General features: G+C 36.5%; 5 protein-coding genes, 1 long non-coding RNA gene and 1 pseudogene across 10 annotated transcripts; 5 read left to right on the top strand and 2 right to left on the bottom strand.

Moving 5' to 3' along the window:
- Nucleotides 1–1,680: 1,680 nt before the first annotated feature.
- Nucleotides 1,681–16,483, top strand: ddx17 (DEAD-box helicase 17). Of its 2 annotated transcripts, XR_012407365.1 has the most exons (14): nt 1,764–2,100; nt 2,287–2,443; nt 4,006–4,102; nt 4,559–4,692; nt 4,788–4,853; nt 5,004–5,145; nt 6,338–6,498; nt 8,296–8,468; nt 8,825–8,935; nt 9,023–9,084; nt 9,176–9,235; nt 12,524–13,065; nt 14,856–15,086; nt 15,256–16,483. XR_012407365.1 is itself a non-coding variant. In NM_001326391.1 (13 exon segments), coding segments are annotated over 13 exon segments (2,004 nt in total). In that variant the 5' UTR covers nt 1,681–2,044; the 3' UTR covers nt 15,810–16,483.
- Nucleotides 16,484–16,543: 60 nt separating this feature from the next.
- On the bottom strand, nt 16,544–41,206 carry gga1 (golgi-associated, gamma adaptin ear containing, ARF binding protein 1). Its single transcript, NM_001004000.2, is given in 17 exon segments — nt 16,544–17,839; nt 20,054–20,164; nt 20,249–20,418; nt 22,427–22,620; nt 23,750–23,931; nt 26,438–26,508; nt 29,394–29,522; nt 29,661–29,771; nt 29,877–29,958; nt 30,048–30,185; nt 30,744–30,824; nt 32,326–32,426; nt 32,582–32,705; nt 34,146–34,244; nt 34,728–34,803; nt 38,514–38,598; nt 41,148–41,206. Coding segments are annotated over 17 exon segments (1,908 nt in total). The 5' UTR covers nt 41,191–41,206; the 3' UTR covers nt 16,544–17,728.
- A 16,015-nt stretch (nt 41,207–57,221) lies between these two features.
- Nucleotides 57,222–58,951, top strand: LOC141386251 (uncharacterized). 2 transcript variants are annotated; one of them, XM_073954045.1, is made up of 4 exons: nt 57,222–57,463; nt 57,679–57,810; nt 57,929–58,144; nt 58,263–58,951. In XM_073954045.1, the coding sequence occupies exons 1-4, from the start codon at nt 57,406–57,408 to the stop codon at nt 58,922–58,924; spliced, it is 1,068 nt and encodes a 355-aa protein (XP_073810146.1). In that variant the 5' UTR covers nt 57,222–57,405; the 3' UTR covers nt 58,925–58,951. The 2 variants fall into 2 exon arrangements, with proteins under 2 accessions (XP_073810146.1, XP_073810147.1); XM_073954046.1 differs by lacking the exon at nt 57,929–58,144.
- A 4,745-nt stretch (nt 58,952–63,696) lies between these two features.
- LOC103908713 (uncharacterized) lies at nt 63,697–65,453 on the top strand. Of its 2 annotated transcripts, XM_021471754.2 has the most exons (4): nt 63,697–63,938; nt 64,157–64,288; nt 64,431–64,646; nt 64,765–65,453. In XM_021471754.2, exons 1-4 carry the CDS (start codon nt 63,881–63,883, stop codon nt 65,424–65,426), a joined length of 1,068 nt encoding a protein of 355 aa, XP_021327429.1. In that variant the 5' UTR covers nt 63,697–63,880; the 3' UTR covers nt 65,427–65,453. The 2 variants fall into 2 exon arrangements, with proteins under 2 accessions (XP_021327429.1, XP_073810148.1); XM_073954047.1 differs by lacking the exon at nt 64,431–64,646.
- A 4,754-nt stretch (nt 65,454–70,207) lies between these two features.
- On the top strand, nt 70,208–71,907 carry LOC798495 (uncharacterized). Of its 2 annotated transcripts, XM_068221960.2 has the most exons (4): nt 70,208–70,449; nt 70,668–70,799; nt 70,942–71,157; nt 71,276–71,907. In XM_068221960.2, exons 1-4 carry the CDS (start codon nt 70,392–70,394, stop codon nt 71,878–71,880), a joined length of 1,011 nt encoding a protein of 336 aa, XP_068078061.2. In that variant the 5' UTR covers nt 70,208–70,391; the 3' UTR covers nt 71,881–71,907. The 2 variants fall into 2 exon arrangements, with proteins under 2 accessions (XP_068078061.2, XP_073810149.1); XM_073954048.1 differs by lacking the exon at nt 70,942–71,157.
- A 727-nt stretch (nt 71,908–72,634) lies between these two features.
- On the bottom strand, nt 72,635–91,419 carry LOC137490199 (beta-1,3-galactosyltransferase 9-like; annotated as a pseudogene).
- LOC137490607 (uncharacterized) lies at nt 85,673–88,796 on the top strand. The gene is made up of 2 exons (XR_012407921.1): nt 85,673–85,804; nt 87,690–88,796. It is a non-coding gene; the product is annotated as an uncharacterized lncRNA (long non-coding RNA).
- Nucleotides 91,420–108,933: the final 17,514 nt, after the last annotated feature.

Below are 108,933 nucleotides of genomic sequence, written 5' to 3' on the forward strand. Positions count from 1 at the left end.
GCATCGTGTTAAATGCCACAGCCTACCTGAGTATTGTTGCAGACATGTCCATCCCTTAATGACCACAGTGTACCCATCTTCTGATGGCTACTTTCAGCAGGATAATGCGCCATGTCATAAAGCGTGAATTATCTCAGACTTGTTTTTTGAAAATGACTATGAGTTCACTGTACTCAAATGGCCTCTCAGACCCTTTATCACACCACAACTTCATAAGAATTCGGACCCCAGCTTCCCCAGCAGAAGTGGATTTCACTTTTAACAAAATGAGATTGAAGACAACATTTTAAATCAAACCTAAAATCAAACAAGTTACTCAAAAAAAATCTCTTTTTATAAACAAATGAAGATTTGCATGTACTCTTTCATTTAAAATAGTAGCAACCACTGCTTTTCAATTGTGATCCAAAAAAAAAGATTCAGCATGTACTGTGTGTAGCAAGAGCAGTTTTTAAGACACTGATTTTATTTTTTAAGCAAACACAGTCTGGCTTTAGTGAGTGACATGTAAATTCATTTTTATAAGCAAAAATGGCTTAAACCTCCTTTATATTTGTCTCCATTTCTTGCTGAATTTGTCCCATGTATTCTCTTTTAGACAAACAAATAAGTGATATTTTTGCTGCATTGTGACAACTTTTTTTAAAGATAAACTACAATAATTTTTTGCTTTTCTTTGGTTGTATCCATTGATTTCATGCAAACCCACATTTTCTCAATATAAGTAAACTTGCAAGAGAAATAACTATTTTACATCTCCTTGTTCATGTATAAGTTTGAGTAAGAATTTCATTGTACCCGTCCCTACTGTGCATATGAAAATAAACAACTTTGAGTCTTTTCATTTTGGCGATGAAAATTCTAAATCTGCCAGCAGGTAGCGCAATGATAGCGTTTCCAAGGCTGCAACCTCCGAAAGTGTTTTCGACGCTGCTTTTCATTCATAAGCAAGTGGTGCTCATCATGCCTGAATCCATTCAAAGTGTTTTGAGGGATGACGGGTGTAGGGTTCGAAAAACTTATATTTGAATGCACTTTTGAATCTTCTTAACAAGACCACGGAGGTGTGCTTTCGTCGCAGTGCTTGTACATTAGTTTGTACCTTTACACCCACTAAACACCCTTTGGATCGTCTCTTGTCAACACGTCTTTTGCAAGATATGTGTCGGATGGAGTAAGATGTATCATCAAACAATTATTTGATGTCCTAATAAATGTAATGTATTTTCCCCTTTTGTAAAAAATATGTGTATGGTTTTTATACAGTATATTTGTCTGTTTCATATACATTACAATGGCTTTGTTATTGCATCAAAAAGGTTACTTGATGTAACGTTGATTGGGCGAATATAAGCTCTTCTTCTATGCATTAAATGGTGGGTTGCGAACCAAGTTTAAATGCCACATCGCCGCCTACTGTAATGGAGTTTGAAGACAACTGATCCTGTTTTTTTTACATACTGGCTATATTCTGTCTATCAAACTTCTATTTCAAAAGTCTGTCTATTTATTTCTGATCAATTCCACGAGTGCACTGGTTTGTTTGCCTGCATCTGTGCATGGTTCATCGTTTAAAATACTATTTAATGTAAATTGTGTTACTCAGGGAGGCGACTTCCGGTTTTACGGCCCTACGCGAATTCTTTACCAGACTACGCCTTTTTAGTTGCGTTATTCATACACTCTCGATAGAGGCTTACGTGCTAAAAGTAACGAAATTAAACGGGGCGGACACATACTTGCCTAGAGATAGACGACATTTTAAGTACATGGCCGCACTGAGATGTTGTTGTTGTTTTGGCACAACGCTGATGTATTTTTGCGCGTTTGATTGTAGAAGCTTAGTTTTCATGCGGCCGTAAACAGTTTAATGGACAATCCGCATACTATATTTGTGTAATTAAACATATCACGACCGATTATTAGAAAAAAAACATTTTTTACAAACTAGATAACGATAACTTACTTTTTTTTTGTGCAGTAACTTACTCGGAAAAAAAGCTTTTTTATTCAGCTTTAACATTACCTGACGACAAGGTAAAAAATGAGAGGAAGTTCCTCATATGGAGACAGAGACAGAGATCGAGGACGGGATAGAGGGTGGGCCTTTGTTTATTGGAACTTGTTTGTCCATGTGTGTTTACAATGTATTAATGCCATTTTTATGGATATGTGATGTACAATGTCCAAGTTAACAAATTTAGCTACTGGTTTTACACTATTCTGAAACGGTGCTCATAACTGGAAGGAAAATGACTCGAGGTAAAAGACGTGAATCTTCCACAGGCCTCGCTTTGGTTCTAGTCGAGCTGTCCCACCCCCACCGAAGAAGTTTGGGAATCCGGGAGATCGGCTGAGGAAAAAGAAATGGGACCTGGACCAACTACCCAAGTTTGAGAAGAACTTCTACAATGAAAACCCAGAAGTACATCACATGAGTCAGGTAAGTTTCATCAATTTACTAAAGTTTCGTTTCTGTAATTTTGAAACGGACTGTTTTTACTTGATTAACGTTACATTTCTGGTGGAAAAACGTCCTAAATTGTTTTAATCGGTTTTATTAAACTTCATTATAAAATGATCAAATATGGTTAATGGAAGCTGGCGTGTATGGAATTCCCATTTCTGTTCTCTGAGAAAAACGATGACTTAAAAAGTTGAAGTTGTGATTTATCAAAAGCTTGAAATAATGACTTTGCTCTTATGAACTGTGAATACATGAACATTAAGGTGTATTTTAACTGGGGTTATTAACCGCATGGCATGGAAAAAACTTAGAGCTAAATCTGCTGTAAAATAAATATAATATTAAGTATTGCTAATCTAGATATTGCGTATAGATTCCTCTTTGCAGAATATCATGAAAGGATAGCTGGAATTACTGTAGTCAACTGTACCACTGCAGCACATGCATTAGATTCATGCACATCCCGTCTGTAATGCAATGATCATAAATTTGGCATGAATGAGTAGGGCAAGAGGGAACATGCGGACGTTTTTTGCTATTTCTGTGGAGAATTTTGTTAAAAATCTGCGGATTTTTGTGGAATTATTTTAGGAGTATCATAACTAAAACCTTAATATATGAAATAAAAAAATAATGTCTTTTTTTATTTAATGTTTACAATGCAAATCCAATTAGATTCACTTTATTTGGTAAATAAAGCAAGTGTATCATATAATATATCTACTTAAAGACAGAAAATTTTACTGTACAAACTGCATTGCACATAAATCAGATGATCATTTTCATAATAGTCAATAATATTATTGCAATTAATTTAAAAAACGAATAAATATAGATTTACACACATTTAATCAAGTAAATAAACAGAATTAATGATGGGCTAAAAATCTGCAGAATGCTGTGCGCGCAGATTCCGTGTGGGCCTAAATGAGTAAGAACTACTGGAGTAAGCATGCAGTGCCTAGGCATGATTATAAATTTAGAATATTACATTTATTTTGCTGCAGGTTTAGCTGTTAGGTATTTTAGTTCATAGATTTGTTCAGAGTTTTGCCTGGGTCTCTTTCCAATTAGTTCCTTCCTAACATTTTTGTTTTGTCTTTATCCATTAGCGAAAAAGATCACTTTTTCATTATAGATTCTGTCACTCAGAACTGTTTTTATTTAGTTATCATCTCGTTTCCACCAGAAAATAAATGCTGTAGAGTACGACAATTGACCAATAATGCTTAGATCCTCTTTCTTATTGAAACCTTATGGTTTAAACCCAGGCTTATTTTAACAACTGGAATGGCGTTAAGAATGAAACAAAAAAAACAAATACATGCAAAGAGCATTTAAAAACATTTTAGCTGTCATGATCATGTAACGAATAAAAAAATTAAACCATGGTTGAGTCTGAAATAAGTTTTCTTTACGCATTTATTTATTATACATTTAAAGTGTTAAATGATTGCCCTTTAATTGGTTTAGGGAACTTCTGTGTTCTGCTATTGCTTTTATTTTTGCATTTATATTTGTCTTTGTATGTTTTATAGTATGATGTAGAGGAATATCGCAGAAAGCGAGAGATCACCGTCAGAGGCTCTGGCTGTCCAAAACCTGTCACCAACTTTCATCAAGCTCAGTTTCCTCGTGAGTTTAATTCAGATTTAAATAACCAGTTTTCACATTTTATCCTGTTTGCTGAAATAATAAAAGAAACACTGGTATTATCAAGACTTTCAGAAAACGGAAAAAAAAGTAGTGAAACTGAAAAAAGCAGCCAAAAGAGAAAACAACAGCAAATTTAATGTCCGGCCTATACACTCTGTATTACAAACGGTTATTTGTTTTGTTGTAATTTGATGTAAAGATGATATAATACATTTAAATGTTAATACATCTTTTTAAAATCAAAATATTAAAAACTTTCAAGTCTTGTGAAAAGGGTCCATAAGAATACATGTTTTTGATTATTCACAAAAGTGACAAATGTTTGTCAGCTGACAAACCTAATTTTCGTTTCTATTCAATGAGTGTATTTATTTTCTTTATTTAATGGTCAAAGCACAAAACAATACAAGTGATACAAATGTATTTTTTTTTCAGAGTATGTAATGGATGTGCTTCTGCAGCAGAACTTTAAAGAGCCCACTGCTATCCAGGCTCAAGGTTTTCCTCTAGCTCTCAGTGGCAGGGACATGGTGGGCATTGCTCAAACTGGCTCTGGAAAAACACTGGCTGTAAGAGTCCCATACCTAAAACCAACAGACTGCTAAAAAGTGTCAAATAACATTCTAAATACACTCAAGCTTGCTCATTTCAATGTCCTTCACAGTATCTGTTGCCTGCCATAGTCCACATTAACCATCAGCCATATCTGGAAAGAGGGGATGGGCCCATCGTAAGTTGCCATTCAACATTTACCATAAAAATAAAAATTAGATTCTGATTTTGAATTCTAATGATATTCTGTTGTAATTTATTGTACTCTCGAACCACACATAAGTGCTTTGTTAATGTGTTCGTCAATAACACTGTCTTTTTTGTTTAGTGTCTTGTGTTGGCACCTACACGTGAATTAGCTCAGCAGGTGCAGCAAGTGGCTTTCGACTATGGCAAATCATCCCGGATCAAGAGTACCTGTGTGTATGGAGGAGCCCCTAAAGGGCCACAGATCAGAGATTTAGAAAGAGGTATGGGAACAGAAAACATCTAATTGTTCAACATTTCTATATATTCCAACTTTTAGAGATCTACCTTTTATTTGAGGGCTTGAGGAGTGAGTGAACTTCACAGTAAATAAAATAAGTAAATTAATGACAGCATGATGTTGGTTCCTTTTTTAATATTTTGTGTGTGTATACTTTAAGTTGTGATTATTAGTGTGCTGCATTATATTTTCTCATCCACTCTTAATAATTTTTAATTGGTCTATCTCTAACCCCTCCTTTAGTGTAAACAGTAGCACTTGTGTTGCACTGATGTATACAAAAATCACTAAATTCTTGGTTAAGCACTACTAGTGTTTCACCACTACACACAACAAACTCTTTTACAAGCATCTTTCACATGCAAAATTGTATTGTGTGGATGCTAATCTGCAAAATAAGTTTACGTCCTTTTTTTGTAGCTTGTGTAATAATAATGGGAGAGAGGAAAACTATTATAACTATATCAACACCTTAGAATTAGAAGGTTCTATCTGACATTTTTGTCAAAATTGAGTTATTAACATATTTTTAATAAATAACAACTTTTTTACATTATGGCATTTTCTTTTATAAGTTGTTTACATTTTAAGAATTAAAAAAACAAAAAACAAATGTTGCACACATACTGTTTGCTATGAAATCCAAAAACATTAAAGCTCAAAATCGTTCAGAATGCTTATAGAACCTTATAATTCCAAGTTGACAATATATCAATGTTGTTTTGAAAAAATATATATACATAGTTATTCTGAGAATGGTATTAATTATTATTTTTAAACTTGCCCGATTGGATGTGTATATGCTTGAATGTTTATAAATGTAGTTTTCAGTTACAAACATGGTTACAATGTAGAGTCCTGTTCCATTCAATCAATTATGCTGAACATTTTTGGTCATGATCATTTTTGTAATGCTTGGTCTACTCCCATAATTTACAGAATCATGTCTCATGACTTATTCACCGGTATGCACTTTGAAATGATTATTGCATTGGTAGAGGGATGTTTTAACCATTTCAAACATTTTTTTAACCACTTCAACCATTTTTGGTAATGGTGATACTATAAGTTGCTGGGATTTTAATAGTAGCTGTGAATGTTTTTTTGTTTATTTCATTCAGCAGTAGTGCTTCACATGTTTTGTTTTTTAATAAGCATTGTTTGATTATCAAAAGGTGTTGAGATATGCATTGCCACTCCTGGCCGTCTGATTGACTTCCTGGAGGTAGGAAAAACCAACCTGCGTCGTTGCACCTATCTGGTGCTGGATGAAGCTGATCGTATGTTGGACATGGGATTTGAACCCCAAATACGCAAAATTGTAGACCAAATTAGAGTAAGTATTTTTCTCATATGAAACCACTAGTGTTGATTGTTTATGGGTGTTAATGCTGCAGTCCTTAGCCAATCTTTTTACTCAAGCACAACAATCGTGTTTTATAACTGGAGTGGTACTGGTGGATTTTGTGGGCCACTGTTTGTTTCATAGGCCTCACATGTTACATAGTGACGATCATTATGGCTGCCACAGCGAAAGAAGTTTGAACATCCAGTTATCAAGCTTTATAGCCCACCGGTTCTTTCGGAAGGATAATTGCTTTGAGTTTTGTCTCTGTTTTTCCAGTTATTGTTACCACACCATGTTTTAAAAACATAATTCGAGTTTAAGCAACAAAAGTAATGGGACTGGTCACATCAGATTTTGTTGCTGATTTGAAGTATTTTTGCCTTTTGGTTTAAAAGAACACTGCAAAAGCTGCTTAACTTTATTTGGATTTTTTTTGTCTTGTTTCTAGTCCAAATATCTTAAAATTCGTATACCAAGAAGCATTTTCTAGGCTAGCAAAACATATTGCCTTGCTTTCAAAAATAATTTGCTAATATTAAGTGAGTAAATGATCTTTTTCTTAAATAGACAATAAAATAGTTATTTTTCCTTTTATAATTTGCAGATTATTTAGCTTGTTTTAAGGAAATACTTCATTTAGGCATATTTATTCTTAAAACAAGACACTGTGTTTTGCTTGTCTTGAAAATTCTTCTTGATTCAAGATTTAAAAAAATATATAATTTCTTAATTTTTTTGAGATTTTTTTTTTTTTAAATTTAGACTAGAAACAAGACAAATGAAATAAAAGAAGAATTTTTTTTTCAGTGAACACATCACATTTTATCACAATTAGTGTGCATATTGAAATCTTAATGTAATGCTAATGTTTCTCACTAATTTCAGACGAAAGTTTGACAAGAAAAATGAGCATGGTTTGATGTGATGAAAAGTTAATTGCGATCCTAATCTCCACTGGTATATAGCACGGTTTTATTGCATTTCTTTTTTTTTTTCTTTAAGTTGGTTATATCAAAGATTCCGACATGTTACTTGTTCAGATAGCATTCCCTCCTGAAGTTATTTGAGTCAAATTGACAGACAAAAGTACTTTTTCCACAGTGGTGCTCTAATTGTCAGAGCAAAACATCAGATTCATCCGTAGCGATCTGTTCCAATGCTCCACCTGTGTACAGAATATACTTAATGCAAATTAGTGCAAACAAAGCGGCAAAATTTATGGACTGCAGCTTTAAAATAACATTGGAAATTTAATAAGTGCTCAGCATATATAAGTACACCTCTCACAAATCTATCTTTTTAAATTCATATTTTTAATAGGAAGCAATACAATATTGTATTTGTGCATATACATTAGATTAGTCAGTACTGAAACCAAATCTGGAGCTTATCTAACTAAATATCTTAAAATAACGGTCCAAAAACTAGTACACCCAAATGTATATGTTAAATTAAAAATATAAAATACAAATTAAAAAAAAAAAGAGGAAAAATCAAGAGAAGAAAAAAATTTGTTGTAATTTTGTAGTCTATTTATTTATTTATTTGCTATATTTTGCTTGAATTTAATTGTATTATGTTTCAATTTCTAGATATGTTTGGTGACTAAAATATTAACAAAATATTAATTTAATAAATATGTGTGTAATCTGTTTAGTTTAAATGCACCAAAATACATTGCCTATATTAACTGAGAAATGGATACTAATATTCATTTTCAGAATAGAATGTACTCAATCATGCTGAGCACTGTATATAATTCATGAAGCAAAATGTTTCCCTCAGCCTGACCGACAGACTCTAATGTGGAGTGCTACCTGGCCTAAAGAAGTGCGTCAGCTGGCTGAAGATTTCCTCCAAGACTATGTCCAAATCAATATAGGAGCTCTAGAGCTGAGTGCGAACCACAACATCCTGCAGATAGTAGATGTCTGCATGGAAAATGAAAAAGACAACAAGTGAGTTGATTTTTACCTGTTATCTCTATAACAAAGTGAGGTTATTCAGACAAATCAATTAACTTTTTGTACAAATGAAATGAAAAGGCTTCAAATATTTGGTAACACTTTATTTTGATGGTACATTTGAGTAGACTGTTTGCTTAATATCTATTGATTTGCTCCTTCAACAGACATTTAACTGACTATGAGAGTCTTTGCAAGTACATGTTACCTTACACTAACCCTAATCCCAACCTAACATTCTACAGATAATCTAATAAGAATTAGTTGGCATGTGGATGCAGTGAAACTTAAATTCAACAAATGAACCATCAAAATAAAGTGTGACCAAATGTTCTTTTTTGCTCTGAAAGGCTGATTCAACTGATGGAGGAAATCATGGCTGAAAAGGAGAACAAAACCATCATCTTTGTCGAGACAAAGAAACGTTGTGATGAACTGACTCGCAGGATGCGGAGAGATGGGTGAGACAGACCTTTATAATCGTTCTTTTTTATTTTATTGATAAAACAATATAAGATGCGTATTTAATTTGTGGTGTCTTTATCCAGGTGGCCTGCAATGTGCATTCATGGTGACAAGAGCCAGCCAGAGAGGGACTGGGTACTAACAGGTAAACATTTTTTAAGCTTCATGTCCTCCATATTAAAGGAGACTGTAATAATGTTGGATTTCTGTCATTGCGGTATGTTTTGTGTGTGCAGAGTTTCGCAGTGGAAAAGCTCCAATTTTGATTGCCACTGATGTCGCTTCACGGGGTCTGGGTATGTACTGATTTTTGATACTTATTAATAACATAACTAGGGCACAAAATAATAGATATAATATTTAGACGAGTACAACAGTGACAACATGCAGTCACATATTTGTTTGATGTTTTCATTAGAATGCACTAGTAAAGCGGATGGCACTCTTATACACACAGACTTGCAGGGATGCAAACTGCGGATTTCAGATTTCATGATTTGTGGCAATTTTTTACATGATTTTTTCAAAAATGTTAGTTAAGCACCTTTATTTGGTGATTAGAGCTTTAAAATGAAATCATAAGAATTGATTCAAATTTGAGCATGAAGCTTATTAATATATTTTTACATCAATGTCACTTTTGCACTCCTTATGCATTTACGCATGTAAACCACTTATCCAACACCATTTTTTAAATATCAAGTAAATATTATGTTTATTTTTGTCACAGGCAAATAAAGGATCAAGACACAATAAGTTCCTATCATGGTATCACTAACAAATGACCATGGTCTGTGTCAAGTTAAATGTATTTGTATCTTTCTAAATACACAAAACTTCAGACAGTCTTGAATTCATTAGGACATGTAGATTAAATTGATCATTTGTAAAATAGTCTTTAAATGATCATGCCTCGCTTTTGGGAAGCATGGGGAGTTTACAATCTGCCTCTTAAGAAGTGAAGAGATGTTCACACTAGGGATGCACTGATCTCGATACTTGGATTGGATACCGCATATTTTTGCTGCAAACTTTATAAGCCAGCAAAAGCAATGAAGGTCGCATATTATATGGCACTAGAAAGTTGTCATGTAGGCCTACTATATCTCAAATCTTCTGATGCCATGCTATAGTTTAATGTGAAGCACAGTGGAATATTCAAGTGGTCAAAGGTGCAGTAGGTGATTGTCTTCAGAAGCATTTGTTGTTGTGCTGGTTGAAAGTCTCTTCACAGTCCAATAGTAATGATTACAGTAAATGATCTAAATGTGTTTATATGTATTTTTATATTCTGGGTAAAGCATAAAATTAAAAAAATTCATCCAATTAAATAGAGTCGGACCGACATCTCTCACAATTCCGATAAGCAGGTCAGACTGTCTGTCAACATATGTAAATTCAGACTTCTGCGCATCTGTTCATGCAGATCCGTCAGTAGCGCATGCCTGTCTGCATCACAAACGCATGCACGCGAGCAAGCTGTGGGCCGCTTGCCTATGCCGAGTCGGAGCCAGAGGCGCCGAAGGACAGACGAGCTCGGGCTGATTACTGTAAAGCCAGACGCGGATATAATTCGAAAGATAGGGTTATTATGTGCTCTTTACAATCAATGTAGGCCTACCTGAAACTTTAAATTAGAAAAGACTCAATAATACATTGGACAGATCCTCAACACATTTATTTCTTTCCTTAGTGCTTCTAAGTTTTGAAAGTGTCTGCAGACACCGGAGGGCTGCACGCTGTATCTCAGTGATGCATCGATCGCTTCGTGTGATGTGCACTGCTCTGTAAAATTATTCTCACAATAAGTTTTTGTTCTTTCATCCTTCTGACTGAGTTTATTCTTCCGAGGGGAATACTTTCAGTGCTGCAAATAGTTTGTAAAGCCTGGCTCATTGTGGTCAAAGTAGTTGATTTAAATTAATAAAAGTGTAACTGACGGATTATCATTAACAGAAAAGGGAATGTTTATTAAGTACAACTGGCCTCAGACTGTTTAGTTTAGTCTGCCTCAAACCTGCTGTAAAATCAGGCTTTGCTTAAAAGGCTGGTTATTTTATCAACGATTAGGGTCAATACTCGTAGCCTATTACAGAAAAATCTTAATATTTAAAAAGGAACCATAAGCTGGACCATACCCGATCAAAGTCATGACTAATGCTTAAATAATGTAGCCTAGTTTACAGCTAGCATCATGTTTTTAGATTTTGTGTCTATCATGTACATTAGGCCTATGGTTCTGTTATTTTTACTAAAGAAGATATATATTACGTTTATCAGCCGAACTATAGAAACTATTATGCTTTTTATAAAATGTTTTTATAAAAATAAAAATAAAAACTGCACAATATCGGGATCGGATCTGTATCGGTCGATACGGCAAATTTTGGTATTGGGATCGGATCGGTTCCAAAAAAATTGTATCGGTGCATCCCTAGTTTACACTGACAACTGAGTTTGCAGTAACATGAGCTTTTCTCATAAAAATGAGCTGTGATCTTCACTAAAAATGATAATGAGTCAAATAGATATTCTACTATTTAGCTGAATTTTACTGTCAGTCACTTGCACATGGTGTTTTCAAGTCAGACTGCTTGTGTACACTAGTGGGCTGTGCTGAGGAAGCATACATCATTTATTCTGTTTAATGACCTTTTCATGTAACAAATTGTATATTTAGATATTTGGAAAAATTCATGGTCATTTAATGAAAAAAGCCAAGCTAACGTTCTTGCCTTTTCAGTCTAGTGAACACTAAAGCTGAAAATACTCAGCTGAGAGCACTTCTCCAACTATCAGAGCATATGCCGTGCATGCAGTGCTTTGTGTAAAATAGATGCTCAGTGCCTCCCCATGCTGCTGCTGTTTAAAAAAATGTGGTGCTTCCATTGAAAACAACTGAAAGAATACACTCAGTTGAAGAACCACTTCAGCAAACTTGCATCTTTAATCTTTATTTTTTGACATTTTAATGGTTTCTCTCTATTGGATGTTTTTACACATCAGCAACTGTACTTTCTTCTCTCCACCATCACCTTTTGTCTCTTAGTTTTTCCTCCCAACTGTATATAACATTCATTGATGAGTTGTCAAGCTCACAATTACAAAAAGGACTCTGGGGTGATGCCGAGCTACTGGTGGGCTGCTTTGTCAGTTACCACTTCCACAAGGTGTTTGTTCCAAAAATGTAAAAGTTGTGCTGTCTGTTTCTTGTTACTAATGTAAAAATCCTCGCACATTTGGGGCTCACCGGCTCGCTGTTGACCCTAGCACAGATCTAGGGGAGCTGCTATCCTTTCCTCCTATTACCTGGGTCCTAACGCTAGTCTCCTTCCCTAGTAAACTGTGTGCTATTGTCCCAACCTCACAAGAAGTGAATCAATAGTCATGATCAGAATAGAAGTTGGACAGAACTACAATATTTGTAAATCATTTTATATTGTGCAAAACGATTTTCTGGAATCATTCATATCTGTAATATCAAAGACCTCACGAAGACACTTGGAATTGCTATTTTGTTTTCTCTGGGTATGTTTGGGTTATGCTAGGGCTCTTACACTATTACTGTTCTTTTTCCCCTTCAGGATTTTTGACTTCCTAACTGTGCCTGCCCAGGCATGCTGTGCCATTTTGACACAGCGGCCTCCCTCTACCATGTAACCAGACAGTAGCACAGGGCTTGATATGGATAGACTCCTTCAGCTGCACCCTAATTTATCTCGACTATAAAGCGGGCCAGTGGAATCAGCTGGCTTTTTACCTCAAATAATGAATTGACCATTAAAAAAAAATGTCAAGCCTGTGGCCCCTCAGGGCTCTGTTAGATTCCAGGAAGGTCTGCCCTTAAGATAGATCTGGGGTTGATTGGCTCACGGAGGGATAGAGAGAGAGGGAGAGAGACAGTTAAGAGTGCTGGATACAGTCCGGTCCAGTTTGTGGAGGTCCTGCAACCCAGCGAGAGAGAGAGAACTGGGGCAGAGCCGGTTCTGCTCCCGCCTGGCGTTGCTGGGGCAGGGCCGAGGGTGAAGGGGGGGCAGCTCAGCGCGTCAGCCCACATTAACCTCTTCCTCTTGGGCCGCTCCACGGGACCCTGGACTGATCCCAGCCAAGAGTAACCTAACCTAGGGTAAGTACCTGATCATGCCCAAGTCACTGCCCTGTTGATGAGAACTGTTTCCATAGTGTGGCAAATGTCCTTCAAGTATGTTTGAGCATGTGTGGTAAGTGGCATTGTATATTAGGCCATAATGGTATATCACTCTATTTTTAGCACATCATTTTTGTATTTTTTAGAAAATTCCCATTATCATTTTCCTGAAGGAGACGTTTATTTTCCTTTAGGGTCAATAGCAGTGTTGTTAGAGCCCCTTTTTAAGTGTAATGAGAAACAGACTTTTAGGAAGTGTCAAGGAATAAGGTTAATGTTGTCCTGACATTTCTCCTCTTTAACACCACCTCAAGTGTCTTAATATAAACTGAAGCATAGATTTCATTTCCATTGATAGCTCATGTTGTACTTAAGATTAGATGTAATGTCTATCATTGGAAAAAGGTAAGTGCTTAGTCTAATGAAGCTCCGCTTTTTCCTTTCTAACATGTTTATTTGTCTGCTTAGGACAGTGTCTCGCTAGCTGAATGAAAACGTATTTTGGCCTTTTTTTTTTTGCTCCATTATAGTACTTTTTACCTTTGCAAGAGATTAGCTAAATAGATTATTTTTGTTTCAGTAAAATTCAGGCAATGATTTCCTAGCAACCCAAGAATGAATCTATCTAGATCTGTTTAATTTGAGTGGTGACAGATTGAACATCGTTTTAGTTTTCTTTTGCTCATATTTGAGTCCCAGACAAAGAAAAATTGGATCAGATCCAAGCAGGATCGTTCCTTTTTAGGTTCGAAAGCTTATCGTGTCAAACAAGACAAAATCACATAGTAGCTTTAGCCTAGCAAAGAGTTAATGCTTCATCACCGAGATACTCTATTGGAAATTGAAAGCAAAATGAACCCTGCCTCTGGGTTGACTTTATCATAATGATTACAATTATAGTGATGCACTGAAAACAACAAAATAATTCAGCCAAAATTGGTCTGATAGTCTGAAGTGATTGAACATCAGAACAACTGCTTGGGTTAAATCATGAATTTAACAATTATTTATAAGAACCGACCAAAATCTTTAGACGATATGAGTTTATACATAAAACATTCATAGCTCAACTACCGTTTAATAAATGCAGTGACCTTTTGTTATTTATAACATGAAACAAAGTCTAAGTTTTAAAATGGTCAATATTGGAGAAATTCTAATGTTTTGACATTTTATTGTTTGTCACGTCAACTGAGGCAGCTACTTCAGTTTGTGAATGTAGAATGCATGTGAACTGATCAGTATTTTTTTGTTTTGTCTGGTGCTGAACCGATTATTACACAAACCTCTTCAGACCCCTTTAAAGCTTATTGTGGTCATTAGATGACTTTCTTTTGATGGCGTCTTTAGTGGATTTTAATATCGGCTTTCTTAAAATAATATCAGGCTAGGCTTTATTTCTGATAGCCGACCCTTAATCCACAGCCAAGTCTGTGCTATTCGTGAAGAGGAAGATCTAAAACAAATAATGCAGGTTGTTTTGTTGCAGTTTTTAGGCCAGTGTTTCCCAACCCTGCTTTTGAAGGTGCAACAGCATTACACTTTTTCAAATTCATTCTAATCAAACACACCTGATCTAAAGACACCAAAATCTGGAATTCTATTGATCTGATATGCAAAACATCTCTAATCAGCACTGTTGGTTTGTCTCCAGGAACAGGGTTGGGAAACACAGATTCAGGCAATGGTCCATTGCCTCTGTCTACTTCAGTTTCTAATTGAGTTTTTCTTTTCTTCCTTGTAAAATTCTTTACTTTGGCCCCGTGAAGATGTGGAGGATGTCAAATTTGTCATCAATTATGACTATCCAAACTCTTCTGAGGATTATGTTCACCGAATTGGGCGCACAGCCCGTAGCACCAACAAAGGTACAGCCTACACCTTCTTCACGCCTGGAAACCTTCGCCAGGCTCGCGATCTGGTTCGGGTTCTTGAGGAGGCTAGACAGGCTATCAATCCCAAACTACTGCAGCTTGTGGACACGGGCCGTGGAGGAGGAGGTAAGAGCTTCAAGATGGGCAACTGTTAAGCATTTCAATTTCAGTTTGTATGTTCATAAGAAACTGACATAAAAATAGATTTTAGGCTTCATTTGGATGCAAGTTTCTGTGGTCTTTGGTAATTTATCATTACTGGCCTAATCCCTCTGTGACTGGCTCTATTTTGTAGGTGGAAGGATGCGTTACCGTGGCAACAATTCAAGCTCAAATAATCCCAACCTGATGTACCAGGATGAATGTGATCGGCGCATGCGCTCCGGAACTGGGGTGAACAAAGGCGGCCGCAGCAGCAACAACAACAACTTCAGCCGTGATGGAAGATCAGGTGGGAGCAATCGTGACGAGCGCATGTCCTCCTCCTACAGGGACCGCAGCAGAGACGGCCGAAACAACTACAACTCAGGTCCCTCTTATAATAACGGAGGAGGAGAGCAATTCCAGAGCTACGGGGGTGGGGGTGGAGGAGGAGAGCAGTATGGCTCAAGAGGGGCACCCTCACATCCAGGTGGGGGTGCAGGAGGGCAAGATCAGCCCGGACCTCCACAAGGTTTGTTTGGAGCACCACCTCCAAATCCACCTCAGCCTGGGCCAGGTTCAGGTCCAGGTCCACAACCACTTATGTCCCAGCAGTTCCCTCCTCCACCGCAACCTATGATGGGCTTTATGGGTCCTGGCCCATACCCGTTTGGCTCACCACCACCCCTTCCTCCTCCCAGAAAGTAGCATCTATAAGCATCAGATTTGTTTTCCTGTTGTAATAGTTCCAGTAATATGTGATATTTGTTCTACATGCTGTGCTTTACATTGTGTTGTTGTAGAAAAGGATGGCTTTGCATTTAATCAGTCCAGAGTGCCCGGGGCTTGCATTTAATGTCATTATACTTTTTTTTTTTTTTTTTATATCTGAAGCCAAACTTAAGAAGCAGCTGTAGTTTATTGAAGATCTGTTATTGGTAGTTATTTCACCTTTTCATGTCTATATTCTTAATCTTTTATACATTTACTTAAAATTCAATAACATTTATTGGTGTTTTTAAAAGTTGTGTCAATCTGCCAACATATGCTTTATTAATGTCCTTTATTGATTAGTTTTGCTAACCTGTAACCATTTTGATCTCACTCACACAAGAAAACCACCTACTGTCCATCAACTTTTTCAGTTTCAGAAATGCTGTGGTTTTACTTTTATTAAGGTAGCTCTGTAGTGTAATTAGTTATTGTATAATTGGGCTTTACAAACAGCTCTCCACAGGGATCATGGACCGATTAAGTGGCATTTGATTGATCACACCACCAGTTCTTTGACTGGCTGGCACCTGGGAAGGAAAAAAAAACACCCTTTTGTAGTTTTTTCTTTTTTTCACAGATTTTAATAAAGTGTTCACTCTGTTTAAGAATGACCCTGTTTGACTCTTGCTTAAAGATTTTTCATTTAAATAAAATGAAAACAGCATAAATTTGAAACCCCAGAGAAAAAGAATAAGTTTATTTCCCTTAAATACATATTTGCACTACATTCACTGCTCCATGTTTAGTCTCTGTATTAGTTTTTGGCAAATGTACATAATAGCAATACCAGCATTATTTACATTTTGTCAGGGTGGATGGACATCAATCATCTGGCTTTAACTGGGTGAAGTGAGCATCTACAGCAAATTCATTTAGGACCACAGTGATTTAAGTTCCTGTCTATCGTAAATTCCAATTTCTCTTTTTACATGACCCAAGTACCATTATATAAACCATCTTCTAGCATCATTAAAGTGCAGAATTCATTCGACAAACATGTATATTCTAAGAATGGCAAGGGTGTAATAGCAATAATTACACTGTACTGCATTGAGAGAAAGAAAGATCATAATTAATGTGAAACTGGAAATCTGAAATTAGGAAACAAAATAAAGACATTCTCAAACAAAAAAGGGAAAATACCATACTGTTAATTTAAATCAAGCATCACACATAAATGTCTATATTAGCATGAAAAGGAATCATCTGATTAGGCACGTACGGTAATTATAAACAAGACATCAGCATGTAATTCAAGAGCAGTACAGTGCACAGAACAAGGGCAATTTAGGACCAATGGCAACCATGAGATGCACAAACGTCTTGACAAGAGGGGCTGTTTGATTTGTAATGTCACTCATTTCAATTTGTAGTATTTCCTGCTAAGTAGTAGTTTTGGATCCTGTTGCGCTTCCAGGGAGAACACGTGCAGCCTAACAATATAATCGAACCAAAAAACAAGAATGTGTGCTAGAGATCAAAACGTATAAATCAGCACATATGAGCCAATCGGTGCAGAAAATAAAGCTGCTCTACGTCATTACAGCCGAGCGAGACTCAGAGTCTGGATGCACACATGGAAACATCACACAAACACACAACTCTCATCTCTAGCTTTCAAACATTTAAAGCTCCATACATAAAGGGTCTGACATGACAGAAAGCAAAACGAGAAGTGAAAAAGACAGAACTGGAATTAAAAATCAAATGAGCCGATTTCAAGGCGTCCTTCAGCACTCGTTATGTAGAGGAAAGAGAGGTGGAGCTGGAAAGGCAGAGCCAGTGACATACAGTAATAGTCTGAATACAAACTGCCATCATCATCATCATCAGGAAATCATTAGTCTGTTGCTTTAAATGTTTCCCCATGACTCTGGCGGAGGGAACTGCTCAACATCTCCACTTTCGTCATGTGATTCTTCTCCTATATCAAAAGTCAGTTTGTATCTCAACCGGACCTTCTCCTTTAAAGAAGAAGAAGAAAAAAAAAGCATGAAGAAATGCAATGTCATCACAAAAGATCTGCAACAACAACAAAAAAGTCACGTCTGAAATAAACCACAAACCATACCAGATTGCGAGCTGTACTGACAAATTTATATCCACACACAGACACTACTTTTTTTTTCTTTGGGTACTTCTTACAATGGCAAAGCTGACTTTTCATTAGAAAATGATTCCAAGTCAGTCTAATATGCTGATTTATTAATGCATGCTTATTTTTCAATGTATTTGCTGCTTAATATTTTTTGTGAAAATCCTAATTTTCAAGATTCATTGCCGAATTTCCTTTACAGCTTACCTGCTGCAATTTTTGAACGTCAGTGTATCTTATATCTTATATAACAGCCATATATATTTATATACATTTAATGCCATATTTACATACAGTGCATCCAGAAATTATTCATAGTGCTCCACTTTTTCCATTTTTTGTTACAGCCTTATTCCAAAATGAATTAAATCATTTATTCCCTCAAAATTCTACACACAATACCCCATAATGACAAGGTGTATTTTTTTTTTAAATTGTTGAAAATTTATTTAAAATTAAAAACCTGAAACATCACATGCACATAAGTATTCACAGCCTTAGCTGAAAAGGTCTAAATTGAGCTCAGGTACATTCTGTTTCCACTGATCATTCTCGAGATGTTTCAGCACCTTAATTGGAGTTCACCTGTGGTAAATTCAGGCACAAGGCTGGGAAAGGTTACAGAAAAAAATCTGCTGCCCTAAAAGTTCCATTGAGCACAGTGGCCTCCATCATCCATAAGTGGAAGATGTTTGGAACCACCAGGACTCTTCCCAGAGCTGGTCCTTAGTCAGGCAGTCAAAAACCTGATGGTCACTCTGTCTGAACTCCAGTGTTCTTCAGTGGAGAGAGGAGAAACTTACTGAAGGACAACCATCTGTGCAGTAATTCACCAATCAGGCCTATATGGTAGATTGGCCCGACATAAGCCATTCCCTGTCTGGAATTTGCCAAAAGGTATCTGAAGGACTCTCAGAGCACAAAAAACTAAATTCTCTGGTCTGATGAGACTAAAACTGAACTCTTTGGAGTGAATGCCAGGCGTTATGTTAAGAGAAAACCAGGCACCGCTCATCACCAGGCTAATACCTTCCCGACAAGTCAGGACAGAGGGAAAGATGAATGCAGCAATGTACAGAAATATCCTGAACAAAAACCTGCTTTAGAGTGCATTTGACCTCAGACTGGGGTGATGGTTCATCCTCCAGCAGGACAATGCTGAAAAGCACACCGGCAAAATATCAATGGAGTGGCTTCACAACAACTCTGTGAATGTCCTCAAGTTGGGCCAGAGCCCATGCCTATACTATTAAACATCTCCGGAGAGATCTGAAAATGACTGTACACTGAGGAATGGGGAAAAAATTTCCAAAGACAGGTGTGGCATCATTTTCAAAAAGACTCGAGGCTGTAATTGCTGCCAAAGGTGCATAAACAAAGTACTGAGCAAAAGCTGTAAATGCTTATGTACATGTGACTTTTCAGCTTTTTTATTTTTAATAAATTTGAGACTTTTTCACATTGTCATTATGGGGTATTGTGTGTACAATTTTGAGGAAATAAGTAAATTTAATACATTTTAGAATAAGGCTGTAACACCAAAAAAAGCGGAGCACTATGAAAACTTTCCATGTGTGTGTGTGTGTGTGTATATATATATATATATATATCTGATACAAATTTAGACTTGACTAATATTAGCTTGAACAGTAATAGCAAAGAAATGTAATGTTTCAGAGCACACTTCAGTATAGGGTACAAATATAAGTGCAAAAAAAAAAAAAATTTTTAATAAATAAATAATAATAATAATATTAATAATAATCTGTCCTGAAATTATTACCCACGTTACAAAGACTGTAACATAAGCTTCCATCAAAGGTAATATCTCAGGGTTCAGACATAAAACTGTGTAAGTATAAATTTTAAAGTGTTTAAAAATCGAAGGTTTACAAGAGAACTCTTTGCTTAATTTTATGAAACAAAAGTATCCATCTAGGGCTCCTCCACGAGACTCAACACTTGTTAAACCTGACTTGCACTGCCCGCACTACCAAGCTGACCAATCACAAAGTTCGCACTATGCATTGTCACATTGGTAGTTACACGTTTTGTATTGTGTTATATCATTCTATTTCTTTACCTTGTGAGGGTTAGCTAAAAGCAGGACCTGTGTAATGGCAGCAGGGGGCAATACAGGGTTGAAGGCAGGTAAATCTGATCCCGATGGTGGCTGCAACTTCACTCTCATATTCTGCACATCCAAATAATGCAGCCTTAGTAAAGAATTCAACAGAAATTGACTGAAGATGGATGTATAAGCAGTAGTTTAAATTACCTTGGGAACAGCAGCCTGGAATCGTACATTTGTGATGGGCAAAGGGGCAGAGGACAACATGGAGATAATCACCACTAAAACATCTGGCCGAGCTGGCGGAGGGTCTTTTGCAAAATGGAACAAAACTCGTAGGCTGTGTTTATCAAAAATTGTCACAGGTAACATGCTACCTGTAAGGTCATAACAAAAATAAGATCAGTTTAAATTCATTTGATTCCCTGTTAGGGCTGGGTGATTTGGCCTAAAATCAAAATCCAGATTAATTAAACATTTTAACTTTCATTACGATTAATCAACAATTATTTTATTGTTTTTATTTTAAAAATTGCTTCATTAGTTTACTGCCAAGTTTTATATGTCATCTAAAGGAATCTCTGGCACAGCGTCCAATCATGTAGTGCAAAGTAAGGCTCAAGAATCGTTCTACTTGACCAGAGATCAGATGTGGCTGCAAAGTAGTGGCAGAAGTAGAAATCAGTCATGGCCTTTAACAGAGCAGGGTCATGTGAGACGTAGGAAAAGTAATTGAAAAAATCGTCCTCGAAAAATTTGCTCCATTATATATTCTGAATGTCGATTTCGATTATTTTTCGATTAATCGCCCAGCCCTATTCTTGGTACAGCATTAAAACACAGGAATAGAACAGGTCCTAACCTAATATTTTTTCACATCTAAATAAATGAATAAAACTGCAATAAATAAAACACAAGCGTCATAAAAGTTGATTCAGATAAGCCCGAAAAGATCCATATCCCTAGTCAATTCTGACTAGGGTGGGCCGATAGAAGATGCCATCGTCCATTGTCGATGACCGACAAACTTTACAATGCTGAGTCGGCATCGTGATCCATCGCCCCACCCCACATTTATATTGATATATAACTTATTATTTGCATGTCATCTTAATAGCAATAACGGTCTTTTTATGAGCTGTGTTAAATGTTACATATAGCTGCCGATTGCACAGCTGACAGCATCGTGAGGATTAAATGAAGGATTACAGTACCTCTCGCGCTTAAAATATGTAGATTCAGTAGCAAACGCCGTTACCTGCAAATCCCATCCCACAGCCTTTAAAGTGAATGGCTTTAGTTATTTTCATAGCGGACTTGAAGCCACTGGAAGTCTTTTATCCACTCTTGGAAAAGTGTAAATAGTGGATTAACATTCAGCGCATGATCACTAATAAGATGTGCCTTTACTAGTAACTTTAGGTGTTTTCTATAACAAATCTGTCAGTGTTATTTTCATTCTTTCATCTTCAGCGCTTCACATTTTTGCGGTTGTAGCTCCTGCCGTCTAATGGTAGAAGGCATTGACTGAGTAATTGGCAGCTGATATTAATCAATCATTCACGTTCAGTTCTAGAGCAGTGGGCCAATAAAAAGGCGGGGCAAGCATTGCGGGCTTTTTTTGCTTAAACAAGTTCACATAACAACTGTTTTAATCTGTTCCTGAGCGCTGCGTTTGGCGTTTTTAGGTGCAAAGATGCATTCTGCATAAATGTCTAAAAAAAATCTGCGAACGCGGTGAGGATTTTGCAGTGAAAACTGTGAAAATATATGCACTCGCCCAAATGCTTTTAAATATATTTTAAGGTTGCATAGATAAAATTTTGGGTTATTACAGTTATTACAAAGCGACTTCTGGCTTTGCTCCTTCTTATCTGCTCTCACTTCTGCAGATTTATGTGCCCTCCAGAAACTTGCATTCTTTGATTCTCCTTGCATTCTCCTCATTTGTAAGTCGCTTTGGATAAAAGCGTCTGCTAAATGACTAAATGTAAATGTGAATAGTATCTCTCTTTAAATTAAAGAGTTCTTCATGTCGTCATCTACAAAAACAAACACACAAAGTAATTACATTATATTTAAAGGATAAAAAAACTGCTGTTGCTACACAATCCATATCCTGCTCAGTGGTATGTATACATGTCAATTCATCTCCCTCATGTATGTTGTTGAAATTCATTTTAAACATATAGTTGTGAAATATATAAGTAAGTGAAATATAGATTTTTTTCATGTAAAGACCAGTTAATGCATGAAAAACAGCAATGGCCATAATGCATATAATATTTCTGATTCTGTGTCTAAGTTTGAAAGGACATGAGGACAATCCCTATTTTTTGGTGATTTTTGACTATTCTTAAAAATATTGTATGTCTTAAGTCTTACTAGGCTTGATAGACTCCAAGGGCACAGTCACTTTCACCAATGATACATCATCCTGAGGTGTGAGCTGAGAATTGAGGAGAGATCCTGGCTCTGAAGAAAAGCTCAACACAGGACTTGGGCTTGTAGCGGCGTTATTTCCAGACTTGATCTGAAGGTCTCGTAGTGTAGGTTTGGACTGAGACTGAAGCTTGTCCCTGTTGAAAAGTATCAATGTATATTTTTTTGCACAGACGAAACCGTTTGAAGCATGAGCATTGGCATGCTTTCACACTGAGAGTTTAGTTTGAAACAGGGTGGTTCAGAGAATATGATCGCACCTTGGTATAACATCAGAGTCAGGAACTGTGACTTGAACATTCAAGCAACGCAGGTATACACGTTCAAGAAATAAAGTAATCTGCATGTGCGTTTAAGCTGATGACAATTTCATTAGTTACTAATTATCAGTAGGAGTGCCCTGGAAATCAATCAATTTGGAACCCTTTATGTGACAAAGTAATGCAAACGTTGTTCCCTTCACTTCAAAAAGGCACCCATTTAACTTGAGAACACTCAAAATATACACTGTTTATCATTTCTTTTTCATCCGATTTAAGGTTAACAAAATGCTTCAGAGTGCAACAAAATCAAGTGTCTGTGAAACAAGAACATCACTACTGAGGGAACATGAATCTGAATGGCCCCAGTGTGAAAACCCCCTTAAGCAGACCATTAAAAAAAAAGTTGTATATTTTTTTAAAAACAATAGGGTATATGCCGAAGCATGCTGATAGGACTTTTAATTTGCCAGTAACCTGGGTTAAGCGCTTCCGGTGAACTGTGTGCCAATGCAAAAATCAGCACGTTTAAGGTCAGTTTTCTTTAAAAGTCAGCAATCTCCACTGACTGAGTGATATCCAATATAAAATGGGTCTCATATTGTACAAAAAGCACTGCATTACAATACATTTTCCCCGCCATGTCTTAATAATATGAGCATTTATTTTACCCCAGTATACTCAATGGGGCTTCTGTGCTAGCCTGCTGATTCTGACAAGCGAGTGCGAGTATAAGGCCTTTTGTCTCATTTTACACTTGAACAACTAAATGAATGCCAAAGTTTATTTATCTGAATGTATTTTAATTACATTAAAACATCGATGCTGTAAAAGCAACCATAAAAAAATGAAAAAAAATTCACAATAACAGATCATCTGAAGTGTATCAGCATGGGAACACTAGATCGGCATATACCCTATTTTTAAATGTACAAATTAAAACATTTTACAATTACACAGACTATTGGTGAGTTTTGTTAAAATAAAATCCAAAATATGCATTTACCATTTGACCTGAAGACCTTCTGGAGGTAGAGACTGCTGCAACAGAGTCTTACCCAACAGGTCTAGCTCATCTAGGGATTTAGTGGATGTCACAGGCACAGGAACAGGTGTCTTAGTAGCACTTATCACTGGCAACAGCACTGCAGGTTCCGGCATTACAGGTGTATCCTCAGTTTCTGATGACTAACAAAAGCAATTGTGTTAAGCTTGGTTTGACAGCAAAGACTCCTCGATGGCCAATATCAACAACTCACAACGACAACGACTGCTGACATCATTGCCATATCGCCATAAAAGTTTATCCTACCAATTTACACATTAAAGTGATTTTTAAACAATTCAAGATTGATTTTGTACATGTTTGTCTTTTTGAGCAGAAAGAAAAATACAAATTTCTTCAGTGCTTCCACACTTTGCACATGATTTAGGCGTCCAAATAGACATCAGGCTACTGGATAACAGAGATGTGAAGGTGATGTAATTTTCCCACTGATTAACTGACTTGTGACAAGCCCGGTTGTTACAATCTTGCCTCCGTTTCTTTTTGTATTAAATAATTTTTTTAAAAAAGTGAACAGGTGAATTAAAAACAAAAGGAAGGCAATAACTGTACAGTGTGTGAGCACGATGAACAAAACATTGCTTAGGCTGGACCTCTATTTTTGTATGATGCAGTAACAGCTTTTCAACTGCATGTTTTTGTGAACTTCAGCACATAAAAAAATGATTAAAAAAATCTGTTTATAATTTACTTTACAGACATAAAAAAATATATTTAAAAAAAATGGAGCCTCTGCACTTTCATCTTTTAAAACTACAATAAGCAAAGCACTGGTTCATCACAGTGCATTAACATACACAATCTTTAGGCTGGTGTGCTGTGATCAGCTTTATGTGGACTTGTGAACCACTTAAATATTTCAATGTTTCTTAGCAGTAGAAATAATCATAGTTGGGTAAATTAAGAGCACAGTGAACTTTTGCATCAAACGCATAGGTATGTTTCAGCATAGCCTTTGTACGGCTTCATAGCTCTCATCATGGCTGATGTTGATGCTAATTCGCACCTCTCACAAAATGTAACTACACATGGTGAACCAGTTATTCAAAAGTAATGGACAACTTTTTAATTATTGTGTATTTCCTAATTATAACAAGATCCACATGATAATAAATCCACGTAAATTGCAATAGTATTTGATGCAATTCCTTGTGGACTTGTTCAGCTCTTAACAGGTAATATGTCCTCTGAATCCAATATTTGACTTACTAATCAGTTAAATATCAATGGGGTAAAAATTATAGACAATAAATTTAATTACTTTGACATTCAAAAGTTATGCAGAACCACATTTCAAACCTTTTTGGAATTCTTATTTGAGCAGAATGAGTGGAAAAAAATCTGAACTTGCCTAGTAAATACTGTCTCACCAAAAACGTTAAAGAAGTGACATAAACTAATTCATTTAATTTATCCAGTGAAACAAGTTGTTAAAAAGTTTTTATAGACATGGTGTGTGCATTTTCTGAACTAGGGGAGGAGTCGATAAAACACCTGTTTATTGAATGCATGTATGTTTGATGATGAACATCTCATATTTTAACTTACAAAATAAAAAATTTTGTTTTCTTTTAAAGATATTGTTGACATGCAATAATAATAATAATAATAAAACTTTGGAGCAAAATTAGTTTATTAATTTAATGATTTAACTATTGTTCTTATGTAATTTTTAAAAATGTGCTTGCTGTTTGTGTTGTTCTGCAATAACACTTTCGAAACACTCTTCATGCATGTTTTTAATGTTATATACTGTACGTGTAGCTCAAGCTCAGGGTAAACACAAAACAAATATTTCCATTTGTAGCTCCTCCGTGGGATATGACACTTGTAAAAACTCGCTCTATCAGGCTCACTGCTCTCCCGGCCCCGCCCACACTCATCACTGCTACCAAGCCGGCCAATTATTGCTTGTGTTTTGCATTTTTGCAATGTATAGTTACATAAAACAATAAAAAAGAATTTTTTTTTCTTTTTTTTGCGTAAGGAAACCTACTTATCCACCCTGCTTGGTTTCATAGATCCACGTTAATATGTAAATAAATTGCTTCACATACAAAAACAATTTTTGTATGATTGTAAATATTTGCAAAACACTGCAATATGCACATTTATGATATTTAGATAATTGTCAAATAATAAACAGCCACATTATGTAGAAAATAGTTTTTTCTGTGGGTACTCGATCATGTGGCACATGCTGTTACAACAGTATGTGTAGGAACATCTTTTTTCTATGTCTCTGTTTCATTTACAAACTTTGTAGCATAAAACATTGTCTTTATCAAATGAAATGTAACAATACTTTTGAACGTCATGGTTATGGTACTCATCCTTACTATTAATATACCACTGAATACACGTTTCATACTAATATACCACTTACTGTTTGATTAAACTATTGTTGCTGGTTAAACAAAACCTATATATCACAAACTGTTCTATTGCATGTTCAGGCATGGTTAAGTTGATTGGGGCTTTCAGAAATTAACTGGCCGAAGACCTTAAGGCAACAAAAAGTAGCAAAACATTTGGATAAATTAGTCAAGTAGCTGGTTGCTGGATTTCTACAACTTGCTAATTGTCACACAATCAGAACAAATAGATGAAACTTATTTATCTGCCCACCTGAAAAGTATTCCACCCCATAGCATCTCCAGATTGGGAAGAAGTCAGATTAGAATTAACTTCAGTCAATCCTGAAAAAGAAAGGGAAGCAAGCGAAATATATGACTATAACTAAAACTGTTTTTCATTTTAATACAGTCTAAACTCATAAAAAGTCCTGTTACAATCAACAAAGTGGACTAATTTTGAATCAAATAGTTCACTCAAACACTCGCCAATAATCTTATATAAACACAAGCATATTGACAACAAAAAAAGAACAACAATAGAATTTTTATAATAGGTTATTATAGTTGGAGTTGGTTAATTTCAATATTAATCCCACCTAATGAGGTGGTCAATGTTTGGAGCATAGCAACTCCATTCTAGTTTTAACTTTTGGGACCACCAATCATAGATCATCCTCCACTTTCAAATCATGACCTGTATTTATTAAGGTTAATTAAAATATAAAATAATTAAGGTTAATAAAATTTTTTTAAGTTGTTTTAGCACAAGTTGTTTTAGTACAAAATGGCACCAGTACATACATAGTGGTTTGGTCATTTAACTGTTTACCTAGTGCAACCTCCAGGGCAGATGTCACATGATTTGCCCCAGTTCCAGTGAATAGAGACCTTATCTAGTAATAGTGTTTTAGAGAAGTGTCCTTCCGGCAAATACCTGGTAAAATGTTCCAGATGTGTTTGAGGCAATAAATATCAATAACATATCAATGGTGCCATTCTCATTTTGCTCATTGCAGCTTGTGAGTTTCTTTCACTGACACTGAATGTACAGTAGAACCCAACATCCTCTTCATAACTGCTAAGGGAACACTGTAAAAAGTTGCTGAGCAGTGGAACAGAATGCTGAACTTGTCATTGTTGCTTATTTGATGTTTGATGCATTAAAGCAGCATGTTTTCTTTGAACAGGTGAAATTACAGGTTCACAGCCCCAAAACAGAAAAGTCAGAAGTTGGGACAATATGGAAAACGCTCTAAAAAAGAAAGCGATTTCTAAATTTACTTTGACTTGTATTTCACAGCAGACAATAAAACACCACATTATTTAATGCATTCTTCATTCTTTTTTTTAAATGACATGCATTCCAATTTTGGTTTTTGTAACATTTAAAAAAAAATTTGAACAGTATAACATTTACCAGTTTATAATGTTGCCATTCCAACACAGACGTTTAGGAACTGAAGACAACAAAGCGATGGAGCGTTTCATGTGTAATTTTGTCCCATTTTTACTGCTAACAAGACTCAATGGGCAACAGTATGGGGTCTTCAATGTTGCATTTTGCGCTTCAAAACAGGCCACACATTCTCTGTTGGAGACAGTTCAGGACTGCAGGCAGGCCAAACAAGTACCTGTATGCTTTTCCTCCACAGCCAGGACTTTGTAATGTGTGCAGTATGTGGTTTTGCATTGTCTTGCTGAAATGTGCATGGGCATCCCTCGAAAAGAAGGCAGCATACTGTGCTCCAAAATCTCTATGTACATCTCAGCATTAATAGTGCCATCGCAGAAGTTACCTTTGTCAAGGGGCCCATACCATGACAGACCCTGGCTTTTAGACTTGCTGCTGGTAACAGTCTGGATGATCCTTTTCTTCTTTTGTCCCAAGGCACACAACATCCATTTCTCCCCCAAAAAATGCCTGAAATACAGATTCATCTGACCACAGTACACGTTTCCACTGTTTACTAGTCCGTCCTAGAGGTCTCTGAGCACAGAGAAGTCAACCGTGCCTCTGGACACTGTTAAAATAGGGTTTACTTTTGGCACAGTACAGTTTTCACTAGCATTTGTGGATGTAACTACATATTACATGGTACTACTAAGTTTGCCAAAGTAGTCCTGAGCCCTTGTGGTAATGTTGCTTATAGATGAATGAGAACTGTTGATGCAGTGCCACCCGAGGGATCTGAGATCACAGTTGTTCAGCTTAGGCCTGCACCCTTGTCCTTCACGCACTGAAACTCCTCCAGATTCCTTGAATCCTTTAACGATGTTATGCACTGTTAAAAGTGAAATATCCAAATGTCTTCCTATCTTTTTTGAGGAACATTATTTTTAAACATTTTAATAATTTTCTCTTGTAGTTGTTGACAAACTGGCAATCCTCTGCCCATCTTTGCTTCTAAAGGACTAGACCTTCTTAGATGCTGTTATTGTATTAAATCATAATTACAATCACCTGTTGACATCACCTGTTTCAAATCACATAATTGAGCAATTTACCTGATTATTAGCCCTAAATTGCTCCTGTCCCAACTGCTTTTTGAATGTGTTGCGGTCTGAATGACAGGAGAGGATGCATTTTTACAAATGAAATTAAGTTTAACAAACATAACATAAAAATATTTTGTGTTCATATTGTCTTCAGTGAAATGGAAGTGAAAGTACATTTGAAAATCACTACTTTTTTTTTTATTTGCGTTTTCCACACAGTCTCAACCTTTTCTGATTTAGGGTTGTACTTGCCGGCTTGCATTTAAGGACAACATTGTATACAAAAAGTAAAATTTAAAATTGAGGATGCAGTGCCGAGTGTGATATCAAACTGAACTGATTCAATGACATGAGAATCAAAATTGAACTAAAAAGTCACAACACTGTAGGTTTACATCTCTGTTAATTAAATGTGGATAAAAGGGTTAATCCTCCATGAAAAGCATATAAAATCAATGGAACGATTGTGTATAAAACAAGCAAATTAGATAGCTAATGAGAACACATGTTAGCTATCTTTTCTCAAATATTTTTTAGCATATTGCCAAGGTGGTTGATGCCCATAAAGAACAGTGTCTGTGTCTTCAAGTTTAGACAGAGAAATAAAAGCTCTTACAACTGTTACTGAGATCCTACGGTTCTTACAAATGCTTAGGGTAGCACAATTACTTAGCACTATGATCTATAGCACATTTATTTAGAACTGTACATTGTAAAGAGTTATCACCTACCTAAAGACATAAGCTCATCATCTAGAAGACTGATGCCTAGCTCCTGTGTCTGAGAGGAAAATTCAGAGAAAGACTGAGCAGAAGGGGAAGTGTCTAGTCCTGTCAGATCCAAAAGTGCATTACTGCTACCTGTAAGCACAAAGTTTGAAAAAGTGTAAGAAATAACCATTAGTGTGACCTCTGTTGTGTTTCTAAAAACCATTGACAGCACAACAAGACACTCTACACTATAGGTAAACATCTCCAGACATCACTGAGTTCATGTACCTGGGTGTGTGGCTGAGCTGCTCGCTTCTCCATTAACCTCCTCCCCTCTCACCAGCTGCCTGTACAGATTGATCACCTGCGTTAGGCTGTCATTCGCCTGTAAGATCTCAGCTGCAGACAAAAACATACACAAGAGACTCAGAAACTGACCTAATTCATGAACTCCTGGAAACTATGTGAAATTAAAGTTTTTGCCCCTCAACCTGTATGCCTCACCAAGAGCTTCATCATTGTCCTCAGTATCACTGGCCAATCTGAACAGAGTGGGTCTCATCTTTTCACAGCGCTGGTACAGATCCTACAATGACAGAATAAAAACCAAACACAAATCATAAAAACTTATGTGCGTAAATTGTCAAGAGAAAACTGCTGACGTGTTTTACAGACCTTAATGAGCTCCTCATTGCTTTGTGAGGAGCTGTCTTTGCTGTAATCTCCCAGTAACTGTGTGAGAAGCCCAACACTCTCCTTCACTTCCTGAATAGCATTCACTCTCTTTGACACCTTCTCCATACGTTTCTGATCCTGGAAACACACTAAGAATTAGACACAGCAAATCCACACAGTTAACACACAGGTCCAAAAGAAGGTACAATGTTTTCGGTGCTTGAAAGTTTTGCCAATATGGAATCTAGTCTTGAAATGTAGTTTATTGTATGCCTGGAAAGTCATGTAATCTGACAAATATTAGTTGAATAGAGTGAGACTGGCAATCAAATTGTGATACATGTGATTGTCTTTGCAAATTAAACCACAGAAAAGAGTATTATTGGAATATTTATTCTGTATGGAATTAAACAAAAAAGCATATATGACACCAGTCATACAATGATTTCATCATTTACCTTGTAAGACATCAACATGAGATTCACTGAGTCAAGTCACAAACATTTTACCATTAGGATGTCTACAGAGTTTAACAAGGTCATTTATTTACATTTTCTTTCTTTGCTTTCCAACATGCCATTAATTGACATTATTGCATATAAATATTACCAACACTTAATTTTTGGTGGCCTTGAACTCCACCGCTGTTGTTAATGTTGTTTTAAAACTCAGGCTAACATACGCTCCTCTACTAACCTCCTGAACCATTTCTTTGATGAGTTTGTTTGCTGCCCGCAGGTCCTCAGGATGAGAGCTATTCAGAAGACGGGACAACATCTATTGATTGAGGTAAAATGCAAAAAAAAAAAAAAAAAAAAAAAAAGAGAAAAACAGATTAAGAGAAATATTTACTTTTTTGGATATATTTGCTTCTTTGGATTTAAGTTTACAAACACCTTACATCAGTTTTCTGTATTCCACATAAACTCTGATAACCACTCAAAATATTATTTTTCAATTCAAATGACAAATTACGTGAATTTTTTTTAAAGGCAGGGGTGTGTGACATTGGCAAAAAATATAAAAATGTTTAATAATAATGACAATAAATATTTAGCTGCATGAGTTTGTGTTGGTACTTTAGGCCTGTCATGGAAAAACGCAAATTAGTTTACATGGACCAATATTAGGATTTCAATATGATTAAAGCCACATTCACACTACGAGCGACTCACAGCAGCAAAGTGTTAAGCGACCGTTCATTTAGACAGAAAGCGAGTGACTTCCAGCAGCCTCTATCGGCGAGAATAACAATGACATTTGGCAACCATGTAGGTGTGTCTAGCGATGCGACAAAGTTGAGAATCCTTCAACTTTATGAATATGAAGTGTGACTTTCTTGAGCCAATAGAGCACCAGTAAAGCTCACGTGATCCTCTCTCAGCTTGCTTAGAGGCCGGATGTATTCTCTGTGCTGTAGACCTACACAGACTTGTTTGCAGCAGATCGCTATCCAGAGCGACAGACAGCTACAAAGTCGCTTCTAGTGTGAATGAGGCATAAGACAATACTCAGATTAAGAGTCTACCATTTAAACAGAGATTTTTAATGACATTAATCCAAATAAAGTCATAACCATATTAAACTAAATTTTTCGCTTTTCATGACAGGATATTCCATACAGACTCAATTGTTTGACACTGTTCTCTGCACCCATCAAGTTAGTAAAAGACTACAGACACCCGCATCTCTAAGTGCGCGCACACACAGTGAACTCCTGGAAACTCATCACACCGGCCATCATCACCCACGAACACACTTTTATGCTGCCTGGGAATTGCTGAATTTCGTTCAATTCAGCATGCAGTATCCAATTCCAATTAAACAACACTCTTCCACCAGTCCTTACTTCATTCTCGCATTCAGTACCTCAGAGTTCGTCTCAGAGGCATGAATGAAAGTGAAACTGCTGAACTGCATTTTAAGTTTACATGAAACAACAAAGGAAAGATCGGATAGAGTGGTGACGTAATGACATTAATCAATCAATGTACTATAACATGTAAAACAGGAACATGAAAGTAACATTCTAAAAGCAACTCATATAAACACCTTAATCATATTATTGCCTTATTTAGATTAAGGTAAATAATTTGATATCGTTCAATCATTTAAACACAGTCACTGACTGAATCAGTCAAACAAACAACTTGCCTATTGTATGACTGTAAATTTTAAAATCATTACAACGATTACGTTATTATTGCAGGCAATAAATATCGGACACCCCTAATGAAAGAAAGTGAAAATGAACCACAAACTTCAGCACTAAAACTACCTTTGATTTCTCTTCATCCTCAAAGATTGCATTCTTGGGCCTGGGCGGAGGAGGAGGGCAGGGCTTATCATCGGGGAGATCAGGGTCTTGCTTAATAATACCTTTAAAACAAAGTGATCAGTAATTATAATGTAATCTATGTACTAACTAAACAGTTCATAGCACAACCACAGACAAACATGAACACATTAGCTGTGTGATGGAAATATAAAAAAATAGACAAGACAAAGTTAAATCAGGACCTTCCTCAGATTACCTTGTTTCTTAAGCATCTGATAGGCATCAGAAATCTTTGTCTCTTCTGGTAAACTCACAGTCCAGCTGTACATCATTTCTAAAACTTTTTTCTTCACCGGTTCTGGAGCTCGAGAACCAAGATACTGTAATAGAAATAGTACAGGGAGTATTATTGACAAATTTCTTTAGGAACTAATGCATATTAAAGGTGCCATAGAAAAAAAATAGCATTCCTGGTTAGTGACAACTTTACATTAGAAAAAAAGTCTACATTCAAAACATTTCCAAGACATTCTGTATATTCAAACCCAACATCACCATTCACCGTCTTTTCTAATTCTAGTGACATCACTTTCTTTTCTTTTTCACAATACTGACAACTATCAGTTTAATTTTAAAAGTACTTAAAGGACCACTCCACCTTTTTCTTTTGAAAAAGGCCCATTTTACAAGTCAAGTTTGCAACAGTTGACTTGAACTTTTTTTTTAATCCAATTGTTCTTGTTCTGCCTGGTCACTTTCAGCTTAGCTTAGTATTACTTATCTTTAAGCATAAATAATAGCTATATTTATATTGTGCCAAACATGTGTGTTGAATCATAACTAGGTTGTATATCCACATTTGAACCCTACTATCTTTATTCCTACCTCCCCATGAGATGCTAATATGCTACTGGTAAACCTGTCCAAAGCTGACCTAAGGCTTTGAACAGAAATGTTGGGAGTAGACATATGACAACACTGAAGAAATTCTGTAGTTTTTAAATCATACATGATGTTTGCATCTTAACAGTAAGTTTTTATTGTTTTAGAAAAATATCCATTAACTATTTTGTTTGATAATTACATTAAATTAATTTATTCATTCATTTTCTTGTCAGCTTAGTCCCTTTATTAATCCAGGGTCGCCACAGCGGAATGAACCGCCAACTTATCCAGCACATCTTTTACGCAGCGGATGCCATTTCAGCCGCAACCCATCTCTGGGAAACATCCACACACATATTCACACACTACGGACAACTTAGCCTACCCAATTCACCTGTACCACATGTCTTTGGACTGTGGGGGAAAACGCAGCACCCAAAGAAAACCCACGCGAACGCAGGGAGAACATGCAAACTTCACACAGAAACGCCAACTAAGCCGAGGATCAAACCAGCGACCTTCTTGCTGTGAGGCGACAGCACTACCTACTGTGCCACTGCGTCACACATAAATTAATTTTGGATATTAATTTATCTAATAAATAATTAGATATTAAAATCAGCTAAAAATTCTTTAGTGAATTTTTATATAGCAAAAAAATGTTAATGCATATTCTTCCATTATAGTGCAACCCTAATAAAAAGAACAACATTTTGTTATGGGACATACTTGTAAATATGTAAATAAGTACAAAAAATCCTCTAAAGTATAACCTTTTTTTTTTTTTTGGAAAATTATAAAAAATAAAATGATTTTTTTTGTATTGAAGTAATAGTTACAGTCCTCCACTGCCTTGGTTTATATTCAAATAAAGCATCAGTGTTTATATTTTATTTTATTATTACATTATTTTATTTTATTTATTATATACATACCTTAGGTGATACCACTTTGATGAGCTCATTAAGGAAACGGAACTTTCCCACCTCATTATGGAACCTTTTCCCACAGTTCTTCACACAAGTTTCTAGAACCTTAATACACATAGTAACAGCGCATTGAATCATTTGTAAATAACAATAATGAAACAATAATGTATATTCCAATAGAGCTGTCAAATAGAAAATCCAATAACAGCGGAATTCTGACTTTTGTAAATGAACCAATGGTGTGATGTCTCGACCATGGTTGCAAGTAGTCCTCTATTAATTGATTCAACAAGATATTAGGGAGAGTAACGAGGAGCCTCAAATCTATACCAAAGTGTTTTTATGTGTGAATCACATAATCAGGAAACAACATAAGAGTTTATAATATCATCATCTTGTGGATCGATATAACTAATTTAAATACACAGCATTGTGCAGTTATTTTGATATTGACATTGATATTATATTTTGATAATCTTCAGTTACACACAATGCAAGTTATTAACTACTGAAATGTAATTGATTGGTTGGCTGTTTATAGACAACATTAGACCAATGGTCCAGGTTCAGAACAAATGACACACTTACCATGAGAGCTTGAATGGCCTCCCACTCTTGAGGAGATTGAATCTTGTGAGCGAGTAGCCTGGTGGCCAGCTGTGGACTAAAAACATAATACATTTTTTAAAAAAAGAATACATTTACCATTAAAGGCCTATATTATTTTACATAATGTATTTTTTAGGAAATTAAAGATTTGATATCTTCTTTCTCTTTTGTCGTTTCATTTCTTAATAAGCCATTATATTTTTTATTATTTCTATACATTTAATAATGTGCTTCATTAATGTATATACAGCCATCGTGCTTTACCATTTGTATTAATCAAAGTTACATTTTATGCCTAGGTATATGGCTAGGAACTAGTATACTCTCATTCTGGCAAAATAATCAAGGAACTTTTCTGCCATACCATTGCAGCAGCAGATACAATTATATTATGCAGTGCTTGAAATTCGTCACATACACCTATTTAATCAAACTGCTTTACCAGGACCATCTGGTTGGTCACGTTGGAAGTTGGAAACCATGTTTTAAAATGAGTATTTTCATAAAAAGAAGACTTTTCCTTTAAGCAACTGTACCAACTTTAAGCAACTCATGTTAGGCCAAAAGTGTCTGACCTCTAGGATTGGGTATCATTTAAATTTTTGCGATTTAGGTTCAGATTCCATTTATCAATTACGGTTCTAATATTTTAGGGAGAGAGAAAAAAAGAAGCAAATATAGCAAATATTTGACTTGACTTTTTATTCTTGCCATATTTAGGCTTTAATCAGTAGGATGTAACTGTTAAAAGGTTCGTGCAAAAATTTTATTTTTGATAAGAAAGCACAAACCTGAAGCAATTAGAAATATATTTATATCTGTCTGAATGTATTTAATCGTGATCACTATTTTTTTTAAATAATCAATTGCCAGTTTATCCCGAATTATACGGCTTTAATTCTCTAAGCTAACAGTCTTTTCATCTACGTTGTTATTCCCAATGTAAGACTTTTGTTTTATTTTAAAGCTCCTACTAACCCATCTACTAGACATTTGCAGATCCTCAATAATTCAATTTATTGTGATAATGAATATGAACAATAATGATATTGTGGGCACATACAAATACTGTGAATTATTTATTATTTAAACTTTTACAGTGCTTTTTAAGAGGAATGACAACTTACCAGGGGTAAATATCAGTTCTTTCTTTCAAAAAGATATTTTAAAGAAACCTGAAATCCTGTAACCACTGCCTTCCATTGTAGAATGTGTGTTTAAAAGAAGAAAGTAAGTCAAATAGGTTTGGATCAAGTAAAGGATGAGTAAATTATTACAAAATTATGACAGAATTTACTGCGAAAAAATATATGCGCCCTAAAATGCTCAGCTGCAAGAGCTTCCCCAACTCTCAAAGCTTTTAAAACACAGAGTGCTCAGTGTAGATGCACACTCACACTAATTGTGTATTTTATTCCTGCAACTAAGCCACCAACACAACTGGTCGAGAAACAACTAGTAGAAAACTATTAGGGCATTAGGGGGCAGCCATAAAACCCTCTACTATCGGTTCAAGCCTACATCACAAGAGCAGAGGCAGGAGAGGGCGTGGCCAGCACTGCAGAAGAGGAGGAGGGGAGCAAACAACTGTTGTCAGTTGGCTCACAAAATGAGACACAAACCGTGAGGAGATGCATGATTTTTTATAGTTTTCAAAGTTAAAATGCAAAGAAATGAACAGTAATGCCCTGCAACATTACTCGTAATTTCATATACACACAACCACAATTTATATCATTATAAAAATAATTGTGTTTATACAAACACTGTAAATGAGGACTCCCTCAATTCCCGAATCTGAAGTGCAGCAGGTCTCTTGCCCTGTCAATTTCAACCATTAGCCATGCTGGTAATCTGGAGGATTTAGGCGAACACAGCAGCTTGGCACTGGCAGGTCTGTCTTGCCTTCAGAAAGCACGCGCAGTCATGAATAATAAAGAAGCAGGCTCTTCTCATAGGATAAGAAAACTCCACTATAAATAATATTGAGAAACTGACGAATTTTCACCGATTTTGATCCTGCCTCAAAAATCATTTTAAATTTAGATGAAATTAGCTGACAAAAGCTCTAAATTATCTAGTTTTCCTCACAATTAAAGCTAACATTGTCTTAACTGATGCTCAACACATACAAATCTGTTAAAATCTCAAAAAATACTCAAGGTTTTCTTAAACCTTTAATAGTGGGACTAGCTGTTAAAATGCGCTGGCCAGATGGATTTAAACTTTGTTGTTGATCATTTTAAATTTTGTTTTGCAGGAAAAAAATTATAAAGCAGATATCACTCTGCAGCCCAAGACCAGTTACTCACTGAAGCTAAGCAGGGCTGAGCCTGGTCAGTACCTGGCTGGGAGACCACATGGGAAAACTAGGTTGTTGTTGGAAGTGGTGATAGGGAGGCTAGGACGGGGCGCTCAACCAGTGATTTGTGTGAGTCCTAATGCCCCAGTAAAAGTGAAGGGGACCCTATACTTTCAGTGTGCGACGTCTTTCAAATGAGACAATAAACCGAGGTTCTGATTCTCATGGGTCATTAAAAATCCCATGGTACTTCTCGTAAAGAGTAGGGGTGTAACCCCAGAGTCCTGGCCAAAGTCCCTCAATCGGCACTTAGGATCATGGCCTCCCAATCATCCCCATCCACTCAATTGGCTCTATCACTGTCTCTCTACTCCACCAATATCTGGTGTGTGGTGAACGCACTGGCACCATTGTCCTGTGGCTGCCGTCGCATCATCCAAGTGGATGCCACACACTGGTGGTGGTGTGGAGAGACCCCCCCCTCATGATTGTGAAGCGCTTTGGGTGTATGGCCATACACGATAAAATGTGCTATATAAAAACATTACAATTACATTACAGAATATTCTCCTACCAATCCCAACACAGGGCTCGAAATTAACTTTTTTACTTGGTAGCACTGGTGCTCCCAAAAATAATAAGTTAGGAGCATCCCAAAAAATTTAGGAGCACCCATTTTCTTTTTAGTTATGCGCCGATCTTGATTCTTAATGGCCGATTTTGATTAGCACACGTACATCTCGGAGATGTCTATTTGACGTCTGCATTCACATCTGCAAGACATCTACAAGACGTTTCCTATCAGATGTGAAATAGCCTTCTATTAGACATCTTTAAGATGTTTGCGATTCAGAATGTGTGTAAAACTGACATCATACAGACGTCTTCAGCACTGTATACAGCAGGTGCTTTCCAGATCAAGAGATCTTTAACAGACATCTTGCAGACGTATACAGACACAAAATATCTAATACAATGGTATTTCAACCTTTATAACATTAAAAGGGATAAATCAAGTATATAATTTCTTATATTAGTTTTACTTAATTGTTTAGATTTTTAAAAGGCACATTAACTTCTTTCACATTTACACATGGATCGATAATTGCAATAATTTGACCATAAACAGCTGAAAAAATTTATTGGAAATAAAAATTCATTCTGTCACAAGGGGGCGCTTTAGGAGCGCTGAAATATTACGGTTTCCCTAGTAATGACTGTACACAAATCAGCATTATATGCGACCAAAATGGTCGCAATTTCGAGCCCTGCAACATATTCACTTTTTTTTCATTTGTTGAAATAAATATGCATTTGTAACAATCTATGAACAATCTACAAATACAAATTGTGGAAATAGATCTCAGCAAAACTCTTTGCCTTATAGTTAGAGATGCTAGTTTTGTGAATTTTCTATTTCATGCCCAGTTAAATTGTTAAAAAAGACTGGAATACAGACTTACCCTTCAGGTTCATTGCTGAGTTGGTCACAGAAGAGCTGAATACTTTCCCAGTCAGTTTCTCGATTTAAAGGGTTGGTTGCTTTGTCTAGAGGTAACAGAGAACGGTAAAACAAAAGCATCAGAAAAATCGGACCTAAAACCTTGGGGTGCAACGATATTTAAACAAAAGGAAAAAAAACACAATGCCCGGGCGCGGTTTGGTTGGCTGCAGATCAGGAGCAGTGGAGACTGAAGAACACTTCCTGCTCCACTGTGATAAATATACAGAATTACGAGACTCACTGTATAAACAAATAGTCCTGAATACTCCTCAGTACCTGACTAAATATTGTAGTGATATTACTGTAAACTTGACCAACTCTTTCATGTGTACAATCACACCAGTGTTATGACATTAGAGCGCACGTCATTAGCTGCTCAAACTCAAATCTGCTGGCTCGTGCTGAAGATAGAAAGAGGAGCGGAGTGCCTGTCTTAAATCACAATTAATGAGAGTTTTCAATCAAATAAAGTTTATTTTAGGTTTCAGACATTCAAATACACAAAACTACAAGCAAAACATAACATTGTAAAATACATGCGAATCTCTTCTTTCACGGACAATCTCTGCCTCACATTCAGTCTGTCTCGTGCATCTGTTGCACTCTTTCTGCACCCTAGTCCTCCAAGGCATGAGAGAATTTGACAATAAATGCTTCTAAAGGCTGGTTTATACTTGACGTGTTGGCTAGTTCACTTGGGTGCATGTGGCGAATGTGACACCACTGTGTTGGCAGATATTTGCTTTGAGTGCGTGAGACATAATTTTAAGTTTGCAGCGTACACATTATTTTTTTAACTCTGCGCACAGCGCCATATCGAAAGATGCACAACTTGAAGCTAGGGGCTGAACGACTTCAGACTTTTGGAAGTTGGCTCTGATGTTATTAATGTTGAGTCGACAAGAGGCTGATGACATCATCAATAAAACAAGACGCAAATATTTTGCAACATGCCACAACTTGTCACATTTAAATGCATCCAAATACAATCACAAAAGCTAAAGTATGAAAAACTAATCTGAGTTTCTTGCAAATCCTACATATATAGTTTGGTTTATAATCTGTGCTCAACAATAATATATGAATAAAAGAATTAAATTAGATATTCTACATTGTGCATGTCAATTAAACTTTCAAAACAGCATGGCTGTCTTTGTTCATGTTCACAAATTCAAAACACAAAAAGTTACTTCACATTCTGTCACAAAATTTTAATATCCAGCAAACGAATAAATGAACAATATTAAGAAAGTGTAGTCAAAACACTGAGTTTATCCAAACACACAACCTGTTTTTATGCATCATATGGTGATGCAGACGTCTCCAAAACCCAACAGATGGACAAATCTAAACTAGTATATATAAATATAAATCTGAGGGTGACGCGGTGGCGCAGTAGGTAGTGCTATCGCCTCACAGCAAGAAGGTCGCTGATTCGAGCCTCAGCTGTTTCTGTATGGAGTTTGCATGTTCTCCCCATGTTCACGTGGATTTCCTCCGGGTGCTCTGGTTAAACCCAGTCCAAAGACATGCGGTGCAGGTGAATTGGGTAAGCTGAATTGTCCATAGTGTTTGAGTGTAAATGAGTGTGTGTGGGTGTGTCCCAGAGATGGGTTGCAGCTGAAAGGGCATCCGCTGCGTAAAACAAATGCTGGATCAGTTGGCAGTTCATTCCACTGTGGCGACCCCAGATTAAAAAGAGACTAAGCCGGAAAAAAATATATACATTTGTCAATAATCTACCCAGGTAGATCACATAGCCCGCTTTTTGGAATACCCCTGAATCTGCTCCAAGTTTACAAATTAGGGAAAGCATGAATTGCAGTGCATTAGAGTTAGCTCATCAAACAATTGGATTCTCACTAGAATGTGTATTGTGTGGCCTTTGTATTCTAGAACAGTGGATTATCTGAATGTGATTAGCTAAACTGTACAATTAATTATGATCTAATGCTTGCTGAATTCAGCAACTTTTTAGTGGATAAAATAATAAGTGTAACGTTAAATCTATTATGTAAATATGCTTGATGTTGTGTCCAATACCGTTATTAAGAGAGCTGGAGTATTTTAAACACGTTTTATTAGTATGCAGAGTGAAAAACAACATACCGACAATTATATTAGTGTTTTGGAAGCTAATTAATGAAATAAAAATCATAGCATGATAGGTAGCAGTGTGAAAATATAACGCGAATAACGACTTTACTTGCAGAGAAATATTGTCTTTAAATATCTTTACATTTAACGTTTTATTAATCGTCTATATCTGCTTTCTTATAGACAACTCCCTTTTGACTTACAAAGTAATTGTTAGCTCTTTCAACAACTCTCCTTTGCCTATTTCGAACACACGTGCACACATACACAACAATATGTTAGACTAAAAACAACCGTTTCAGAAAGTCAACTAACGTCAACGCTATATCGGCGTTAGCATGCTAATAACTCCCTATCAACAACACCACGACACTCCGCATCCGCATTCAGCAAAGTGCTTCAACCGAGACATCATCTTAGGTTAAAGGATCTCACTGATATTCCCACTGTCACACTAGAAAGTACTAAAAATCTACTTTAGATGTGTTTGACTTACTGATGCGGGACTCTAAGCTCTGCTCGTCAGGCGGAGCCGCCATCTTCACCCGAGATCACAAGACCACGATCTCGCGATGAAACACGTGATGACTGACTACATACTTCATTTTTCATTTTTATGCAGTGACATTGAACCAGGAGACCTGTTTATATGTATGAATTATATATTAAATTAAAGTTATATAAAACTTAGCCATGTTGTGTGACTAGTACTAAAGTCTAAATGTGTCTGAGAGTCTGTTAACATTTCTTGCAATAAGAGTTAACTTACATGTCAATTTTGGACAGAAACACTTTTCATTTATGAAAGCAGACAGAAAATCTTGTTTTTGTTGTTGTTGTTGTTTTTACATTCAAATATTGTTTAAAACAAACCTGTTGCACAGTACATGCCATTTCCATCACAAAGCGTAATGTCTCTTTAAAATGTGAACAATATTGTTCAGGTGATTTATATGGAAATGTATAGTGACATCTGACTACAAGCTGAACATGGATGAAAACTCAAGGTTATATTGCTTGATTAGTTTATATATCTATTTATTTTACATAATTTTCGAACAAGCACTACCTTCAAGTTTAAAGTATTTTGCATACATGAAATGTTGAAAGCAATCATTGAAGTTTGAAAGTAATCTTCTATTTTCTCACAATAAACTGTAGAAATGTAACAATCACCACGCTGCCATCTGTGGAAATAACATTTATTGTTACACAAGCCTCTGTGTAATATTATTTAATATATTACAATGCTATTGTAACCCCGCCGGTCCTACACCACCCAACCCGCCCGAGTTGGGATCGAACCGGCGACCTTCCGCATGGGAGTCGATTGCTCTAACAAGAAGGCTAAAGACCATGGACTCTATTGTCTGTCGCTAGAGCACCTTTAGAAATCAGAGGAGTGAGGTTTACCTGCACAGCACCTACTAGCTGGCCTCCATTACATTCACCCCCCTAAAATTCACTCCCATCCGGGTCATGGCACCAATGTGACCCCGCCGGTCCTACACCACCCAACCCACCCCGAGCTGGGATCGAACTGGCAACCTTCCGCTTGGGAGTGGGTTGCTCTAATAAGGAGGCTAAAGACCATGGCTTCTTGCATCTGTCGCTAGAGTACCTTTAGAGGTCAGAGGAGTGAGGTTTATCTGCACAGCACCTACTAGCTGGCCTCCATTACACTCTTCATTCATTCATTTTCTTTTTGGCTTAGTCCCTTTATTAATCTGGGGTCACCACATCTCTGGGAAACATCCACACACACTCATTTACACACATACACTAAAGACAATTTAGCCTACCCGATTTAACTGTATCACATGTCTTTGGACTGTGGGGGAAACCAAAGCACCCGGAGGAAACCTACACGAACGCAGGGAGAACATGCACACTCCACACAGAAACGGTAACTGAACCAGCCAAGGTTCGAACCAGCGACCTTTTTGCTGGAAGGTGTCAGCACTACCTACTGCGCCACCGATTCGTCCAATGCTATTCATATTTTTATTAGAATATGTTTTCATATTTATATTGCAATTCCATATATTGTAATTCCAAAAAAGGTTGGGACATCTTATGAAATGAAATCAAGAGTTTGTAATTTGTTAATTCTTTAACTGCTGAAAAAAACAGCATATGCTGGTAAGGTATTTTTGATGATCGTCTGCTGGTCCATCTGGTCTCGACGCTGGTCTTGCTGGTTTTTAATGCGGGTTATGCGGGTTATGCTGGATTGCGAAAGAAAGCCACGCGAGAGTCAATGGCGGTCCTAGTATCTGTGGGCCCGGGCAGGGACCACTTGTACTTTTAGGGGGCACACTTTAACATACATCACAAACTACTTAAACAATAATTCAAAGTCTTTTTCATGAATCACTCTGCAGTCTTCATAAACAAGCTAAATAAATTCCTTAAACTAAAAATAATTGTCCATGTTTATTTGACAAGGAACTTTGTATTGTAGTAGGATAACACATTCACAATGAAATATATGAAGGCACATTTTTGCGCCTGTAAACTTTAACAGATACAGTTGAAGCCATTTTTTGCCCTCCTGTTAGTTTAATATAATGTTTTCCAAGTGCTCTTTAACAAACAAATACATTTTCATAGTATTTCCTATAAAACTAAAATAATTCTTTTAGAGTCATAAGTCTTATTTCTTATAGTTTGTCTTGAATAAAAGCAGTTTTAGATTTTTAAAAAACAATTTGAGGTTAGTGTTATTGTCCTCCTAAAGAAATATTTCTATTTTTTGATTGTCTACACAACAAACCAGTTATACAATAACTTGACTAATTATTCTAACTTTCCTAGATAACATATCCTAATTAAGTCTTTAAATTACACTTTAATCTGAATAAATAATCTTGCAAAATAACTAGCAAAATATTTTGCACTCACGGTCACAATGGGTAAGAAAAAAAAGTAGTTATTAGAAATTTGTTTATTAAACTATCAAGGCACCGGCCCCCTCTGGCCACTGGAGAGAATTGTCAAACAAATCAAAAGACACATTTATCAATAAAAAATAAATGTAGGCCTTTTATAAACTAACATGGATACCACAAGAGCAGTAGCCGGTGCAACTCATTCCCCTTTTGCCTGGAGAAAAGCAGGTTACAAAACCTCCTGGTCTGTGTCGACTTGAAATGAGCCATCCTCCAGTGTGTCAACTTGAGCCGCGAGCAAAATAACCGGAGGACAAAATTGAATTTCAGAGACAATGGCATAGTGTAGATAGAAGTTTCAGTCAATAATACTAGGCTGCAATTTACCCAGTTAACTCAAGGTTAAATACATATTTGAATTCATCACCTATGGAGAGAGTGCTGGGTTTGGAATGTCTAAAATTGCACATTAAGATTGTACTGAAGGACAGACCACTTAAGAAGAATTCTCTCGAATGTCAATTCTATTTATGATCCCCTGGCAATACTGAGCCTTGTGGTTTAAACAGCAACATACATATTAAGAGTTTTGTGTTGGAGGGAAAATGACTGGGATGACACTGTCCCTAAGTCAGTAAAATGTCTGCAGCACCTGCATCTGAATACATTTAAGTTGGACAAACGTGTGAAAACTATCAGGTGTCAGAATTCAGAACAGACACAAGTGCAGGTCTCAAAATGTTTATTAGATCACAAAAAAGCAACAAATTCTCCAAAAGACTTTGAGCACAGGGATGAATAAAATAAAATAAATCTTAAGAAAAACTGCTCCAAAGAGGACAAAAAAGAGCTCAACAAAACTGTAACGATACATGCTTATTTAAAAACACATTAAATAATGTGCTGTTGTATTGTCTGCAATGAAATACAAGTCAAAGTGAATTTAGAGATCAGTCTCTATGTTTTTCCATATTGTCCCAACTGTTTCCGATTTGTGGTTGTATTATAATTTACTTGCACTTCAGAAGACAAAATGCAATGAACATGGTGAAATTTAGCGGTGTGAAATGTTCTTTTGGAGCAAAGATGCTCCAGATAGTTCTGGATCTATTGGAATCATAATACTTAACCATCGGGGTGACTGGTTAGCCCGCTGGTTTGCCCATTAATGCTATTTTTATCATCACATGATCTTATAACGTTTATAACAAAATCACATTTTTTAATGCACATACTGGAATTTCTTCTTTAAAAGCATTTTCATAGAAGATTATGCATATTTTATCTTACCAGATAAAACGTTTATCCTACCCATAAGATTTTATATACATTTTCAAAAATTGTGCATCATAGCGTTTGCATCCAGGCTTTTTTTATGCGATATTCCAAAATGCGTCTAAAAATAGGTGGATGGAAACATAGCTACTAAAAGGCCACTCTAAAATGTGTAAAGTTGAGACCAGCTGCTTGAACAGCTGCTGTAACAACTGATTTGTATAAACCAAAAATTCTGTACAAGCAGTCAGACACTTGTCTTAAACTTGTTTTAAAATAGTCTTAATGAAGCTCATCTATATGATCATCATCCTCGTTGGGGTCTAGACCTGACTACAATTCATTGTCTTTAGCCTTAATTGGCCCAGGAAAAACAAAAACACATTTAGGACCTTGACCACGTTCCAGACATTTACAAAGGGATTACACAAAGAAATACTTCTTATATTTGCATCTATGTTGTGTTTTAGTGGATTTTTTTTCTTTTTTTCCCCCCATTTTCTACACAAATAAACAACTTTGGCATTATTTGGCATATGAACAAAAAAATTTAATCTCTGAAACTCTGACCTAAATTTATTAATAAAGCTTTCTGGACATTGGTTCATGTTTTACACATAGAATTCTGCCATCTGGAGAGAATAAACATTTAGCATTACTGCTAAAAAAAGAAAGAAAATGCAATTTCCTTGTACACTTACTGCCCACTTTATTAGGCACACCTGTCCAACTGCTCGTTAACGCAATGGTTTGAGCTGATAGAAAGGCAACAATAACTCAAATAAACACTCATTACAACTGATGTATGCAAAAGAGCATCTCTGAATGCGCAACATGTCGAACCTTAAGGTGGATGGGCTACAGCAGCAGAAGACCACACCGGGTGCCACTCCAGGCTACAGTTCGCACAGGCTCACCAAAAATGGACAATTGAAAATTGGAAAAACAGATTGCCTGGTCTGATGAGTCTTGATTTCTGCTGCGACATTTGGATGTTAGGGTCAGAATATACCTTGTATTAACAGTTCAGGCAGGTGGTGGTGGTTTAATGGTGTGGGGGATATTTTCTTGGCACACTTTGGGCCCATTAGTACCAATTAAGCATTGTGTCAACGCCACAACCTACCTGAGCATTGTTGCTATCCCTTTATGAACACAGTGTATCCATCATCTGCTTGCTACATCTAGCAGGATAACACGCCACGTTATAAAGCGCAAATCATTTCAGACTGGTTTCATGAACATGACAATGAGTTCACTGTACTCAAATGGCCTCCACAGTCAACCTTTGGGATGTGGTGGAACGGGAGATTTGCATCATGGATGTGCAGCTGTCAAATCTGCAGCAACTGCATAATGCTATCATGCCAATAGACCAAAATCTCTGTGGAAAATTTCAAGTACCTTGTTGAATCTATGCCATGAAGGATTAAGGCAGTTCTGAAGTCAAAAGAGAGTCCAACCCGGTACTAGTAAGGTGCACCTAAAAAAGTGGTCGGCGAGTGTATATAACAGGGGTCTGTAAGAGGGAAGACAATTTTAACATAAAAATGACTGGGGTATCAAATAAAGAAGAGCCAGAGTCAGAGATTCAATCAATTAAAGAGAGATTATTGAAGATAGTAAGAGTTGACCTGATTGGTTAAAACATATATAAAATTAATTGTTTTTGTTAAGAGGATTGATGAAATGTTATGTGGTGTTCTTGTATTTTAAAATTGTTGTTGGGCTGTTACCTTGGAATAATTAAATAAATAAAATAAATTCACATCTAGTTGCATGTACAGCTATTCAAGTAGTATCAAATGTACAGTTCCACATGAGAGGTCTCCATGACCTTTTTGATGGGCCTGAATATCCAGAGAAATCAAATAACTTGGCATACAGAAAAAGCAGTTACACACATTGTTGTGATCGCAAGCTGTGTTTTCTTCGCTGGAGATTACTTCCAGTATTCTTACTGAACTACAACTCCCAGAACTCTTTGCACTCATCAACTCCTGTCACAGCTGACAATAATCTGGTTACACAAACACAAACACACACACACACACACACACGCACACACGCACACACACACACACACACACACACACACACACACACACACACACACACACACACACACACGCACAAAAACACACAGCTGAAACTCACAATTACTGATTACATGGACTATATATACCTGTACCACACACTTTCACAGACACTTTGCTGAGTCTTGTTTATTTGCAAACAATACAATGCATTTTTTCCTTGTCCTCCAGTGTTTTGACCTTTTTCCTTGTTTATTGTTTTTGACTTTTTGTTACCTACCCTGACCATTAACCTGTTTTTGACCTCTCTTTTGGATCACTTTTATGCTCCTGTTTGTTCCTGTTTTTGACTATTGACTGCACAACTGTCCTTTAACAAACTGCATGTCCGTTGTCAGCGTTAATTGTTATACACATATCATTTAGGTTTTACTTTAAGTGGGGGTGACACTCAGTTCATCATATAATCTAGGTAAGGGATGTCCAAGCCCAGTCCTGGAGGGCCGGTGTCCTGCATGGTTTAGCTCCAACTTCCTTCAACACACCTGCCAGGACGTTTCTAGTATACCTAGAAAGAGCTTGATTAGTTTTTTCAGGTGTATTTAATTGGGGTTGGAACTAAACTATGTAGGACACCGCCCCTCCAGGACTGAATTTGGACACCCCTGATCTAGGCCCTTAAACACAAATTCAACTTTATTAATAATCTTATGATCTAAAAAGAATATTTGCCAGTCTTATAGTGGTCATCATTGCTTCAGGTTCAACAAGAGTCATTAAATGTCAAGTTATTTTTCTTGATGCTTTAGAAAACATATGCTAGGATTCTCTTTTCCCCTGTCATGTGTTCTATGTGCTTTTGATTGTATCATGTGATTCCATTGTTCTGTTTATCTGCCATTTGTTAGTGTTTATTAGTTCCACCTGTGTTCTCATTCCTGTTTGTGATTGAGTTATACATTTCTTGTGATCTTAAACTCCTGAGTTTTGATTAGTCTTTGTCTATCGTCAACCTTCTAGTCAGTTATCTGTTCCTGTTTCTATTAAAGTGTTGTTAAATAATAAAAAAGTCATTTTTTGATAATCCCTGTTTTCTGTGTGTTTTTAACACTTTGAGACAAAGGTTTTCTGTGTTTTTCTGGGAGAACATGCAAACTCCACACAGAGAAGCCAATGACCCTGCCGAGGCATAAACCAGCGACCTACTTGCTGTGTGGCGACAGCACTACCTACTGCGCCACCGCATCACCCTCAGATTTATATCTGTTTTAATAAAAAAATAAAATAATAAATAAATAAATATATATATATATTAGGGGTGTAATGGTTCACAAAAATCACGGTTCGGTACGTTTTTGATACAGCAAAAAAAGAGAAATTATTAACTTTTTTATTGTATTAAAACTAACATCATTAAAGGATGATCTTGTTTATTTCTTTTAATTTAAACAGTGATAAAGCTTTACTTCCAGGGTTTCTGCTTAAAAGCAAATAAAACAATTCCTTCTTTATCCTCAAAACCAAAAACATTCCTATAAAAAAATAAATATAATATTGTAGCAGTTAAACAAATAAAAAAAAAGAACAATTTAGTGTGTATATGGAACTCAATTTTAATCAATTTTTAAGTTTTTTTTTTTATTTTCAGAAAGATGAGTGTCCAGCTTTTCTTTGGACAGCACAGATCAGCTTGATTTGACTGTCACCTGCAGTTTAGTGGATCTGAAAGCAGGAATTATCTGACTGAAATGGGCTTATGAAGGAATAATGTAACGGGGCTCTATTACATTTAACATTGTCTTAAAACCCGACATTTTTACCGATTAAGATCTCTCAGATGTTTTTTTTTCCACCACTCTCTTAGTAGCGGTGATGGTGCGTGACGTATCTGAAGAGCGGTGGAGGCGTGTGCGTGCCATGTACCTGAGCGGCGGGGGTGAGTTGTTCCTAACGTACCTGAAGAGCTGGGAGGGATGCTGTGGAGAGGGGTGTGCGGCGTATTTAAGAACTGAGGGGGGAGATGCGCGATTTTCAGAAGATTATCATTCGTTTGCGGGCATCCAGGAGTCTCTCGAAGCTTCCAGGAGACTTTGGATGTCTGGGATTACATTAACGCTACTAGCCATTTTGCAGGCTAGTGTAGCGCGTGCCTGGAGTAGTGTTTGGAGGTTGGCTCTTTTGTGTCGGGGGTCCAGGGTTGTAGGGGCAACGGGTGCGGTGCCACCACGAGCAGCCAGGCTGACACAAAAGCTAGCAAGATTGCTAATGAGTGCATAATCCTTTATAAAGTGATTTTCTGAGTTGCGATGGTCTACTGTTTAACATGACAGCGGGGAAGGAAGCATGTTGTCTGCCACGTCATTTGGGATGCCATGTTGAGCGTTGTTGCAGTGAAAACGTTATATTTTGTATTTATTCCCTTTTATCTTTTTAGATGTTAGTCTGAATTGAATTGTTCGGTTTGTAATGCGTACCGAACCGAAAGTCTCGTACCGAACGGTTCAATACGAATACGCTTATTGTTACACCCCTAATATATATATATATATATATATATATATATATATATATATATATATATATATATATATATATATATAATATATATATATATATATATGTGTGTTTGTGTGTGTGTGTGTGTGTGTGTGTACATTATAGTTGTTGTATTCCAAGGCACTTGGGCACATTTGCAGAACAAACATTAAATAAATGTAAAACCACATAGCATCAGAATTAACTTTAACATGAGTGTGCTCTGTGGTGCATTTCAGGGAGCTATGATCGTTTCAGTAAGATAACTCAAAAGTGCATCCAAAAGATAAGATTTTTTTAAATTACTTTAATATCCTTCATCTATTCGAAGCTTAGAATCATCAAGAGGCGACACTCTGTTGCTATTTGGGCAGCCACTGCTGCAGTGTCACGCAGCGACGATTAAGGAATGAACAACAGCACAGACAACTAATGTTCGACAGAATGAATTCAAATATTGAGTTAAATATTATATAATTATACACCCCCATTGATTAGCAACATTTTAAACAATATCTCAATGAAAAGAAAATAATTTCCAAAATGCCGATAAGACTAAGTTTAATATATCTGTTTAACTTATGAAAGTAAGGTTAAAAAAATAACTTGAATTTAAAAAAAAATCAGTTTTACTTAAATTAGGGTGTTGCAAAAATAGGAATTAAACATATTTGCCATTCTTTAAAAATGACTAGCTTTTAGAGTTGCTCATAGATGCTCAAGTTAATGTCTCTTCAGAATTCCCCATATGTGTTTAATTGGAATCAGATCATGGTACATATTTAAAATATTATTACTATAGATGTGTGTGTGTGTGTGTGTGTGTGCGCGCGCGCGTGCGTGCGTGTGTGTGTGTGTGTGTATAATGAATTAATGTGTCAGAATTCAATCATATTGGGCAAAGTTGCTTTTGACATAAAAAATTATTATTATCAGAAAAAAACTATAATTATATATTTAATACTTCAACAAAAAGTGTACTGTCAGACTGTTATCAACATCCCATTTCTTTGCTGGAACCAATGACTGTAAAAAATGACTGTAAAAACACACACACACAAAAACTTTGAGTCCCTGCCGAACAATGAGAAACTGCCCATCCTCCTGGGGGAGTGTGTGTGCTGCTGTGTGTTAGCAGCTCAGTTTGTGCACTCCTGCCACCGTCTGAGGAACCCACAATGATCCGCTCCACTGTCTCCAACACACAACACAGGAACTCTTTACTCGTGGACTTACTGTTTATATTATTGTCACCACTTTTATCCTGTTTCACAAATTACCATTAATCTATTTTTATTTTTATTAATATTTTTTAGTTTTACTGATATATTGTTGTTTTTATTAATCTATTTTTATTTTTTTACATTTCTTTTCTTTATTTCTATATTATATTTTATGTTCATATTTGTTTGCACTACTGCCCTTTTTGCACTGTCGTGTCTGTACGCAGCGACGCTGCACTGCTTTGGCAATACGAATGTACAGTTATTTGTCATGCCAATAAAGCACCTAAAATGTGAAAATGTGAAAATGTGAGAGAGAAATCAGTCCTCAGATTCGATGTGTGGCCGCACGTCTCAGTTACTTTATTGCAATTTTTAATATTGGCTCATCTAAATAAACTTTTCATATATTAAAAGCCGAAATATTGCCAGACAGAAAAAGCAACTTTCGGTTTTTGAAGAGAGCGGCCTCAGTTATAAAAGATGCGCGCACACACAGGATTCGATCTTTTTAGCCTAGACATTATGAATTTTTTTAAAACACATAATCAAGTGGAAATAAGAACAGCTGAACTTCGGAAAAAGTCCTCACGTTACCACGATGTTTCTCTGCATTTGGATTGTCAATGGCGCGGCATTAAAAAAAAAGTTATTTATTATTAAACATTGTGAGATGATGGTCGCGTGATTTTTTTTAAAATGAGAGTATGCGTTGCGTATTTATGACCATTGATCTATCCGCGACCCACCCATAGTTAAACATGAAGGTGCGTGTATATAAATTAGTTATGTTTCCAGATACTGCCACCTTTGTCAGGCAAAGTTTGCAGATTGCCTCATTAACGTCGTCAGGTTCTCTTATGCATTTGGTTTGAACCCAAAATTTTGCCAAACATGCTTTTGCAATGCGTTTTGACAATAAATCGTCCGCCATCCTCTTTCTGTAAATTCGACTCCTCTTTTCTCCTCACGTGGTAAATGAAATAGCTGCTTTTCCACTATCGTGCCAAACCGTTCTAAGAACACTTCGGTACGGTTACGGTTGTTTCTCCACTGAGCCTGGAACGGCGCGGCACGATTACAAACCGTTCTCAGCCCGGAATTCTCGGCACGGTTAGACAACCGTAAACTGTGCTGACAGATTCTGTGTGTTGACGTCGCGACTCGGTTGCTAAGCTACCACAGCTGGCTCAGCAGAAGCGCGCTAGTCATCAGACATCCTCAATAAACTACAGTAGATTTAATATAAAATAATGATCCAGGTCTAAACGATACAGTTTGAAAAGGGTGGATTTCCTAAATTAATGATGTTAGTGGTTCGTATGGGATTACGCATAGAGCAGTCTCTGGCAGAGAAGTGAATAACTCATCACATTCTTACGAAGATATTTTATTCATTAAAGTTATTATTTTATTGACTTGAATACAGACCTACTTCGCCTGCTGAATGTGAGTTTATTGTGCTGTATTTCACAGCACAAAACTCGCTCTGATCCGGGAGAGACATGCCAGCGACTTGCGCTGCTGACTCTTTTTTCCTGCTGCGCATCGAAAAAAGCGAATAAAGTCACGCTTAGCATCGTCGATGTCCAAATTCCACAACAACATCACGATATATATATATATATATATATATATATATATATATATATATATATATATATCCATGGAACACGAACTTGCAGACTCTTTTAACAACGAGGAAATAATTGCACTTTTTAATTCAAAGCCAGGACAGCTTGTTAATACCGGCGAGACCACCTGAAGGACGGTGTGTTGTAATGTCGGCCGTCCAAAAGACTTTGCTTGAAAGCTTTATGGAGCGGCACTGTAACGGTCCAAGGTACTGTTGTATGATTTATATTATAGCATATGCACTAATAAACAAGTCAAAAGAATGAATGAATTAAATAAATATGGATTCTTAAATGTCAGTATTGCTTTTACTCAAAAAATATCAATACGTTTTGACAAATGTTTTATAAAAAATAAAATGAGCAATTTTCATCATTTCAGCTCTAGATAATTATATGATTCAGTTATACATAAGTTATATGACATTTATGAGGCATGTAACATGTTTCTGTGTTTTAGTTTTTTTGTGGTGATCTTTAATATAGCTACGCAAATATTTTCTAAAACGTCTAGCAATAATTCGCCTACAGCTTGTTAGTTAATTATGAACACAAAAATAATTATTATAATAAAAATAAAATGATCAAAATAAAAAGATAATAGAGCAGCATTTTGCTAAATATAATAGTGCTTTAAATGCTTTAAATCCTGCAATATATGTGTTGTTTCATATTCGTTTTTTTCACTTGCTGCATTCGTTATTTAATGTTTGAATACTAAAACAAATAACAGCCATCGCTTAATTGGTTTCATTTTACCATCAAAATGTAGTATATTTTATATCATTATCAACTTTTGATATAAAAACGCAGTGTAATTTAATTAATTGTTAAAAATGAAATAATTTATGTGCTGCGTTTTTATTAGTGAAAGTGCCCGCTCACCTTTGACAAGGCCTGTCCAAAATTATATTTCTGCCACTATAATACAAATGCACTATTATTGTTGTCTTATCATTGTTTATTTTTCTGTTATGTTCAGAGATTTTAAATATTATTTATTTCCCCTCCAATTATTTTTAATCATCACGTTACATTTTGGTAATTTTCCCTCCAAATAAAATTTAGCCAGAGCTGCGCAACATATAAATAAGGGCGCACATTTAGCACCCCTATTTCATAGAGCGGCATAACAGTGTTTAGTCACATGGTTGCTTTTGCTTTTATGAAAAGAAAAAAAAAAATAGTTTCGGCTCTTATTTAACTTTAGTTGAACAAAGGGAGCCGTTTACATTTCGTTACCAAGGCAACTACTGATGCGTTTTGTGTAATGTTTTAAAGAGCTTTGTCGCAGCAGGACAGTGGAAAATGAAACCGTATCCGTGCTGTCTGACCCGGTTTGGCACGGAATGGAACAGTTCTGTTTAAAGAACGATTCAGCACGATAGTGGAAAAGCGGCTAAATATGACGCACTGTAGCTATGTTCAGATTTTAATTATAGAGCATGCTCTCGTTTTAAGTCAATTATTTATAATTATATTTTCCATTTATTTTAAATAAATTTTTAATAAAAAAAAATAAAAAACGAATAGGCCTACCTAAAAAAAATGTGGGGACGGTGTCACGGTAGAAAAGTGATGTCACCGGTGTTGCGTCTTAACACCGGTATCACCGTCAACACCGTCTATCGTGGCAAGCCTAGCTGCGGGGAAAAAAAATCAGGTTCACGGATATTGATCTGTCCTTTCTCTAGATTCACAGAATTCACTCACTGCTGAAAGCGCCGGATTGGTTTTTATTAAGTGCCATTTTGTGTGCTCGTGAATCATCTTTTGAGTGTAGACGCCATGTAAATAAAAGATTAATTGTGTAATTTAGAGAGCTTTATAAATTATAACGTATCTTTGTGAGATCTCTATGAACTAAGATTAGTGACGCTTTTTAGTGATAATAAGAGGAGCGTGCTTTGCAATTTCCAGGCTATAATCCATTCAGAATTTGTATGAAACTTTCGTTTTCGGCACATATACGCTGATATGTTTTGGGAATGACATCTGCATATTTACGCTGGGTTTATTCTCGAAATAACGGTGAAGACGGGACAAAAATATATTTCCCCCTTCTCCTTAAACAACTTAGTGTTTCAGCTATGAAAAAGTTCAGTTTTGTATGTAGCCTAATGGGAAAGTGTTTATATTTAGTTTCGTTTTTTATTCAGCTTATTTAGAAAAACGTTTGGAGCATTTTTTATTCGTTAAAAATAAGTTTTTTTAACGAACAGCGCCCAGCGGAAGACCATCATTGTCTGTTTGATCAGTTTGCCTTCTCAGATCATCACGACTTGCCTAAAATAAAAGATATAAAACAGTTCAAGTATTAAACAATGGTAGCTTAAACGTTAAAGAATGTGTGCTTTTAGGCGCATAGTTTGCTTATAAAAAGCTTGCAGGCATCGAGGCGCCAGAGCAATCATTTGCATTTTTTTAGTGGGAGCAATTTAAAGTTATCCGTCATTTTTGCTCACAAAGTACGAGTAATACATCAAAAAACCTTACAGCGTTTTTATAAAATAAAGAAAACCAAAATTATGCGCTTTCTGTCGTCTGGTTTTTGAACAGGAGCGCTTAACAAAATGAAGCAAAATGTATATGCCTCACAGACATAATAAATATATTTATAGAAAGCTTTAAATTATTACTTAACGAAATAAAACAAGTCGAAAACAAAAAAAACTCCTTCATGTAATCCGTAAAGATGAATTTCTAAAGGCGAGTCCAAGAGGAGATTGCCAGTCAGGATCTTTGCGACACTGACTCAGCTAGAATAAGTTTATTAATAAATAATTAAGATATGTCCTTACTCTTTCCTCGACACATTCATTGTTATTTGTTTTTGCCTTTTGCCGGTGCTTGGGGCGAGTTTTAGCTTATTGTGTGCGCTTGAACGCGGATTCACAGTAGCAGTTTTAACATGGAGTGACACGACATTTGACGTACAGATGACACTGGCACATGCCACTGAGTGTTGTGACACTTCCGGTGGCACGTCCGGTTTTCCACTGTCATGTGTCACTCGCTAGTGGCATGTGTAGTGACCTGTGTCACTCAGAGTGTCGCGCTGCATGTCACTGCAGTGACATCGACACCCGGCGAAGCTTATGACATTAATTAACACGAGCAAAACCATATTTAATCATTACGCGACTTTTAACCTAATTTAACGCGTCGCAAGTTAGTTTATTTGCTGAGCTACTCCACGATGTTTTAATTTAAACGCATTTATTTTATGTATTCGTAGTCATACTTCCGTACGTAATATAGTCATTTGACAGTACATGTCAGTCAAATTTATTGTGGCATGCTTATGTATGGGAGGGGTTACACTTATCTGTTGTACTGTATATTATTGCATCCTGGCAGTTCCTTTGTTCCCTACAATATGGACTTCTCTATGTTTTTAATTCATTCATTTATTTTATTATTTAACTTATTTTCATTTTAAGGTATTTTAAATAATATCCTTTAAAATGTTATAATAAAATGCATGTTGAAAACTCATAACATATATGCATGTAAGATAACAGGTGTCATTTGCCTAATGATTTTTAAATATTAAAGCAAAGAGACTTATAACATTAATGTGCTTATAACGTGCTTATACTGACACTTACTGGCACATGGCACAAGATCACTGACACTGGCATGTGTCACTGACATTACTGGCATGTGTCTAAAAAGAGCCACTTGACAATAATGATGATCAGGGTTACACATAGGCTGTTAATATATTTGGGCCCAGGGGCCCACAAGTTATGTGTTAAAAGTGCGTTGCATACATAGTACCCCCACCCCTACTCACCTCAGGGGCAAGAAAAAAAAGTTCAGGCTCAGGATTTTTTTCCACTATTAGCCCTGAAATAGTCCACAGTGCATATTCGTACCCTAATGTTACTAAAAAGTACATTTGAGGTACCACTGTGGACCCTTCAGGTACAAATATGCACCTTTTGAAAAGATACTGCCCCAATGACAGCTCCTGCACCTTTATTTCTGAGAGTGAAGACGGTGTTTACAGCAATATTTTTCAAGATTTTACGCTCATACTTTAATTGATTTTTAAATATCGCTCATATTGAATATTAAATATTGTGGGCTAAAAGATGGAACCATTTTGAAAGATGTAAAAAAGCTACGTAGCCAGTTTAGAGGAAAACGCGACACAGCGGGGTTAGTTGTAACAGGGTGTTACAAATAAGCCACACACTGTTGGACACCAATTAAACCAACACAATCATTGCTAAATTCTGAGTGTATTGTTGGGAACTTTTCAAATGAAAAAAGTTTTTTTTAATATAATTTTTTTATTTAATATAATTTTTTTTATTGCTAATAATGCAAATAAATGCATTGCAAAATGATGGATAATAATGCAAATAAACCAAAATGTGTTTATTCAATAGATAAATAAATAAATAAACTTACTGTGCTATGCAGAATAAAAAAATACATTTATAAAAATAAAAAGCAGTGCTCATTTGTAGGAGAGGCTTGTGTGTTGTTGGTAAAAAAAACAAATGGTTGGTCTAACCCCAGTAGGGATTATTATTAGGGGTTATATTCTATTCGTTCATTATTTGGCCAACACCAAAAAGTATTACTCTGTGCCCCGCTCTCCCCTATGTCTTGCTGGATGCATCACATTGAAGCTGAATACTTCAAATAAATTTATATTATTTCAATCAATATATGTCAGTTTTGTGGTTTGAGTTTAGCAGAACCCTCTCCATTACATTTGTTGTGCTTCTTTGTCTACAGTTGCATCAATTTCTAACTAATTATGTATTTATGACGGCTTTTAATCAATTAATTTAGCAGAGTTTTATGTATTCTATGTGCTTTGCACATGTCCTCAGTCATTTGTTTTTAAAAGAAAACATTGGTTAGTGCAGGGTCTGGTTACCATAGTGAAGCGTGTTCTGAGAATAGAACGCATTCCAAAAGTGAACTGTAAGCCCTGCAGCACAGGAGAAACTCTTGTTGGTTTGTGGTAGTGGCGTTGAGCGGGTGTGTCTTTCGTTGCGAGTCTCCTGTAGTGATTCTCAGCGATTAAACATCGGCCCGTTTGAGTGATTCACGGTGCAAGACCGAAATCATCATCCAGATCAGCTACCAAACAAACCCCGAGTTCTTGACAGAAAGTCTGAAAACCAAACTGACGTCATGATTGAGCATCTTCCACTGGGCGTTGACCCCGAGACATCGGCTGCCAAAATGGAGAGTAAGAGCAACATCACATATTATTATAGTTGATTACAATAAATAACACTAAAATACAAAATAAAAGTAAAATTTCATGGTTAAAGTGTGTTTAAATCATGGTAAATGAGTGGTTTAGTTATTTATATTTGGGTGTTTGTTTTTGGTGAATGTTCATTTAATTTCCTCAATTACTCTGAAGTGTGTCAAGATGTGCAACTGTTTATCTTTTAACAGACGACAAGAAGAAGAAAGTGAAAGAGACAAAGAAGAAAAAGAAGAGCAAGGTTGCTTTGTTCACCAGAGCGGCCTTGAGATGGTTCTGCTTCTCTCCCAGTGATGAGCCGTTCAGATTCCCATCCTCTGATGGTAAATGATGCTTTTGGCATCTACAGTAGATGTTTCAGACTGTAATACTGTGAATCTGGAGTTTAACATGAAACTGACGGTGTGTATGTGCAAACTGCAATCATCTGTCTTCTAACAGATTATGAGGTCTTTGAGAAGAGGATGGTGGAGGAGGAGGAACTGAAGGAGATGAAGCAGGTGGAAAAGGAGGAGGTGGAGAAGGAGAAGGAGGTGAAAGTGAAAGAGAGGAAGAAGAAGAAAAAGAAGAGCAAGGTTGCTTCGTTCACCAGAGCGGCCTTGAGATGGTTCTGCTTCTCTCCCAGTGATGAGCCGTTCAGATTTCCTTCCTCAGATGGTAAATGATGCTTTTGGCATCTACAGTAGATGTTTCAGACTGTAATACTGTGAATCTGGAGTTTAACATGAAACTGACGGTGTGTATGTGCAAACTGCAATCATCTGTCCTCTAACAGATTATGAGGTCTATGAGAAGAGGATGGTGGAGGAGGAGGAACTGAAGGAGATGAAGCAGGAGGAGGAGGAGGTGGTGATGGAGGAGGAGGAGGTGGTGATGACGGAGGAGGAGGAGGTTGTGATGACTGAGAAAGTGAACGATAACACGAAGGAAGAGAAGACAGAGGAGGAGGTCAAGAAAAGAAAGGAGGAGGAGATAAGCAGCCAGCTGTCAGAGGAGTTCTGGAGAATGAAATTGAGGGAGGAGGAGAAGGAAAGTGTGGTGGAGGAAAATGAGGAATTAAAACCCATTGAAAAAGCGGAAGTGGAGGACATGGAGAAAGACAAAGTGAAGAAGAAGACAAAGAGGAGAAGGAGGCCGAGGAGAAACCGCAGGGTGGAGGAGGAGGTGAAAGGACAGGAAAGTGAGGAGGTGGAAAAGAGCATGGAGGAGAAAGAGACAATAACTGACATCGTAAGAAAGGAGGAGGTGGAGGAGAGGGTGGCGAACAGGAGGAGGATGACCACATGGACAGTTGACAGCTTGAAAGAGGAGTTGAACAGAAAGTTCCCGATACACAAGCAGCACATGTGGCCCAACAACAGACCTGCCTCCAAGGCCCAGGCTGCACGGCGGGGGAAAAACCGCCATATTCTGTTATGGGGACAGAGAAACGTGTAGAACTCAATAAAGTTGTGTTGAACAAAACAGAGGAGAGTGTGTCGAGTTTATCTGCTCAATTTCTGCTTCAGAAGTGTTGAATGTGTTCTTACAGGTTTTGAACATTCTTACAAACATCTTCATTTCTGTTCAACCCGAAGAAAGAAAGTCAAACTGGTTTATAACAGCTGAAGGCTGAGGAAATGAGGACAGAATGATTGTTTTGGTTGAACTATATTTTCAGGCCTAACATTTAGCTTTTGAGATTTAAGACTTTTTTAAGACTCCACTGATAGCCTGAATTTCATAACAATGATATTACCCCAGACATGCTCAATAATGTTCATGTCTGGTGACTGGGCTGGCCAATCCTGAACCAGCTTGACCTTCTTTGCTTTCAGGAGTTTGATGTGGAGGCTAAAGTATGAGCAGCGCTATCCTAAAAATGTGCCCTCTCCTGTGGTTTGTAATGTAATGGGCAGCACGAATGTCCAGTCCAGGGGTCACCAACCCTGTTCCTGAAGAGCTGCCTTCCTGCACATTTCAGTTGCAACCCTGACCAAACACACCTGTTTGTAATTATCAAGTGCTGCTTTAGGTACTATTAATTGGCTCAGGTGTGTTTGATCAGGGTTGGGACTGAATTCTGCAGGAAGGTAGCTCTCCAGGAACAGGGTTGGTGACCCCTGGACTAGTCTTTGGTTGAACGCAGTGAATGAAAGCACAGGAGGGAAGCAGCAGTCTGGATGCAGCTATCACACATTACTATGAGCTATTACATATTTCTTTATCACACACTGACGGATTCAAAGATGGCCAGATCTAACGTGTAGAAACTGACAAGAATTCTAACTCATTTTTAGCCATTCTGACAAATAATACACCAACAAACAACAGACCATTTCACAAAGAGGATAATGACGCATTTCAACAGTTCTCTTAAATAACTGAGTGTTTAATAAACTAACATTTGTACATTTATACAGCTTTAGAGCTACATATTTGCTTCGAAAGAGGTATTCCTAATGTAGTGTATGAGCAGGTCAGTGCATTTGACTATAGAAATATATAAATATTCTGCAGTTTTCAGTCTCACATGATTTTTAATGTTGAGGTTTTCTTTTTTATGTGCGCAAACTGAAATGCTTTCTATTGACAACCGCTGCTGAGAAACCTAGAAATGTGAAAGGAGGTCTATATTATTTTATATTTATTCTGCAGGCGCTGTAGAGAAAAGAAAGAGGAAAGTCGCCCATGAAGATCAGAGCGTATGTCATCTCTCTCTGTCGCTCTGCCGTTTGTTTTAGTGGTATTTGGTAAAGGCAAGTTTCTGATTCTTCTAATAAGCTTAAGATTAAGTCATCCTGGTGTGTTTGGGATCATCTTATGCCTTCTTGACAACGGCTAGAATGTCTGACAGCATTGCAGGAGATCAAGAACTATATATAGATCATGAGAATCTAAAGAAATCATATCTAGAAGCTAGAATATCATAGACTTGAGGAATTTTAACAGCAAGTCTTGTTTCTCTTTGAACTCTAAAAACTGTATTAGAATGTTTTCTAGTATTTATTGCATACTTTAATTGATTTTTTTATTTATTTAACATACCTTTCAACATTGGGATGAGAAAATAAGGAAAAATCAATGCACTAATATAGAAATTAAAGTTATGAAATCTCATTCACATTTCTTAATCGCTCTATAATTTAAAGGGCCATGAAACCCCCTCGTTTCAGCAGGGTGTTTTCACACCTCTACTGGGAAAAGTCAGAAAAGTGGGCGTGTCCAGCTCTGTTTAGGGGGGAGTGTCGGATGAACTAAAGAGGCTTGGTGTGGGAGTGTCTATTTGGGCGCGCTGACTTTCAGAGTCAAAACACACACACACACACACACACACCGGGGAGAAAGTGACTGTGTTTACATGGACATCTGTAGTCGAATTATTTGGCAAATTATTAAATGGTGGACTTTAACTGCAGTTTGGCTCTTTCATTCAGGGAATTCAGTCGTGTCACTCGCGACAAACGAGATATTTGATTCGAGGAACTGCTGTAAGCGTGTATTTTTCATGCAATGTTTGATACCGCACGGCGAATGAGAGAAAAAAAACCCTCAGCATTTCCTGAAAACTTAGATGCACTCAGCAGGTAGCGTCAGAAAGCCGCGTGTGTTATTCCGGTCACTAAATACGGTAAAAACCCTACACGAGGTTAAAGTTTGGTTGTGGAGCTAACATGTTTACAATAAGTGCAATAGTTCGATACTAGACACGTAAGTTATTGTTGTCGCGCGTCATGTTGCGTACACTGTAATCCACACGTGAGTCTGCGCTCTCACAGAGAGAAAATGAAAACGAAACTGAACTGCAGCAAACTATAAAAGCAACACTTCACGCTTGTTTTGCCAACACAACGTGGCGTCTCTGCCGTCTAAACACTGTGACAGTAATGAATATTAATGAAGGTGCACAATAGAGCGCGCTGATTGGTTTGAACCAAGCCTTACTCTTGCATTAATGCAGCACACTCGGAGACGTAATACGGGACACCCAGGTACAGACATCCAGTCTAGATCTCATGGCCGAGCTTTAAAAATTCGTTTCAATCCTTAAAAACGAATTTGCTCTAAATAAGGCAAAAACAACCAATTTACACTTTTTAGTGAGATATAGGTGTCCTAATAGTGTTTTTAGCAGTGTGGGACACATATACCACTGTCAACAGCTCAACACATGTGTTCTGGTGTTTTGTGACCCTTTAAATTTACAGTTGAAGAGAGCGATCCAGTTACATTTGAATTATTTTATATTTTTTTACCAAATGTCTGTATTTTTTATTCAGCATATTTATAATCATATTAGTTTTACTAATTCATCTCTAATAACTGATGTATTTTCTTTCTGTCATGATGATAGTAAATAATATTAGACTAGATATTCTTCAAGACACTAGTATTCAGCTTAAAGTGACATGTAAAGGCTTCACTAGGGTAATTAGGGTAAAGTTAGGGTAATTAGGCAAGTCATTGTATAACAGTGGTTTGTTCTGGAGACAATCCATCACTAATATTGCTGAAGGAGGCTAATAATATTGACCTTAAAATGGGTTTAAAACAATTAAAAACTGCTTTTATTCTAACTGAAATAAAACAAGTAAGACTTTCTCCAGAAGAAACAAATATTATAGGAAATACTGTGAAAATTTCCTGAATCTGTTCAACATCATTCGGGAAATATTCGACAAAGAACGAAAAAATCTCTTATTTATATTTTTGAGTTGTCATGATTTCTCCTCTATTGTGATTCTGCAGGATGAAATCCGACAGACTGTTGAAGAGAAGATGAAACGACAGAAAGAGCAGAAGGAGAGGAGCGACGAGAGGAAAGAGCTGGAGAAGAAATCAGCGCTGGATCGCTTTAAGAAGTGAAGATGTCTGATGTACATCGAGAACAGTGTTGCTCATCTGCCGCACACACTGGCAGATTACAGGACACGACTGTTTTATAATAAAATATCCTGATGTCATTTCTGTGCTTCCTTCAGTGTGTGTGTGTGTGTGTGTGTGTGCACGTGTGCTCCATCCCAAAGTCTTTATTCTTTAAGCAAAAAATGACCAATAAAAAGGTGTGAAGCAGCAATTTTATTTATCTTTTTAAAAGATACACATTTGTACCCACATAGTCCACAGTGCATATTCGTACCCTAATGTCACTAAAAAGTACATTTGAGGTACCACTGTGGACCCTTCAGGTACAAATATGCACCTTTTGAAAAGATACTGCCCCAATGACAGCTCCTGCACCTTTATTTCTGAGAGTGAAGACGGTGTTTACAGCAATATTTTACAAGATTTTACGCTCATACTTTCACTGATTTTTAAATATCGCTCATATTGAATATTAAATATTGTGGGCTAAAAGATGGAACCATTTTGAAAGATGTAAAAAAGCTACGTAGCCAGTTTAGAGGAAAACGCGACACAGCGGGGTTAGTTGTAACAGGGTGTTACAAATAAGCCACACACTGTTGGACACCAATTAAACCAACACAATCATTGCTAAATTCTGAGTGTATTGTTGGGAACTTTTCAAATGAAAAAAGTTTTTTTTAATATAGTTTTTTTATTTAATATAATTTTTTATTGCTAATAATGCAAATAAATGCATTGCAAAATGATGGATAATAATGCAAATAAATCAAAATGTGTTTATTCCATAGATAAATAAATAAATAAACATTGTGCTATGTAGAATAAAAAATACATTTATAAAAATAAAAAGCAGTGCTCATTTGTAGGAGAGGCTTGTGTGTTGTTGGTAAAAAAAACAAATGGTTGGTCTAACCCCAGTAGGGATTATTATTAGGGGTTATATTCTATTCGTTCATTATTTGGCCAACACCAAAAAGTATTACTCTGTGCCCCGCTCTCCCCTATGTCTTGCTGGATGCATCACATTGAAGCTGAATACTTCAAATAAATTTATATTATTTCAATCAATATATGTCAGTTTTGTGGTTTGAGTTTAGCAGAACCCTCTCCATTACATTTGTTGTGCTTCTTTGTCTACAGTTGCATCAATTTCTAACTAATTATGTATTTATGACGGCTTTTAATCAATTAATTTAGCAGAGTTTTATGTATTCTATGTGCTTTGCACATGTCCTCAGTCATTTGTTTTTAAAAGAAAACATTGGTTAGTGCAGGGTCTGGTTACCATAGTGAAGCGTGTTCTGAGAATAGAACGCATTCCAAAAGTGAACTGTAAGCCCTGCAGCACAGGAGAAACTCTTGTTGGTTTGTGGTAGTGGCGTTGAGCGGGTGTGTCTTTCGTTGCGAGTCTCCTGTAGTGATTCTCAGCGATTAAACATCGGCCCGTTTGAGTGATTCACGGTGCAAGACCGAAATCATCATCCAGATCAGCTACCAAACAAACCCCGAGTTCTTGACAGAAAGTCTGAAAACCAAACTGACGTCATGATTGAGCATCTTCCACTGGGCGTTGACCCCGAGACATCGGCTGCCAAAATGGAGAGTAAGAGCAACATCACATATTATTATAGTTGATTACAATAAATAACACTAAAATACAAAATAAAAGTAAAATTTCATGGTTAAAGTGTGTTTAAATCATGGTAAATGAGTGGTTTAGTTATTTATATTTGGGTGTTTGTTTTTGGTGAATGTTCATTTAATTTCCTCAATTACTCTGGAGAAGTGTGTCAAGATGTGCAACTGTTTATCTTTTAACAGACGACAAGAAGAAGAAAGTGAAAGAGACAAAGAAGAAAAAGAAGAGCAAGGTTGCTTTGTTCACCAGAGCGGCCTTGAGATGGTTCTGCTTCTCTCCCAGTGATGAGCCGTTCAGATTCCCATCCTCTGATGGTAAATGATGCTTTTGGCATCTACAGTAGATGTTTCAGACTGTAATGTTATGAATAAACTGTACATTTACTGCCCTGATCTGGAGTTTAACATGAAACTGACGGTGTGTATGTGCAAACTGCAATCATCTGTCTTCTAACAGATTATGAGGTCTTTGAGAAGAGGATGGTGGAGGAGGAGGAACTGAAGGAGATGAAGCAGGAGAAAAAGGAGGAGGTGGAGAAGGAGAAGGAGGTGAAAGTGAAAGAGAGGAAGAAGAAGAAAAAGAAGAGCAAGGTTGCTTCGTTCACCAGAGCGGCCTTGAGATGGTTCTGCTTCTCTCCCAGTGATGAGCCGTTCAGATTTCCTTCCTCAGATGGTAAATGATGCTTTTGGCATCTACAGTAGATGTTTCAGACTGTAATACTGTGAATCTGGAGTTTAACATGAAACTGACGGTGTGTATGTGCAAACTGCAATCATCTGTCCTCTAACAGATTATGAGGTCTATGAGAAGAGGATGGTGGAGGAGGAGGAACTGAAGGAGATGAAGCAGGAGGAGGAGGAGGTGGTGATGGAGGAGGAGGAGGTGGTGATGACGGAGGAGGAGGAGGTTGTGATGACTGAGAAAGTGAACGATAACACGAAGGAAGAGAAGACAGAGGAGGAGGTCAAGAAAAGAAAGGAGGAGGAGATAAGCAGCCAGCTGTCAGAGGAGTTCTGGAGAATGAAATTGAGGGAGGAGGAGAAGGAAAGTGTGGTGGAGGAAAATGAGGAATTAAAACCCATTGAAAAAGCGGAAGTGGAGGACATGGAGAAAGACAAAGTGAAGAAGAAGACAAAGAGGAGAAGGAGGCCGAGGAGAAACCGCAGGGTGGAGGAGGAGGTGAAAGGACAGGAAAGTGAGGAGGTGGAAAAGAGCATGGAGGAGAAAGAGACAATACCTGACATCGTAAGAAAGGAGGAGGTGGAGGAGAGGGTGGCGAACAGGAGGAGGATGACCACATGGACAGTTGACAGCTTGAAAGAGGAGTTGAACAGAAAGTTCCCGATACACAAGCAGCACATGTGGCCCAACAACAGACCTGCCTCCAAGGCCCAGGCTGCACGGCGGGGGAAAAACCGCCATATTCTGTTATGGGGACAGAGAAACGTGTAGAACTCAATAAAGTTGTGTTGAACAAAACAGAGGAGAGTGTGTCGAGTTTATCTGCTCAATTTCTGCTTCAGAAGTGTTGAATGTGTTCTTACAGGTTTTGAACATTCTTACAAACATCTTCATTTCTGTTCAACCCGAAGAAAGAAAGTCAAACTGGTTTATAACAGCTGAAGGCTGAGGAAATGAGGACAGAATGATTGTTTTGGTTGAACTATATTTTCAGGCCTAACATTTAGCTTTTGAGATTTAAGACTTTTTTAAGACTCCACTGATAGCCTGAATTTCATAACAATGATATTACCCCAGACATGCTCAATAATGTTCATGTCTGGTGACTGGGCTGGCCAATCCTGAACCAGCTTGACCTTCTTTGCTTTCAGGAGTTTGATGTGGAGGCTAAAGTATGAGCAGCGCTATCCTAAAAATGTGCCCTCTCCTGTGGTTTGTAATGTAATGGGCAGCACGAATGTCCAGTCCAGGGGTCACCAACCCTGTTCCTGAAGAGCTGCCTTCCTGCACATTTCAGTTGCAACCCTGACCAAACACACCTGTTTGTAATTATCAAGTGCTGCTTTAGGTACTATTAATTGGCTCAGGTGTGTTTGATCAGGGTTGGGACTGAATTCTGCAGGAAGGTAGCTCTCCAGGAACAGGGTTGGTGACCCCTGGACTAGTCTTTGGTTGAACGCAGTGAATGAAAGCACAGGAGGGAAGCAGCAGTCTGGATGCAGCTATCACACATTACTATGAGCTATTACATATTTCTTTATCACACACTGACGGATTCAAAGATGGCCAGATCTAACGTGTAGAAACTGACAAGAATTCTAACTCATTTTTAGCCATTCTGACAAATAATACACCAACAAACAACAGACCATTTCACAAAGAGGATAATGACGCATTTCAACAGTTCTCTTAAATAACTGAGTGTTTAATAAACTAACATTTGTACATTTATACAGCTTTAGAGCTACATATTTGCTTCGAAAGAGGTATTCCTAATGTAGTGTATGAGCAGGTCAGTGCATTTGACTATAGAAATATATAAATATTCTGCAGTTTTCAGTCTCACATGATTTTTAATGTTGAGGTTTTCTTTTTTATGTGCGCAAACTGAAATGCTTTCTATTGACAACCGCTGCTGAGAAACCTAGAAATGTGAAAGGAGGTCTATATTATTTTATATTTATTCTGCAGGCGCTGTAGAGAAAAGAAAGAGGAAAGTCGCCCATGAAGATCAGAGCGTATGTCATCTCTCTCTGTCGCTCTGCCGTTTGTTTTAGTGGTATTTGGTAAAGGCAAGTTTCTGATTCTTCTAATAAGCTTAAGATTAAGTCATCCTGGTGTGTTTGGGATCATCTTATGCCTTCTTGACAACGGCTAGAATGTCTGACAGCATTGCAGGAGATCAAGAACTATATATAGATCATGAGAATCTAAAGAAATCATATCTAGAAGCTAGAATATCATAGACTTGAGGAATTTTAACAGCAAGTCTTGTTTCTCTTTGAACTCTAAAAACTGTATTAGAATGTTTTCTAGTATTTATTGCATACTTTAATTGATTTTTTTATTTATTTAACATACCTTTCAACATTGGGATGAGAAAATAAGGAAAAATCAATGCACTAATATAGAAATTAAAGTTATGAAATCTCATTCACATTTCTTAATCGCTCTATAATTTAAAGGGCCATGAAACCCCCTCGTTTCAGCAGGGTGTTTTCACACCTCTACTGGGAAAAGTCAGAAAAGTGGGCGTGTCCAGCTCTGTTTAGGGGGGAGTGTCGGATGAACTAAAGAGGCTTGGTGTGGGAGTGTCTATTTGGGCGCGCTGACTTTCAGAGTCAAAACACACACACACACACACACACACCGGGGAGAAAGTGACTGTGTTTACATGGACATCTGTAGTCGAATTATTTGGCAAATTATTAAATGGTGGACTTTAACTGCAGTTTGGCTCTTTCATTCAGGGAATTCAGTCGTGTCACTCGCGACAAACGAGATATTTGATTCGAGGAACTGCTGTAAGCGTGTATTTTTCATGCAATGTTTGATACCGCACGGCGAATGAGAGAAAAAAAACCCTCAGCATTTCCTGAAAACTTAGATGCACTCAGCAGGTAGCGTCAGAAAGCCGCGTGTGTTATTCCGGTCACTAAATACGGTAAAAACCCTACACGAGGTTAAAGTTTGGTTGTGGAGCTAACATGTTTACAATAAGTGCAATAGTTCGATACTAGACACGTAAGTTATTGTTGTCGCGCGTCATGTTGCGTACACTGTAATCCACACGTGAGTCTGCGCTCTCACAGAGAGAAAATGAAAACGAAACTGAACTGCAGCAAACTATAAAAGCAACACTTCACGCTTGTTTTGCCAACACAACGTGGCGTCTCTGCCGTCTAAACACTGTGACAGTAATGAATATTAATGAAGGTGCACAATAGAGCGCGCTGATTGGTTTGAACCAAGCCTTACTCTTGCATTAATGCAGCACACTCGGAGACGTAATACGGGACACCCAGGTACAGACATCCAGTCTAGATCTCATGGCCGGGACGCAGCTTTAAAAATTCGTTTCAATCCTTAAAAACGAATTTGCTCTAAATAAGGCAAAAACAACCAATTTACACTTTTTAGTGAGATATAGGTGTCCTAATAGTGTTTTTAGCAGTGTGGGACACATATACCACTGTCAACAGCTCAACACATGTGTTCTGGTGTTTTGTGACCCTTTAAATTTACAGTTGAAGAGAGCGATCCAGTTACATTTGAATTATTTTATATTTTTTTACCAAATGTCTGTATTTTTTATTCAGCATATTTATAATCATATTAGTTTTACTAATTCATCTCTAATAACTGATGTATTTTCTTTCTGTCATGATGATAGTAAATAATATTAGACTAGATATTCTTCAAGACACTAGTATTCAGCTTAAAGTGACATGTAAAGGCTTCACTAGGGTAATTAGGGTAAAGTTAGGGTAATTAGGCAAGTCATTGTATAACAGTGGTTTGTTCTGGAGACAATCCAACACTAATATTGCTGAAGGAGGCTAATAATATTGACCTTAAAATGGGTTTAAAACAATTAAAAACTGCTTTTATTCTAACTGAAATAAAACAAGTAAGACTTTCTCCAGAAGAAACAAATATTATAGGAAATACTGTGAAAATTTCCTGAATCTGTTCAACATCATTCGGGAAATATTCGACAAAGAACCAAAAAATCTCTTATTTATATTTTTGAGTTGTCATGATTTCTCCTCTATTGTGATTCTGCAGGATGAAATCCGACAGACTGTTGAAGAGAAGATGAAACGACAGAAAGAGCAGAAGGAGAGGAGCGACGAGAGGAAAGAGCTGGAGAAGAAATCAGCGCTGGATCGCTTTAAGAAGTGAAGATGTCTGATGTACATCGAGAACAGTGTTGCTCATCTGCCGCACACACTGGCAGATTACAGGACACGACTGTTTTATAATAAAATATCCTGATGTCATTTCTGTGCTTCCTTCAGTGTGTGTGTGTGTGTGTGTGTGTGTGTGCACGTGTGCTCCATCCCAAAGTCTTTATTCTTTAAGCAAAAAATGACCAATAAAAAGGTGTGAAGCAGCAATTTTATTTATCTTTTTAAAAGATACACATTTGTACCCACATAGTCCACAGTGCATATTCGTACCCTAATGTTACTAAAAAGTACATTTGAGGTACCACTGTGGACCCTTCAGGTACAAATATGCACCTTTTGAAAAGATACTGCCCCAATGACAGCTCCTGCACCTTTATTTCTGAGAGTGAAGACGGTGTTTACAGCAATATTTTACAAGATTTTACGCTCATACTTTCACTGATTTTTAAATATCGCTCATATTGAATATTAAATATTGTGGGCTAAAAGATGGAACCATTTTGAAAGATGTAAAAAAGCTACGTAGCCAGTTTAGAGGAAAACGCGACACAGCGGGGTTAGTTGTAACAGGGTGTTACAAATAAGCCACACACTGTTGGACACCAATTAAACCAACACAATCATTGCTAAATTCTGAGTGTATTGTTGGGAACTTTTCAAATGAAAAAAGTTTTTTTTAATATAGTTTTTTTATTTAATATAATTTTTTATTGCTAATAATGCAAATAAATGCATTGCAAAATGATGGATAATAATGCAAATAAATCAAAATGTGTTTATTCCATAGATAAATAAATAAATAAACATTGTGCTATGTAGAATAAAAAATACATTTATAAAAATAAAAAGCAGTGCTCATTTGTAGGAGAGGCTTGTGTGTTGTTGGTAAAAAAACAAATGGTTGGTCTAACCCCAGTAGGGATTATTATTAGGGGTTATATTCTATTCGTTCATTATTTGGCCAACACCAAAAAGTATCACTCTGTGCCCCGCTCTCCCCTATGTCTTGCTGGATGCATCACATTGAAGCTGAATACTTCAAATAAATTTATATTATTTCAATCAATATATGTCAGTTTTGTGGTTTGAGTTTAGCAGAACCCTCTCCATTACATTTGTTGTGCTTCTTTGTCTACAGTTGCATCAATTTCTAACTAATTATGTATTTATGACGGCTTTTAATCAATTAATTTAGCAGAGTTTTATGTATTCTATGTGCTTTGCACATGTCCTCAGTCATTTGTTTTTAAAAGAAAACATTGGTTAGTGCAGGGTCTGGTTACCATAGTGAAGCGTGTTCTGAGAATAGAACGCATTCCAAAAGTGAACTGTAAGCCCTGCAGCACAGGAGAAACTCTTGTTGGTTTGTGGTAGTGGCGTTGAGCGGGTGTGTCTTTCGTTGCGAGTCTCCTGTAGTGATTCTCAGCGATTAAACATCGGCCCGTTTGAGTGATTCACGGTGCAAGACCGAAATCATCATCCAGATCAGCTACCAAACAAACCCCGAGTTCTTGACAGAAAGTCTGAAAACCAAACTGACGTCATGATTGAGCATCTTCCACTGGGCGTTGACCCCGAGACATCGGCTGCCAAAATGGAGAGTAAGAGCAACATCACATATTATTATAGTTGATTACAATAAATAACACTAAAATACAAAATAAAAGTAAAATTTCATGGTTAAAGTGTGTTTAAATCATGGTAAATGAGTGGTTTAGTTATTTATATTTGGGTGTTTGTTTTTGGTGAATGTTCATTTAATTTCCTCAATTACTCTGGAGAAGTGTGTCAAGATGTGCAACTGTTTATCTTTTAACAGACGACAAGAAGAAGAAAGTGAAAGAGACAAAGAAGAAAAAGAAGAGCAAGGTTGCTTTGTTCACCAGAGCGGCCTTGAGATGGTTCTGCTTCTCTCCCAGTGATGAGCCGTTCAGATTCCCATCCTCTGATGGTAAATGATGCTTTTGGCATCTACAGTAGATGTTTCAGACTGTAATGTTATGAATAAACTGTATATTTACTGCCCTGATCTGGAGTTTACCATGAAACTGACGGTGTGTATGTGCAAACTGCAATCATCTGTCTTCTAACAGATTATGAGGTCTTTGAGAAGAGGATGGTGGAGGAGGAGGAACTGAAGGAGATGAAGCAGGAGGAGGAGGAGGAGGTGGAGAAGGAGAAGGAGGTGAAAGTGAAAGAGAGGAAGAAGAAGAAAAAGAAGAGCAAGGTTGCTTCGTTCACCAGAGCGGCCTTGAGATGGTTCTGCTTCTCTCCCAGTGATGAGCCATTCAGATTTCCTTCCTCAGATGGTAAATGATGCTTTTGGCATCTACAGTAGATGTTTCAGACTGTAATACTGTGAATCTGGAGTTTAACATGAAACTGACGGTGTGTATGTGCAAACTGCAATCATCTGTCCTCTAACAGATTATGAGGTCTATGAGAAGAGGATGGTGGAGGAGGAGGAGGTGGTGATGACGGAGGAGGTTGTGATGACTGAGAAAGTGAACGATAACACGAAGGAAGAGAAGACAGAGGAGGAGGTCAAGAAAAGAAAGGAGGAGGAGATAAGCAGCCAGCTGTCAGAGGAGTTCTGGAGAATGAAATTGAGGGAGGAGGAGAAGGAAAGTGTGGTGGAGGAAAATGAGGAATTAAAACCCATTGAAAAAGCGGAAGTGGAGGACATGGAGAAAGACAAAGTGAAGAAGAAGACAAAGAGGAGAAGGAGGCCGAGGAGAAACCGCAGGGTGGAGGAGGAGGTGAAAGGACAGGAAAGTGAGGAGGTGGAAAAGAGCATGGAGGAGAAAGAGACAATAACTGACATCGTAAGAAAGGAGGAGGTGGAGGAGAGGGTGGCGAACAGGAGGAGGATGACCACATGGACAGTTGACAGCTTGAAAGAGGAGTTGAACAGAAAGTTCCCGATACACAAGCAGCACATGTGGCCCAACAACAGACCTGCCTCCAAGGCCCAGGCTGCACGGCGGGGGAAAAACCGCCATATTCTGTTATGGGGACAGAGAAACGTGTAGAACTCAATAAAGTTGTGTTGAACAAAACAGAGGAGAGTGTGTCGAGTTTATCTGCTCAATTTCTGCTTCAGAAGTGTTGAATGTGTTCTTACAGGTTTTGAACATTCTTACAAACATCTTCATTTCTGTTCAACCCGAAGAAAGAAAGTCAAACTGGTTTATAACGGATGAAGGCTGAGGAAATGAGGACAGAATGATTGTTTTGGTTGAACTATATTTTCAGGCCTAACATTTAGCTTTTAAGATTTAAGACTTTTTTAAGACTCCACTGATAGCCTGAATTTCATAACAATGATATTACCCCAGACATGCTCAATAATGTTCATGTCTGGTGACTGGGCTGGCCAATCCCGAACCAGCTTGACCTTCTTTGCTTTCAGGAGTTTGATGTGGAGGCTAAAGTATGAGCAGCGCTATCCTAAAAATGTGCCCTCTCCTGTGGTTTGTAATGTAATGGGCAGCACGAATGTCCAGTCCAGGGGTCACCAACCCTGTTCCTGAAGAGCTGCCTTCCTGCACATTTCAGTTGCAACCCTGACCAAACACACCTGTTTGTAATTATCAAGTGCTGCTTTAGGTACTATTAATTGGCTCATGTGTGTTTGATCAGGGTTGGGACTGAATTGTGCAGGAAGGTAGCTCTCCAGGAACAGGGTTGGTGACCCCTGGACTAGTCTTTGGTTGAACGCAGTGAATGAAAGCACAGGAGGGAAGCAGCAGTCTGGATGCAGCTATCACACATTACTATGAGCTATTACATATTTCTTTATCACACACTGATGGATTCAAAGATGGCCAGATCTACCATGTAGAAACTGACAAAAACAACTCATTTTTAGCCATTCTGACAAATAATACACCAACAAACAACAGACCATTTCACAAAGAGGATAATGACGCATTTCAACAGTTCTCTTAAATAACTGAGTGTTTGATAAACTAACATTTGTACATTTATACAGCTTTAGAGCTACATATTTGCTTCGAAAGAGGTATTTCTAATGTAGTGTATGAGCAGGTCAGTGCATTTGACTATAGAAATATATAAATATTCTGCAGTTTTCAGTCTCACATGATTTTTAATGTTGAGGTTTTCTTTTTTATGTGCGCAAACTGAAATGCTTTCTATTGACAACCGCTGCTGAGAAACCTAGAAATGTGAAAGGAGGTCTATATTATTTTAACTTGGACCATAGAATAAGCAGTTGTTATGGCTTGTTGTGCATTTTAAACATACTTAATGACATAAAAAGAGCCAATCCATTGATTACTCCTTACTTATTCTGCTTGATTTTGATTGGCCGGTGAGCATTCTAAGGTGTGCAGGTCAGATAAATAGTTCCAGCAGGTTTTGAGTGCATTACAGCTCTGTATCACTACGCTGAATGATTCGAGTTATTTCACAGTGAGAAATGCAGATCAAAACACAACTGAAGGCTTACTAAACCTACACGCAGGAGCAGTTTGAGGACAAAAACCTGACAAATAAAGTCGAAACAGTGAATTTAGCAGCTGTGGATAGCAGAGGAAGACCACTCCATTGCATTATAAGAAAAATAATACAAAGTCTACATTTAAAAGGGATAGTTCACCCAAAAAATGGGAATGTGCTCTCGATTTACTTACAAAAGAAGATAGTTTGAAGAAAGCTGAAAGCATGTAACCACTGACTTCCAGAGTAGGAAAAACAAATACTAAGGTCCAAGCCCAATTCTACCCCTTAGTCGTTCCTCTTACCCAATTATCTTTAGCTTGAAGGCGTAGGGCTAAGGGGAAGGGCTAGATAGCCCTTGAAACAGATTTTTCAGGGCCACACTCGAAACCAAGGGGTAAGAAAATTTCCCAGAATACACCAGCTACTGCACACGGAAGTCAGGAGATGCACAAATTAGTATTTTTGTCAATATTACGAATTTCAATAACAAACAAACACATGTTTTAATACATTAATAACCATGTTTGTGTTTTACCATCATGCTTTAAAAAAATATATCATCAAAAAACCCCGCTAAATTTCGCTATTTATAATCCCTAATAACTCCTGTATAGTCGTCCCACAGTATACTTTTACATCTGACACTAGATGACACTCTGTCAGAAAAGTCCAGTGGTTGGGAATGAGCTGTTTACAGTGTCTGCTATAACGTTAATGTTGTTTTCATGTGTTTACATAGATGAATACGGCCACGGTGTAAATGCACAGTACAGTTACGAGCTTATTGCCACATTGTATGGTTATGATATTGTGGCCTTCAGTGATTTCCTGAAGATAAACACCAAGAAATAACACAACTAGAATAACTACAGCAAATGCAATCGTCTGATTTCATAAGAGATGGCGATGACACATGATGACGTGTGCAGGTGCTGTAGTGCTGTTCCAATTCTTAGGGGTAAATTTTAAAGCCCTTCACACTCTGTTTAAAGGGCCAAGGGGAAGGGGTACAACAATAGAATTGGGATTACGCCTTAGTCAACGGTTTTCAGCTTTCTTCAAAACATCTTCTTTAGTGTTCAACAGGAGGAAGAAACTCATACAGGTTTGCACCAAGATAAAAAAGTGAGTAAATGACAGAATTTTCACTTTTGGTTGAACCATCCATTTAGTAACACTGACCAAGTCAAATGGAGAGAAATATAGCGAATATTAGGATTCAATGGCTCAGTTAATCCTTACATACAACATTGTAGTGCATAGTATGTCGAAACCAAAGAAACCGCTTGTTACGAGTGACGTCATGCAAATACCAGGTCCAATCGCTATATCAAATTGTATGTGGAGGCTCAACAAAGGGTAATAATAAACGTTTACAAAGCGATTTAATACTTTCGAAAATCACAATCGGTGTATATATCCATGCCTAATATCAGATAGCCAGAAAGTGATCAATTTTTTATTCATTCATTCATTTTCCTTTGGCCTAGTCCCTTTATTTATCAGGTTTTTCCACAGCGGAATGAACCGCCAACTTATTTAGCATTTGTTTTACACAGCCCTTCCAGCCGCAATCCAGCACTGGGAACGAAATAGTATAAAAAACAAATACTAAGTCACAGGTGCCAGGTTTGGAGAGTGAGTAAAACACAGAATTTTCATGTTGAACCATCCCTTTAGTAGCGAAGACCAAGTCAAAGGGAGAGAAAGCGAGTTAACAAATACTACAACTCAATGGCTCATCAATTAATCCTTACATCCAACATAGTAGTGCATAGTATGTTCGAAACCAAAGAAACCGTCACGCAAAGCAGCTTCTGGATCCAAGAGCTCTATCAAATTGTATGCGGAGGCTCAACAAATGGTAATAATAAACGTTTACATATCGATGTAATACTTCGAAAATCACGATCGCTAAATATTTATATATATACATGCCTAATATTAGATGGCCAGAAAGTGATTAATTTTTTTATTCATTCATTAATTTTGCTTTGGCTTGGTAGCTTAAAGGGTCACGAAACACCAAAACACATGTGTTAAGCTGTTGACAGTGGTATATGTGTCCCACACTGGTAAAAACACTATTAGGACACCTATATTTCACTAAAAAGTGTAAATTGGTTGTTTTTGCGTTATTTCAAGCAAATTCGTACTTCCGGTTTGAAACGATTTTTTGAAGCTGCGTCACGGTCATGACATAATAGCGTGTATTCCAGCGTGCAGACTGGACGTCTGTGCCAGAGTGTGTCTTATTACGTCTTACAGTGTGCTGCATTAATGCATGAGTAAGGCTTGGTTCAAACCAATCAGCGCGCTCTATTGTGCAACTTCATTAATATTCATTACTGTCAGAGTGTAGACGGCAGAGACGCCACGTTGTGTTGGCAAAACAAGCGTGAAGTGTTGCTTTTTATAGTTTGCTGCAGTTAAGTTTAGTTTTCATTTTCTCTCTGTGAGAGCTCAGACTCACGTGTGGATTAACAGTGTACGCAACATGACACGCGACAACAATAACTTGCGTGTCCAAGGAGGATTATTATTTACCTGAGAGCTGTTCTCATCTGCAAACTCTGAGATCCAGATTCGCTTTAGTCTCCTCTTAATAAAGACGTGGCTCTAGTTGCTGGTGATTGTCCTGTCTCTACAGATTTGGTAAGTGAGCGACCAGTGCTCTTTGTTTATTCAGTTCGTATTTTATTCGTATCAAACAAACTATTGCAACGAGTGTAAACAAGTTAGCACTAACAGTTACAACCAAACTATAACCTTGTGTTGGATTTTGTGACCGGAATAACACACGCGGCTTTCTGACACTACCTGCCGTGTGCATCTAAGTTTCCAGGAAATGCAGAGTTTTTTTTCTCTCATTCGCTGTGCGGTAACAAACATTGCATGAAAAATACACGCTTAGAGCAGTTCCTTGAATCAAATATCACGTTTGTCAGGAGGGACATGAATGAATTCCCTGAATGAAAGAGCCAAACTGCAGTTAAAGTCCCCCATTTAATAATCTGGCAAATAATTCGACTACAGATGTCCATGTAAACACAGTCACATTGTCCGCTGTGGTTGTGTGTTTTGACTCTGAAATTCAGCGCGCCCAAATAGACACTCCCACACCAAGCATATTTTCTTCCTCCGACACTCCCCCCTAAACAGAGCTGGACACGCCCACCTTTTTGACTTTTTCCAAAGTAGAGGTGTGAAAACACCCTGCTGAAACGAGGGGGTTTCATGGCCCTTTAATCATCAGGGGTCACCACAGCGGAATAAACCGCCAACTTATCCAGCATTTGTATTAAGCGGTGGATGTCCTTCCCAGTACTGGGAAACACCCATACACACTCATACACTATGGCAAATTTAGTTGATCAGTTCCCCTATAGCGCATGTGTTTGGACTGTGGGGGAAACCGGAGCACCTGGAGGAAACCCACGACAACACGGGGAGAACATGCAAATTGGCTTGCACCGTTTACCGATACTATGGTAGCATTGAGATACTATGGCTCCAAAATACTCGCATTGCTGCTGTAGTTTGTAAACGGTAGTATTGTCATTAGCGATCTATCTACAAATCACAATGTTGCATGTGGAAAAAGTGACTAAAACGTTCACACGTTTGTGCAACAATAAATCATTTTATTTTAATAGTCTGTGGAGCACTTTAAGGTCGCAAAACTGTGTAGAATTCACGCCTTTTAAGGTAGCCTATTGCAAGTTTTCTGATGTTTCAGTTCGAACGTACATCGGTTCATCTCTGTTCCTGTTAATATGATTTAGTAGCTACAACAACCGCGACAATCTCTTAAAAAGAACGACTCTCAAAGTGAAATTTTGAATACATGATAAGACAAAATATAGATAAAAAAACAAAATAGCAAGAAGAAAACATTTAAAAAATTAGCCATATAGCCTAATTTTGTTGGAAAAATACGATTTTTAGAACGAATTTCGTTTGGTGTAATTTGTACCTTTATTTTAATGTATTTTTTGTTGGTCAGTTATCTACAAAATAGTTTAGGTGAAGTGACGTGCAAACACTTTTTTCAGTAATAAGGGAATTCCAAATGAACTTCAACTAGGCCTATTATAACATATAAAATATAGTATTTCTGAATATTCAACTTTATTTCATAGATTTGAGTATCGCAATGCTACTTGGTATCACGATACTTCAGCTGGTATAGTATCGTAATGTAAATTAGAGAAAATTTACAAACTAATTTCGAAAGCAGCATGTGATATGATTGACTGCAGCTGGTCACCCATCTACATTCATAAGTTAGCAAATCAGATTAATCCTAACTCACTATAACTAGCCTAGCTAGATCTACTCCCTCATCTTCGTTTTCCGAAGAAACCCCCCATTCACCCCTTTACCACAGGGGAGCTCTCAAGAACCGCCTGATCTCGTACTCCCCTGACGGAGCCCTGGGCTCAGCTATCTCCAAGCTCAGGGTTCTCTCCCGGGACAGCATGCCAAACCTGCTAACATTTGTCAAAGAATATCTAAGTGTGAACTCTTGAAATGTTATCGCAACAACCCTGCATCCAACGCCAACTGACCCAGCCCGGGCTCGAACCAGCGACTTTCTTTGGCCCCAGTGCTAACTAATCGATGAGCCACCGTGTCGCTCCCCCCTATATTTTTTGAACATAGTTAAAATATTGCTGTAAAATTCACTTTAATGTGTTATATGACTAAAATAGGGGACATAAACGAATATTTTAGCAGGTTGGACCTGGACACAGTATTTCAAACGTCACGACTTAGCAAGCGGATATTCTTTGTGTGTGTGTGCTTTTCTTCCACTTTACTTTAGGCTCACTTAATCCCTCCTCAAGAGTGTCCCAAGAAGTGCTCTTACTTTACAGACACCTAAAGACGTCCGCACACCCAACCATGAGCACGGGCCGGAGGAGTGCATGTCCGTCCAGTAGTTTAACATATTAGCTGGTGTGGTATGATGGACGGACACCATCGTCTGGTAGCAGCAGCGGCTGTACGGTACGGCCGGTCCTCCAGAGAAGAATGGAGAATGGGTTGGATTGATTCCTGCGGTGTGAGCACAAATCCCTACAAACACATCCTCCGGGGGCAAAGGTTTGGGTAGATTTATGGCAACCGCAGCTAGGGACAGCTTTAGCAAAGCTGAGTGAGAAAGCACATACGCCGTCCCACTGCAGTAATCCGGGAGGACCATCCCAGCGTATGCAGTCTCCGACATGAAGTGTCTGCTGGCAGGATTGCGATCGGGTGCGACCTGCATATGAACACGACCTAAATAAAGCTCAAGAAGTTCGCTCTTGTCTCTTTTAAAGACTCTTCGATTAGTTCTTTTCCAATAACCGGGTCTGTTGGTTGACCTACAACGAAGAGGGTCATGACCCGGTGACCTCTGACGTGCACTTCCCCACCCCAAGTGTCCCGGATTGCCTGGCGAGCCTTTCTATTAGGAGGTGCAGTTGCTACTAAAGTGATGAGGTAGGGTTTGGCACGTTCGCACACGTGGATGCTAGGCATCAGCAAGAACTCCTCAGATCGGGTTGGAGGAACACTGTGTGGAAGAACCACCCCTTGAGGACTTTCCAATCGGCTCATCCCCAGCGCAGTCACCCATAATTCAATGACGTCAACGAAGAGGAAAGCAAGCAGGGAGCCACAGAAGACTATAATGAGGAGGTAATGGATGATCCCCAAATGGCCTCCTCGCTTCCCGAAGTGAGCTTTGCATATCCTGACACTATACCCCACCATTTTTACCATTGTTTGGGGTGTGGATGTAGCCGAATGTGTTAAATTAGATCCAGTGAAAGGATAAAATCTCCAACGCAAGATGTCCAGTTCAGGATGCACCAACTGCAAGAGTAAAACAAGAGAGTGGTTAATAATAAATATGTTATTGTCAATATATTGTAGTGGGTTTATAGAGACATTTATTTCCATATTTATTCTGCTGTGCAAATACAGATTTATTAGAGTTTCTATGCTCATTTTTTTTATTGGAGTTTCTATGCTGGTTTTCTTTTTATTGGAGTTTCTATGCTGGTTTTTCTTTTTATTGGAGTTTCTATGCTGGTTTTTCTTTTTATTGGAGTTTCTATGCTGGTTTTTCTTTTTATTGGAGTTTCTGTGCTGGTTTTTCTTTTTATTGGAGTTTCTTTAGGAGAATTATAGAGGAACTTTTATTATGTAATCACTATATAATCACTGTATAATCTGCCACTATTAAAATACACTGTTAAAACATATAGAAATACATTCAAGTGATGCAGAGCAAAACACACAGAAGTAAACAGCGGTGAAGTAAGACCATTCAGACAGCATATGCAACACGTATTGATGTATTGACCATGACAAAAACAACTTAAAAACAACTTTGCTCAACCTGCATGGCAATAGCATGCATAGGGAGAATCATTTAAAAAGTGTTGAAATATGACCTTTAAGATGTGCAAAAACAGAAAAACATACAGCCATCAATATAAAGGCTAGAATCCTATTGGAGCCTGGAAATAACGTGATGCTCATGCTACACCACTGTTTCATGATGACTATAGGAAAAACGTGTATATAAACTGTGGGTTTTGGAACATTTGTAGGAGAGAGATCGATCGACCAACTCTACTGTAACAATAAACTGCTTCAACTTGACAACTTTGAAGACCTCAGCCTCTTTTTTGAAACTTAGAAGATGTTTGTCGAGATCCAGCGCAACTTTCCACAACATAATTTGGCGCCCAACGTGGGGCTGGATTGAGGGTGGTCGAAAGAAGGTGTCAATAGGGCCGATCCTTGGCAGACACTCACGCAGAGACCAAAAAGCGCACAGATTAAAAAAGGTGAGCAAATTTTTGCTTTATTTTGGTTCTCTGATGAGTGTACTGTGGGGTGGACCAGACGCCTGAACTTGACAATAAAAAATACCTCACCATTAAAAAGAACCTTTGAATTGGCTACATTTATTAAAAGAACGATAAAGTAAATGATAAAGTAATAAAAGTATAGTGAAGTGAACTATTTATAAGAAAAAGAGGTCTTTCAGGTTGTCAAGGTATGTGATTGTACTAACAAATGGCTGTAAATTATGCACTAACTAATAGCTTTGTATTATATACTAACAAATGGCTGTAAATATATGCGTATGAAAGAGAGGTACATGCATGAATTGCTACGCGAGAGGCGTGAGCGGAACGCGCGGAGGCAGCGCTAGGGGTCGCTCTTTATAGATGTAATCAGAGAAAAGGAGCGCTCCGCGTCTCTGTACCCGCCTGTGGATTGAGTAAGACTCTCCCGATAGGGGCAGGGAAATTGGGAGGAGGCCTTTAATCTGATTCCAAAAGCACCTATAGGGAGGGCTGGATCTCAGTGAACTGACCTGTGTAAGTCTTGTTAGTCTATATGTTGTGTTTTATGTGGGTCTGGACCAAAGTGAATGGGGAAATTTTTTCTTACAATTCCTAGAAAAGAGGATTAAATAAGAAAGCATATAATGCGAAATCTGTGAATGAGGATGCATGTGATGAGAGAATTGAATTTAAAGCATGAGTAGGGTGTGTGCTTAAGGATGTTGAGTGTTAGAGAGAAATTTCTAAAGGTGTAGTGTGAGAGAAAGTTAGTATTATTATTAAGAGAATAAAATATAGATAAAAATATGAATTGATTAGAGAATGAATAAAAATTGCACATGCTGTGCTGGAGGGACAAAGCAAACAAAGTGGCCACAACAATTAAGAAAAGCAGTTTTGCATGTAAAAAAAAAGTTTGGTTTGTCTCCCAGGACCTGCTTGTGATGGTAAAGACACTTTAACTGTTCCCCCAAATTAAAATAAATAAAAGTAATGAAGGGAGGTTTGAATTCTAGATAAAAAAGAATAGTTTGCATGCAAATGATCTGTGTCTGTTTGTTAAGAGGCCTTGATAGCGACAGACGTTAACTAGTAACTGTTACTCAGATTTGGGAAGTTATTTAATGATGATATACATAGAACAGATATATTTCAAGAGTGAGTTCTGAATGTGTGGTGACAGTTAAGAGATTAAAAGCAGATTGGATTATAGAGATGTGCACAAGGAAATTCCTATAGTTATCGCTTTAGTATTGTGTGTGTCTGTGTTTGTGTGAATGGTTGTGTAAAATTCCATATTAGTGGACAAGCAGAGCCGCCCTCCTGCACCATCCCTTAAATAGAGCATGGCAGAGTTGGACGCTCTCTGTGTTACACTGAGAGGAATGAATGACTGAATGAGCCCTGTAGATATAAAGGGACAAATGTTGAGTGAATGAGTCCTCTAAATGTGAAGGACTAGAATGTGAGAGTGTGTTTAACTGTTTGTGTTTAGTAGTTTGTTTGTGATAAATAGTGAAATAAAATAATCATCATTGTAGAATATAGTATAAAGATGGACTGCAAATATTGTGTGATATAGAAGAGGTATATGATATATATTGGAAAAATATAGAATAGACTGATACAGTTTAAGGAAGAGATTATAATATTTAGGAAATAAATAAATTTTGTTCAAATAGAAAGATATAAAGAAATATATTAAACTAAAGAGAAGTATATAACATAAGTTGACATGTGCATACAAAGAGATCATAATTTAAGTTCTTAGAATATAATTTAATTTAGGGAATAATAGCATCTGATTTAATATTAGTGAGGTGTAAAAGTGTATATTACAAAATAGTATAAGATAAATAGGATAAAGTAAATACAATTTGGAAAAAGATTATGTGTTATATAAAAGTATAAAGTAATAATTAAAAAAGTAAACATTTATGAACAGAGGGGAATAACACATCATAGAAAATATTAGAATTAGGATTAAAAATATATATATATAAGATATGAATAATTTATATTTAAATACTCAACTAAGAGAGAACAGAACAGAAAATAATGGCAAAAGGAAGGAACATTTGATGTAAGCAGTGTGTGAGAGAGAGAGAGAGAGAGAGAGAGAGAGAGAGAGAGGACAATGGGTCAATGACCAATACAGAGGGAAATTATGGAAGTAGCAAAAGAACTTAAAATGGATTAAAAGCAAGTAGGGAAAGGTTAAAACTAAAGAGATGAGTGTGTAAAAAAAGAGTGAGAAAATGTACTATAGAATTGAAACAGATTTAGAAAATGTTAGAGAAATTCAAACAATGTAAAGAAAGGCCAACTAGTGGGAAAACACTAGAATAGATTAGGGAAAAAAAACAAGCTGAAGCGAAAGAAAGGAATTAGAAGAAAATAAAAGAAACGGAAAATTAGCAAAAGATACAGTAGACTTAGTAATAAATATTAAGAAGAATTTACTATTGGACAGCAAATAGAAGAACATAGATGAGAGGAGTCTTTATTTGATGAAGGAAAAATGGGAAAGTGGAAAAATGCTTAGATTATTAACTAAGCAAATTGTTATATTAAATTAAGGGGCAAGGAGATGGACTTTGAAGGGTCCTAGCCTTTTCGCCTGCCTGACATCCCTGAAGGCATTGGGAAATAGATTAAGGTGTTTTGAGAAACACAAGGAGCAACTTGTTGACTGTGGACTCTTATCACATGAACTAAAGCAGTGAGCCAGGCACTGCATACAGAGAGCTACTGAGACTTGACCCATCGACATATGTTCAAAAGACACTTAAAGAAGGAGAAACAAAAGACTGATGAACTGATCAAAAAGCTAAACTTTCCAGCAACATCAGCTGGGTGAAAGTGAAGCCAGCACCAAGAGGGAGGAGAAATGCTCAACACTTTAACTCCTTAAATAAGCAGGAAATGTGGGGATTCCTGAATACAACAATGCAAAGACTGCACCATCTGTGGAACAGTTGCCTTGGGGTGCGAGGGAGAGAGATTGGCTATGGCCTAGCAAACTCAATCTCAAAAGCCCAGTAGAACTATGATCCAAATCAAGTATGTTGCAAATTAAAACAAAAGTGTAGCCTTTCTTGTATCAAATCAGACTCCTGTCAATTGATTAGTTAGAAAGTAATTTTATAAAATAGGACTTTACATTTAGTAAAAGAAATTTGAATTAAATAAGGATTATGAAATAAAAAGATAATATCTATTAATTAAAACGGATAGAAGATGTAATTAAGACAATTGATAATGGGAAAATAGATTGAGTTAAAGCATTTCTGAAGCAGGGCTAGTAAAAAGAAGAATTTGTCTATGCAAATTTATAATTTTAAAAGAGATTTAGACTTAGAAAATTATTATCAGAAAGAAATTGAAGGAAAAAGAACAGCACAAGAAAAAAGGTCAACAGTGAAAAGCTCTAAGTGTAGTAAGAGATGATTTGGGGAAAAAAAGGGGTTTAATGTAATAGATTTTGTTTAATATATCCATACAAGTAAAAAATGGAAACTAAATTTGAGGACTAAAGAGTAAAGCAAAACAGAACAAAAACATTAAATGATTTTTCAGTTAACTAAAATTACATGAAAGATGTGTATACAATCAAGTCGATGGGTTGCCTTAGAAAGTAAATATTAATAGAGAGAAGTTTAGAGAAAAAATAAATAAATGCAACATTCAAATGAACTAATAGTTCAAAATGATTTAAAGAAGTACAGTTAATACTAAAAGAAATATTATCATTGCAGGACTTGGATTTAGAATTAGAAAATTAACCAGTACAGTGAGGTTTAAAATTAAACTAAATGCACATCTGCAGAGAAAAGAAGAAAAAAAGCGGAAATAGGTATAAAAAACAAAATTGAAGTTTTATTAAGAGTGGGAGTATTAACACCTAGTGATTATAATATGCAATACATAGGTCGTTGGATATTTCTATTTAGATTATATTTCAATTCAGGTATGACAGTGTATGTAATTATTAAGATTTGAATTTAAATTGAATAAATACTTTAATTATGCTGCATCAAAGCAGGTAAAAAGCAGAAGATATAAGAAAAATCAATGAGAGAAAATTTGTCAACTGAAGTTCCTACATTTTATGAACAAATGTTCCTCCTGATGTCAAATATTGTTGATAACTAGTTTCTTTTTAGCCAAGTTTAGGTAATTAGCAAAAGAGGATAGGTACCAATTAGTATTTTCATTTGCTGCTGAAAATTATACATACACAAAGTCTGAAGATCTTATGATGAACAGTAGTGTGTTACACTATCTTTACACTATTACACTATAGTTACACTATATAGTTGATTTAAATATCAGCAGCTCCATATAGCTCTAGCTCAATTAAAAGACAGAAAACCCATGATGACTTTTAGGGATGACTGAAATTTAGCATTGATGGAACAGAGAATTTAACAACAAACTGCACTAAAGAAAATTTATGAAACAGGAAAGACTGCAAAAATAAGGCCCTAAATGAACAGGAAACACAGATTTAATAAAGGCATTTGAGATGATGAAAGAAAAATTAGTTTATCATTAAAGGAAACAATACAGATTTGAAAGTTAAACAAGTGACAGAATATGAGGTAGCAAGTCATCTATAGTGCTTATAGAGCAACAATCTCAATTGAAGAAAATTGTGAAAATTAAACAACAAAAAAGTCTCTGTGAACAATCTAGCATGAAAGGGGGGAAATAGCCTATATACATAAAAGACTAATTGTTGTGCCAACAGCATCTCCAAGTATACTTATTGCCGATGCACATAAATTTGATCAAGGGTGAAGTATTAGGAAAACTTAAACAGCAAGGAGATTGGTATCCTTATTCGAATGCAGTACTTAGTGAGTTTTGTCCATGTGACATCTATGGTAAATATAATGTGAGGAAAGGAACAGCGAGCAGTACCTGAAGTGACTTTTAAGCATTTAGTAATGAGGGTTTGAGGTTATATTAAAACGAGTACAAGGCAAGAAATACATGTTTGTACTACTTAACAGGTTGGGATTAAAATCTGGTTGTGATGATTAACTATATTTCTCATGAATAAAAACATCCATTCTTAGATTTGGACTATCATCAGAAATAATTTCAAATAATGATTGTGCATTAATAAATTTAGAGTAAATTAAGTAAATTAAAAATAGCTAAATAAGTAAATAAGTGATTAAATAAATAATCAAATAAATAAATAAAACAGTTAAAGAAGTACTGTTAATTAAGAATGAATCAAAGGCTAGAGTGAAGTTTATCAAGAACAATCACAACAACTGGTCAAAGGCACCAAGAAGATTTATTAAGGCCATAACTTTTTTGAAAAACGTAAAAATAGTAAACCTGATTGAGTTTGGATTGGTAAACTGGACTAAAGTGTAAACTGATGCTTTAATGAGTTTTTATGTAAACTAACAGAAACAGGAACACTGCATGGAACACTAATTGCACATAAGTATTTTTGTCGAATAAGAAAAACTAACTGCCATGTATGAAGTTATTTATTTACAGGAACAGAACAGGGACTGACAGAAGGAAACTGTTTTGGAAGATGTTCCTGCTGTTGCTGCTGCTGATGATGCAAATAAAGATGAGTGAAAGCCTAGAGGTAACTTCTCCAAAGGTAAAGGATTATCTCAATCTGACAGAGTTGGACAAGAGTATCAAACAATTGTCTTCTTAATTTTTTGGAAAGAGGCAAAGATCCCACAGCAAAATGAATGTAAAGAACAATCATCTAAAGACAAATGCCGACCCAGAGGATATGCTTTAATCAAACTGATACATATGTGATTTATGTGGAAATTGACTGACCAGATCTCAGATTATGAACTCTTAGAAGAAACTAATAACAGTGATTGGTATCGTTGGACAAATACACAGTTGGAAAATTACAAATGTCTAATTGCCCAATATGTTTTCTAATACCCTTTAAAAAGCTTATAGTGGTTGTAAATCTTTATGATTATAGACATTGTGCAAAATTCAGGAAAATAACTGCAATATACCAAACAGTGACTCACTGTTTTGCCCTGCTGAATGTCTTGATATAATAGGAAACTTCAAATTTACATTAGAAAACAATAATAGGTTGAAAAAAGACTGTAAAGAAATGAACATCAGAGTTCAACCAGCAGTAAGAGTGATCCCAATAAAATATGTAATAAATAAGAAATTAGAATATGAATGTTATAATCAAACGAGAGGATCAGAAAATTTAGAAAAATTTAAAGGAAATTGTGCAATAATTTGGCATTTGAATAAGGAAATGTAGGAAAAAAGAAAATGCTTATATGCAAACCTTCCAAATGGCTACAGCTACAATAAAGAGTATAATGTTGCCAGTTTCTGAAGCTGCAATTATGAAAAAAAAGCGATAAGGCAGTTAACCGCACACTTGGTATTTGTACTGGACAATGTACAATTCGCAAGATAATTTCCCTTAATACAAGAATATATACAAATAGTACACTATTACTGGATCTGTGGATCAGGAGTATTATGCCCCAATATTCCATTGAATTGGAAAGGGATTTGCACTAGAGTTAAACTAATAGAGAAAGTGATAAAATGATTGGGTTAAAGAGTAAGATGACATACAAAGACCTAAGAATTGAAAGCAGCAGAATTATAAGCATCAAGTTAAGAGACAATATACACATGACTCAGAAGTTTACATAGATACAATTGGCCAGCCTAGTGGAATACCAAATACGTTTAAAGTTAGAAATATAGTAAAAGCAGGACTCGAGGTTATAGTAGTGTGTATAATTGCAATGGGAAAAATTTAAGTATGGGCTAACTACATTTATTACAACCAACAAAGATTTATAAATTACACAAATGATGCCCTTACAGCATTAGGAGAACAATTGGCTCTGACAAGTAAAATTGCTTGTCAAAACAGTGCACCATTTGCTGCACCTATATCCAAATAATAATGCCCCAAGTGGATCTTTCATGGAAGCTATGCGGAAATTGGAAAACCTGAGAAAAGAAGTAAAAGAAAATGCTGGAGCGGATAAGAACTTAAGTGATTGGTTTGCTTCTGTATTTGGATCCTGGAGACAATAATTGCTCAAGATTGAAATATGAGGAATTGCTCTACTTGTTTTTGTCCTTCTCTTTTGTTGTGTTGTGCCTTTTCTCAGATTGATGCTGAGTAAAGCTGCTGTCAAGCAGATGGCCAATGTGCAAGTTAATAGAATTGTGCATGACTGCAGAGACCATGTCTATGAAGTCTTTGGGCCAGATTTGGATCAGTTGGATGAGTTTAAAAAAAAAAAAAAAAAAAAAACAATTTCTACTTAAAATTTCTTTTTTGTCTTTTAATTTTTTTGGGACTTCTAACATTTTACTAATTTTTAATGGATGAGAGTTTTAAGCAAGGCACCATCCATAATACAAGTAAAAAAAAAAAAAAAAAAACTAACAGAGTGGACTAAAAACTAAAAATTGTGTGATTATTTAAGCCCTATTTACTAGTATACATTTCTGTATGTATTTAGGAGTTCATCGAAGCTGCCGGAGCTCATATCAGATGTACACGGGGAAAAAGGGAAGATGATTACGGTCAAGGGACACCTTGGTATCCAATGGCAGGAGATGCAGAAGAGCAGACTCTACTGGCGGTTTAAAAACCCACTGTCTGCTCCAACACCAGACAGTACTCAGAAGTACCTCTGGCGACGTGGGATAAAACATCAGATATGGCTCTTTTACAGGCGCCGAGAATATTCTACAACTATATGATTTCTATTAAACGATGATTAATCAAGTATATATGCAGTATACGCACAACTGTGAGCAAGGCTGACAAGCATATGTTTTTAACCTGTCTAATGATTATTGTGTGTTGAACTCCCCCAAAGAAAGTATTCAGTTAGGGAGAGCGGGATCTTTTACTCCCTCTAAAGTCAAAAGTAGAGGGAGATGTTTGGTTCTGTTTCTCCTCTGAAGTGCGGAGGAAGGATGCTGACAATTGATAAGGATGTAGATGGGCAACTTTTTGGTTGCACAAGTATGTTAAGACTTTGCAAGTGTTGGATTCTTAAGTTGCACTTCAGCGAGGGATTTAGGAAAGGGACTTTTTTGATTAAGTCCCTAAGGGGGGATTTATTTAGGAGAATTATAGAGGAACTTTTATTATGTAATCACTATATAATCACTGTATAATCTGCCACTATTAAAATACACTGTTAAAACATATAGAAATACATTCAAGTGATGCAGAGCAAAACACACAGAAGTAAACAGCGGTGAAGTAAGACCATTCAGACAGCATATGCAACATGTATTGATGTATTGACCATGACAAAAACAACTTAAAAACAACTTTGCTCAACCTGCATGGCAATAGCATGCATAGGGAGAATCATTTAAAAAGTGTTGAAATATGACCTTTAAGATGTGCAAAAACAGAAAAACATACAGCCATCAATATAAAGGCTAGAATCCTATTGGAGCCTGGAAATAACGTGATGCTCATGCTACACCACTGTTTCATGATGACTATAGGAAAAACGTGTATATAAACTGTGGGTTTTGGAACATTTGTAGGAGAGAGATCGATCGACCAACTCTACTGTAACAATAAACTGCTTCAACTTGACAACTTTGAAGACCTCAGCCTCTTTTTTGAAACTTAGAAGATGTTTGTCGAGATCCAGCGCAACTTTCCACAACATTTCTGTGCTGGTTTTCTTTTTATTGGAGTTTCTGTGCTGGTTTTCTTTTTATTGGAGTTTCTGTGCTGGTTTTCTTTTTATTGGAGTTTCTGTGCTGGTTTTTCTTTTTATTGGAGTTTCTGTGCTGGTTTTCTTTTTATTGGAGTTTCTATGCTGGTTTTCTTTTTATTGGAGTTTCTGTGCTGGTTTTTCTTTTTATTGGAGTTTCTGTGCTGGTTTTCTTTTTATTGGAGTTTCTGTGCTGGTTTTCTTTTTATTGGAGTTTCTATGCTGGTTTTCTTTTTATTGGAGTTTCTGTGCTGGTTTTTCTTTTTATTGGAGTTTCTGTGCTGGTTTTTCTTTTTATTGGAGTTTCTGTGCTGGTTTTCTTTTTATTGGAGTTTCTGTGCTGGTTTTCTTTTTATTGGAGTTTCTATGCTGGTTTTCTTTTTATTGGAGTTTCTGTGCTGGTTTTCTTTTTATTGGAGTTTCTGTGCTGGTTTTCTTTTTATTGGAGTTTCTGTGCTGGTTTTCTTTTTATTGGAGTTTCTGTGCTGGTTTTTCTTTTTATTGGAGTTTCTGTGCAGGTTTTTCTTTTTATTGGAGTTTCTGTGCTGGTTTTCTTTTTATTGGAGTTTCTATGCTGGTTTTCTTTTTATTGGAGTTTCTATGCTGGTTTTCTTTTTATTGGAGTTTCTGTGCTGGTTTTCTTTTTATTGGAGTTTTTATATATTTTTTTTTTTTTGTTGAAATTTGTATAGGATTTATAAAATTATTTATTTAATACTGCAGCCAGGATTCTGACCAGAAGCAGGAAATCAGAGCACATCACACCTGTCCTCAGGTCTCTACACTGGCTGCCAGTTACATTCAGAATAGATTTTAAATTATTATTACTGGTCTGTAAATCACTAAATGGCCTAGGACCTCAATACATTACAGATATGCTCACTGAATACAAACCCAACAGATCACTCAGATCTTTAGGATCATATAAACTAGAAATTCCAAGAGTTCAGTCAAAGCAGGGTGAATCTGCCTTCAGCCACTGCGCCCCCCGCTGCTGGAATCAGCTTCCAGAAATGATCAGATGTGCTCCAACATTAGGCACATTCAAATCAAGACTGAACACACATCTGTTTAGCTGCGCCTTTACTGTATGAGCACTGTGCTGCGTCCGACAGATTGCACTATCATGTTTTTCGTTTTCTTTTTCATTCTTTTATAACCTATTTTAACACATTTTAAATTGTTTTTATCTGTTTTTAATCATTTTTATTGTCTGCATTTTATGTCCTAAACATGTCTTTTTTTATTCCTGTTTATGTAAAGCACTTTGTATTGCCACTGTGTATGAAATGTGCTATATAAATAAACTTGCCTTGCCTTATTTTATTAACAATGTCTGTTATATTTAAGACGACAAGCTCTGAACGTAGCTTTGAAATGACAGATTACAAAGAGCTATAAAGACGAATCCGTTCTTAATCCAAAAGACAGTATTACTTTTGTTTGTTTGTTTGTTTATAATCTTTTATCAAAGATATGTCTTCAAAGCAAAATCGAGAAGTGCAGTGCTTAAAATTCTTAAGTTTGTCCATCTTTATCCAAATGAAGTGAATTTGACAGCATACATACATGAGCTAATTTAAATACAGAACCCCTTCTGAACAATTGAGAGTCAGTTCTGAATGGTAAGAGATAGAATCGAGATGCATCAATAAATTTTTTTTTTCTCTGAAACCTATAAAGCAGCTAAACATTCAAATAATGAAGTGGCAGCCCAGAGTCCTGATCTAAACCTGATTGAACACCTCATGCTGCAATCATTAGAATTATTTGCCCCCCTTTTAATTTTTTTTCTTTTTCAAATATTTTCCAAATAATGTTGAACAGATTCAGGAAATTTTCACAGTATGTCTGATAACATTTTTTTCTTCTGGAGAAAGTCTTATTTGTTTAATTTCAGCTGGAATAAAAGCAGTTTTAATTTTTTAAACACCATTTTAAGGACAAAATTATTAGGCCTCTTAAGCTATATATATTTTCGATAGTCTACAGAACAAACCATCATTATACTATAACTTGCCTAATTACCCTAACCTGCCTAGTTACCCTAATTACCCTAGTTGAGCATTTAAATGTCTGTTTAAGCTGTATAGAAGTGTCTTGAAGAATATCTAGTCTAATATTATTTACTGTCATCATGACAAAGAGAAAATAAATCAGTTATTAGAGATGAGTTATTAAAACTATTATGTTTAGAATAAATCTGCTTTCCATCAAACAGAAATTGGGGAAGAAAATAAAAAGGGGGCTAATAATTCTGACTTCAGCTCTTTAAATATATATATATATATATATATATATTGTATTAAATGCATTTTCATCAACAATGTCCTAAACTAAAACATAAACAATGCAACATAGACGATAATTTGATGAATGTCTCTGTATTTTTTGATTATATCTGTCATAATTTGTTGCACTCACATGTTGATTCATCCAAGGAAGTAAATGACTCCTTTTACGAATGGTTCACCCGATTCATTACAAGTGTAGATCACTGCTGTGGTAATTCGGACATTACTGTGTCTAAAAGATGCTAATCATTTACGTCAGCATGTGGAAATGTGACTTGAACTTTGATACTTCACGTCTGTTACGGAACATAGTAAAAAGTTAACAGGTAAAGGTAAATATTATTACAGCTATTTATATATATATATATATATATATATATATATATATATATATATATATATATATATATATATATATACAGTATATATATATATATATACAGTATATATATATATATATATATATATATATATATATATATATATATATATATATATATATATATATATATATATATATTTATTCATTAACTTTTCTTTTAGCTTAGTCCCTTATTTATTAGGGGTTGCCACAGCGGAATGAACCGCCAACTATTCCCGTATATGTTTTACGCAGCGGATGCCCTTCCAGCTGCAACCCTCATATTATTTTATATGCTTTTATTTATTTGTTTACTTGTTGGTAATTCATTTCTTTGTGTTTTGTAAGATTATTAAAAAAACATCTTACTTTAATTATTAGTATTGAGATGAATGTTTAATTGTGACATTTCAATGTAAACTACATCTAATTTGGACATTGCAAGAATAATATTTCCAACAAAAGCATAACTAGTTTGATATAGTTTGAAACTGTTTTCGAAGTCAGTCAGCATCTTCCGGTTTAAGCGGTCTGAGGTTTGCAATTGACAGGCAAGCAGCAGCTGAACACAGCACAGCATCTCGTTTTAACCACAAAGTCTCTCTCGCTAAGTGCTGTGACTGTTAAACAACTGAGTGATTTTATCATGTTTTTATCATAAACGTTTAGCTGCATAAAACATAAGAAGTTGAGATGTTTACTTGCAGGATCTCTCAACTCTTTTTACAAGACCTGGAATCATGTTAAGACCCTGTTCTGTTGATATCAGCTCTTATACATAGGAAACTAATAGAAAAAACACTGACTCCTTAGAGGGACTGTTTCTACAATTTGAACATTAAGTGTAATTCTAGTCTTGTACCTAGCTAAATTAATCATTTTATTTTATTTTTTATTTTATCAGAATTTTTCTTCTAGAGCAGGAGAGCAGGGATGTCCAAACTCGGTCATGGAGGGCCGGTGTCCTGCACAGTTTAGCTCCAACGTCCTTTAACACACCTGCCAGGAAGTTTCTAGTATACCTGGAAAGAGCTTGATAAGGTTAACTGGGGTTGGAAGTAAATTATGCAGGACACCGGCCCTTCAGGACACACCTGTTCTAGAGTATACTTTTTGTACGTTTCAGATGACAAATTGTGAGTTATTACAAATTAATTCAATCAAATATCAAAATATCCCATACTGTATTAAGTTATAGTAAATTTTTCCTTTTATTATCACTGTCTTAATGCATAAGTATAATTTATTACGGTTTATTAAAAAACCTGTATGGTGACAAGCTCTACAGAAATAAAGATGACAAGTTGCTCAGATTATTTCTGTCATTTTTGTTTAGACTTAAATTCTCCTGATTTTTCCACAAAAATAAAAGCTTTTTAAATATGCCTTAGATATCAGATTGAAAAATTTTCTACGTAAAATGCACACTGTATTTGGTATTTTGATATCACTCCCTTTTTGCACTATTTCTTTATAATGTGTGTTCTACAGCAAAAAAAAAATTAATAAATAAAAAATTAACATGCCTTATATAATGCTTTGCAACTTCATGTTGGCTTGCCTGTATAGTTTGTATAACATCAGTAATAAGATATACAGTTAAAGTCAGAATTATTAGTCCCCTTCGAATTTCTTTTATATATATATTTTAAATGATGTTTAACAGAGCAAGGAAATTTTCACAGTATGTCTGATAATATTTTTCTTCTGGAGAAAGTCTTATTAGTTTCATTTTGGCTAGAATAAAAGCAGTTTCGAATTTTTTAAACACCATTTTAGGGACAATATTATAAGCCCCTTTAAGCTATAATTTTTCTAGATAATTTACAGAACAAACCATCATGATACAATGACTTGCCTAATTACCCTAACCTGCCTAGTTACCCTAATTACCCTAGTGAAGCCTTTAAATATCACTTTAAGCTGTATAGAAGTGTCTTGAAGTATATCTAATCTAATATTATTTACTGTCATCATGACAAAGATAAAATAAATCAGTTATTAGAGATGAGTTATTAACACTGTTATGATTAGAAATGTGTTGACAACATCTGCTCTCTGTTAAACAGAAATTTAGGAAAAATAAACAAGCTGTCTAATAATTCATGGTGGGGTGTAATAATTCTGACTTCAACTGTATTAAGTTATAGTAAATTTGTCCTTTTAATATCACTGATTTAATGCATAAGTATAATTTATAACTGTTTATTAAAAAATGTATGGTAAAAAGCTCTACAGAAATAAAAATGACAAGTTGCTCAGATTATTTCTGTCATTTTTGTTTAGACTTAAATTCTCCTGATTTTTCCCACAAAAATAAAAGCTTTTTAACTCTTTATCCGGTGAAGAACCATGCAACGTGACATTGATTACAAAATAATTTCATATAATACCCAAGTAAAACTCTGTTTTATGAGTGTATATGAGTGCCCTATAAAAAGTTAACCGTAAATAATTTGAGATATTTCAGTACTACTTAGTGTATGACATGTAGGGTAAAAAATACAATCATCACATGAACTTTAACAGAGAAAAATATCAATAGCAAATGGCCTGACACATTAAAGCTACGAAATCAATTGCAAAATCAATGTTTGTTACTCAGTTTGATCACTGAACCAAACGTTTTAAAATGACATCTTATTAAATACATACTTACAAAAGCTAATATTGAAATTATTATTGTATAAGCGTACTTTAAACAATATGGTCGCATATTAAATGGTTGGCTTAATCTGAGACCAAGCGTCAATGGTAAAACGAATAAATACTGCTAATGCGATAAGCGATAATTGGGTTATTTATATATATATATATATATATATATATATATATATATATATATATATACATACAGTTGAAGTCAGAATTATTAGCCCCCCTGTATTGTTAGCGTCCCTGTTTATTTTTCCCCAATTTCTGTTTAATGGAGGGAAGATTGTTTCAGCACATTTCTTATCATAATAGTTTTAAAAACTTATTTCTAATAACAGATTTATTTTGTCTTTGTCATGATGACAGTAAATAATATTTTACTTGATATTTTTCAAGACACTTCTATACAGCTTAAAGTGACATTTAAATGCTTCACTAGGTTAATAAGGTGAACTAGGCAGGTTAGGGTAATTAGGCAAGTTATTGTATGATGATGGTTTGTTCTGTAGACTATCGAAAAAAATAGCTTAAAGAGGCTAATAATTTTGTCCCAAAAATGCTGTTTTAAAAATTAAAAACTACTTTTATTCTAGCCGAAATAAAACAAATAAGACTTTCTCCAGAAGAAAAAATATCAGACATACTGTAAAACTGTCAATGCTGTGTTAAACATCATTTGGGAAATATTTAAAGAAGGAAAATCAAAATCAAAAGGGGGCTAATAATTCTGACTTCAACTGTATGTGTATATATATGTATATATATGTATATATATATATATATATATATATATATATATATATATATATATATATATATATAACCGAAAAAGTCTATTATAGTGTAAACTAAAAGCAAAAGAGCTGAGTGCAGCTAAGCAGCTCCTCTTACAGACGCTAATAGGCAAAAACCCAGTAGGGGTTCAATCTTCAACTGGCTGGCAGGAGCCGCCAGTGACGGGTCACATGACCTGCCACTGGCTGGTGGCAGCCGCCAGTGTCCAACTGTCGGGTAGCATGACCTGCCAGTGGCAGCCGCATTTTACCCGGCAGTTGACAACTGGCAGCCAGAGCCTGGTTGGAAGACATATTAACAACTGGCTGGTGGGTCAGGTGTCCTACCAGGGGCTGCTTGGTAGCAGGTAACGTCTACCCAAGCAGCTCAGTTTAATAGTGCTTAAGCCCTCTGAGTGTGGCGTCTAATTAGCACTCTCTTTCTGGGGAATCAAATTATTAATTCATGAAATGTATAGTCTTCATGGTATTCTGGTTTACATACCTAATATTTGCAGCAAAAATATTCCAAACAAGGTTTTCAAATGACCCTTTAACAGACTGGTGGGATATTGACGCTAATCAACTTGCAGTCACCAGCCAGTTAGCTCAGAGTTTTACGCGTTCACTTTCTCTTTCTCTGCAGCTGTTTACATTGATTTATCATCATGAATATAATCTTCTAGACCCTTTCTATTATAAATTGGGCATATTAGTCAGGTTTATTCCAGATACAGTGCTCAAAATTGCCTTCATTACAACTGGCTGGTCACGCCCTCCCCATGCACGCGCTTGTTATGCGTAAGCGCGATCACTATCTTAGTCTGGCGCGTGTCCTCGCGCTCTCTTCCAGATGAATTACATCTTTAATTCATGAAATGTGTATTCTTTTGTGTACACTTGTTTAGACATTTATAGCAGTGTTTCCTCAAAGAAACGCTTCAAACACCCCTTAAACTGACCGGTGGGTTTGCAGCACTCGCTGCGTCACCAGCCAGGTAGCTCGGAGTTTTACGCGTTCACTTTCTTTTTCTCTGCAGCTGTTTACATTGATTTACCATCATGAATATAATCTTCTGGACCCTTTCTATTATAAATTGGGCATATTAGTCAGGTTTATTCCAGATAAAGTGCTCAAAATTGCCATGATTACAACTGGCTGGTCACGTCCTCCCCATGGTCCACCAGCGCACGCGCTTGTTATGCGTAAGCGCGAGAACTATCTTAGACGGGCGCGTGTCCTCGCGCTCTCTTCCAGATGAATTACATTTTTAATTCATGAAATGTGTATTCTTTTGTGTCTACTTGTTTAGACATTTATAGCAGTGTTTCCTCAAAGAAGCGCTTCAAACAGCCCTTAAACTGACCGGTGGGTTTGCAGCACTCGCTGCGTCACCAGCCAGTTAGCTCAGAGTTTTACGCGTTCACTTTCTCTTTCTCTGCAGCTGTTTACATTGATTTACCATCATGAATATACTCTTCTGGACCCTTTCTATTATAAATTGGGCATATTAGTCAGGTTTATTCCAGATACAGTGCTCAAAATTGCCTTCATTACAACTGGCTGGTCACGCCCTCCCCATGCACGCGCTTGTTATGCGTAAGCGCGATCACTATCTTAGTCTGGCGCGTGTCCTCACGCTCTCTTCCAGATGAATTACATCTTTAATTCATGAAATGTGTATTCTTTTGTGTACACTTGTTTAGACATTTACAGCAGTGTTTCCTCAAAGAAGCGCTTCAAACACCCCTTAAACTGACCGGTGGGTTTGCAACACTCGCTGCGTCACCAGCCAGGTAGCCCGGAGTTTAACGCGTTCACTTTCTTTTTCTCTGCAGCTTTAAATATTGATTTACCATCATGAATATACTCTTCTAGACCCTTTCTATTATAAATTGGGCATATTAGTCAGGTTTATTCCAGATACAGTGCTCAAAATTGCCATGATTACAACTGGCTGGTCACGCCCAGCTCCACCACCGCACGCGCTGGTAATGCGTAAGCGCGATCACTATCTTAGTCTGGCGCGTGTCCTTGCGCTCTCTTCCAGATGAATTACATCTTTAATTCATGAAATGTGTATTCTTTTGTGTACACTTGTTTAGACATTTATAGCAGTGTTTCCTCAAAGAAACGCTTCAAACAGCCCTTAAATTGACCGGTGGGTTTGCAACACTCGCTGCTTCACCAGCCAGGTAGCCCGGAGTTTAACGCGTTCACTTTCTCTTTCTCTGCAGCTGTTTACATTGATTTACCATCATGAATATATTCTTCTAGACCCTTTCTATTATAAATTGGGCATATTAGTCAGATTTATTCGGGATATAGTGCTCAAAATTACCATGATTACAACTGGCTGGTCACGCCCTCCTCATGGGAGCTCCAACAGCGCACGCGCTGGTTATGCGTACCCCTGTAAGCGCGATCACTATCTTAGTCGGGCGCGTGTCCTTGCGCTCTCATCCAGATGAATTACATCTTTAATTCATGAAATGTGTATTCTTTTGTGTAAACTTGTTTAGACATTTATAGCAGTGTTTCCTCAAAGAAACGCTTCAAACAGCCCTTAAACTGACCGGTGGGTTTGCAGCACTCGCTGCGTCACCAGCCAGTTAGCTCAGAGTTTTACGCGTTCACTTTCTTTTTCTCTGCAGCCTTAAATATTGATTTACCATCATGAATATAATCTTCAGGACCTTTTCTATTATAAATTGGGCATATTAGTCAGGTTCATTACAGATAAAGTGCTCAAAATTGCCATTATTACAACTGGCTGGTCACGCCCTCCCAATGAAGCTCCACCAGCGCACTAGTGCTTAGAGTTTGGTCAAATTTATTTTAGATATTAATACACACACACACACACACACACACACACATATATATATATATATATATATATACATATATATATATATATATATATATATATATATATATATATATATATATATATATATATATACATATATATATATATATATATATATATATATATATATATATATATATATATATATATATATATATATATATATACCGCTACTCCCTCTATGACCGTTTTCATGAGAAAAACCAAAAAAGACCAGAGGAGAGACTGAGGAGCATAAATCCAGCAGGTACTTCCTCTGCCAGTTAAAGGGTGTTCCTTACCTGTTCGCCTTACGACTATATTTCCATCTACATAACCAAAGGATCAACAACAAATTCTTGGAAGACATTCAAAGAATGTCCAACAAAGATGTGTATCTAGGGCGACATGGACATCTGTTATTAGGTGTGGAAAAGGAAGCAGACAAAGGTAGTTAATACAGATTTACTAATGTTTCAAACTTACACTTGTGGTTTGGTGTTATTAACATGATATCAAATTACAGAGGTCTACCAACGAACATCAGCATAATCTTTGACTGAGCTGAAGGCTGAACCAGATATTGTTGAGGAAGGTGAGAAGACTTTCACAGTGGCATGGTTCCCCATAAATGAAAAAAACAAGGTACAGACGTTTTTACAGATATTTTCTTTACAACGGGGCTTGTTTAGAATCAATTGGGTGTTGGATTATCATACTAAAATTTGCATCATATATATACAGTTGAAGTCAGATTTATTAATTAATTATTAATTTTTTTTCTTTTTTTAAATATTTCTCAAATGATGTTTAACAGAGCAAGGAAATTTTCACAGTATGTCTGATAATATTTTTTCTTCTGGAGAAAGTCTTATTTTATTTATTTTGGCTAGATAAAAGCAGTTATTAATTTTTTAAACACTATTTTAAAGACAAAATGATTAGCCCCTTTAAAAAAAATTTTCAGTAGTCTACAAAACTAACCATTATAACTTGCCTAATTACCCTAACCTGCGTAGTTAACCTAATTAACCCAGTTAGGCCTTTAAATATCACTTTAAGCTGTATGAAAGTGTCTTGAAGAATATAAAATATTATTTACTGTCATCATGGCAAAGATAAAATAAATCAGTTATTAGAAATGAGTTACTAAAACTATTATGTGCATAAATGTGTTGAAGAAAAAATTCTCTCCGTTAAACAGAAATTGGGGAAAACAATAAACAGGGGGGACTTCAACTGTATATCTATCTATCTATCTATCTATCTATCTATCTATCTATCTATCTATCTATCTCTCTCTCTCTCTCTCTCTCTCTCTCTCTCTCTCTCTCTCTCTCTCTCTCTCTCTCTCTCTCTCTCTCTCTCTATATATATATATATATATATATAGGTTTTTTTCAATGTCAAAAATCAAAACAATTTATTGGATACAAGTGAAAAATTCGACTAAAAGAATCGAAATAATTGTTTAATGAAGAGGAAAAAGAGAAGACAAAAATAATAAAGAGTTTATTCCTATTTCCTAACAATATATATGAATACACACACACACACACACACACACACACACACACACACACACAAACACACACATATATATATATATATTACAAAACACATGCATATACGAAGAGAGACAAAAGTACTGATCCCTTTATAAATTAACAGGCTTTTAATGAACACTTTTATCATGTAAGTATTTTTAATGTATGCCATTTTTTGTAATGGTGTAAATTATGGAAAGTTATAGTCTATGGATTAAAGAAAATGTGGATAATATTGTATAATATTTGATTAATTATTCTGTAATTCAAATGTATTTTATGTAAGTGAAAAAGCATATTATCCAATGTTCCTTTTCAGGGCGCTGAAAAGATCCTGTTTCCAAAAATTGTTGGTGGAAAAACACCTGAAATGGGAAACCACTTCATACTTTGGGTAATGGTTGCAATCAATTAATTATTGCTTTATTGCATTAACTTGCTAATTTATGATACATTTTTTCCCAGGTTTTTGATGTACAAGCAAAACAGTTGAGGATTTATGATTCAACGGGCATCTACACCACTATAGATAAAAGTGATATGGAGATTTTGAGGTAATTTTTTTGCATCTGTATATTGACTTTGTGCTTTGTGATATTTAAAAGCATTCTATTGGTTATAATTATGGTATGTGAAAGATACATTTAATTTTCCCTTACTTTATGCAAAATGTATACAGGGAGGGTTTACAAGAACTTGGATCTCTGGATGGCTGGACTATTAGCTATCCAAAACAATTGTTGCAGCGTGATGGTGTGAATTGTGGTGTATTTGTTTGCACTGTAAGTTTTCCTGATGACTTTATATTTAAAATGATTTCTATATACATGTATTATTTGTATCTGTGAACAGCTTCATTTTTTCCTTTTAAAGGCAGCTGAAATGGAGGTAAAAAACATGAAAATGTCATCTGAATGTCTGGGACACCTGCGCATTTACCATGCCACAAACATGTTGAAAGATGTGACAACTGAAGTAAGACAAACATAGATAAAGTTTCAGTTAAGATTGCAATAAAATTTAACAAAAAGAATATACGACATTAATATATTATGTAATAATTGACAGGACTTCCCGATTCTAATTGAAGAAAGAGAGGACACTCAATTAGACAATAACTGCATGGCACAAGATATAAAAGCCTGTGTTTATCAGAACCTTGGACACAAGTAAGAATTATACAATTCCATTAGAGTTTGGATCTAAGTGAATAATGCAGCTTTGACTTCACAATACAATTTTTTTTAGAACTCTTTACCCACAAATTAAACTCATAGAGTGGGTTCAATGTGACAGGTGTGACAAATGGTTACACAAGATTGTGCTGGCATAGACCCTGCAAAAATTGATGAAAACACACCCTTCAGTTGTGGTTGTCATCAGCCATCATATTCTTGTCAACGGTAAGAAGCAGAAACAGAAACATAAAACAAACAAAAGCTTGTTTTTACTACTTTTGATGCATATGACAACTTTTTGTTACAGGACTCGGGAGGCTTTGAAGCAGGGGCTTTTGGTTGATTCCGTTGTGAGGGACGAATAAATTGTGGTAACTGTTATAAATACTTTAAATAATGAGGCAACAGAAAATTAGCATAATTATATAAGAATTCTTATCAGGATACAGTTTCAGAGCTTACTCAATGAAAAGTAATATTTAACTGTAAAATACTTTTTATTTTGTAGAAGCTCGATCAAGACCACACATCTGGTGCTTTAAAATCCCACCGTATGTTTTTAGACCTCCATCCCGCATATGCCCCAAAATTAAAAAAACAATGCAACTTGCGGATTTCCTATTTTAATGAAGAACAGGTAAAGTAGGAATATTTTGAAAGAATAATAAGAAAAAAACATTACAATTAAATTATTATTCAAATTTTAATTAAGTATTAAATTGAATTAAAATTATAGCTTCAGAAAATGGTTAACATAATAACAATTGTTAACATATCTTAACAAAATAATAATTAATATGGGAAAATAATGTAATGTCACATACTGAATGTCTCATACAGTACTAAGTTAAATCTCTGGATTGTTTTTTTTTTTATAGACAGAGGGGATCATTGACAAAGTTTACAGTGTACTATCACTGATAAAGGAGGACATATCAAGCACTAAATGAGGTATTTTATGTTTGATGCAATAAAAACTGATCTTTTATGCACAAATATATTTGTTTTATAATGACACTGTTTTATTCTGTTTATATCACCATTCTGATATTGAAAATAACTGAGGACTTCCACAGATTCCAAGCTGAAATGACAATTGCAACAACACCCTGTCTGAAATAATTTCTATTAAAACCAATTGTCAGACACACCCATGCACATGCTATAAAATCTGTTTATATTGTACATATATTTACACAAATTTGATTTATATATATATATATATATATATATATATATATATATATATATATATATATATATATATATATATATATATGAACCTGTTGACTGTTCTTTTCTGATAATCTTTGTACTACAGTATTATTAGGATTTTTTATTGTTGATTTAGGCTTTCATTTATTAAACATTATCGTTCATTTCATTACTGAACATTTGTTGTTGTTTTTTTTAAATGAGAATAGACAATGTAGCAGCTCAAAAATATCACAAGCTGGATACCTATTTTGCCAATCTATGCTAGTAGCACTAATGCCTATAAATGATAACTCATCCCTCTGACAGCCATTAAACATTTTGGCAAAAGTGCAAAACCTAGTATATTTAATAACTTAAAAATACTGTTGGAATGTTGGAAATTAAACTGACATAACAAGCTCTAAATCTAATATAATTAAATCAATCAACATTACTTTTTGATCTGACTTACCTAGACTTCTAATAAAGGGCAAAGGGAGACATTAGTTTTATTGCGGCTGATAATTTTCTTGTTCAAAATGTTTATATAAACAAACAGACCCCAAAGAATAGTAATCGGCTTAATGATGCCTGACACCGCATACACAATATTTATGTACACCAAATACCTCGGCAACTTTTCTTCGTGCTGTTTCAGTAAACTACAATATTTATTGTACTAGATTATAAAGAAGTGTATGCTTTTCAAGATCGGTGTTATTCATGTATTTTCATATGGACTCAGAAGCCCCTGGTATCATGTAGCCAAACCTATTTGCTTTTTAGCATGATTTATATATAGGGATATTTATACATTATCAAACTAGTGTGCAACTTAAGCAAAACTGATACTAAAATATGTTATAAATTTTGTTTTGTAGTTTGGGCCCAAACAAATATTTGTTGCATTTTTTATTGTTTATGAGTTCATTAGATTGACTATAAAAAAATCAGTGGATATTATCGATGCATTTATTGAGTAAATCTGCTATTTTTATTGTAATTCAATGTGTTGGTAATTATCTATGCATTGTCATAAAGCTGCAAAGTAATCGCCTACACGTGCTGGCTGTCTACCTACTGAAGCTGAGCGTCCATAACCCACCAGTCTGTTTAAGGGTCGTTTGATATTGTCTGTGATAAATTTGCTAAAAATATCACTGATGTAACTTAATAGACTTTAAGGTATAAAAAAAAATGTACATGAAATTGATTGCTTGTATTGAGAGTGCTAAGACTAGCGTCAAAATCTGAGCGCAAGCGCGAGTGCACAGGCGGAGCTGGGAGGGCGTGACCAGCCAGTTGTAATCATGGCAATTTTGAGCACTTTATCTGTAATGAACCTGACTAATATGCTCAATTTATAATAGAAAGGGTCCAGAAGATTATATTAATGATGATAAATCAATGTAAACAGCTGCAGAGAAAGAGAAAGTGAACGCGTAAAACTCCGGGCTACCTGGCTGGTGACGCAGCGAGTGCTGCAAACCCACCGGTCAGTTTAAGGGCTGTTTGAAGCGTTTCTTTGAGGAAACACAGCTGCAAATGTCTAAACAAGTGTACACGAAAGAATACACATTTCATGAATTAAAAATATAATATATCTGGAAGAGAGCGCGAGGACACGCGCCAGACTAAGATAGTGATCGCGCTTACAGGGGGAAGCATAACCAGCGCGTGCGCTGGTGAAGCTCCCATGAGGAGGGCGTGACCAGCCAGTTGTAATCAAGGCACTTTTGAGCACTTTATCTGGAATAAACCTGACTAATATGCCCAATTTATAATAGAAAGGGTCCAGAAGATTATATTCATGATGGTAAATCAATGTAAACAGCTGCAGAGAAAGAGAAAGCGATCGCGGTAAACTCGGAGCTAACTGGCTGGTGACGCAGAGTGCTGCAAACCCACCGGTCAATTTAAGGGTTGTTTGAAGCGTTTCTTTGAGGAAACACAGCTGCAAATGTCTAAACAAGTGTACACAAAAGAATACACATTTCATGAATTAAAAATGTAATTCATCTGGATGAGAGCGCGAGGAAACGCGCCCGACTAAGTGATCGCGCTTACAGGGGGAAGCATAACCAGCGCGTGCGCTGTTGGAGCTCCCATGAGGAGGGCGTGACCAGCCAGTTGTAATAATGGCAATTTTGAGCACTTTATCTGCAATGAACCTGACTAATATGCTCAATTTATAATAGAAAGGGTCCAGAAGATTATATTAATGATGGTAAATCAATGTAAACAGCTGCAGAGAAAGAGAAAGTGAACGCGTAAAACTCTGAGCTAACTGGCTGGTGACGCAGAGTGCTGCAAACCCACCGGTCAGTTTAAGGGCTGTTTGAAGCGTTTCTTTGAGGAAACACAGCTGCAAATGTCTAAACAAGTGTACACGAAAGAATACACATTTCATGAATTAAAAATATAATATATCTGGAAGAGAGCGCGAGGACACGCGCCAGACTAAGATAGTGATCGCGCTTACAGGGGGAAGCATAACCAGCGCGTGCGCTGGTGAAGCTCCCATGAGGAGGGCGTGACCAGCCAGTTGTAATCAAGGCACTTTTGAGCACTTTATCTGGAATAAACCTGACTAATATGCCCAATTTATAATAGAAAGGGTCCAGAAGATTATATTCATGATGGTAAATCAATGTAAACAGCTGCAGAGAAAGAGAAAGCGATCGCGGTAAACTCGGAGCTAACTGGCTGGTGACGCAGAGTGCTGCAAACCCACCGGTCAATTTAAGGGTTGTTTGAAGCGTTTCTTTGAGGAAACACAGCTGCAAATGTCTAAACAAGTGTACACAAAAGAATACACATTTCATGAATTAAAAATGTAATTCATCTGGATGAGAGCGCGAGGAAACGCGCCCGACTAAGTGATCGCGCTTACAGGGGGAAGCATAACCAGCGCGTGCGCTGTTGGAGCTCCCATGAGGAGGGCGTGACCAGCCAGTTGTAATAATGGCAATTTTGAGCACTTTATCTGCAATGAACCTGACTAATATGCCCAATTTATAATAGAAAGGGTCCAGAAGATTATATTCATGATGGTAAATCAATGTAAACAGCTGCAGAGAAAGAGAAAGTGAACGCGTAAAACTCTGAGCTAACTGGCTGGTGACGCAGAGTGCTGCAAACCCACCGGTCAGTTTAAGGGCTGTTTGAAGCGTTTCTTTGAGGAAACACTGCTATAAATGTCTAAACAAGTGTACACAAAAGAATACACATTTCATGAATTAAAGATGTAATTCATCTGGAAGAGAGCGCAAGGACACGCGCCAGACTAAGATAGTGATCGCGCTTACAGGGGTACGCATAACCAGCGCGTGCGCTGGTGAAGCTCCCATGAGGAGGGCGTGACCAGCCAGTTGTAATCAAGGCACTTTTGAGCACTTTATCTGGAATAAACCTGACTAATATGCCCAATTTGTAATAGAAAGGGTCCAGAAGAATATATTCATGATGGTAAATCAATGTAAACAGCTGCAGAGAAAGAGAAAGTGAACGCGTAAAACTCTGAGCTAACTGGCTGGTGACGCAGCGAGTGTTGCAAACCCACCGGTCAATTTAAGGGCTGTTTGAAGCGCTTCTTTGAGGAAACACTGCTATAAATGTCTAAACAAGTGTACACAAAAGAATACACATTTCATGAATTAAAGATGTAATTCATCTGGAAGAGAGCGCAAGGACACGCGCCAGACTAAGATAGTGATCGCGCTTACGCATAACAAGCGCGTGCGGTGGTGGAGCTGGGCGTGACCAGCCAGTTGTAATCATGGCAATTTTGAGCACTGTATCTGGAATAAACCTGACTAATATGCCCAATTTATAATAGAAAGGGTCTAGAAGAGTATATTCATGATGATAAATCAATGTAAACAGCTGCAGAGAAAGAGAAAGTGAACGCGTTAAACTCTGAGCTAACTGGCTGGTGACTGCAAGTTGATTAGCGTCAATATCCCACCAGTCTGTTAAAGGGTCATTTGAAAACCTTGTTTGGAATATTTTTGCTGCAAATATAAGGTATGTAAACCAGAATACCATGAAGACTATACATTTCATAAATTAATAATTTGATTCCCCAGAAAGAGAGTGCTAATTAGACGCCACACTCAGAGGGCTTAAGCACTGTGAAACTGAGCTGCTTGGGTAGACGTTAGTACCAGCCAGTTGTATTGACCGCTATTTCAGTGCTGATTAACTAGTTTAATGTGCCCAATGCCTAAATGAAAAGCTCCATTATATTACTTTCAGAGAAATTGAAAGCAAGGGAAGCAAACTCAGACCTCCATATTTTGTAGATTTGAGCACACTTTATTTGTAATAAACATTCAGAAATTTCCCATCATTAAGAATAAATCTGTAAAAATGTTCATATTGTTTATTGTTAACACATTTGATGGAATGAAAGGTCATATGACCTACCAGTTGTCAACTGCCACCAAGCAGCCCCCTGGTAGGACACCTGACCCACCAGCCAGTAGTTCATTTCCACCAAGCAGCCACTAATAGGACGCCTGACCCACCAGCCAGTTGTTGATCTCCACCAAGCAGCCACTGGTAGAACACCTGACCCACCAGCCAGTAGTTAATTTCCACCAAGCAGCCACTAATAGGACACCTGACCCACCAGCCAATTGTTAATGTCTTCCAACCAGGCTCTGGCTGCCAGTTGTCAACTGCCGGGTAAAATGCGGCTGCCACTGGCAGGTCATGCTACCTGACAGTTGGACACTGGCGGCTGCCACCAGCCAGTGGCAGGTCATGTGACCCGCCACTGGCGGTTCCTGCCAGCCAGTTGAAGATTGAACCCCGACTCCAAAAACAAAAGCACACAATGCAGTTATTCACGAGCACAGCACTGTTCTGTGTTTGAAGAATGACGCTGGGTGGAATATCGAGTTTCACTTCAATGATATGAACATATACGATATAAACGCCGTCTAAAAATAATTCAGCTTTGAGTATATGCTCACTAACGTTACCTCATATTTGACTTCGAATTATCCTTATAGCAGAAATCTTACCTTTCAGTGCTGAGGAATCCAAACCACGACTCGGCTTTCACATTTTGCCATGGATGAGAGATCCATACAGTGTTTATTCTAGGCCCCTTTCCGTGTCCATCTCTCTGTAACGGCTATTCAGGTCAAATCTATTCAGTGTTGCACGACAGGAGGATAAAAAAACGCGCATTTCTGTAAACTCACCGTCGATTAATGATAACTATTCAAGTCTATATGTTAAATTATGACCACTAGGCACTGTAGAAATACTCCAGGGCTCTTTACATCCTTTCAGTGAAGCGGATAAATGCGCGATACTGCCTGAGTGATGAGAATAATTCCCCGCTTCGGACTGCAAAGGGTGCCTCCTCGTTTCTAGAAGGGATACAGCTGCGGCTACATTAACGATTGAATTGATGTATATTATTTATTAAATTACAAATTGATTGTTTTAATTAACGTCTACTCAACTCCTAACACTAAACCCAACCATCACAGTAATGTAAAACAGTAATTATTACGATAGTTATTTATTAAATTGCGTATTATAATAAAAGTATTATTTAATAAATTAATTACATTTCATTTTATTAACGTCTAACTCTTTCCCAACCCTAAACTTACACTTCACAATGATGTAAAAATATTAGTTATTATTTTACAGTGTCACAAAATTTTGCTATCATGACGTGCACGAGTAACCGCGGCTGTATCCCTTCGCTCAGAGAGCGTGTTTCAACCCATCACTTCACTCACTCGCTGTGCAAATCAGTGCACAAGCGTCTACTTCATTAATTATAAGCATCCCAATTAATTCTTAATTTATAGGCACCACTGGATAGATATTTGTAAGTTTATTGTAATCTGTGACGTATTAAATTAACATGCTTTTAAATAAATGTACATTTTTACATTGCACACAGTGCAATTTGAATCAGTAAAATAGTTTTTTTTTTTTTTTTAATTCTAAAATTAATATAATTTAACTTGATAATGCAGTTTTAGATGTGTGAGGAGATCCTGAAATTCTGGAAAGCAGAGTATGACCTTAAAATAAATAATTAATGTCACCAGCTCCAAAAATGAACCAAAAAAGGTTTAGATTATATTTATTTTTATCAATCAACATTTGAAAAGAAAATAAGATATATTTGTAGATATGTGCTTTTTACTAGCTAAACAGCTTACAGTGCTTCATTGGATGTCAATAAATAGATCACTGAGAAAATAAAATAATGTGAAATGTTTTATTATTTGAGGCCATTATTAATTAATTGTTTATTAATTAATTTTATTGTATAGGTTTTTTATATGTGTGTATTTGTATCTACATGGATACTTGTGTGTATGCACAGCAGGTATATATTTTATATTTATATTTATTTTTAATTTGTAATAGTGTACAGTGCTATATTGTCTGAGTTGGTGTTGTAAATTACGCTACAAACACCTTATAATAAACTGCAGCACATTTACTGTTATTTCACACACTTTATTTCACCAGATATTATTTCTTATCCGTGATATTATTATTTCAAACTACTAAAATATCAATAAAAGTCACTTTGTGAAACTGCAGAGTTGAATTCTTTACATCAGAAGTGGACAGAGCAGAGATCAACACCTCATAATGCAATTCACAAACATAAATAAACAGAAAACACTTGTGTACTACGATCACAAAGGGGATTTTATTTTTATTCAGTATTGTTTCTCTACATCATGTGGTCAGATTTTGTTGAATTAACGTGCTTTAAAAATAAATTGAACATTGTAGATTGAACATTTTTAAAATTGCGAAGTATAAAATGAAGAAAAATGTGTAAATAAATACACTGTAGATGTGTCTCATTGTTTCATCAAAAGTTCTACGTACACTTGGAGTCTTAAAGGAAGCCTTTAGGCAAATATTCAAGTGCAAAAGCTGCACATGCATGCAGGAATGGGTCGTTTTTTTGCTTCCCCTTTTCTCATTCTAGCTTCCCCAAAATGCAAGGAAATGAGGATGAAGGAATTAAGGTAAAATCTATTTATATATTGAACAATTCTTAATCAGATTTAGTGAGAGTTCAGGGCTTGTTGTCGATGTTTGAATATAATTCTTTATATTAATAAAGCAAGATGGCATTTTCAAATACGGGAAATGTAAGC

Source organism: Danio rerio, chromosome 6 (genome assembly GCF_049306965.1).
Source record: "Danio rerio strain Tuebingen ecotype United States chromosome 6, GRCz12tu, whole genome shotgun sequence".
In the NCBI taxonomy this organism is placed as follows: Eukaryota; Metazoa; Chordata; class Actinopteri; order Cypriniformes; family Danionidae; genus Danio; species Danio rerio.

What these genes read in the sequence shown, in the direction of transcription:
- LOC141386251 (XM_073954045.1), top strand. Translation starts at nt 57,406, where the DNA reads ATGATTGAGCATCTTCCACTGGGCGTTGACCCCGAGACATCGGCTGCC. An exon ending in ATCGGCTGCCAAAATGGAGA is followed by an intron (nt 57,464 to 57,678) that starts GTAAGAGCAACA and finishes ATCTTTTAACAG; the next exon opens with ACGACAAGAAGAAGAAAGTG. An exon ending in CAGATTTCCTTCCTCAGATG is followed by an intron (nt 58,145 to 58,262) that starts GTAAATGATGCT and finishes GTCCTCTAACAG; the next exon opens with ATTATGAGGTCTATGAGAAG.
- LOC103908713 (XM_021471754.2), top strand. Translation starts at nt 63,881, where the DNA reads ATGATTGAGCATCTTCCACTGGGCGTTGACCCCGAGACATCGGCTGCC. An exon ending in ATCGGCTGCCAAAATGGAGA is followed by an intron (nt 63,939 to 64,156) that starts GTAAGAGCAACA and finishes ATCTTTTAACAG; the next exon opens with ACGACAAGAAGAAGAAAGTG. An exon ending in CAGATTTCCTTCCTCAGATG is followed by an intron (nt 64,647 to 64,764) that starts GTAAATGATGCT and finishes GTCCTCTAACAG; the next exon opens with ATTATGAGGTCTATGAGAAG.
- LOC798495 (XM_068221960.2), top strand. Translation starts at nt 70,392, where the DNA reads ATGATTGAGCATCTTCCACTGGGCGTTGACCCCGAGACATCGGCTGCC. An exon ending in CAGATTCCCATCCTCTGATG is followed by an intron (nt 70,800 to 70,941) that starts GTAAATGATGCT and finishes GTCTTCTAACAG; the next exon opens with ATTATGAGGTCTTTGAGAAG. An exon ending in CAGATTTCCTTCCTCAGATG is followed by an intron (nt 71,158 to 71,275) that starts GTAAATGATGCT and finishes GTCCTCTAACAG; the next exon opens with ATTATGAGGTCTATGAGAAG.